The 143,209-nt window shown below is 45.4% G+C and overlaps 5 protein-coding genes and 1 pseudogene across 14 annotated transcripts; 2 read left to right on the top strand and 4 right to left on the bottom strand.

Annotated features, from left to right (window-relative positions):
- Positions 1–38,731: 38,731 nt before the first annotated feature.
- On the top strand, positions 38,732–40,801 carry LOC124529206 (protein PBMUCL2-like; annotated as a pseudogene).
- A 26,124-nt stretch (positions 40,802–66,925) lies between these two features.
- CUNH6orf15 (chromosome unknown C6orf15 homolog) lies at positions 66,926–68,087 on the bottom strand. The gene is given in 2 exon segments (XM_047103244.1): positions 66,926–67,812; positions 68,018–68,087. Coding segments are annotated over 2 exon segments (957 nt in total).
- Positions 68,088–72,104: 4,017 nt separating this feature from the next.
- CDSN (corneodesmosin) lies at positions 72,105–75,838 on the bottom strand. Its single transcript, XM_047103243.1, has 2 exons — positions 75,754–75,838; positions 72,105–73,600 (listed from the first exon to the last, which is right to left on the bottom strand). The coding sequence occupies exons 1-2, from the start codon at positions 75,836–75,838 to the stop codon at positions 72,105–72,107; spliced, it is 1,581 nt and encodes a 526-aa protein (XP_046959199.1).
- Positions 75,839–89,852: 14,014 nt separating this feature from the next.
- Positions 89,853–109,042, bottom strand: LOC124528553 (psoriasis susceptibility 1 candidate gene 2 protein homolog). Of its 10 annotated transcripts, XM_047102218.1 has the most exons (19): positions 108,187–108,450; positions 107,863–107,929; positions 107,570–107,780; positions 105,530–105,833; positions 102,947–103,110; positions 102,710–102,845; positions 102,384–102,494; positions 102,040–102,189; positions 101,339–101,449; positions 101,143–101,249; positions 98,273–98,385; positions 98,055–98,100; positions 97,778–97,914; positions 97,467–97,655; positions 97,265–97,366; positions 95,396–95,547; positions 95,111–95,282; positions 94,497–94,642; positions 90,471–90,556 (listed from the first exon to the last, which is right to left on the bottom strand). In XM_047102218.1, the coding sequence occupies exons 1-18, from the start codon at positions 108,334–108,336 to the stop codon at positions 94,530–94,532; spliced, it is 2,535 nt and encodes an 844-aa protein (XP_046958174.1). In that variant the 5' UTR covers positions 108,337–108,450; the 3' UTR covers positions 90,471–90,556; positions 94,497–94,529. The 10 variants fall into 10 exon arrangements, 9 of the variants coding, with proteins under 9 accessions (XP_046958173.1, XP_046958175.1, XP_046958172.1 ...); XM_047102217.1 differs by lacking the exons at positions 94,497–94,642; positions 108,187–108,450 and adding an exon at positions 109,004–109,042 and having other exon boundaries at positions 89,853–90,556; XM_047102219.1 differs by lacking the exon at positions 94,497–94,642 and having other exon boundaries at positions 89,853–90,556; positions 108,187–108,567.
- Positions 109,043–109,240: 198 nt separating this feature from the next.
- On the top strand, positions 109,241–114,300 carry TCF19 (transcription factor 19). The gene is made up of 4 exons (XM_047102848.1): positions 109,241–109,579; positions 109,998–110,622; positions 111,728–112,286; positions 112,554–114,300. The coding sequence occupies exons 2-4, from the start codon at positions 110,385–110,387 to the stop codon at positions 112,792–112,794; spliced, it is 1,038 nt and encodes a 345-aa protein (XP_046958804.1). The 5' UTR covers positions 109,241–109,579; positions 109,998–110,384; the 3' UTR covers positions 112,795–114,300.
- A 157-nt stretch (positions 114,301–114,457) lies between these two features.
- POU5F1 (POU class 5 homeobox 1) lies at positions 114,458–119,943 on the bottom strand. Its single transcript, XM_047102846.1, has 5 exons — positions 119,539–119,943; positions 116,090–116,210; positions 115,638–115,768; positions 115,157–115,315; positions 114,458–114,972 (listed from the first exon to the last, which is right to left on the bottom strand). Exons 1-5 carry the CDS (start codon positions 119,941–119,943, stop codon positions 114,706–114,708), a joined length of 1,083 nt encoding a protein of 360 aa, XP_046958802.1. The 3' UTR covers positions 114,458–114,705.
- Positions 119,944–143,209: the final 23,266 nt, after the last annotated feature.

Below are 143,209 nucleotides of genomic sequence, written 5' to 3'. Positions count from 1 at the left end.
GTTGCCTCTCCTCTACAGCACCACCACTTTTCTCTCCCCCAATTCACATCCACGCATCTCACACCTGCCAAGCTGTCTCCCTCCAACGGTGGAGATCCTTCTGCCAGTCCTCAGATAGATTTCCTGGGTTTTCCAAGTGATCTGACCTCAATACAGCTGTGTTTGAGGGTCAAGGAAAGCAGGGGGTCCCCCTACTTCTCCATCATCTTAATTCCTCCCCGTTTCCTTTTTAAATGGATGACAGAGAGCATAAACTGAGGATAGAAAACAAAAAGGGCAACATGGTGAAAAAACCACACAAAACATATCTTTAAAAAAATTTTTTTTAACGTTTATTTATTTTTGAGACAGAGAGAGATGAGCATGAATGGGGGAGGACCAGAGAGAGAGGGAGACACAGAATCTTAAACAGGCTCCAGGCTCTGAGCTGTCAGCACAGAGCCGGAGGCGGGGCTCGAACTCATGGACCGCGAGATCATGACCTGAGCTGAAGTAGGACGCTCAACCGACTGAGCTACCCAGGTGCCCCAAAACATATCTTTTGGTGCATGGAAGCATGATATCACAGCCAATAAAACTCCTTCAAACAAAACATATTAGAGTGGAATAAGGTGGAACAAGGAAAATATTCATGGCACAGAAGGAATTATGTGAAATTTTTATTGTTGAAGAAAAACTTGCTTATATGCTATTAAAAAGGATATTGGTGACTATTAAGATGCTACAGTATTCAGAGTCTGAAACATTTTAAAAAGTACTGAAACTTTTATTGTTTCAATGTTTATATTTACAATATGGTAGAAATTACATTATTTGCAATTACTAAACTTATTATTTAAACACTAGATTAAACAGAAACAGATGAGGGAATATACAGTTTTCAAAATGCTTATTGAGAATATATGAGTGGAAAAGTTGAAGACTGTTGCTCAAGCACACAAAGACATTTCCATACAGTGGTTCAAGGTATTTGATGAAGTCTTAACAAACTCATGAGAGAGCTTCACTCCTAAATCCAAGGATGACAGCTTCCATCAGGGGGCCAGCTTGTAGAACGATGGGTCACAGACATATATCATCTAGGTCTGTATTTCATAGAAGACTGTGTTTCTTTTTATGTTATTTTCTGATAAACCATATATCATATGGAAAGACAGTTTTGTGACTCCTTATACTGACAAGAATTCTGCTGGAATTGAGGATTCAGAAAAAGAAAGGAGACTCTTATCCAGTCAGTTTGGAGAAGGACATGTTGAGGTTGGAAGACAGGCAGTGAGAAGCTGGAACTCAGGAATTTCCTAAATAAAATGCTCAGCACAAGAGAGAGAAGGAGGAATTTCACATCAGCACTAGGTGTTTACAAATCCTCACTTTACATAAGTACTTGGTTCCAGAAATTCCTTAAGCTGTGATAAACTAATCTCTTACTCTGCAAAACAAACAAAAGTTCTAAAACTTCAGCCTCTACATTTTCTTTCCTTAATAGTCATCAGAACTGACTCTCCAAACAGGCACTCAAAAAATGACCTCTGACCAGGTAGCTGGTCCTAACACATTTACTCAGGCAACCTACTCTTAACACATTAACTCTTCTGACCTGTGCCTTCTCATGACTATTTCATCTATTTTTTAATAGACCACATGGCTGGGCCTCTCCAGCTTCTGTGGTCATATATTTTAGCTTTCCAAGAGTCACAGCTCCCGAATTTCTATATAGGGTGAGGTTGTGAATAGGCAACCTGGCTGCAAGAAGATAGGTATAGAACCAGCCAGACTTAAGGCCTTGTTTGTGCATGACACACTAATGGCTAAAAGCACATAGTCTGAAGCTGGCTTCTTAGTTTACTTCCTGCTTGTGGCACTTATTAGCTTTGTGAGTTTGGCCAAGTTACTTGCTTTCTCTGTGACTTAGTTTCCTCATCTATAAAATGGAGACAACAGTAGCACTGTGTCTTAGGGTTGTTGGATGCCAGCACAGGTTCCAACTGGCCAGATCAGATAAGAGCAAGCTCAAGAGAGACCTGCTTGAAGGACCCAAGTCTTTTCTCCATACTACCATTAGGAAATATAAATTCCCCTCAGAGGACATGTGGAAAAGAAGTGGAGGGGAGACTCCACTTGAAACTAGAAAAACAGAGAGGGGGCAATGGAATTAATATGGGCTGGAAATTTACCTAAAAGAGTCCTTTAAGTTTTTCTTTTTTTTAATTTTTAAATTGAGACTAACATATATGAGGCTAAAATAAAGTGGACACATCATAAGTGTTCAAGTTGTTGAATTTTAACCTATTCTTAGACCTTTATATCCTCCATTCAGACCCTACTGTGAAGCATTCCCATCATTGCTAAATGTAGTCCCCATCTGTCAGCATACAACATCTTATAATATTTTTGACATATTTACTATGCTGTACCTTCATCTCTATCACTTAGTTATTTTATTACTGGAAATTTGTATCTCTGAATCTCCTTTATCTATTTTACCCATATCCCCACCCACCTCCTCTCTAGCACCATCAGTTTATTCTCTGTATTTAAGAATGTTTTTGTTTGGGGGCACCTGAGTGGCTCAATTGGTTGAGCATCTGACTCTTGGTTTTACCTCATGGTTTGTGAGTTCACGTTGGGCTCTGTGCTGCCGGTAGAGCCTGCTTGGGTTTCTCTCTCTCTCTCTGTTGCTCACACACACAGTCTCTCTCTCTCTTTCTCTCAAAAGTAGATACGCTTTAAAAAATGTTTTTTGATTGTCCATTGTTGTTGCCTTTTTAATATTCCATTTATAAGTATGGCATTTGTCTTTCTCTGGCTTATTTTACTTAACATAATGCCCTCTAAGTCCATCCATGTTGTCACAAATGCCAAGATCTCATTGCTTATTGTAACTAAGTAATATTCCCTACATATATATCCATATACTATGTGTGTTTGTGTGTGTGTGTGTGTGTGTGTGTGTGTTTACATTCTATAACACAGGAGGCAAGGATATACAATGGAAAAAGACAGTTTTTTCAATAAATGGTGTTGGGAAAACTGGATAGTAACATGCAATAGAATGAAAATGGACCACTTTCTTACACCATACACAAAAATAAACTCAAAAATAGACTAAAGATCTAAATTTGAGAACTGAAACCATAAAATTCCTCTAAGAAAACATAAAAAGTATTGGATATTGCCCTTAGCAACATATTTATGTTTCTCAGGCAAGAGAAACAAAAGCAAAAATAAACTATTAAGTTGCTTCCATATCTTGGCTCTTTTAAATAATGCTGCAATGAACGTAGTGGTGAATGTATCTTTTCAAACTAGTGTTTTCATTTTCTTTGCATAAATATCCAGTAGTGGCCATGCAGCATTTAGCCTCATCTAAAAGCTACAACCTGACTGCCTTCATTTCATGCATAATAATCTGTGGGTTCCGCTCAGGCAGGGACAGTATGCTGAAGGTTGCAAAGAATCAAGGGGGGATTTGCACTTGAGGGTCTCAGCTCAAGTGTCCTACCGTTTTGGTGTGACCTCCCCTTTACTTTCACCCAGCTGAGGGAATGCTTCTGGGGATATCTGTCCAGATGACCTCTATGTTTTCAAACAACACATTTTCTCCTTCATCTGAGCTCCAACAATCCTTCGTGTTAGAGAAATGATATGCAGTTTCTGTTTGTGTTGCCTCCTTAACATCTGTTAGATTTTAAGATTCACCTAGGCGAACAGCAACAAAAACCCCACAGAAACCAAAAGACTGAGGACCCTGATTAGCAAAATTCTTGAGGAAAGAAGAGTGTAGAGGTGACTGATCAAACGATTCATTCAACACAGAAGCACAAGTGACTCAGCAGGCGCGCCCACAGCATCCACATTGGGGGGGGGGGGAGATTAACTGCAGTCTAGATACCTGTAGTTCTGCTGACTTAAAGGAAACAAGAATGACAAATTTGCACAATATTCTTAATTAAATACAAAAAAATGCAAAAATTAGGGTTATTCCTAAATATAAATTAATGTATTTTAGGGAGGACTACAACTCCTGGGTCCACCATAGCCTCTGAGCCCTCCATACCCTTGATCACAGCTGCCAGGCACACTACCAAGACAATCACGGCCTCAGGAGACACCACAGTGTGTGTGTCCACAATGGGCTCCTCCCACAGGTCCTCAGAGCAACTCAACCTCTCAGGCCATCAAGGTCTCCACCACAGCTTCTGAGACCACACAACCATCACCACAGCCTCTGAGGCACCACACCCTCCACCACAGCATCTGTATCCACCATGACCTCTCCCACAGCCTCTGAAACCACCACAGGCTCTGAGACTACCTCAGTCTTCCATACAGTTTCTGAAACCATGAAGTCCTTCACTACACTGTCTGTGCCAATGATGGCCTGCACCCCAGCCTCTGAGACTACCGTGTCCTCCATAATAACCTCTGTGCCTATCATGGACTACAACTCAGGCTCAAAGATTACAACAGCCTCTGAGACCATCATGGCCTCTACCACCACCTCTGAGACTACAATACCTGCCAACACAGCCTCTGATATCAGTACAGTTTCCACCAAAGCCCTTGTGACAATTTTGAAGTCTATGCCTTCTGCAGTCACCCCAATAACTGCTGACACCACAGCATCTCTGTCCTTCACAGCCTCTGAGAGCACTGCTCCCACCGTGATGACATCTGTGCCCACCACAGTCTTCACTACAACCTCTGAAATCATCACAGGCCCCAGAGCCACCATAGATTTCACCGCAGCTCAAACACCACTGCAGAGTCTGTGTCCACCACAGACTCTGAGATCACCATGTCCACAGAGGCCTCTTCCCTTGCCTCTGAAATCTCCATAAGCATGGACACCACCATAGCTTCTACTATAGCTCCTGAGATCATCACACCTTCCACTACAATATCTGTGCCCACCACAGCCCTCAGCATAGCCTCTGAAGTCACCATAAGTTCTTCAACTACCCTAGTCTCTCAAATAACTTCTGAGGCCCTCAGGTCCACCATTGCAGCATCTGTGTCAATGATACCCTCTATCCCAGACTTTGAGGCTTCTGGGGCCTCTACCAAGGTCTCTGAGACCACCACAGCCTCCACAATTACATCTCTGCCCACCACAGACTCTAAGAACACAGCTTTTGGGACTACCATGGCCTCCCCCACCACTTCTGAGACCACCATGGCATCTACCACCCCTGCTGATACCACTAAGGCCACCACTGATCTCTCTGACAGCAGTGTGGTGTCTACCTTGACCTCTGAGACAATGACAGTATCCACTAAAGTCTCTGACACCAGAAGAATCTGTGCCCTCCGCAGCTATTCCAATGTCTGGAGAGACCCTAACTGTCTCACCTACAGCTTCTTCTTTTTTCTTTAACTCACCCCTTTATTTAAAAAAAAAAATTTATTTATTTATTTTGAGAGTGAAAAGGAAAGAGAGAGAAAGTGTTTAAGTAGGGATGGGACAGGCAGAGAGGGAGAGAATCCCAAGCAGGCTATGTGCTGTCAGCATGGAGCCTGATGTGGGGCTCAAACCCACAAACTGTGAGATCACGACCTGAGCAGAAATCAAGAGCCTGCACCTAACCAACTGAGCTACTCAGGCGCCCCTCAACGACAGCTTCTATGGGCACCACAGTTTCTTTCTCAGAATCCGGGTCCATCATATATTCTTCAACAGATTCTGGCAACACCGAAGCTTCCACCTCACCTTTTGGACCTACCACAGCCTCAGAGGTCACCACACCTTTTACTTTGGCCTTATCACCTACCTTGGCCTTTACCTCTGCCTCTGAGGTCCCCACAGTCTCCACTAGTGTCTCTGGACCTTTCATGGTCTCTTCTATCACCTTGGTGCCCACCAAGGTCACTGACTTTTCTACTCAGACCATCACCAACACAGCTTTATCGGGTACTGACCACCATGTCTTCTCTAAGCACACACATTTACCTCCAGTGACAACCATCACATTTTGCCTATTTCTGTCATTTCTGCTCTAGACTCTAGTCAAGCCACCACTCCTATTAGATATAATTCTGTTCCCTCTTTTTGAATCTTACTTATTTCTGTTCTGGTCTCTCTTTTGTTCAGTGTTCCTCATTTCCATCCCAATCAGATTCTTTGCAAATAACCGCCCCCCCCCACCCCAACACACACACATTAATTATATTCCATCACTTCTGCCTAGAGGGAACTCGCCTCAACTGCGACAAACATCTCAGTTTGTTAGATGCTATCACTTCTGTGCCAAGCCCAATCAGCTCTGTCCCACCCACCGCCTGTGACATTGCCACCTCATCTTCAATGTATTGAGCGCTGGCCCAGGGGCTGCTAACTACACTTCATGGACCAAATCTGGCCTGTTACCTGCTTTCTCAAATGAGGTATTATTGGAGCACAGGTGCACGTAGTCCTTTACGTCTATAGCTGCTTTCCAGCTACTTTGCATACTTGTGAGAGAGACTTTGTGACTCAAATAGCTTAAACATATGCCACCTGACGACGCTTTACAAGAAGAAGTTTGCCAACCCTTGCTCCAAGGTTGATTAAGACCAAAGTGATTTTTTTTCATATTCTTCCACTTGCTCTGAATAAAATCACCTCTGCACTTGCCATCAGCACTCATGGAGAATGTGATTCAACCCATTTTGTTCTGAGCCACTCACTGCTATTCCAGTGACTGACACTGCTCTTGTATCAGGGTAACCACTTCCAGTCTAAGCACAATCCTTGCTGCCAATGCCACCTGCTGTAGGTATTAGTTCCCCCCGCCTTATTCTGAGCCAGCCTCTCCTGTCCCTAGGGCCAGCCTCCTCCCTGTGGGTCAGGTTCTTCCACACAAGTTCTGAGCACACTCACCTCACCTTTGTTGACCACCACGATTGTGTTAGATTATGTAACCTGTGCTCCCAGCCATGGCCACTGTCTCACCCCTGAGTAAATCTGAGTCCATCATCCCGTCTTCCAGCAATGTCCTTATGCCCAGTTGAGTACATCACAAGAATATCAGACTCTGCCCCTTTTATCCCGGCCCACCTTCTCTATTTGGGTGATCACTTCTAAAATTGAATAAATCTTCTCCTACATCAATCACAGTCACATTTCCTCAGTCTTAGCCTTCACCATCACCAGTGGACATAGTCTACGTCCTCTTCTCTAAGACACTCACCTCTACTCTGGGGACCATGGCCTCAGGTGAATCACTTTCTAACATCTCTCCTCTCACCACAACAGCTCTTCTCAAACCACCACTCCCATTAGTGGGTTATATCAACCTTTCTTCTCTAAGTTACCCGCCTCCCTTTTGATTACCTGTTTCCTAGGCACCAGGACTCTGGAGTCAGGAAAACTACCTCCCCCCACCCCGTCACCATGGCCCTTGCAATGGACTCTACACCCCCTGCCACCAGGAATATTGTCCCTGAGAGAGCCCCAAATGCTCTTACCTGGGCACATCCACTGTTGGAGCACCATCTACCACCTCTGTTCCAGGTACCAGGAACACCAGGATGAGATCCACCCAGGAGTCAATCTCCACTCCTGGAAGAAGCATTACCTCCCCCCAAATAGGCCCAGTCACCACAGGCACAAACACAGTTACCAAGAGTCAAATGCCAACAAATGAGAGTAAACAAGTGGATATTTGCACCCCTGGGGCATCATCCTCATCTCTCTGTCTGGAGTCTTAGCGGCTATTGGACTGTTAGTGGGACTGAGTTTTGGGCTGGTGAGTATCAAGGTTGAGTTAATAGAGGAGGCTGCTAAGAAGGCAGAGTATGAATGGGAGAAGAATTCATGTAGATAGTTCCATTAAGATATCCAGAATGAGAGAGAAGAATAAATTGGTATGCTACGAGGAAAAGAATCACCTAGTACACTATAAAGATTAGAGAGAATGATTAAATAAGGGAAAGTGATAAATTTAAGGTAGAAAAACAAGAAAAAAATATAAAATTAGGACTAATGTGAAAGGATATTTTGTGAAAGGGGGGAAAACAGAAGGTATTTTTTCAGAAATCATGTCTCTTAATGAAACAAAAGCTGGAAGTAAAGCTGTTTTAGCACTGGAAGAAGAATCTCCAGGGAGTAAGGGATGGTTAGGCCCTCACCTTGTTTACAAATTTCCACTGCAAATGTTAGTACTGGTTATCCAGGCAGAGATAATCTACCTTGGCTTTCCTTAGCTCAGCTTTTAGAGTGGCAATGTCAAAACATTTCACTAAATCTGAGAGAGAACAGGAAAGAAATAAACATAAAGAAAACAGGAAACATGGGGATGTTCAGCCGCCCATAGTGCAGTTTTCCAATGTTATATACTAACAAGCACTCTGCAGTTCCTAGTTCTATCTGGGCTAGTCAATCTCTGACTTCCCACAGCATCTCTGCTTTCTGGTCTTGATCTTTCTGTAAATACACATTTGTACTATTCTGATTTTGAAATTTATTTATGTTTTTCCTGTTTTCTGTAGTTTCTGTTACTAAGCTCATATCTGAGGAATGATTCAGAGAAAAATAGGTGGTGTGCAGAAGTGTGTCACACTGCCCCACAAGAGACTGTGCATCTCTCCCCAACTCTGGGTTCAGGAATGTCACATTGGTAGTTTAAAATATGCTGTGGTGGAAGTATTTATAGTCTAGAAACCAGAAAATTCTACATAATGTCTTTTAACCTCTGGAGAGCCAGTTGTTAAACAATCACCAGTAAAAACAAATGCAACACATTCTGCAGCCAAAAGCTGGCATAATATAGTCAATTTACTAGCATTCCTTAGTTCAGAATTTTCAGTCTGCTTCCATACGTAGGCTAAAAAATAAAGTCCCATCATCCAGGAATGACTTCCTAAATTATTATTTTATGTGCAGAGTTAACATATAATGAGAACTCAATTAATTGAGTTTTTACTAAGCGTTAGGCTCAGGTCTGAGTGCTTAAAATGCATCATTTCATTTCATTTGCTCTACAGTCCTAAGGGGATATTATAGCCACCTGATAGACTAGGAGCCTGGAGCTCCATGATCTTAGTTATTTGCTCCAGCACATATAATCTCAAAGCTCTACATGAATATATTCTAAGGTCTCTCAATTGCATGCACCTGTCTTCAGCTTCCTTAGCTGACTAACAAATTGAAAGGCTATCTTAAGTGAGTGTCCACAATTTCACATATAGATGTGGATTCACTTTTGTCTTGATAGTCCAATAGCACATAAGCTTACCATGCTGGAAAGGATGTATTAATAAAGTGACAAGGAAAGTTGTTTACTCAGATAGAAAGATGGGAGAGACAAAGACACAATAAGGATGGTAACAAGAAAAATAGGTGGCTCTGAAAAGTAAAAATCTGACAGTGAAAGAGATGATAAGGGAGATAAGGGAGAAGAGATAAGGTTGGTGATAAGAGAAAACATAAATTAATTTTATAATATTATATTTTTTCTTTTTTAGAGGGACTTTTACTTCCCCCTGATAAATAGTGGTACTTACTACCTTCATGACTACAGCCTTGATCTTGGTCTGGACCTGGATTATTCAGAACTGGGCTCTGGCATGTTCCACAGCCTGGAAAATGAATTGGTCCATGGAGGAGCACATGGCTTTGGACACAGAGTGGGCCATGGTATCAACCATAAATGGAGCCATAGCTGTCAGAGTGGTTATGGCATGAATCATGACAGAAGTTATGGACACAAAGAAGCCATTACAATAGCCATAGCCACTGAGGAAGCCATGAAGTGGGCCACAAAGGAAGATACCATGGAAGCCATAGCAGGACAAGATGGTCATGGCCATAAACTGGATAATATAGGAAAATATGGAAAACGAAAAGTTGAGAGGGTGTCATGGGGGGAAAAATGATCATGAAATGATTAAAATGAAGTTATAGGGGCACTTGGATGGCTCAGTCAGCAGAGCATGAATTCAAGTCCCACATTGGGCAAAGAGTCTACCTAAAAAAAAAAGTTAAAATGGAGTATAAAAAGGTTCTCAAGGAGCAAGGAACAAGGTCAAGGTCAAAAAAGAATGAGCAAAAAGATCTCAGAGACCTTGACCAACATTGGGAAAAATCAAGCAAAGACTAGGTTTAGAGTAGATGCACAGCTTTACCAGGCTTGGAGATGACTTCAAGTCAAAGCTTTCTTGAGTTCTACCTGACTCTCAGACTGTATTGTAGGGAGTCATAGTGATCATCTGCAGCACTTTTTCTCTATCTCCCACCACCAAGTCATGGCCAGTGTTTCTCATCCTTATGTTTCCTCAGGGTGCTATAAATGTTACCACATCGTTCTAAGAAGCAAAAGCACAAAGTAAGTATATTATCAGGACTACAGGCTTATTTGGTTTCCCCTGTTTGTTCTCTTAGTATTCACTGATTTTTTTTTTTTTTAGTGATTGCTATGTTCCAGGAGCTATCCCAGGAGCCTTTAAATACATCATCATTTAGAATTACTGGGACCTTATGAAGATAAAAAGCTTCTGCACAGCAAAGGAAACAACCAACAAAACTAAAAGGCAACCAACGGAATGGGAAAAGATATTTGCAAATGACATATCGGACAAAAGGCTAGTATCCAAGATCTATAAAGAGCTCATCAAACTCCACACCCGAAAAACAAATAACCCAGTGAAGAAATGGGCAGAAAACATGAATAGACACTTCTCTAAAGAAGACATCTGAAAAAAAAAAAAAAAAAAAAAAAAAAAAAAAAGAAGACATCTGGATGGCCAACAGGCACATGAAAAGATGCTCAACGTCGCTCCTTATCAGGGAAATACAAATCAAAACCACACTCAGATATCACCTCACACCAGTCAGAGTGGCCAAAATGAACAAATCAGGAGACTATCGATGCTGGCGAGGATGTGGAGAAACGGGAACCCTCTTGCACTGTTGGTGGGAATGCAAATTGGTGCAGCCACTCTGGAAAACAGTGTGGAGGTTCCTCAGAAAATTAAAAATAGACCTCCCCTATGACCCAGCAATAGCACTGCTAGGAATTTACCCAAGGGATACAGGAGTACTGATGCATAGGGGCACTTGTACCCCAATGTTTATAGCAGCACTCTCAACAATAGCCAAATTATGGAAAGAGCCTAAATGTCCATCAACTGATGAATGGATAAAGAAATTGTGGTTTATATACACAATGGAGTACTACATGGCAATGAGAAAGAATGAAATATGGCCTTTTGTAGCAACGTGGATAGAACTGGAGAGTGTGATGCTGCGTGAAATAAGCCATACAGAGAAAGACAGATACCATATGTTTTCACTCTTATGTGGATCCTGAGAAACTTAACAGAAACCCATGGAGGAGGGGAAGGGGAAAAAAAAAAAAAGGTTAGAGTGTGAAAGAGCCAAAGCATAAGAGACTCTTAAAAACTGAGAACAAACTGAGGGTTGATGGGGGGTGGGAGGGAGGGGCGGGTGGGTGATGGGTATTGAGGAGGGCACCTTTTGGGATGAGCACTGGGTGTTGTATGGAAACCAATTTGTCAATAAACTTCATATAAAAAAAAAAACAAAAAACTGAGAACAAACTGAGGGTTGATGGGGGGTGGGAGGGAGGGGAGGGTGGGTGATGGGTATTGAGGAGGGCACCTTTTGGGATGAGCACTGGGTGTTGTATGGAAACCAATTTGACAATAAATTTCATATATTGAAAAAAAAAACTTTTATTTAAGTAATCTCTACACCCAACATTGAGCTTGAACTGAGGACCCTAAGATCAAGAGTCACACGCTCTTCCAACTGAGCCAGCCAGGTGCCCTTCCTTTGTTTTTTAAGTTAATTTCACCACATATATCAGTAACTCTCAACAATGTTATTGTATTTACCTATTTTCAATAAATAGGTTTAATCATTAAAAAAATAAATAAATAAATACATCATCATTTAATCCTTAAAAAGTTTGAGGATGAGGGAAGATGGTGGTGTAGGAGGATGCTGGGTGTCCACCACCGCGTCCTGCTGATCACTCAGATTCCACCTACACCTGCCTAAATAACCCAGAAAACCACCAGAAGACTAGTAGAATGGATTCTCTGGAGCCAAGTGCAGACAAGAGGCCCACGGAAGAGGGTAGGAAGGGCGGTGGGGTGGTGCACGCTACACGGACTGGCGGGAGGGACCCGGGGCAGAGGGGCAGCCTGCCGGCCAAGCAGAGGCCCCAAGTCTGGCTTGCAAAAGTGGAGAGGCTGGATGGAGTGTGTATTGACAGCAAGCAGGACTTAACATCTGGGAGGTTATAAGTTAATAGCTCTGCTCGGAGAGCGAGAAGGCTGGAGGACAACTGGAGGGAGAGTTGTTGAGCCCCGTATGACAGAGCTCAGCTTGGCAGGGAACAAAGGCGCTTGCCAGCGCCATCTCCCTCGCCCATCCCCCAGCTGAAATCCCAAAGGGAACCAGTTCCTGCCAGGGAACTTGCTTGCACTGCTCAATCACCCAACGCTGTGCTTCTGCGGATCCATCCCTCCGGCGGCAGGTCTGACTCCTTCCTGGTGCTGCAGGGCCCCTCCCAAAGTGGATCACCGAAGGATCAGCGAGCTGAGCCTACCCCTCCCACCTCCGTGCACCTCGCCGATCCACCAGATCCCCAGCACCACAAACCTGGCAGTGTGTAAGTAGTCCAGACAGGCCACGCCACCCCACAGTGAATCCTGCCCCTAGGAGAGGGGAAGAGAAGGTACACACCAGTCTGACTGTGGCCTCAGTGGTGGGCTGGGGGCAGACATCAGGTCTGACTGCTGCCCTGCCCACCAACGCAAGTTATTCAAGACAGCACAGGGGAAGTGCCCCGCAGTTCTGCACCACTCCAGGGACTATCCAAAATGATGAAATGGAAGAATTCCCCTCAAAAGAATCTCCAGGAAATAACAACAGCTAACGAACTGATCAAAAAGGATTTAAACAATATAACAGAAAGTGAATTTAGAATAATAGTCATAAAATTAATCGCTGGGCTTGAAAACAGTATAGAGGACAGCAGAGAATCTATTGCTACAGAGATCAAGAGACTAAGGAATAGTCAGGAGGAGCTAAAAAATGCTATAAATGAACTGCAAAATAAAATGGAGACAACCACGGCTCGGATTGAAGAGGCAGAGGAGAGAATAGGTGAACTGGAAGATAAAATTATGGAAAAAGAGGAAGCTGAAAAAAAGAGAGAAAAAAATCCAGGAGTATGAGGGGAAAATTAGAGAACTAAGTGATGCACTAAAGAGAAATAATCTATGCATAATTGGTATGCCAGAGGAGGAAAAGAGAGGGAAAGGTGCTGAAGGGGTACTTGAAGAAATCATAGCTGAGAACTTCCCTGACCTGGGGAAGGAAAAAGGCATTGAAATCCAAGAGGCACAGAGAACTCCCTTCAGACGTAACTTGAATCGATCTTCTGCATGACGTATCATAGTGAAACTGGCAAAATACAAGGATAAAGAGAAAATTCTGAGAGCAGCTAGGGATAAACGTGCTCTAACTTATAAAGGGAGACCCATAAGACTCGTGACTGATCTCTCTACTGAAACTTGGCAGGCCAGAAAGGAATGGCAGGAGATCTTCAATGTGATGAACAGAAAAAATATGCAGCTGAGAATCCTTTATCTAGCAAGTCTGTCATTTAGAATAGAAGGAGAATAAAGGTCTTCCCACACAAACAAAAACTGAAGGAATTCGTCACCACTAAACCAGCCCTACAAGAGATCCTAAGGGGGATCCTGTGAGACAAAGTACCAGAGGCATTGCTACAAGCATGAAACCTACAGACATCACAATGACTCTAACCCATATCTTTCTATACTAACACTGAATGTAAATGGACTAAATGTGCCAACCAAAAGACATAGTGTATCAGAATGGATAAAAAAACAAGACCCGGGGCGCCTGGGTGGCGCAGTCGGTTAAGCGTCCGACTTCAGCCAGGTCACGATCTCGCGGTCCGTGAGTTCGAGCCCCGCGTCGGGCTCTGGGCTGATGGCTCAGAGCCTGGAGCCTGTTTCGGATTCTGTGTCTCCCTCTCTCTCTGCCCCTCCCCCATTCATGCTCTGTCTCTCTCTGTCCCAAAAATAAATAAACGTTGAAAAAAAATTAAAAAAAAAAAGACCCATCTATTTGCTGTCTACAAGAGACTCATTTTAGACCTGAGGACACCGTCAGATTGAAAGTGAGGGGATGGAGAACTATTTATCATGCTACTGGAAGTGAAAAGAAAGCTGGAGTAGCCATACTTCTATCAGACAAACTAGACTTTAAATTAAAGGTTGTAACAAGAGATGAAGAAGGGCATTATATAATAATTACAGGGTCTATCCATTAGGAAGAGCTAACAATTATAAATGTCTATGCGCCAAATACAGGAGCCCCTAAATATATAAAACAATTACTCACAAACATAAGCAACCTTATTGACAAGAATGTGGTAATTGCAGGGGACTTTAACACTCCACTTACAGAAATGGATAGATCATCTAGACACACGGTCAATAAAGAAACAAGGGCCCTGAATGCTACATTGGATCAGATGGACTTGACAGATATATTTAGAACTCTGCATCCCAAAGCAACAGAATATACTCTCTTCACGAGTGCACATGGAACATTCTCCAAGATAGATCACATACTGGGTCACAAAACAGCCCTTCATAAGTATACAAGAATTGAAATCATACCATGCATACTTTCAGACCACAATGCTATGAAGCTTGAAATCAACCACAGGAAAAAGTCTGGAAAACTTCCAAAAGCATGGAGGTTAAAGAACACCCTACTAAAGAATGAGTGGGCCAACCAGGCAATTAGAGAAGAAATTAAAAAATATATGGAAACAAACGAAAATGAAAATACAACAATCCAAATGCTTTGGGATGCAGCGAAGGCAGTCCTGAGAGGAAACTACATTAATCCTTAAAAAGTTCTTGAGGATATTTTGAGGTAGGCAAAGGTATTTAAATAAGACACAAAAAGCACTAACTGTAAAGAAAAGTTTGATGGTTTGGACTTCACTAAAGTCCAGTATCAGAATATACCTGGGGTACCTGGGTGGTTCACTTGGTTAAGCATCTGATGTCAGCTCAGGTCATGATATCACAGTTGGTGAGTTTGATTCCCATGTTGGGGAACTGTGCACCTACTCTGTGATGAAGGCTCAGAGCCTGGAGCCTGCTTTGGATTCTGTCTCCCCCTCTCCCTCTGCCACCTCCCCTGTTTGTGCTCTCGCTCCCCTTCCAAAATAAATAAATAAATTAAATTAAAAATTTTTTTAAAGTATATACCGGTAAGAGAATAAAAAGGAAAGCCAAAGATGGGATCATATATTATAATACATATATCTGACAAAAGACTCATATCCATAATATAAAAAGTACTATAAGTCAATAAGAAAAAAAACAGTATAATTAAAAGTTGGAAGAAGATTAGATAAATATTTAACAAAAGAGTATATCAAATACTTAATGAACATTTGAAAAGGTGCTCAATATTATTTTTTATCAGGGAAATGAAAATCAAGACCACAATGAGATACTGCCACATATATATCAAAATAACTAGGATTTAAATGACTGATAATACGAAATATTGTCAAGGATGTTGAACAACTGGAATTCTTATATGTTGTTAGTGGGAATGTAAATTGACACAATTATTTTGGGAAAATGGCCACACTAAAATTAAACACACATGTATCCTATGTCCCAGAAATCCCACTCCTGAGTAAATATATCCAACAGAAATGAACACCTATGTCCACCAAAAGACATGTCCCATAGCATCTTTACTCAAAACAGTGCTGAGTTGGAAATTACTCAAAAGTCTATTGACATTAGATTGGGTAAACACATTGTGACATGTTTGTACATGGAATGCTATGCAATAGTGAAGAAAGAATGAATCACTGAATCATGCAATTACATTAATGAATCTCATAGACATAATGTTGAATAAAATAAGTCAAAAAACAAAAAGTACGTACTATGTCATTCCATTCACATGCAGTTCAAGTACATGTCTGGGAGAAGGCATGAGTGAATCTTTTGAGAGAGGGATATGATGCTGTTCTATATTTTGTCTGAGCGGCGATTACATGAGTGCATACATATGTAAAAGTTATTGAAATGTGCACATAAGATTTGTGCACTTTACTGTGTGTAAGTTGTACCTCAATTTAAAAATGAGAAAGGTATCCTCTGGGACCTTTTTCAGGCAATGTTATGATTTCCTTGGTCAGAGGATGTGGCTGGGACACACAATGATAAATAAGGTATTCTGTAAGCCCAGTGACAGTGGTGCTGTTGGAAGATTTCTGTGCAGGGATGGCAAATATCTATTTCAATGAGGACAGATCACCACTTCTTCCAGGTTGAAGGAGGTTCAATGTAATCAACCTGACACCAGGTTCTCTGGACAATGATGCCATACAGTGGATTAACATTGATCTCTGCTAAGTGAAATAAGCTAGACACAGAAAGAAATACTGTATGATCTCAGTTATGTGTAGAATCTAAAAAAGCCAAACTCCTAGAACTGGAGAATAGAATGGTGGCTGCCATGGGCTAAGCGGTGGGAGAAATGGGAAGATTTTGATCACAGGGTTTAAAATTTCAGTTATAAGATGAATATGGTCTGAAGAGCTAATGTACAGCATAGTGACTGTAGCTGACAGTACTGTATCGTATAACTGAAATTTGCAAAGAGAATAGAATGTAAGCATTCTCTCTCATACACACAACAAAAGAAAGTTGAGCCAGTGCAAATAGTTGCTGGGAGTTCTTGTGTGCCTAAATAGAATCACCTCCTTGTTTTGTATGGTCCCAGAGAACTTGTGAATGCCAAGCCTTATCAGCTCCCACAACTGCGTGGTTTAAGATCCAGTCCCTCAGATAGCAGATGTAACAGTTTGGATGCTAGATGTATAAGCAAGCTTCTTCCAGGGAGAAGCTGGAGACTTGATTTTACCATTGGAGTGAGCCAGGAAGGAGATGACAAGGACATGTGCACCAACTCTTTCAGGCTCCTGGGAAGATGCCAGTCAACACTAAAATGCAAGCTGGTTAAGAGCTAGACTCTCAGGAAGCAGCTGGAGTACCAGTCAAACCTCTCCCAGGAAAAAAAACTGGGGATGAGTAGTTTTGCCTGCTCCCTCTGTGCTGACCCTAGTGGGAATAGTCACAGGGAGTGCTTTTGTGCCCATTTAACAACTGCTTCTTGAATAGTCTTGTGGGATTTGTGAATGCCAAGCCTTATTGGCTATCAGAGCTAGATGATGTAGGGGTTTCTCCCCTGGGTGACAGCCATAAAAGTTGGTGTGGCAAGTAGCTAGTGACTTGGTTTTATTGTTGGAGTCAGCAGGAGGGAGAAGACTGCAGGAAGAACCCACTAGTTTGTTTAGGCTCCAGGAAGTATCCCAGTTAGCATCTAGATGTGGGCTAAATAGAAGACAGACTCCTAAACAGCAGCTGTTCAAGTATGCAGTCAAATATGTTCCAGGGAAAACAGAGATGGTCATTTTTGCTTTCTCGTTCTGCATTGAGCCTAGGGGGGAATAGTGGAGTGAAGTGATTGCATTCTCCTTTAACAACTGCTTCTCTGTTTGCTATAGGCACTCATGAATGCAAACCCCATTGACTCACAGAGCTAGGTAATTTGGGAGCCCATTCCTCTTGTGACAGCCTTAAAAGTTGGGGCACTACATGTGTGGTCCAAACTCTTTGCTTCTCAGGGAGTTGGGGGCTCCCTCTGATTGTAAGGTGCTATGCCAGGGGTTGGGTTTATGATGAAACTATGTCAGCTTTTCCTACCCATTTTGACGTGGGTACTTTCTTAGTTGCCCAATGTGTAGGAGTCACTCAACTAGCTTCTGGATACCTTTCAGAGTAAATTGATCCATGTATATTATATTAGTGCATCTACAGGAGGGGGGAAAGTCAAAAGCCTCCTATGTTGCCATCTTGGTGATGTCACTCTGGAGTAAAATAATCATCAAACTTTGGTCTTTCTCCACACATCTCTTCCTTATAACTTTTTACTCTTAGGAATGGGGTTCCAAACTCAGGTGATACCAGTTATGTCAAATAATGTGACATATTTTTCTTTACGTGCAGGTTGTTACCATGTAACTTTTTACTACTCTGACATATGTAGGGCTTAGACCTTCAGCTGGGACTTTTGCTCTCTGCTCAAAAAGCCTCCACTAGAAGTGTGGCTAGGGAGGCCAGTAGTAACTCCCAGCTACAGTATTGAAAACTTCACTCAGTGGTTGTGTGTTGGTAAATGTTTAACAAACAACTCTCCATGGGGAAAAGCCCTGATATATAGCATTTGCTGATTCCCTGCATGGCCCATTTCAAGTTACCAACATGATGTCATTGAACAGGTATTTTTAAGAGATTCACAATAGCAAACCAATATATAGTAACAGTAAACAAATTAGAAAGTGAAGAATTTTGATTATTTATTACCTTATTTTTAATTTATTTAAACTGCAGGTTTATGTAATTTAATTTTTTAGATTGGCTTCAGGTTCACAGCAAAGTTGAGCAGAAAGTACAGAGTTCCCATGTGCCCCTTACCCCCCAACACGCACAACTTCCTATAACTTAATTTTTAACAATGGCTGCATTTAAGAACAGCTCACAAATTTCCTGAAACTATAGCAATCAGCTCACGCAAGCCAGGACTCACTGTCATTTACCCCACACCCGGAAAAGCTACTGAAATGATCACCATGACGTCTGCTACATGGATTTTGGAAACCAGTATTATGGAGAAAATCTCATCTTGAGGGTAAAGGCACTTTTATGCCTTCCAAATCCCCAGCTTTCATGGAACAGAGACCCGCTGAGTTTTAGAAAAGTTAATTTTCTTCTTCCTTTCTACTGCTCTAGAAATGAAACTTACTCAAGAAAACCAGGATTCTGATTATCTCTGGCTCAAGGGATGGATCTCCTCATATCTGAAAATTATGCTGTCCCTGTTCTGCTTCCCTCCTTGTTTCCTCCCAGAAGGAAGAGGGCCAACTGTCCTCTTTCTCCCCATAACACCACCAGACACACCTTTCTCCAAACAAAAACGCACCCTCCCATCTCCCTCAGTCCTAAATAACCACATTGACCAGCCAAAAGTTGCTCCTCCAAAGGGAGGGGAAGCCCAGAAACACTGGCTTCCTTTACCTAGTAACAGCCATAAATGCCACAGCTATGCTCAGGTGAGAAAAGGAAGAAAAATAGGAAAGAGAGAATATGGAGTGCCTTGTGGTTCCCAGGGGTCCAGCTCTCCCAGCTCCCAGGACTAGCTCCCAGCCAGTCTTCACCTCTAATCCAGAAACTTCACTTCCCAAGCATATGATCTTTGACTGTCCCCCTCTGTAGCCCATTTTTGCTTTGGAACACAGGTGATTTTTTCAAGGTAAAAAGAAGAAAGTTCTCTTCTGCCTTCTGGTTCCTGTGTTGCTTTGCTTTGACCTTCTGGGACCTGGTAGGTGAATTACTGGATTACCAAAAAGAACAACATGCAGACCACAAAAAGTCTAAAGGAGATGGGGTCCCCTGTATCAGGCATCATAGCCTCAAATTCTTATTCTTTTTCCAGAAGCAATGATGATTACATTTTTGCCCATTTCTATGAAATTCATTACTGATTCCACTCCTCAGACCACAATGCTGATCCCACAGTTCTCTTGAAGCAAATCCATTTTCATCTCCCCCAGCCATGTGCCTGGTCAGGAGGCAGGGACTGAGTCTCATTTCTCTGGGTAGACTGGATTGCAGGAGATAACTGATGGATGCTTTATACTGAACCAGGAGATACTAGTTTTGATTTATCCTCAAGTCAAAATCAGTACAAGGCCCGCATCTAAGGGCAATGCAAGTGATAATATTTCCTCTACAAATGTTGTCCAATATCAAATTGTTAACCTTAATAATCTCTGAGGATGTCCACCTGTGCCTGGGTGGCATGAGCGCAATTAGTCCATGGGGGAAACAAACTGGCCTCCTGTGTGAGTCCAGCTGATGGGCCTGCAGGTTTGGCTGACTCATATCCCTCTTGGAATTCAATGATTTTCAGGTCTCAATAATTATAGACTACTTTAGCTCACATATAGCCTTTTTATCTCCATTGTCAAATGAAAATTTTTTAAAAAAAGATAGGGGAAATTTAAAGAAAGGGTTTAGGTTGAATGAAGATGAGGATTTTAGGTGTTTCCCCCGCCTCCCCCCCCCCCCCAATCTTGCACTGTTCCTGGTTTCCTTAACTGGAGTCTATTCCTCTTCCCACACCAGCGCCGAGACCGACCCCAACATTGTCTGCAACTATGGCAGGCACTTCTTTCCCCTCTCACATTCAACTGTTAAAGTAGGAGCTGCCACTGAAGTGGAAACAACTGCTTCTGCTCAAGGCATAGGCACCACTGACATATATGACTACCTCCATCTTGATTACCACCAACCCTATAACAAAATCTAGCACTCTTGTTTCAGAGAAAAATCAACACTGGAATAGAAACAACCTTGACTGACCTAGACATCACTGCCACTAAAGTGGGCATTAGCACTTCTGCCCGAGGTATAAGCACTTCTGGAACAGATACACCTATTCTCGTCTCAGGTACCACTTATCACTGGAATAAACTTATTCTCTAAGGAGTAAGACAACTCCAACCATCTACTAAGGAAATAGGCACAACCACAACAGCTCAGACTCATCCCCCCCGCCCACTGAAATACCATCCTCATCTCCATCTCAGTCACCATCAACCTAGAACAGAATCAGCCACTCCTGTTTCAGATAGGGCCAGCACTAGGACAAAAATTACCACCTCTGACCAAGGCACAATTTCCACAAGAACAGGTACAACTTTTGCCCAAGGCATAAGCACTCAAGAGTCAAATGCATCCACCCTCAACCCAGGTACCATCTTCATTGGAAAAGGAACAACCATCTCTGCTTAAGGATCAGCAACCATGGAAACAAGCATAGCAAATCTGCTCAAGGCACAGTCAACCTTGGAATAGTACAAACTATGTTAACACAGTCATAAGCACAAACACCATGGGAGCTGGCACAAGTTTCACCCAAGGCACACTCACCCATCCATCAGGCACATCATCCTTATCCCATATACTACCATCCCATACACATTGTTTTCGAAACAGGTACCATTACCTCTTCCCAAGAATCAGCCACTGCTGAAATAGTATCAGTCTCTCCAGTCCAAAGTCTAACCATTACCAAAGTAGGCATAACCACCCTAGTCCTTGACCTAGCCATTGTGGGAAGAAGCACATCCATTTTTGCCCAGGACACAACCATCCTGGATTGGGCACATCTCCCCTTACCCCAGACACCACTATGATCAGAACAGGAATCACAGTCTTTGCCTGAGGATCACCCAGTACTGAAAAAGGTGCTTCTGATTGAGCCTGAAAACAATTGGATCAAGCACATCCCTAAGCCCAGGTCCAAACCATCATGAGAAAAGACACAGCCCTCTCCATCTCCATCACCACAAGCTCTGTCTCAGGTAATACCATTTTTTTTCTGGAAGATGAAAGTTTTTCTGGCCAAGGCAACAGCCTTCATGGGAATAGCGTGAATACTGCTTCTTAAGGACACCCTGCACTACAACAGAGACTGCCACTTATGTCTTAGGCACCAACTGTATTCCTGTGGCTGGAACATTACACTCTGCCCTGGGCACAACCCCCCCACTGAGATAAGCACAACCATTCCTACTTCAGGCACCACAGCCCAGTGACCCGCCTCTACCTCAGTCACCACAGTCATGGAACAGGATCTACCCTTGAAATAATCAATACCATTGGACTCATTGAAGGCACCTATGAAGCAGACCAGTTCCTTTCCAGTGCACACACAGTGTGAGCCACACTCCAGTGACTGTGGTAAAATCAAGATATTTATGGCTTGGGGCACATCCTCATTTCTCTGGCTTCAACTGCAGCTGCTGTCATTCTGTTGGCAGAACTTTGGATTTTGCCTGGCAAGTATTTGTAACTGGTTAATGAGGAGGCTGTTGGTGACAACAGATCACAGTTTTGGGGTATACGTGGAATTCATGGAAAAAGTATCATTTAAAGTGTTCATAGTTAGAGATAATAAATGGTAAAGATTGTCATAACAAAACAAAAAGGACACTCAGAGACAGAAAGCATTGCATCTTATAGAGAAAAGGTAGAAAGGGTAAAGCAGAAAACAAAAGAGAGATGGATAAAGGAGATAAAAATGAGAGCTGAGGAAGGGTTGGCATCTAGGAGAATAGAGAGGCAAGGGAATAGGGAAACAAAACTCTAAGATTCCCAAAATTTAGCACCAAAGTGAACCTTTTTAGATGCAAAGGAGGGGAGAATCAAGTGTTCTACACTGGTTTCCTTTTGGGTTCTACCCTTCAATCCAGTTGTGTTCTCCAAGAGCACAGTTCTTGCCCTTTAATGTTTCCATCCCACTGGGAGTGAAAACTGTGTTCGTATCTTCTTAGCAGAGCTGAATAGGTTGGCACACAAAAGCCTGTGGCCATATCAAGACAGAATAACAGGGGCAAAGCAGAGAGAATGGGAGACAAAATGGTCAGCTTAATCAAGTGCTGAGATTTGCAGAGCTCAGCCAGAGCTCCCCTGGTTCTCCATCATTCCTCCTTGGGACTGAGAGAGCAGCATTCAGTCCCAGACTATATTCTGCATTCAATATTCACCAGGACTTTCTATCATATCCAGTGTGTTTTCCTCTTGTTATGAATTTTGTTTTCTATTTTTTGTTATAGAGAGGTTACCTTACACAACATGTGGAAAATGGCAGGGTATAAATGATGAAGACAACTCCAACCATAAATGGTTTCTTCACTTTTAAACTCTTCCATCTGGATAACATTGCATATAGACTCATATCTACTAGTCTTCTCCCAATTGTGCTGGCACTCTCTTATTTAAAACCAAGGCATAGGGGCGCCTGGGTGGCGCAGTCGGTTAAGCGTCCGACTTCAGCCAGGTCACGATCTCACGGTCCGTGAGTTCGAGCCCCGCATCAGGCTCTGGGCTGATGGCTCAGAGCCTGTTTCCGATTCTGTGTCTCCCTCTCTCTCTGCCCCTTCCCCGTTCATGCTCTGTCTCTCTCTGTCCCAAAAATAAATAAACGTTGAAAAAAAAAAAAAACCAAGGCATAATAGCAATAATAATGGCGGGTAATGTTTATAAAGCACTTACTTTGTTCCAGGGACTATGTGAGTACTTTAAATGTGCTATTTCATTGTATCCTCTGAACAACCCTGTAGGAAAATGTGCTATTATCTCCATTTCATAGACAAGAAGACATAGATTGGTTAAGTAATTTACTTAGGGGCACACAACAGCTAGAACTCAACTCAGGATTTTAAAAATTCAGGAATCCACAGTCTTAACTGCAAGGTTATACGATAGATTTCAAGACTGTGGCTTTTCCAGATCAGTTACTCTTAGTCTTCTAAACACACACTTCTTTAGTTAATACAATGACTGATTCCTGCACTTTGGTGGGGTCCATCCTCCGAACATTGGGAGACTGATTGTTTTGCTTTGCAAATTCTACCATATTGGCACAGCATAATAAATGAGAATTCATAGGCACAGAAAGGTCATTTTATTTTATTTTGCTTGTTTTGCTATCTTCTCAGAGACAGAAATAATACACAGTTATTACAATGTTACAAAGGTTACAATACAGTGATACAAAGAGAAACACAAAGGAAGTAATGAGGTTGAGATGAGATTTTTGTAATGGGTTTTCCTAAAAAGTGAAAGTTTGTGACTTTAGTCAACAAGGTGGGCTATTAAATGGAAGAGAAGGATTAATTTCTTAAAATATTTATATATTTTTTCCTTTTAGAGTGATACTTCTGCCCCTGAGAAATATTAGCACATATTACATCTATGACCTAGGCCTGGGTCCATTTTCCTGCAGCTTCAACAATAAAATGAGCTATGGAGGGGTCCTTGGTCTTGGCCATGAGGAACCATGAATGCAGGCCATGAATGGAACCACAGTCATGACGGTGATCATCGAATGAGTCATGAAGTATCCACAGAGGAGGCCAAGTGGAAGCCAGATATGGGACCATGATAGAAATGATAGAAACAACCCCAGGGCAGGCCTCAGAGGAAGTCATTGAAGAGGGCATGGCTATAGCCACTGGAAAATGGGAGACATTCTAAGGGACACCTTATGGAAGGAGGGGGTCATGGAGGAGAAGACAAAGCTCCATAATGGGGGAGTGAGTCAAGATGGGGGACCAGAATGTTCCCAGGGAAAGGCCATAGGTTATGGCATAGCTCAAGAACAGAACCAAGGAAAGTCTCTCAATATCTGACCAACAAAGCTCAAGCAGAGTGTGGTTTTAAAAGACAGCCACAGTTTTTCAGGCTTAGAAATGACCTCAAGTAAATGTATTTCCTGGACTCTCCCCATAAATCAGAATCTCAAGATCAAGGAGTTTGCTGGCCCTTGATAGGAGTGGGGACGGGTACTGTGACTGCACTCAACACAGCATTCCAGTACCCTCCATAGCTTGACTTTGTGTTTGAGAAGAGTCTTCTTCTCTTCTTTTGTGTCTTCTTCAGATGTTGTATGACTAAGAAGAGAATTACTAGATACTCTAAGGAATAAAAATTCATTAACATATGTGGTATCCAGATTAAATGCTTATCTTTTAAATTTTGTTGGTTTGGCCTTGTCCTTTGTTTCTGAGTGACTGCCTGTGCCACTCAGTGTGCTAAGAGCTTTTACATGTACCATCATCTGGCCCTCACAACAATCCTATGAAGTCCAGATTACAATCCCCACTAAGCAGAGGAGAAAACTGTAACTCAGAAAAAAAGTTAATAAGTGAGTAAAATTACACTGTAAGACAAGTTCTCTAACTCCAACTCCAACTGGTTCTGTGGTGGGGAGGGGATATTTTTCTATTTAGAAGTATTATAGGGATTTTTACCCTTAGAGCAGAGTACTGAGATCCTAGTACCAACTTGTGACTGACCACACCACTCATCCATCCCCCTCATGGAACTTCCCACTACAGACAATAGTCAGATCAACTGCCAAGCCCAGGGCATCCTAGAATCCAGAGTCCTGACCTCTCCCCTTTCAACACCTCATTTTCTACCACAGCTCATTCTCTTATAGCTTCTAGGACTCAGTCATTCACAGTTCTTTCATATCTTAAGATAAAAACTCCCCCAAAACATAAGTTTATGTTTTGTTTTTTTGGAGTAAAATGTCCAGCACATAGCGGGCAACAACTAAGTATTTGTGGGATGAATCCCCAACTATCTCTTGTTTGGTCATTTCCATCAGGCTTCATATGTCACGAATATTCTTCCACCCAAATGTCTAAATGATCTGAAATGGCTCCTCTGCCAGGAAACCTTGCTAGATTTTTGGAGGGAGTGGAAACAGCTTGTTTAGACTACATATAGCATAAAATTAAAACTTTCACAGGGTCTATTCCTAATTTTCTTGCCATGAACTGTAGACGAAGGAACTGTGAATCCCATTAGCTCATTACTATCTTTGTTTTGTTTTCCTTGTTCAGCTGTCTATGCATCATTTCTGTTGGCTCCATCTAAGTGTCTAAACAAAATGTACTTCAAGCCCTCAGTTCCCCAGCAGACTGTCAGTGTTTTTCTTGATGATTCAGCTTACCTAGCATATAGAACTGATGAGAAAAGCAGCTGAAGTTCCCCAGAATGTGAAAATTCCTATGAATTCTTCAAAAATAAGAGAGGGGTGCCTGGGTGGCTCAGTCGGTTAAGCATCTGACTCTTCATTTTGTGCACGCCACAAATTCACAGTGAGTTCAAGCCCTGCATTGGGCACTAGATTCTCCCTCTCTCTCTCAGCCCCTCCCCCGCTCTCTCTCTGTCTGTCTCTCAATATATATATATTTTTTAATTTAATTTTTAATTTTTATTTTTTTAATTTAATTTTTTATTTTTTAAAATTTACATCCAAATGAGTTAGCATATACTGCAACAATGATTTCAGGAGTAGATTCCTTAATGCCCCTTACCCATTTAGCCCATTCCCCCTCCCATAACCCCTCCAGCAACCCTCAGTTTGTTCTCCATATTTATGAGTCTCTTCTGTTTTGTCCCCCTCCCTGTTTTTATATTATTTTTGTTTCCCTTCCCTTATATTCATCTGTTTTGTCTCTTGAAGTCCTCATATGAGTGAAGTCTTTCTCTGACTGACTAATTTCACTGAGCATAATACATTCCAGTTCCATCCACGTTGTTGTAAATGGCAAGATTTCATTCTTTTTGATTGCTGAGTAATACTCCATTGTATATATACCACATTTTCTTTATCCATTCATCCATCGATGGACATTTGGGCTCTTTGCATACTTTGGCTATTATTGATAGTGCTGCTATAAAAATGGGGGTGCATGTGTCCCTCCGAAACAGCACACCTGTATCCCTTGGATAAATGCCTGGTAGTGCAATTGCTGGGTTGTAGGGTAGTTCTATTTTTAGTTTTTTGAGGAACCTCTATACTGTTTTCCAGAGTGGCTGCACCAGCTTGCATTCCCACCAACAATGCAAAAGAGATCCTCTTTGCATCCTCGCCAACATGTGCTGTTGCCTGAGTTATTAATGTTAGCCATTCTGACAGGTGTAAGGTGGAATCTCATTGTGGTTTTGATTTATATTTCCCTGATGATGAGTGATTTGAGCATTTTTTTTTGTGTGTCAGTTGGCCATCTGGATGTCTTCTTTGGAGAAGTGTCTATTCATGTCTTTTGCCCATTTCTTCCCTGGATTATTTGTTTTTTAGGTGTTGAGTGGGTAAGTTCTTTATAGATTTTGGATACCAACTCTTTATCTGATATGTCATTTGCAAATATCTTCTCCCATTCTGTCAGTTGCCTTTTAGTTGTGTTGATTGTTTCCTTCACTGTACAGAAGATTTTAGTTTTGATGAGGTCCCAATAGTTCACTTTTGCTTTTGTTTCCTTTGCCTCTGGAGACGTGTTGAGTTAGAAGTTGATGCAGCCGAGGTCAAAGGGGTTTTTGCCTGCTTTCTCTTCGAGGATTTTGATGGCTTCCTGTCTATGTTTAAGTCTTTCATCCATTTTGAGTTTATTTTTGGGTATGGTGTAAGAAAGTGGTCCATGTTCATTGTTCTGCATGTCGCTGTCCAGTGTTCCCAGCAACACTTGCTGAAGAGAGTGTCTTTATTCCGTTGGATATTCTTTCCTGCTTTGTCAAAGATTAGTTGGCCATACACCAATGCACAGAAATCAATACATTCCAATACACCAACAATGAAGCAACGGAAAGAGAAATCAAGGAATTGATCCCATTTACAGTTGCACCAAAACCCGTAAAATACCTAGGAATAAATCTAATTAGACGTGAAAAATCTATACACTGAGAACTATAGAAAGTCTATGAAAGAAATTGAAGAAGACACAAAAAAATGGGGAAAGATTCCATGCTCCTGGGCAGGAAGAACAAATGTTGTTAAAATGTCGATACTATCCCAAGCAATCTACATATTCAAAGCAATCCCTATAAAAATAACACCAGCATTCTTCACAGAGCTAGAATAATCCTAAAATTTGTATGGAACCAGAAAAGACCCTGAAAAGCCAAAGCAATTTTGAAAAATAAAACCAAAGCAGGAGGCATCACAATCCCAGACTTCAAGCTATACTACAAGGTTGTAGTCATCAAGACAGTATGGTACTGGCACAAGAACAGACACTCAGATCAATGGAACAGAATACAGAACCCAGAAATGTGTGGCCAACTAATCAAAATATATTTTTTATTTTTATTTTTTATTTCTTTTTATTTCTTTTATTTTTATTTTAATATTTTATTCGCACATAATTGACACACAGTGGATAGAACTAGTTTTGTATAGATTGTTTACAAGGTCTCTCAGTCCTCTTACAGTATGAGTTTTGGTAATCTTTAAATTATATTGCAACAAAATTGAAGTAAACAACCCTATTTTTTCTTATAATTAGCCTTATTCAAGTGTTTTCAAAAATTTACATCTGAGAAGAGTCAGTGCAAAAGTTCAAATCTGCCAGATACTCATACTGGCTATAGGTGAACTCAAACTTCCTTTTAGTTAAGCAATGCCCCTGGTCAATTGTGTGCTCTACATGCATTCCTTAATCTTCACCACCACCATCTCCACTGTGATCCAACAAATATGCCTGTCTTTGTGAAGCTTACATTCTAGCAGGGAACAGGAAAGAAAGAAAGAAGAAAGAAGGAAAGAAAGAAAGAAAGAAGGGAGGAAGGAAGAAGTCTATTTTAATAAAAGGAGCATGGCTGAATGGGGATGCACAGTTAAATTAATTTTTTTTGTAAAATGAAGATCAAATAGAAACTCATTTTTTCTCAATCTTTGATGAAAATATATCTCAAAAGCATACAGCTACTCTCGTACTTTAATACTGAACATGCAAAGGTTAGCTTGACTCAGTGCTGATTTTGGGACTAATCTGAAAATCAAAGAATATGTGTGTATATATATATATATATTAAATATATGAAATTTATTGTCAAATTGGTTTCCATACAACACCCAGTGCTCATCCCAAAAGATGCCCTCTTGAATACCTATCACCCACCCTCCCCTCCCTCCCATCCCCCATCAGCTCTCAGTTTGTTCTCATTTTTTAAGAGTCTCTTATGCTTTGGCTCTCTCCCACTCTAACCTCTCTCTCTCTTTTTTTTCTTCCCCTCCCCCATGGGTTCCTGTTAAGTTTCTCAGGATCCACATAAGAGTGAAAACATATGGTATCTGTCTTTCTCTGTATGGCTTATTTCACTTAGCATAACACTCTCCAGTTCCGTCAAAATATATTTTTTAAAAAAGAGAGAAGAATATCCCTATGAAGGGGGTTTGAAAGCAGAAACATTCTTCTCCAGTTGTCGTTACTCTCTGTAGGTCTCATCCAGTGTGTGTACTGGTAAATGTTTAACAACCAGTTTTCTGTGGTGCAAATGCTCCCACCATAGCTCATTTTAGGTTACCAATGTGACAATGAAAAGGAGATTGAGAAGAGATGTACACACACCATTATACACTATTTCCACCAGATACAATAGATGTACATAACTTCATGAGCATAGATAATAGTAAAATGTAGCAAAATAATTAGGAATTAATGAGTTTTGAGTATTTTTACCATTGTTTTAAATATAATTTAGTTCACAGTAAGCTAAATGTTTAAGTGGCTGTGTTGCAAAAAATCCTGAAAATGCAACAATTTAGGGACCTTGAAAACAGGTATGCACTGACACCAGGATACCACAGGTCTCATCTCCACAATAGTCCACAGCCCCACTCCTTCCACCCCCACCTCCCATGCCCCAGAGATTCTAAAGTCTGTCCTTGAGTCTCTCTCCTGCCTCATTCAAGATGTGTCTTACATGCCTATGTATGCTCAGCAGCTCCCAGAGGTCCAGTCCCCAGTTCCAATTCACATTGAATCTCACTTGATATGCCCTTCCTACTAAATTCGGTTCATGAGGGCCTACTTCTAACACCCAGGCACTCAGGACTTCACATCCAGGAAACAAGGTGCTGAGTCAGAATAGGTTTTCAGCCCCATCTCTGCCTCAGAGGGTGGGTCCCCTCCACTTTGACAACTTGATCCTCTTGAACTGTCCTACTTCCTGCTCCTCCCCAGGCCCTGCCTAATGGGATCATGTCATTCTCCATTCTCATGTACCTCCTGACCTCTGTACCCTTCCTCTCTGAGTTTAAGTATACTGTCACCTGCTTACATCTAGAAAAACAACAAGCCACATATCCTGCTCCTGCCCAGCCCAGATGATACTATAAAGACTTTCTTTGAAAGATAAAGAAAGAGGTGACATTCTATGGAGGAAACCCAAGGCACCAGGCACCAGCATCCCCACTCTGCAGCCCTAAGTGCTCTTTCCTGGTGGTTTTCTTTAGGTTAAGGACCCATTCTTTGAAGACTCAAACTGCCAGCACTCCAGCCTCAGATCGCTACCTGTTCTCTCTCAAGACCCTCTGTTGTGTTTTTTTTCTTTCCCTTCTAGGCTTTAGTCATATCTGGGACTCAGGAGTCCCCCTTCTAAGCTTCACAGGCAGATTATCTCAAGATGAAGAGAAAAACATTTTCCTTAGCATGTTGGCCATTGTTTCACCTTCTTCTACTTATAGGAAATGGTGAGTTATTTTGTTTAAAAAAGGATGTTCTTGGAGTTTAAGTACAGTTTAAGGAAATTTTTGACAACCCCTGGGATGCACACTCTGTCCTGTTAGTTCCCACTTTCCAAAAAAGGATTAGGGCCATTATCTTGCTCTATTCTCTCCAATTCACCCCAGCATTTATTCTCCATTCTGTTTCCAGTAGCAGCTCTTCTGCCCAGAAATCTGGCCTATTTCCCCTTTCCTAAATCAATATCAAATGGAGACATATTAGAGTTGGCAGAGATCTTAAAGTTACTCTCTGACCACCTACAGTAGGCAGGGATCCATCTCCAATATCTCTGACACTAGTCACCAAGCCTCTAGTTGAATATGTCAGGAGCAATGCTGTTCCACACTTGCATGGCTTTAACTTTTTCTAGAGTTTCCTCCATCCTGTCTTTGACTCATTTGTTTTATGCCCCTGAATAGCACAAAATAAATCTACTCCCTCTCAGAAACCAGCTATTCATCTCAATTTCTCAGTTTCTCCATGAACTTTAACCCTAACCCACTTAGAGGCATTAACACAGGCTTTTGGATTCTTCCCCCAAATCTAAATTTGCAATCCTTACATTAGTCCAGACAACACACACACACACACACACACACACACACACACGGGTAGGGTGAGGGGAAGAAAATCTAAATCCCAGTGGAAGAACAGGGCCATTAATGAACCATGGATATATAGACATATGGGAGGTCAAGTTGTTATTGGGATGGAAAATCAGGGGGTAGAAGGTAGTCATGAGATACAGGGAAAAAGTATGGCTTCACATTAACTCTAACTCACTAACCAAGAAGGTTTAGTCCCTTCCTTGAATCACAGATTATCTATTTGAGCTACATGTGGCTAGTTCTTTGATAGACTAAGTACCAAGGCCATTTGGATCCCTTAACTGGTGGTCCCAAAATTTTGTGTGCATAAAAATTACCTGATAGTAGTAAAATGTCCATCACTGTCCTTTCCCAAACTGATTCCCGTTGATTACCTTTCCCATAGAAAAAAGGTATAATTCTATTTGGAGACTTAATATGTATACACAGTCCTACCTAGGATGTGGAATAGTATATGGGCTAAGAACTGGCTCTGTGTCAGACTGCTGTGGTTTAAATCCCTGTCTAGGGTGGCTGGCTGGCTCAGTCAGTGGAGCATGCAACTCTTGATCTCAGGATTGTGAGTTCAAGTCCCACATTGGGCATGCACGTTGGGCATTTATGCATAAATAAATCCCAGTTCCATGATCTGCTAGCTACATAACCTGGGACCAATTGCTTAACTTCTCTAAACCTCAATTTCCCTAGCCATAAAATGTGAGTAATAACAGTCTCTATATCATGGTCGTAGTGTGAGGATTTGAAATACTAATTCATACATGGCACCTAAAACAATGCCTGAAACATAGTGACCACTCAATAATGATAGTTATTATAATTATCAGTAGTAGTAGTTGAAGAACCAAGGTTTCCAAAGGAATTAACATGCCATCCTTTCTTAATAAGCTGTAACTTTCAATGTTAATGCTACAACGACCTACCCTGTATCAACCACACCATCCAGCAGGACCATCACAACCACCCACCCCGGAACAACTGCACCACCCAGAGGGACCATCACAACCACTCACCCTGGAACAACCACACCATCGAGCGGGACCATCACAACCACCCATCCTGGAACAACCACACCACCCAGTGGGATCATCATAACTACCCACCTTGGAACAACCACACTATCCAGTGGAACTAAAATAATACCTATGGCCTCTAATGTCACCAGCACAAGCACTGCCACTCCAGAGAATGAGGAAAATCCTAACAGATACTTCAGGCCATGGGAAATTTCCCTAATCACCCTGGCCTCCATTGGAATGGCTGTGATCCTCTTCACTGGGCTCCTCTTCTGCTTTGTGAGTGCCTGAAGTACAGGAACCTCTTTTTCTGAGAAAAAGAGAGCAGGAAAGTGAGGAAGGAAATATAGTAAAGAGAGCAGGGTCACTGTAGGGATATTAGGGAGTGGGAAATCAGTAGATAGAAAACAAGACTTAGAAACAGCAGGTTAGAACCAGCAAGACAGATGGTTAGAAAAGCTAAGACATATTCAGAGGAGATGAGAGAAAGGTGGAGTCAAAAAGAGCAATGGGGAGTAGTGCTGGCAGGGAGGAGGATGCTTGGGACTGGAGAACACTGGAAGAGGGGGCATAACTCAGAAATGATTCATCCTTTTGTTTTCTGGAGAAACTTTCTACGCCTAAGAAACCTTTTCAACACAGATCTCTGCTACTCCTATGGTTCCAACCTTGGTCCACATCTTACAGCTTTTATGGAGTCCATCACGGGTCTGTGATTGAGTCCAGTGGAGACCAGTCTCCCCCTGCAGCCATGTAGCTGACTGACTGAGAGACACAAGTGGCCCTGAATAGCGCTGAAGGCAGAAGCATCACCTCAGCGGGAGAGAGAGAGAGCTGACCTGGATGACTGGAGGGTCTGACTTATGTCCTATATGCCCCCATGGCTGCTCCTCCCAGCTCTAACACTCCTCCCTCTCACTGTTTTTCTCCAGACCATGAAAATGAGGCTGTAGTTGTAACTGAATTATTAAATTAATGTGTCAAATACTTGTGATAGCCAAACAGTATGTGTTAGTGTTTATATATTGCTGTGAGTAGAAGTTCCCTGTATCCCAAAGACCACTCTTTCCTGTATCCTCTCAGCTTTTAAATCCCTAGAGTGAAATCCAGAGACCTTATAGCTGCCCCATTTTCTTCCCTGTCTTGTCCCCATTCCCTTAAGGCCTCTAGGTTGATGGAAGAATTGAATCAGGAAAAATGAGGGAAGGCAAGTGTTGGACTTCACAGATTTATGTTGCACAATGAAGAGATGGTCTCTGTGTGAGCCTAGAGTGTGAAGTGTTGGGGTTGCTGTGAGATGAAGACTTAACAGTTAATGGGGCTAATCCCAGGAATGGCCACATTGACTGTTCATATATGCTATGGGCTTGGACTCTTTACTGAAAAGAGAGGTTTGAGTGGCCACCTTTCTCTCCTATGGGCTGCCAGCCTCAAGAGGGCTACCAGACAAGGAGACCATGCTCCCAGTTTCTGCAAGGATGGGCCCAGCCTGCCCTGCCAGGAGCTGCAAAACCAGCCTCCCCTGCAAACCATCCCCTGCAGCATCTCCTGCAAAACCAGGCCTCAAAGCAGAGACACAAAGCTTGTGTATTAACACTATGCTCTTGCTGAAGGCCACCGCCTTGTTAAGGCTTCTGGTGCAACTTGCTCCTCACACACATTCCACTAACCTTCCTGGCAGCAAATGAATCACTCACCTTAACTTAACCTTATGTCTTAACCCTAAGTCTCTTCAGCCTCTATCATTCTCAAAGTCTGGATCTTTGCCAGAGCCTTTTTAACAGGACCAAAGCTGTTTATGTACATTTTATAACACTATTAACAAAATAGTTTTAAAATGCTGTATAGAAGCCAAATGCAAAAGAATACCTATTGTTTGATTACATTTCTTTCAATTTCAAGAATAAACAGAACTAACCTATAGTGACAGAGATTAGATCACTGATTTCCCATGGAGGTGAGAATTTTTATAAAGGGAAAATTTCTGGGTGATAGAAATGTTTTATATCTTGGTTGGTCTTTTGGTTACACATGTAAATATATCTATCAAAACTCATCTGAGTACTTAAGATATGTGCATTTCACGGTCTGTAAATTTTACCTAAACAAAACTATATGGTAGTTAGGGTTGTGTTTTTTACCACATAACAGTTTAATGCTACACAATTCTTAAAATAAATTATACTATATAATTTTACTATGTAGTGGTCTTATACCCGAAGTTTCTAACTAGTTATCTCTTCAGTTTTAATAGTCCCCAGTCCTTTGTCTTAAAGTAATTATCACATTTCTCATTCATTTCTTCATTCATTCATTCATTCACCATATTTACTCAGCATGTGCTGAGTGCCAGGTCTAGAGAAGTTGGGGAGACAAGGATGAATGTGTAGGTCACAATTTGATAAAGAGGACACACTTGTAGACATAAGTTTAGGCCAATGCATCAAGTACTATTAATTAAGGTACTCCAAGAAAAAACATGGAACTTGACCAAGGGAAGAGGGGCTGACTCACATAAATGACTTTGATTCAGATCATAAAGAGCTGGCAGGCATTTATAAGGAGGAAAAGGAGAAATATCAAGCAATCACCTTGTGCAAGACGAGGTGTGGCACTGCTAGTGAATGGTCAAAAGAACTGTGGGACTAGGTAGGACAGCACAGGGAAATGAGGCCAGAGAATTAACTATGTGGTTTGGATGCCACACCAAGGTAGTGAGATTTCCTTCTGTAACACCAGGAAGCCAACAGATTGTTTTAAGGTGTGGGATTAAATATTTTTTCCAAACAAGAACATTCTGCCTGAGTGAGTAGAAAATAGAGGCTGGAATCCAGTAGGGACTGAAATTCAAAAGCTCTTGTAATGTCCCAGCAAAGAAACAAATCCAAGAGCACAACTGGAAATAGGAATCAAGAAGAAAAGTGGATTTCAAGAGGTTTCTGCCTAGCAGTTTTTTAAAAATCCCCTTCTCCAGAGCCCATAGTGACTTTTTTTTAGAAGTCCTGTTTCAGGGAGGTCCTCTTCTAACAGCTGTAGGCAATTTTCTTAAAATTAATTTATCAAATGATTAATTCTTTGAATTTTTTAATTGTCTTTAAACAAAAATCAACATGTCTCCCACCTGCTGTAGCTAGAGCCTGGACTAGGGGACAGGCAGAGGGGAGACTGAAGAATATCTTATTGCTTATGACATGTTTTATAGACAAGAATACGATAAAACCTTGGTTTGTGAGCATAATTTGTTCTGGAAACATGCTTGTAATCCAAAGCATCTGTATCTTGTATATCAAAGCAAATTTCAAGAATCATTGACTCAGTTGTTTTCATGTAACATTCGGTGTTACATACTACTCATATTGCAAGATGTCACTTGCTTATCAAGTTAAAATTTATTAGAAATATTTGCTCATCTTGTGGAACACTCACAGAACAAATTACTTGCAATCCAAGGTTTTACTATATACTCAAGAAGATATATTTATTTATAAAAATCTTCATATAAAACACTATATTCAAGAACATATGCAAGAAAATAGTTTATTCTTGGGGCGCCTGGGTGGCTCAGTCAGTTGAGCGTCTGACTTCAGCTCAGGTCATGATCTCACGGTTTAGGAGTTCAAGTCTGGAGTCAGGCTCTGTGCTGACAGCTCAGAGTCTGGAGCCTGCTTCAGATTCTGTGTCTCCCTCTCTCTGCCCCTTCCCTGCTCATCCTCTGTCTCTCTCTGTCTCTCAAAAATGAATAAACATTAAAAAAAACAAAATAGTTTATTCTTGACTAATGAATAATTGCAAACATTATTTCCATGTATAATATATAGATTATGGTAAAACCAATAAGGCTACAGACTATATAATTTCATTCATACAACTTTCTGGAAATAGCAAAATTATAGGGACAGAAACCAGGTCTGTTTTGCCAAAATCTGGGAGTCAAGGTAATTGAGGTAGGGTTGACTATTAAGGAACAGCATAGGAAGGGTTTGGGCGGGGGGGGGGGGTGAGCAAATATTTCAGAGTGGTGAAGACATGACTCTATAATTTATCAAAATCCATATAATTGTACCCTACAAAGAGTAAATTTTACTGTGTGGAAATTTAGCAAATCAAGCAGGGTGGAGGGGGAGAGGTGGAATGCAGACTCTGACAAATGAACCACATAACCGTATCGAATGAGATAGGGAAGGAGCTGACCTCAGTAACTTTGAAAAACAGTGTTTTGACTGTTAGACTAAAGACACAAAGAATTGTGCACAAATACAGTACTCTAGTTGACAAATTTGTCTTCTCACGTGGGTGTGGATTAGCAATTCCAAAACTACTATCTGTTTAATAGGGATGAATAAATAAGTACTAGAAATATTGTAGGGACACCTGGCTGGCTCAGTCAGTAAAGCATTGTGAGTTGTGAGTTTGAGGTTGTGAGTTTGAGCACCATGTCGGGTGTATACATTATTTAAAAATAAAATATTTTAAAAAATTTTAACGTTTATTATTTATTCTTGAGAGAGTTAGAGAAACAGAGACGGGGGAGGGGCAGAGAGACAGGGAGACAAAGCCCGACACAGGGCTTGAACCCACAAACCATGAGATCATGACCTGAGCCAAAGTCAGATGCTCATCCGACTGAGCCACCCAGGCACCCCTAAAAATAAAATATTAAAAAAATAAATATTGTAAATATTGCAAGCAATGTCAGAGAAAGAAATTACAAATAGCGGAAGGGGAGAGGGTAGAATGAACTGTGTGTTACTAGACTGGAGCTAGATGTATCTTAATTGACTGAGCCACCCAGGCACCCTGGAGCTAAAGGTATCAAACTGGACTCATGTTTGTGTTTAATATATTTGCAGATAGATAATACAGAAATAAATACAGGTATGTGTTTGCGTATGAGTTAGCATTTATTTATTTGTTTATTTATTTATTTATTTCCTGGCTCTACTGTGACAGACAAGCAGCAATTCCTAATTAACAATGGACACACCTAGTGCCCAGATCTTGGTTTCTAAATATTTTTCCCTAATAAACAGAACCAGAGTTGCATGGAGAAATGGCTGATTCCAGGGCCTGGGCAGAGAATATACAAAATAAGCACGGAGTTGGGGCGCCTGGGTGGCTCAGTCGGTTAAGCCGTGGACTTCGGCTCAGGTCATGATCTCGCAGTTCGTGAGTTCATGATCTCGCAGTTCGTGAGTTCGAGCCCCGCGTCGTCCGGCTCTGTGCTGACAGCTCAGAGCCTGGAGCCTGTTTCAGATTCTGTGTCTCCCTCTCTCTGACCCTCCCCCGCTCATGCTCTGTCTCTCTCTGTCTCAAAATAAATAAACGTTAAAAAAAAATTCAAAATAATCATGGAGCATTTTGTGATGACAGGATGTAAGAAAATACTTTAAAAGAGGGCGCTGGTTAGCTCAGTCAGTAGAATATGCAACTCTTGACCTCAGGGTCATGAGTTTGAGCCCCACGTTGGGCGTAGAGCCTACTTAAAAAAAAAAAAAAGAATATTTGCATAGTCTCAAAACATCTCCCCCCAAATATTTAGTGATTACAAAGGGAAAAATAGTAAATTTACAGTGGGGATCCTGTCAGGCACCACCTTAACAGTGTTTAATGTTAACATCACCAGTAATAAGTCACATTGATATCATGATCTCCCTGATACAAGGCACCAAGAAGGGCACAGCACCTTTGTGGTATACCTCCCAATAATTCATAACACCAATTTAATCATAGGATATCAAATAAATGATAAGAAATCAGACAAACTGAGGTATCTGGGTTAGTCAGTCAAGCATCCAACTTTAGTTCAGGTCATGATCTCATGGTTCTGGGTTTGAGCCCTGCATTGGGTTGTCTGCTCTCAGCACAGAGCCCACTTACGATCCTCTGTACCCCCTCACTCTGCCCCTCCCCCACTTGTGCTCTCTTTTCCTCAAAAATAAATAAACATTAAAAAAAAATCAGACAAACCAGAATCGTGGGGCATTCTATAAAATGTGCGACCATTGCTCTGCATGAAAAACAAAGAAAGAGAGAAACTATCACAGATTGTAGGAAGGAGCCTAAGGAAAGGTGATGAGTGAGTGCCACGTGGAATCCTGGATGCAGGTCAGAGAAGGAAGGAATATGAGCATTCTCATTCCAGGCCCGAAGGAACCTTTGGAGGTGAGCTAATTTCATCTAGTAATTGAGGCAATCTTGATAGCATGAGGGCACTGAAGCAGTAGGAACCAGGAGCCCAGCATCTGTGGGCTGCAGACAAGCCAATGAAAAGGATCTGTGTGATGACTGAGAGAAGAGAGTGGTTTTAAGACAGTGAGATCAGGTGTTTACATCCCCCTCATCAATGTCACTCCTTTCTGTTAAGGACCAAGGTGCTCTACACCCTCTGACATCTAGTTCTTCTCGTACCATGCACTATCCCCCCAAGAGAGGCCTAGCTTATACTTTCCTTGTCCACCTTGACCTTACCACTCCCACCTGTGGAAGGGAAATCCTCGCCCCTCTCTGAGGGCTGAGACATTGTGTGGAGAACAGCTTTCATCCAGGGCTCTACATCAGAAAGTGATGCCACCCATGCTGATAAGCTTGATATCATTACTGTTGAACTCTGGGCTCTGGGCCAGAGCCAAGAGCCCCTTTGCACCAGCGACATCTCTCTTCTTCCCTGCCACTTCAGAATATCAGAGCTTGACTGACAGAGAGTAATGGAGCAGGCTGCTCCTCCCTGCAAGAAGACAGAGGAGTACTGGATTCCCTTGGCAGCAGCACATTTAAATTCCACAGCCACTGTGGGCTTAAGGAGAAGGAAAGAGAGAGAGAGAGAGTAGAAGGAAGGAGGGAGGAAAAAATGCTTCCAGCCCTTGTGGTTTCTCTCGAGATGAAAAGAAGAAACTGCTCTGCCACATCCCTTCTCCTGCTACTCCTGCTTCTACTTGGGGGTTCAGAATTGGGTGAGTGAATTAACTTTGAAGAAGATGCAAAGGCTCCTCAGGGCCTGCAGAAACAGGGGTTGGGATCCATGGAGAAAAAAGATCCTGGGACTCAGGCAGGGCCAGTCATGAGCAAAGCTATGGAATAAGTAAATGAACCTTGGGAAGTTCTGGACCCTGCTATCTGCCCCCAACCTCCTGTCACAGGTAAGCAGGGCTCCCAGGGACCTGTTAATTCTCTTTCTCACATCCTCTTTCAAGGAAATGGTCTACTTTTGATTACTTACACTTTATTTAAGTTTCTCTATTTCAATTCTCCTTAGAAATAAAGGATTTGAGCCTTATTAGAGGAATTTGGGGAATCAGCAGCAGATAGGGAGGAATTCTTTTGGACAGAAAGACCCAAAACTCCAAAAGTAATGCCATGTAGGCTGCATTTATTCATAAGAATAAATACTCCCAGTTCTGATTCCCTGCAGGTGGGGGCAGTGGGAGGTGCAGATGCTTCATGTCTTCCTTCTACTTATACCCAGCTCAGTGCAGCTGTCAACCTCAATCAGCTCACACATCCCTCATGATTCATGCAACCCAAGCAACCTTGAATCTTACCTGCCTCCAATCTTTCCACTTCAGCATCAGAACAGAATCAGGAACTGATTTAGAAATCACACACCAAGCCATGACCTGAATTTAATCTCTAGTATGAATCACAGGTCCCGCTTCATTTGTTTACCAGAGCCCCAGACAGAACTGAATGAGAGTTCACATACACATACACATACACATACACATACATATACAAACACAGAGTAAGAATACCTAATTTGCTGAACTACTATCCCCGGGGGCAGGAGTGCAAGGGAAGAGTGACCTTAAGGCAGAATCGGGTTTACTATTCCACAGAAAGAGACCAGAACTGCAAAAAGTAAAATCAAAGGCTGGTGAGCAGACCTTGTAAGGTTATGACTTAGCTCTGGATACTCCATATTATAAAACAAGAGGAAGCCTTGTGGAATATGTTTTATCAGAATTAAATCCAAAATACCAAATGATCCTTAACTCGAATAAATCCAACCACATTATATGGGGGGACCAGTTATATAAAGGGGGGGATAACTATTAAAAACATTAAGCTGAGCAGATGATGACAGGCCATCAAAGATCCACTTAAAAGAGATTATTTTTTAGTAGGAACAAGCCAAAATGTTTCTACTAAGGACCCAGTGGGTAGCCCTGATGACTCACAGACAAAAGAAAAATATACCAGTGATGACCTGAGGACCATTGAGGACTACACTACTGAACACGTGGTGACCCCTGAGGACTACACCTCTGTAGATGCAGGGGCCACCCAGGACTCTACCACTGTAGATCTGGGGATCACCAAGGACCCTCCCACTGTAGACCCAGGGAACACCGAGGACTCTACCATTAGACCTGGGGACCACTGAGGACTATACCATTGTAGATCCAAAGACCACCAAGGGCTATACCACTGTAGATCTGAGGGCCACCCAGGACTTGACCAGTGTAGATTCAGAGACCACCAAGGACTCCACCATTAGACCTAGGGACCACTGAGGACTATACCACTATAGATCCAGGGACCACTGAGAACTATGGCACTGTAGATCCAGAGACCACAGAGAACTACACCACTACAGGTCCAGGGACCACTGACTGCAGACCCGAGGACCACCAAGGACTATAGCACTGTAGATCTGCGGACCACAGATGACTATTTCAATAAAGACCTGAGGGCCACCAAGTGCTATTTCACTACAGACCTGGGGTCCACCAAGGAGTACTTCACTGCAGACCCAGGGACCACAGAGGAATATATCACTGATGACCTGGTGACCAGTGAGGATCATGTCATTGAGGGCCCGGGCATCACCGAAGACTACACCACTAAACACCTGGATATACCTGAGGACTACATTTCTTCAGGCCTGGGAGCAGCAAGCTCTACACCACTAAACATCCAGACACTCGTCCTGAGGGAACAGATTCAGTAACCTCAGTGAACCCCACTGGATTGCTGACACCTATCAGAATCATCCTTATTTCCCTGGCTGCCACCACAGTGGCAGTTGCATTCTTTGTTGGACTCAACTTCTTTGTGGTGACTATCCGCCCAGGAATGTGAAAGACATGGGAACGAGGATATTGAGGAGGAGGATGTGGGCATGAGTTGAGGCATGATAAATTGTCAGAGGTGAGGAAACCTACATAGAGCTTTGGAAAGATACAGAGAGAGACAGAGATGGAGAGAAAGGAGAGGAGCAGGTAACATAAAAAATAAGGACAGAACTAAGGGAGAGAGGAAGTTGTTAGAGACAGAGGGAGAAGGAGAGAAAGAGGGTAGGAGAAAAGAGTATGGAGGAAAATAAAGCAGACAGAAGGAAGAACATAAAAATACAAATATAGTAAGGTATGGTGAGAGCTAGAGCAAGGTATAAACCATTAAGTAAAGATAGATGTAAAAATTTGGAAATTTTCATAAAAAGACAAGAAATTGGTGGTAAGAGGAGAGAAGGAAATAGAAACATTCTGAATGGCCCACTCATCTCAAAAATGATATTATTTTGTGTTGATTGCTACCCACTCTGAAATTCTGCAAAAGATTTTTTAAAACCAGGTTTGGGTAGGTTTTATGAACATGGGCTACAAAATATCAGAGAGACAATTGATAAGAGCTCTCAAAATGGGGTCTCTATGTATTTTTATGCCTCTGCCATTGCTTCTACAGGGAAGATAAGAAGACTCCACACCACCCTTGTGGTTTGCTCTTACTGACTTTTGGTTAAAAAACTAAGCCTTCAATGTTTGACTTCTGCTGAATGGGAAAGGGCTGGTCCTTTTTGGCCATACTGACCTAAGGATTAAGTTCCTGTTGAAATCTTTAACAAGTGGTGGCTTACATGACTAGCCAGCTCATGCAGGTCATTAAAGCCCCATTAATTCATTGATGCCACTGTGCATTGACCCCAAGAGGCAAACCCACAGCTTGGGATCAGTTTGGAAGTGTGATTTAAGTAAAAAATAATGCATTATTCAGTTGAGGTGTTCATGTTTAATTCCACCAAAAACACTATGAAATTTGAACATTCTGATGGATGGCTGACAAGAGGAAAAGGGGAATAATAGCCTCCATATGTACTTGACACACACATGAGTCACATTCAGTATTCACCAGTAGAGGGAGGACCTCCTTGACTTCACTGTTACACAAACAAGTGGATTTTTAATTACGTGGATCAGGATGAAAAGCCAGACACTCTTGCTCCAGGTTGGTGGATACTCTCCTCCCTCCAAACCAGACCTCTAAGTGCTGATACAGAGTAATCACTAACAATGGCACCTTCTTAACCTCTTGTAGAGACTAAAAATGAGATGGCTAAAAAGTCTCAGAGTACAGAAAGAGGAAATTCTGTGTTCCCAAACTTGCTAAAATTTTAACTTTAAAATTTTTAAAAATATTTTTATTTATTTTTGAGACAGAGACAGAGCATGAGCAGGGGAGGGGCAGAGAGAGACACACACAGAATCCAAAGCAGGCTCCAGGCTCTGAGCTATCAGCACAGAGCCCGACGTGGGGCTCGAACTTGCAGACTGTGAGATCATGACCTAAGCCGAAGTCTGACACTTAACTGACTGAGCCACCCAGGCACCCCTAAAATTTTAACTTTTAAACATTTAACCAAAAATGTTTATGGGGCAGCTGGGTAGCTCAGTCGGTTAAGCATCGGACTTCAGCTCAGGTCATGATTTCACAGTCCATGAGTTCTAGCCCTGGGTTGGGCCCTGTGCTGAGAGCTCTCTTCCCCTCCCCCACTCATCCTCTGTCCCTCAAAAAATGAATAAACGTTAAAAAAATCTTTTTAATGCTTAAAAGATAAGAATTATCTATATTTTCATCTCTCCCCCTAATTCTATTTATCAAAACAGTTTTATTTTCCCTACATGACTTCTTTTTGGAAATTATGTATCTCTAGGGGTAAGTGTCAAGATCTAAAGAAAATGGTGATACAGGTAGGAGTCATAGAGCTGAGAAGAGGAGGTGGATTGATCTTGATAACTCACACATCAGTTAAGAAAGAAACTGTCTTAAAACCAAACCACTTCCTTCTCCTCTATAAGAATTGATTCCTGGAGTCATTAAATCCATCCACCAGGTTTATTTATTTTCCCCATGCCATGGATTGGAGTGCACCATGAAAAGGATAACAGCAATAACTATAATGGGTTCTAGAGCAAATCAATTTAGACCCTGGTCAGTCTCTGCAGGACCATGAAGTGGATCCTCAGACTTCTACTTTTCTACCCCATTCCAAAGCCCTGGGACCACCAGATGAGGAAGGCAGCTGGCCCTGGGAATAAGCACATCAGAGGCACCCAGAAGGATGTCTGTCTGCTCTGAGTATCCCCTAATTCTGACTGGCCATAGTTGCTTCCTCAGGAAAATTGCCTTTCCCTGTCTACCAGGTTTAGTCATGAAAGCTATTTGAAGGAGACAGACAAAACTCAGCTAGAAGAGATATTCATTAATTCTCACCAAACGAATAAAGCAAATGTTCATCTATTTCTGTTCGGGTCTCATATCTAAATTTAACAAAATGGTGAAGTACCAGGCAGAGGCCACTCTATGCCTTTCTGTCGGTCCAATTTGAATCTGTGTACTGAAGGATACAGCTTTCTGGTCTCTCAAGAGCACTACACCCAAGTCCTGTGCACACCCAGGCCAAAGGATTATGTTTACAGGATGTAGCTAACTGGTCACTCAGCAAGTATCAAGTGAGCACCTACTGTAGGGATGGGCCACCATAGCAAATAACTGAGTTTCATTTCAGTCATGGTGCGAAATGAGCGACAAAGTCTTGATCTGACCTCTCACAGGAGAATAGCTGTGCCTATATGGGTCACACAGAGAGAAATTCATGGAAAAGCCTACAAATGATATGTAAGATGGCTAAGACCACAAACAAGGCCAAAGTATCAAACATAACAGCTCCATGAGGAGTTTAGGACAAAAAGCCAAGAGAAAAATATTTGAAGATAGCTGATTGTTGGTTTCCCACCCAGCCACTATTATCAGCATCACCACCACCGTTTAATAATGGAATTGTGGTATGGAATTCCTTGGTGGCTCAGTCGGTTAAGCATCCAACTCTTGGTTTTCACTCAGATCTCACAATTCATGAGATCGAGCCTTGCTTTAGGCTCTGCACTGACAGTGTACTGAAGTCTACTTGGATTCTTTCTCTCTCTCTCTCTCTCTCTCTCTCTCTGTCTCTGCCCTCCCCTGCTTGCACATCCTCTCTCTCACTCTCTCTCTCTTTCTCAAAATAAATAAACATTTTTTTTAAATAATGGAATGATGGCATTATGGTATATAATCAGAAACACAGAATAATAATTAAAATATTAGACTCCATTTTAAGTATGTTTCCAAGATTTAGAAAGCAAAGCAAATATCCTTTGCCATGTGATGTCTCTGTTCTTCTATGGGTTTTCCTGTGCAAACTATCTCAAAACCTTCAGTCTCTCAATGAGTTATCAGATTGTCTGGCATTCACTTAAGGCAAAGGCATCATTTAAATGTTAAGTCAGTCCTTGTTCTATTCTTGTTAGCCTGTGAAAATTGTAACATCTAACAATTTCTATTAACTTTATGTTGGTTTTATATTGGTCATAATAGGATCCAGAAAATGTTTACATTATGGGGATTTTAAAGATTACCATCTAAAGAAAACACATGTGGGGCACTTGGCTGGCTCAGTCAATAGAGCATGTGACTCTTGATCTCAGGGTCATGAGTTCAAGCTCCACATTGGTTGTGGAGCCTACTTAAAAATATAATTTAAAAAATAAGACACATTGGCATAAACACCTATTTGCTATCCAAATTCCATTCTCCCTTTGTTTCACACTTAGGGAACCCAAGTTTGTGTGGGGTGGCAATGTACCCAGCTGAAAATACCCCATTTCCCAATCTCCCTTGCAGCCAATAATGGTGATGAGATACAGTTCTGACCAATGAGATGCAGGCAGAGCCTCTGGGGACAGTGTTCCTTCTGAAATGAAAAGGCGGAGAGAGACCAGGAGAAAGCACTTCACCCTTCAGCCTTCACTGTTATTCCCGCCTGGAGTACAAGTATGAGAACTGGAGATGCAGCAAACATGCTGAGACCAAGTGGCGACAAGCAGGAAGGTGAAGGGCACCATGCTGAGAGTGGAGTAGAGGAAAGAAATCACTTGGGCTCCTATGGTGCTTCTGTGGCCTGGCTGCTGCTCCCAGACCTTTTGTATATGAGACGAGTAATGTGCTGCAGCTCAGTTAGGTGACATTCTGTAATTCCAGCCCAATGGGATCCTAACTGATATGACATGCTTTTAAATTATCATGGAGAACATGTGGACTACCATAGACACCATTTAAGGAAAAACTGTGTTAGGTCCTTCTAGTGCTAAATGCTAATCCATATTATACTCATTGTATACCCACTTATGATTTGTTGCATGTATCTATGCATGCCCTCTCTTTAGTGAATGTATACAGCTCATCCCATCGTGTGAGTCCAGCCCCCCTCAGCTAATCCTCCTATTTTCTTTATAAAGTCCAGTATTGAGAGGAATTCTTTAGGTATTGTTTAGGAGTGGTGTCAAATCCAGATGACCCCAAGTGACCAGGCAAGCACACACCTTACAGAATTGTGCCTGAACAGGATTTACGCCTGTTTGGGCATGCCACCCCTCACAAAAATGTCTGTGAATGTACATTCTGGTCCAGTAACCTGTCTTTACAAACAAGAATGTTTGTGAAGTTATCCAGCAATATTGATTCAGCATTCTCCCTACAGAAGTGTTGTGTGATACCTTAGTAAACACATAATTATTTCTCAAATCTAGCCATAACCATTTCTGTGATTTATTTACAACTTTTCTCTGTAGTCTATATATATCACCATATTTACTTCCCTTATGGAGTGATAACAAGCTGAGCTTATCTTTATGTTTTGATTTATTTGTTCTCTGTCTTCTTCCACTAGAATCTCAGTTCCTTGAGAAAGAATAGGCATTCAGTAATCACTGTACTTCATTAATCCTAAAATGCACATTCTTCCCCATTGCATATAGTTTAATATGGAGTCTAACATGGAAATGTGTCTTACCACTGATGGCATGTCATAGTTGGCAGCACTTTTTCTTTCTTAGTGGGACATAATATGGTACATATTGAGCTCAGTATCATCTTAGATTTGATTAAATATTTTTGGAATAAATGAATGCATAATTTATTTTGATGCTATCCCTTTGGTTTTCATCTTGTTTGGAAACAAAGAAGTTAAAACCCCTTTAATGAGTGTCTAGTATGTGCTGGGAATTCTTTTGAGAACAAAGATGGCAGACTAACATATGTGAATTACATAGTCCACTTAAAGTTTTTGAGGCAGCAGCCCTGAATCAAGGCGCTTTAAGGTATTTGTGAATTTTTCTACACAGGAGTGTTTTTTAGTTTGTATACTCTACACATTGTGGAATGCGATGATTTATTTAACCATCCATCAGGTCTTTACTGAGTATACATATGCAAGTTACTGTGTGTGGCTCTGAGGACATAGTGGAAAACCATAGAAAGATCTACCATCAAGGTGTCTGGTGGAAGCTAATGAACATTTCTGTCATGTAAATGCAAAAGTTGTGAAATAACTCAGTGTTCCACACCCTCTTTGGGAACCTTTAAAAAATTCAAGACTTTAAGGAGTGACATTTATCATCAGCAATGTAATCATATGGTGCATCAAGCAAGGTGAACTACAGATACACCCCTGAGCAGAGGCATTCATGCTGAGACCACAGCAGACCCATCCTTTCTCATTTTGATTAGTATTCACTGCTGTGTCTAGCTGCTTGTAGTTGATACCTGATTTGTAAGTGGAATGCAGTGTTAGATACTGGATCAGAGGCTGCAACTATTTTATTTTTTTATTTTTTATTTTAGAGAGAGAGAGATAGAGCATGAGTGAGGGGGAGGGGCAAAGAGAGAGAATCTTAAGCAGCAAAGGGAGAGAGACCCTGGGATCATGGCCTAAGCCAAAATCAAGAGTCAGATGCTCATCCAACTGAGTCATCTAGGCGCCCCTAGCTGCAACTATTTTAAAAAGCAGAACTCATGGGGAGGCCTAGGTGGTTCAGTTGGTAGAGCATGCAACTCTTGATCTTGGGGCTCTGGGTTTGAGTCCCACGTTGGGCATAGAGATTGCTTTAAAAACTTTTTAAAAATATTTTTATTTATTTTTGAGACAGAGAGAGACAGAGCATGAGCAGGGGAGGGTCAGAGAGAGGGAGACACAGAATCTGAAGCAGACACCAGGCTCTGAGCTGTTGGCACAGAGCCCGACGCAGGGCTCGAACTCACAGACTGTGAGATCATGACCTGAGCTGAAGTCAGACGCTTCACCAACTGAGCCATGCAGGCACTCCAAGATTGCTTTAAAAAAAACAGAACTCACTAATAAAGTCAAATAAATACCATAAATATCACAGTTGATGAAAAATGACTGTCAGAAAACTTTGGATATTGTTAAATTGTTAAACTGACATGGATGAAGATTTAATTAGAGTATATATTCAGCATGGGAGAAGAGATAATAGGGAGGAATGCAATGACAGTCTAAAGGTCGAAGCAACTGCAGAAATGGTATCCATGGCAACAAATGGCCAGGACAGAAGAAAGACTCCTAGACTACCTGTATCTTCCTGATGGTTTTTTTAAAATTAAGATATAATTGACATATAGCATTATATTAGTTTCAAGTATACAACATAAGAATTCTATATTTGTATATATTGTGAAATGATCACCACAATAAGTCTGGTTAACCTCCATCACCACACACAGTTACAAATTTTTTTGTGTGTTGAGAACTTTTAAGATCTACTCTCTTAGCAACTTTCAAATATGTAATACAGTATTATTAACTATAGGCATCATGCTGTACATTACATCCCCAGGACTTACTCATTTTATCACTGAAAGTTGGTACCTTTTGGCCATCTTCATCCATTTCACCCACCACCCACCCCCTGCCTCTAGCAACCACCAATCTATTCCCTGTGTCTATGAGTTTAATTTTTTTGTTTTGTTTTGTTTTTTGTTTTATTGTTTTTTTTAGATTTCACATACAAGTGAGATCATATGGTATTTGTCTTTCTCTATCTGGCTTACTTGACTTAGCCCTCGAGGTCCATCCATTATTGTCACAATGGCAGGATTTCCTTCTTTTTACAGATGAATAATATTCCATTGTCTTATATAGCATAGCTTCTTTATCCATTCATCTGTTGATGGACACTTAGGTTGTTTCCATATCTTGGCTATTATAAATAATGATGCAATAAATAAAAGGGTGCAATATCTTTTCAATTTAGTGTTTTCATTTCTTTTGGATAAGTACCCAGAAGTGGAATTGCTGGATCATATGATAGCTCTATTTTTAATTTTTCGAGAAAACTCCCTACTGGATGCACCAATTTATCTTCCAACCAACAATGAAACAAGGGTCCTCTTTTCTCCACATCCTTGGCAACACTTGTTATTTATTGCCCTTTTAGTTATTCACAGATGTGAAGTGATGTCTTGTGGTTTTGATTTGCATTTCCCTGATGAGCACCTTTTCATGTATAAATTGGCCATCTGTATGTCTTCCCTGGAAAAATGTTTATTCAGATCCTCTGCCCATTTTTTAATTGGATTGTTTGGTTTTTTATATTGAGTTGTATGAGTTATTTATACATTTTACCAGATATATGGTTTGTCAATATTTGCTCCCATTCAGTAGGTTGCCTTTTCATTTACTTGATGGTTTCATTTGTTCTGCAGAATGAAATATCTTCATGAGCCCTCTAGTGGCAATGGCTGGGTAGTATCCCTCTAAGAGATGAGCACCTCTTGGAAATTGCCTGTTCTGAATGTCTCAGGGGAAGTTGGCTTGCAACTCTTGCTGAGCACTGAGGCACAGCATATGTCTATAAAGAACTACAATTTTGGCAAGGGAATTAAAAGCAAAAATGAACTACTGGGACCTTATGAAGATAAAAAGCTTCTGCACAGCAAAGGAAACAACCAACAAAATTAAAAGGCAACCAACAGAATGGGAAAAGATATTTGCAAATGACATATCGGACAAAAGGCTAGTATCCAAAATCTAGAAAGAGCTCATCAAACTCCACACCTGAAAAACAAATAACCCAGTGAAGAAATGGGCAGAAAACACGAATAGACACTTCTCTAAAGAAGACATCCAGAGGGCCAACAGGCACATGAAAAGATGCTCAACGTCGCTCCTCATCAGGGAAATACAAATCAAAACCACACTCAGATATCACCTCACGCCAGTCAGAGTGGCCAAAATGAACAAATCAGGAGACTATCGATGCTGGAGAGGATGTGGAGAAACGGGAACCCTCTTGCACTGTTGGTAGGAATGCAAATTGGTGCAGCCACTCTGGAAAACAGTGTGGAGGTTCCTCAAAAAATTAAAAATAGACCTCCCCTATGACCCAGCAATAGCACTGCTAGGAATTTACCCAAGGGATACAGGAGTACTGATGCATAGAGGCACTTGTACCCCAATGTTTATAGCAGCACTTTCAACAATAGCCAAATTATGGAAAGAGCCTAAATATCCATCAACTGATGAATGGATAAAGAAATTGTGGTTTATATACACAATGGAGTACTACGTGGCAATGAGAAAGAATGAAATATGGCCTTTTGTAGCAACGTGGATGGAACTGGAGACTGTTATGCTAAGTGAAATAAGCCATACAGAGAAAGACAGATACCATATGTTTTCACTCTTATGTGGATCCTGAGAAACTTAACAGAAACCCATGGGTAAGGGGAAGGAAAAAAAAAAGAGGTTAGAGTGGGAGAGAGCCAAAGCATAAGAGACTCTTAAAAACTGAGAACAAACTGAGGGTTGATGGGGGGTGGGAGGGAGGGGAGGGTGGGTCATGGGTACTGAGGAGGGCACCTTTTGGGATGACCACTGGGTGTTTTGTGGAAGCCAATTTGACAATAAATTTCATATATTGAAAAAAACCCAAAACAAACAAACAAAAAATAAAATAGCTTATAATAAAAACACAATTATGATGGGACACAGTGAAGGCGGTCATAAGAGGAAGAAAGATCCCAGATACACAACCTAACCTTATGCCTTATGGAGCTGGAAAAAGAACAGCAAATAATGCCCCAAACCAGCAGAAGACAGGAAATAATAGATTAGAGCAGAAATTAATGCTATCAAAACCAAAAACCAAAAACAAACAAACAGTAGAACAGATCAATGAAAACAGAAGCTGGTTTTTTGAAAGAATTAGCAAAATTGATAAACCACTAGCCAGTCTGATCAAAAAGAAAAAGGAAAGGAACCAAATAAATAAAATCAAGAATGAAACAGGAGAGATCACAACCAACACAGCAGAAATAAAAACAATATTAAGAGACTATCATGAGCAATTATATGCCAATACAATGGGCAATATGGAAGAAATGGACAAATTCCTAGACACATATACACTACCAAAACTGAAACAGGAAGAAATAGAAAATTTTAACAGGCCCATAGCCAGTAAGGAAGTAGAGTCAGTAACCAAAAATCTGCCAAAAAACAAGAGTCCAGGGCCAGATGGCTTTCCAGGGGAATTCTACCAAACATTTAAGGGAGATTCTCTTCTATTCTCTTGAAGCTGATCCAAAAAATAGAAATGGAAGGAAAACTTCCAAACTCACTCTATGAAGCCAACATTACCTTGATTCCAAAACCAGACAGAGACCCCACTAAAAAGGAGAACTATAGACTAATTTCCCTGATGAACATGGATACAAAAATCCTCAACAAGATATTAGCCAGCCAGCTCCAACAATACATTAAAAAAATTATTCACCACACCAAGAGGGATTTATATCTGGGATGCAGGGCTGGTTCAATATCCACAAAACAATTAACGTGATTCATCACATCAATAAAAGAAAGGACAAGAACCATATGATCTTCTCAATAGATGCAGAGAAAGCATTTGACAAAATACAGCATCCTTTCTTGATAAAAACCCTCAAGAAAGTAGGAATAGGAGGAGCATAACTCGAGATCATAAAAGCCATATATGAATGACCCAATGCTAATATCATTCTCAATGGGGGAAAACTGAGAGCTTTCCCCTTAAGGTCATGAACAAGACAGGGATGTCCACTCTCACCACTGTTATTCAACATAGTATTGGAAGTCTTAGCCTCTACAATCAGACAACACAAAGAAATAAAAGGCATCCAAATTGGCCGGGAGGAAGTCAAACTTTGACTCTTCTCAGATGACATGATACTGTATATGGAAAACCCAAAAGATTCCACCAAAAACTGCTAGAACTGATTCATGAATTCAGCAAAGTTGCAGGATATAAAATCAATGCACAGAAATCGATTGCATTCCTATACACCAACAATGAAGCATCAGAAAGAGAAATCAAGGAATTGATCCCATTTACAGTTGCACCACAAACCATAAAATACCTAGGAATAAATCTAACCAAAGAGGTGAAAAATCTATACGCTGAAAACTATGGAAAGCTTATGAAAGAAATTGAAGAAGACACAAAAAAATGGGAAAGATTCCATGCTCCTTGATAGGAAGAACAAATATTGTTAAAGTGTTGATACTATCCAAAGAAACCTACATAATCAATGCAATCCCTATCAAAATAAAACCAGCATTTTTCGCAGAGCTAGAACAATCTTAAAATTTGTATGGAACCAGAAAAGACCCTGAATAGCCAAAGCAATTTTGAAAAAGAAAACCAAAGCTGGAGGCATCACAATCCTGGAGCTCAAGCTATATTACAAAGCTGTAATCATCAAAACAGCATGGTACTGGCACAAAAACTGACACTCAGATCAATGGAACAGAAAAGAAAACCTAGAAATGGACTCACAAACATATGGCCAACTAATCTTTGACAAAGCAGGCAAGAATATCCAATGGAATAAAGACAGTCTCTTCAGCAAGTTGTGCTGGGAAAACTGGACAGCGACATGCAGAAGAATGAACATGGACCACTTTCTTACACCCTACACACACACACACAAAACTCAAATGGATGAAAGACCTCAATGTAAGACAGGAAGCCATGAAAATCCTCAAGGAGAAAGCGGGCAAATCCTCTTTGATCTTGGCCAAAGCAACTTCTTACTCAACACGTCTCCAGAGGCAAGGGAAACAAAAGCAAAAATGAACTACTGGGACCTCATCAAAATAAAAAGCTTCTGCACAGCAAAGGAAACAATCAGCAAAACTAAAAGGCAACTGAAAGAATGGGGGAAGATATTTGCAAACGACATATCAGATAAAGGGTTGGTATCCAAAATCTATAAAGAACTTATCCAACTCAACACCCAAAAAACAAATAATCCAGGGTAGAAATGGGCAAAAGACATGAATAGACACTTCTCCAAAGAAGACATCCAGATGGCCAACTGACACATGAAAACATGCTCAACATCACTCATCATCAAGGAAATACAAATCAAAACCACCATGAGATACCACCTTACACAAGTCAGAATGACTAACATTAACAACTCAGGCAACAACAGATGTTGGCAAGGATGAGGAGAAAGAAGATCTTTTTTGCATTGTTGGTGGGAATGCAAGCTGGTGCAGCCACTCTGGAAAACAGTATGGAGGTTCCTCAAAATATTAAAAATAGAACTACCCTACACTCCAGTAATTGTACTACTAGGTATTTATCCAAGGTGTGCTGTTTCGAAGGGACACATGCACCCCAATGTTTATAGTAGTGCTATCAACAATAGCCAAAGTATGGAAAGAGCCCAAATGTCCATCAATGGATGAATGGATAAAGAAAATATGGTATATATATACATATATATATATATACATGTATATATATATATATATATATATATATATACATACAATGGAGTATTACTTGGCAATCAAAAAGAATGAAATCTTGCATTTGCAACTACGTGGATGGAACTGGAGGGTAGTATGCTAAGTGAAATTAGGCAGAGAAAGACAAAAATTGTATGACTTCACTCAAATGAGGACTTTAAGAGACAAAACAGATGAACATAAGGGAAGGGAAACAAAAATAATATAAAACAGGGAGGGGGACAAAACAGAAGAGACTCATAAATATGGAGAACAAACAGGGTTACTGGAGGGGTTGTGGGAGGGGGGATGGGCTAAATGGGTAAGGGCACTAAGGAATCTACTCCTGAAATCATTGTTGTGCTATATGCTAACTAATTTGGATGTAAATTTTTAAAAATTAAAAAATAAAATAAAATAAAAAGGAAGTGGTGTACACACACACGCACACACACACACACACACAATGGCGTATTACTTGGCAATCCAAAAGAATGAAATCTTGCCATTTGCAACTATATGGATGGAACTGGAGGGTATTATGCTCAGTGAAATTAGTCAGTCAGAGAAAGACAAATATCATATGACTTCACTCATATGAGGACTTTAAAAGACAAAACAGGGGTGCCTGGGTGGCTTGGTCGGTTAAGCGTCCGACTTCGGCTCAGGTCATGATCTCACGGTCCGTGAGTTCGAGCCCCGCGTCGGGCTCTGTGCTGACAGCTCGGAGCCTAGAGCCTGTTTCGGATTCTGTGTCTCCCTCTCTCTCTGCCCCTCCCCTGTTCATGCTCTGTCTCTCTCTGTCTCAAAAGTAAATAAACATTAAAAGACAAAACAGATGAACATAAGGGAAGGGAAACAAAAATAATATAAAAACAGGGAGGGAGAAAAGCATAAGACCTCATAAATATGGAGAACAAACAGAGGGTCACTGGAGGGGGTAAGGAGGGGGGATGGGCTAAATGGGTGAGGGGTATTAAGGAATCATTGAAATCATTGTTGCACTATACACTAACTAATTTGGAAGTAAATTTTAAAAAATAAAATTTAAAAAACGGAAACCGATTTGACAATAAACTATATTAAAAAATAAAAGTAAATAAAATATATAACAAAATAAAAAATAATAATAAAAAGAAAATAGATTAAACAAAAATGACAGTTAAGTGAAGTAAGTCAGTTGGAGAAAGACAAATATATGATTTCACTCCTGTGTGGAATTTAAGATACAAAACAGGTTAACATAAGGGAAGGGAAGCAAAAATAATATAAAAATAGAAAGGGATCATAAGAGACCCTTAAATACAGAGAACAAACTGAGGGTGGCTGCCAGGGTGTTAGGTTGGGGGAAAGAAGGGCTAAGAGGGTGAGGGACATTAAGGGGGACACTGGTTGGGATGAGCACTGGGTGTTATATGTAAGTGATGAATTACTAAATTCTATTCCTTAAAAAAGTATATATATATATTTTTTTTATTAAAAATAAATAAAATTTTAAAAATACAACTAAGGGGGTGCTTGGCTGGCTCAGCTAGTAAGAGCATGTGACTTTTGATCTTGGGATTGTAAGTCTGAGCCCCATGTGTTATGGGGTACCTGGGTGGCTCAATCAGTTAAGCATCTGACTGTTGGTATTGGCTCATGTTGTGAATCTCATGGTGGTGACACTGAGCCCCACGTTCTGCTCCATGTTGGGCATGGAGCCTGCTTGAGATTCTCTCTCTCTCTCTCTCTCTGCTCCTTCCCTGCTTGTTCTCTCTCTCTCTAAATAAACATTAAAAAAAGACACTTGTCTTTGCATTTTAAAAAATTAAAAAAAAATAAAAATCTTACAAAAGAATTACTAGGGAAAATGAAAAGTTAGAAAAATCAGATAAAATGAAGAGTACAAACATGCTGGGAAGAGGTCCACATATTCAGAACTTTCCTTTCCTAGATCCCATAGAGGCCACCCTCTTCTGCAGCTACATTCTTTCTTCAGATGGGGCCCAGAACCATGGATTCCGTTTTCTCTTCCTGAGTCATGGTATCCATCCAGGCATACTTTCCCGGGTTACCCTTTGATTGGACTTGATTATTCCCAAATTTCCTTAGCGTCACCCAACCTAGATGGTTCCTCTCATTCATGGTGTGCACATTTGCCACAACTTTCACTCATTGGGTGATGAACTTCCAGCTAACTTCCTAGGAAGCCCTTTACTAGCTGTGTGACTTTAGGCAAACTACTAAACCTCTCTGGGCCATATTTTCCTCATTTCTAATATTGATAATGCCTATCTTGGGAGGTTGTTTGGAATTAGAGTGAATTGTAATAATGTAACAGCAATTTGTTGAGTTCTTATTGTACTGGACTCAATGCTCAGCACTAAACATGCAATTATTTGATTGAGTCATATCAACAACCTTAGCTCAGAGACCAAAAAAGGAGACCGAGCTGTGTATCTATATTATTTCTTTTTATGTTTTTTTTCTTTCCTGATTTTCACTAAAAGGATTGCTTTCTGTGTTGTCATTTCAGATCATCCATTGGTTTAAACATGGACCTTTAAGTTCTAGTGTAATGTGTGGTTACTCTTAAATTTTTAACAAAGCTATTTAAAGTTATATTTTCATTTAACATCAAAGATATAATCAGTACATTGAGTCTTTCCCCTCCTATTCCCCCACTGTAACCTCCCAGGATTCCCCAGGTTTTGTTAAAATCTTTTGGAACTGGACTCTCCTATGCTTGAAAGGACCATTTAGCAGGCAGAGAAGGAAGAGGTGGATGTGAAGTGGGAGCAAGGCCTTAGAGTGGCCAAGGGCTTGAAGGCTGGGGACCCGTAGATGGGCTGGGCAGGGGTTTGGTGCATGAGTATATGAATTCATTGCTTCTGCAGACCGTCTCTGAGTTCCACTGGTGATGTCTCAGACAGCACAGAGCAGGACCCACGGATGAGGCTGAGGAGAAGAGGAAGCCAAAATCCAGAGGGGCAGTTGGCCACACAGGAATGACCTTCAGTGCAAGTTCCAGGCTCTACAACAGCTGATAATTGAGCAGGGGAGTGGTCTGACAGAAACCAAATTTGTGTATGTGTATTAAAATACACACAACATAAAATTTACCCTCTTGACCATTATTAAGTGTACAGTTCAGTAATAGTAAATCCATTCACACTGTTGGGCAGCCCTCACCACCATCCATCCCCATAACTCTTTTCATCTTGTAAATGTGAAAGTCTGTTAAACAGTAACTATGACTCCCCCCCACCCCCAGCTTGAGCTGAATTTAGGATGGGCTGGAGAAGGTGAAGCTTATGGCTTTAAGGCCAATTAGGAGTTGCTGTAACAACCCAGGCAGGAGGCCAAGAGGCCATGTGAGAAAGAGGGACAGAAACAGGAAACAAATTTAATAATTAAACAGAAGCACCTCCTTGTACGCGAAGCACGCACAGCACCATTCAGCCATGTGGAGGAGTCATTTCCTGTCAGGGTGACTTGCCCTGCTGGCATCAGCCCCTGGCAAATACAGAGCATCTTATCTTGCTGTCAGTGCTCTAAACAGCCCTTTCCTGCACTCATTTCTCATATTATTGAAAGTCCCCAGATGGTCAAAATCTATCCCTTATTAGCTCATCTATTGCCATTCCCCTTCAATTCCTTCTCCATCCAGAGAAATCATTTTAAAAGGCAAATATGATCCCATTATTCTCCCCCCACTTCAAACTGTGAATTCCTATGGTTCTTCAGATACAGATAAAACCCAAAATCTTTAAGAGGTGCTACAAGGCTCCCCACAGGATCTGCTTCTGCCCCTCCCCTCCTCTTAGCCTCCCTCTGTGGCTCTCAGGCTTCCTTAAGTTGTGCAGATGCTCCAGGGTCCACCCACAGGGTTTGATTTCGATGTTCCTTCTACTGGGAAGGTGTCTCACCACAGCTGCCATTACCCAAACCCTTTTACACACACATACATACACACACACACACACACACACACACAATGGCGCATCTATTCTAAATAAAATATTCTGAAGAATATTTTAGATTCAGTATTCTTTAACTATGAGATCATTTTCTTCTCCTCCATTAGCCTGTAACTTCCAGGAGGTAAGGACCATGTGAATCGTGTTCCCTACTGCAGTCACAGTACCTGCACATAGTAAGTGCCCAATATTAACAGTGAAATGAGGGGCTCCTGGGTGGCTCAGTCGGTTAAGTGTCCAACTTCAGCTCAGGTCATGATCTCACAGCTTGTGAGTTCAAGCCCCATGTCAGGCTCTGTGCTGACAGCTCGGAACCTGGAGCCTGCTTTGGATTCTGTGTCTCCCTCTCTCTCTCTCTGCCCCTCCCCTGTTTTCTCTCTCTCTCTCTCCTTCAAAATAAATAAATATTTTTTAAAAGTAAAAAACAAACAGTGAAATGAGTGAATAATGTAACTCTCTCCTGCTCTCAAAAAAGTATCTTAAAGCCAGTTACACTTAGTTGCAGGTGACTCATGACAACTTCGGTGATGATCCTGGAGAGAAGGCCAGAGAGGTGTATGTTAAAGTGTTTGTAATTAATTTTCTCAGGCTGCCATAACAAAGTACTACAAACTGGGTGGCTGAAACAACAGAAATTTGTTGTCTCTGCATTCTGGAGTTAGAAGGCTGAACTCAAAGTATCAGCAAGGTTTGGTTCCTTCTGAGGGCTGTGAAGGAGAATCTGTTCCATGCCTGTCTCCTGGCTTCTGGTGGCCTTAGGCGTTCATTGGTTTCTAGATGACATTATCCTTGTGTCTTCACATTGTCTTCCATCTGTGTGTGTCTGTGTCCAAATTCCCCCCATCTTTATTTCTATTTTTCATTTTTTTTGAGAAAGAGAGAGTAGGGGAGGGGCAGAGGGAGAGAGAGAGAGAGAGAGAGAGAGAGAGAATCTTAAGCAGGCTCAACGCTCAGAGCAGAGCCCAACATGGCGCTCAATTTCATGACTATGAGATCATGACTGTGAGATCATGACCTGAGTTGAAACAAAGAATCGGATGCTTAACCAACTGAGCTACCCAGTCGCCCCTCCCCCACCTTAAAAAATATTTTATAGATGACATTTTATTATTATTATTTATTTTTGAGAGACAGAGTGCAAGTTGGGGAGGGGCAGAGAGAGAGGGAAACACAGAATCTGAAGCAGGCTCCAGGCTCTGAGCTCTCAGCACAGAGCCTAACACAGGGCTCAAACTCACCAACTGTGAGATCATGACCTGAGTTGAAGTCAGATGCTTAACCGACTGAGCCACCCAGGCACACCCCAAAAAGATTTAAGTAATCTCCACACCCAATGTAGGGGCCCAACTCACAACCCCAAACCCAGAGTCACGTGCTCTACTGACTGAACCAGCCACGTGCCCTTTCCCCTTTTTATAAAGGCACCAGTCCTATTGGATTAAGACCCATCCTAATTACCTCATTTTACCTTGATTACTTCTATAAAGACCCTCTTTCCAAATAAGATCATATTCTTAGGTACTGGCAGTTAGGACTTCCACATATCTGGGACACATTTCAACCCATAACAGGGTTTAATATGGTCTCATCCCAAATGAGTACAGCTCAAACAGGCCCTACCGAGTGGAAATATCACTGAGCACTTCACCCTGTCCCAATATGATCACTTCAAAATCTCTGCAGTGAACTGGCTCCCAATACTAACCTTAGTTTACCTGAGTGTGCCTAATTCACATCCTCCAACCTTCCCCACACCTACATTAGCCTCCACATGTGCCTTCACTTCACATGAAGTGAAGTGCCTGGTGCCTGGTCCAGAGTATGTTCTCCTCCTTTAGTCTCTTGGTGATGTCAAAATCTTCATGGTTTAATGACACACAGATCAGATAAAAGTAGGAAACAATTGACATATCATGTTAAGTTAGCAAACTCAATGTAAACTGTGTATCTTAAAAGTGGCCAACAGAGGACATAGCATTTTTTAATGTTTTTTTTTTATTTATTTTGGGGTGGGGAAGGGAAGAGAGAGGGAGAGAATCCCAAGCAGGCTCCATGCTGTCAGTGAGGAGCCTGATGTGGGTCTTGATCTCACAAACCATGAAATCATGACCTGAGCTGAAATCAAGAGTCAGATGCTTAACTGACTGAACCATCAAGGTGCCCCATACCTTAGTATTTTGGGGGCGGGGAGAAGAGTCAGAGAAAGAGTGCATGCAGGGAAGGGGCAGAGAGAGAAGGAAAGAATCTTAAGCAGGCTCCATGCCTACCACAGAGCCCAACAAGGGGCTTTATCCCACGACCCTGGGATCATGATCTGAGGAGAAATCAAGAGTCAGACGCTCAACCCGCTTAGCCACCCAGGCACCCCAAGAAGGTAGCATTTTTAATCGACTCTCATATGGACATCCAACACCTTGCCTTTGATTTCAAAGACTGTTCTTTCCTGAAAGAAACTAGGACACCTTTGAATGCAAGGCTTGGTTGATACCTGGTCCATGTCTCAGGGAAGAGAAGAATCAGGACAGTACTTGAAAGTTCTGTTGTTACCAGGAATCAAGAATGCCTCAAGCATAGCAAAGAACGTGCTAAAAAGGACAAAGGAAAGTGAAGGGATGGAACTCTTCAATAGACAGTGTTAGGAAAACTGGACAGCAATATGCAAAAGAAAGAAACTAGACCACTTTCTTGTACCATACACAAAAATAAATTCAAAATGGAACAGTAAAATCCTTAGAAGAAATCATAGGCAATAACTCAAAGGAAACAAAACCTCTAACTCAATAAGATACGTGTGCCCCTATGTTTACTACAGAATTATTTACAACAGCCAAGATATGGAAGCAACTTAAGTGTCCAGCAGTAGATGAATGGATAAAGAAGATGTGGTACACACACACACACACACACACACACACACACAGGGAATGGTATGTTACTCAGCTATAAAAAAAATAATAAAGTCTTGCCATTTGCAATAAGGTGGATGGATCTAAAAGGTATAATGCTAAATAAAATAAGTCAAAGAGAGACAAATACCATATAGTTTCATTTGTGTGGAGTCTAAGAAACAAATGAATAAAGGGGAAAAAAGAGACAAACCAAGAGACAGGCTTTTTCCCCTCTTACATTTCTTTCTTTATCTTGAGAGAGAGAATATGCATGCATGAGTCGGGGAGGGGCAGAGAGAGAATCTCAGGCAGGATCTGCACTGTCAGTGCAGAACCTGATGCAGGGCTCAAATCCACATACCGTGATTCATGACTGGAGTCTAAATTAAGAGTTGGATGCTTAACTGACTGAGCCAGTAGGGTGCCTGCAGACTCTTAGCTGTAGAGAACAACCTAATGGCTACAGGGGTGGGGTGGGGGTGGTGTGGTTGGGTGAAACAGGTGATAGGGATTAAGGAGTGCACTTGTGATGAACACCAGGTGTTGAATCAGTATATTGTACACCTGAAACTAATATAACACAACGTTAATTATACTTGAAATTCTTTAAAGATTAAATCAATAAATAAAATAAAAAGACAAAGGAGACAACTTAAAGGAGCTCCCATTGTTCACCTGAAGACAGTTAAACATGAGAAGAGAATGAGGGGAAACATGATAATTAGGGTTTATTGAAGTAAATTGATGCTGTAGAATGCCATGAGATCATTACAATATCCAAAAGATAAAAGTTAATATAAAGTGCACAAAAGAAAGCTTGTAATAGAGTAGAATGGTGTTCTTAAAATTGATATTAATAAAAAGGGAATTGTTCATTTTGTTTCTTCTATCAATTATGTCTCTGTTCTGTTTATGAAGCAGAGAGAGATGCACTTTCATCTATGTAAGTAGAAAAGAATTCTGAGGAAGCCAAGAAGCCCCACAGTAAATAGGAACTTTAACAGAAATGAGAATGTCTGACAAAGGGTGAGGTCAGAGGCAACAATGAAAGAGATGGTGGTTTCAACAGTAGATACCAAGACAATAAATTAACCAAAACATCACTAAAAAAGAGAGCTAAAAGAGAGCTAATAAAGTCAACCCAACTCCTCACCTCCTAGAAGATTCTAGATTGCCTTACTAATTACAATAAAGTATAAGTAAGAAATACATAAGATTTAATAATGCTAATAGATCTAGTGAGTATATCATAATGAGAGAAAACTGGTCAAAAGGGATTTTTTTAATGTTTACCTATTTATTTTGAGAGGGAGAGAGAGCATGCATGTGCAGGGAAGGGCAGACAGAGAGGAAGAGAGAGAATTCCAAGCAGGCTCCCCACTGTCAGTGAAGAGCCCCACTTGGGTCTTGATCCCATGAACTGTGAGATCACGACCTGAGTCAAAACCAAGAGGGATTTAACTATGTTATATTAAGGCAAGAAAATAGGTTGCAAATTTCTAAAATCGATTCACTTTAAAAGGTCTGTTCTCCAGTGAGATACAATTTCACATCCATAAGCCCAGCTATAACAAAATGTAATAACAAGTGCTGACAAGAATATGAAAAACTTGGAAGCTTCATACACAGCTGAGGGGAATGTGAGACGCTGCAAAGGCTTTGCAATGTAGTCATAGAGTTCTTCAAAAGGGGAAGGAGAGTGAGCAGAAAGAATAGCAGTTCATACTGGTTACTAGCAGCCCAGATTTGAATTGTAAGCCATGTAACCAACCAGCCTCAGTTCTGGCCAAAACTCAGGTGGTCAAAATGCAGATCCCAAGATTATTGGAACCTCAGAATGGCATAAGAATAAAAAAATACTGACATCCTAGAAAGGTAGTCCAAGAATGGAAGAGGAAAGAGAAGAAGAAGAATGAAGGCACGCTGGGTGGCTCAGTCAGTTAAGCATCTGACTCTTGATTTTGGCTCAGGTCATGATCTCATGGTTCCTGGGATCAAGCCCCACATTGGGCTCTGCAATGATAGCATGGAGTCTGCTTGGGATTCTCTCTCTCTGCCCCTCCCTTGCTTGTGCTATCTCTCTAAATAAATAAATAAACTTTAAAAAGAAGAAGAAAAATGAAGAAATGAGTTTAAGTCCATAGAGCTAGCTTTCTGATTTTTAAAAATTTTTAATGTTTATTTATTTTTGAGACACAGAGAGAGACAGAGTGCAAGTGGGGGAGGGGCAGAGAGAGAGGGAGAGAGAGGATCCCAAGCAGGTCCCTCACTTTCAGTGCAGATCCCAATGTGGGGCTTGAAGCCATAGACCATGAGATCATGACCTGAGTCAGATGTTCAACCAATTGAGCCACTCAGGCACCCCTAGCTTTCTGATTTTTAGTGGAAGTGAAGTTATCAGTGTTATCAACTTTATAACTTTTGCATTTGTTTGTTTCATTGGGGGTTTAAGACATTTAAGAGCATCTTACATATCAGACTTGAAATTTTCATTAAATGCATGAGTTAGTGTAAATGTGAACCAGTATTAATGTTTGCATAAATTTGGTTTATTAAATGAGTAAGTTTTTTAAAAAAAAAATTTTTTTTTCAACGTTTATTTATTTTTGGGACAGAGAGAGACAGAGCATGAACGGGGGAGGGGCAGAGAGAGAGGGAGACACAGAATCGGAAACAGGCTCCAGGCTCTGAGCCATCAGCCCAGAGCCCGACGCGGGGCTCGAACTCCCGGACCGCGAGATCGTGACCTGGCTGAAGTCGGACGCTTAACCGACTGCGCCACCCAGGCGCCCCTAAATGAGTAAGTTTTTATGTAGGAGTTGTGTAAGTAGTACATAAACTGAGCAATGTTATTTAGTGCCGTTAATTGTTTAATAAATTCATAAGGGTAACAAATTTTACATTAAAGTGCCTTGAAGTCCTTTAGACAATGGCAGGAGGAGAGGGGTCCTGAGTTTGCAGGCTGGGAGACACACAGCTAAGGGTCCACTAACATAGACTGTTTTTCTAGATTCATCACCTTTGCCCCTGTTGATCACTAACATGGTTAATTCTTCTGAATTCAGCATATTACAGTGTCACAGTGAACAGAAAGCCCCCAAAGGAACCGGTATAGGAGCAGTGGGTTTTGATGGGTTAAGGCAACAGGGAAAGTGCCTCACATGGGATGGACAGTCAGACCCAGCCAGAGAGGAATACTGATGGATGGCCCTGGGTAGCCAGGGGCAGTTTGAGCACAGAAAAGGAGATGGAGGGACAGCTTCCACTCCATCGGTTATGACCGCCATGCTGAGGCAAGAAGGACTAAATGGCCTTAAAACTATTTCACAATTTGTTTCTCCCACATTTCCACAGTAGAGCTTGCCAAGGTGGGCACCATCTGGGATCAGAAATCTTTTCATACCAGTCTAGTCTGCTCCTTTAGAACAAATAACACCTATAGCACCAGCTTAACTACCAGATTGGGTTAAACCGTATCCACCCCCTTGATCTCTGTCTACACGGGGCCTAAACAACCTGTAGAAGAGCCATTGCTACTGAAAGCATGAAAGTGGCCATTCCTACGCTGGTCACAACCACTTCTCTGAGACCTGAAGTGCGTACTCTGCTCCTACTTCCCTGGACTGTAGAGGCATCCATGACCAGGCTGCTCTTTATGTGGAAACCCTGATGTGTGATCAATATTCCTGAGGGCTTGTGTGCTTACTCTCACACGCAGCAGTATGGGTTAGTAAAGGTGTCTCCAGGGCATGTTCACCAGTTTTCTGAGAGCAAAAAGAAAATGTTGACCTAGGAAGAGACAGGAAGAAGACAATAGGGGATGTCTTTCCAATAAGAGGAACACAAGAGGTAAGCATTTGGTCTTAGAGAAAGAAAACCCAACCCTGATTGCTGGCCTTCAGGTGACATGAAAAGATGGGTGAGAGTGGATTTGTTGGAGAAAGAACTGAAGGTGGCCATGAAGCTGTGTGGGCTGGAGAGCTTTGCTTTGACCTGGTCTGTGCAGTCTGCCCACCCATGTTTGCAGTTTCTAAATGGCACCATAACCAAGATCCACCTCTTACTGGCCGTGTGACCTGTGAGCCTCAGGTTCTTCACCTATAAGACAGAAACAATAAAATTTTATTTTTTTATTTGCTTATTTATCTACATCCTAGAATTGTTGGAATGGAAATAACCCTGTAACACATTTTGTATGTGATAAATATATGATAAAGGAGCTATTACTATTAGCCAAGAGTATGTGTGTAAGCAAGGAACATCTGGGGGCTCTTGGCTGGCTCAGTCAGTAGGGCATGAGACTCTTGATCTAGGAGTTGTGAGGTTGAGCCCAATGTTGAGGTGTAGAGGTAATTTAAAAATAAAATCTTAAAAAAAAAAAAAAGGACATCTGACTGAACACAGTTTCTCTGGGGAATGAGATGCTTAAATGAGAAGCCAACTCTCCTTCCTGGATCTTGGAAAATTCTCTTAAGTGTAACTCCCATTGGGAACCATCACACCAGCCTCAACAATCAACTGCAAAGTCAGCTATGGCCACTTCACCAGACAAGCCTCCTACAGTGGGGTCAGAACTATCCTTCTGCATGGTCCCACTGGGACTGCCTCAGTGGGACCAAGTACTGTGTTATAATCAATCCCTTGCTGTGCTTGGAGTTTTCAGTCTCCAATGCACTTTGTCATGATCTTAATTAAACTCCATGACAACTCTATGAGACAGACAGGATATCTGCTTTCATTGCCCTTTACAGATGAGAGAACTAAGGTCCACAGAGGTAAGTGACTACCTCACATTGACATGGCAGAGAAGGCTGGGTGAACACACAGAAGGAAATCTCGGTCTTCTGACTTCTAGATGAGTGCTCTTCATACCTCGGCACCTTCCCTCCTAGAAGAGAAATGACTCCTGCTGCTCCAGCTGCCACTTCCAACAATGAACTACTAATAAACACGGAAAAATCAGTGCACTAGCAGCAACTCCCACTGAAAACCTTGGGACCTTTATCATGTCAGCAATTACTGACCTATCCCTGTTCAGTTTTTAGTTTTTGTTTTTTAAGCAACAACTGACCTTAAGGCAAAGACCACTCTGGCAGGGCTGGCCACAGCTACCCAGGACCCTCCAACAGCAGCAAGTACCACTCCCTTGGCTCAGTGTTACCTCTGTGCAAGCCTTGGTTCTCTTCCCTCTCTCTCCACTTGTACAGTGGGCCCAGCAGTGTTTACCTGATGGAACTGTGCGGATTAGCTGGAAGGGTGTGTGTGTGAGAGCACCCTATCCAGGGTCTGACACATAGTAAGTACTCAATAAAAGTTACATGGGTTTTTGTTAATTGCATATTGTACTTGAACACTCCCTGGACAGATCATGTTAAAAATTTGGTTTGAGTCACTGACTACGTCATTTGTTAGCTATGTAAACGTGTACAAATTGCTTACGCTCTCTGGGCCTCAGTTTCTTCATCTTGTGATACCTTCCTCACAGAGAGTAATGAGGGTTAAATGATCGAGTGTACAGAGCATTTTATGAGCTGAGAAGTGCTATGTGGGGTTTGTAAGGAAATGTCAGTGAGGCTCTGGGAAGGCCAGACAGGAGGACAGATTAGACTTGGTGTGCAGCTCTGTAGCTCAGGATAAGGTATAAGAAGAGACAAAATGGGCAGTCGGGGTGGGGAGGAATACACTGATCGGCCCTTGGTCCAGACTCTGTGGTGCTACGGGTATAGAAGTGAACAAAATAGACACATGGTGCCTACACTCTAGGAAGTATGGGGAACAGAAGAGGGGGGTGCTGACTTGGAATTTGGTTTTTTAAAGTAATCTTTACATCCAATGTGGAGCTTGAACTCACAACCCCAAAATCAAGAGTTGCATCCTCCACCAATTGAGACAGCCAGCCACCCCTCTGACTTGGAATTTAAAAGTGCAGATCATTAACCAGAAAGAAGGACAGAGAGAACTGAGACCCCAAGCCTGAGAGAATGAGCTTGGCCTTGTGGGAGAGAGAGAGAGATGCTGAAAACAGAACCACCTGCCCCAGAACAGGAAGAAACCAAGAGTCCAAGGTGGGAAAGAATTGGGGGAGCAAGGTTTAAGTGATACAAAAGGGAGTATGGTTGGTAATGGAAGGTGCCCTGAGAAGGAGTTCTTGGAACAAGATGGAGTATTGTGGCAGACACTGGGATCCGAGAACTCTCTCTAAGAACACCCATCTCACAGTCAGGCACACATCTCCCCATCTCTCCAATTCTGGTGTTTGTTCTTCTCCTACTTCCTACCCACAGCCTAACCAATTCTGGGACCTGGGGTGATCCCCACACTATCTGCCTGGATCACTCTGGTGAAGTACATGCATGGCACAGGGAAAGACATGGCATGGCCACCAGGAGTGTGCCCTTCTGGAAACCCCATCACACCTAGCCAGCTCCTGCTAACCTCCATCTGCACTTCTTGCCCCTCCCTGTCTCACTCCAACTCCTGTACAGGGTGCTGAGCTCCAGGGAAACCAATGGGCAGGCAGAGAGAAAACTGTGTGACCAGAAGAGACTGTGTCATCAACTGGGAATAAAAGCTGCAAACACAGCTGCAGGTAGGATTGTTGACTCCAAGGTTTTTCTTTCCCTTTCCCTTCTCCCTTTACTTTCTTCCTTTATTGAGGTGTACTTTTCATTCAGCAAATGTTCAAAGTCTTGGTTCTCTAGGGCACAATGTGCCAAGTGATGCATGTAAGGGAAGACATCAATGCATCCTCTGTTTCCAAGAAGCTTGTGTTTCTGGGGAAGAATAGATAAGCAGAGACAAAAAATGAATTTCTCTGACTCCTATTCTCTGAATCAAAGGGTATTCATTTCCCACTTGGCTGTAGTACTAACTTCTTGGACCTCACCCTTCCCTCCTGTCACAGGTGCCATCTCAATTAGTCCTGCTGCCCCTTCTCCCCTCTTCAGATTTCAGGACAATTCTGGAACCAGCTCTCTCACCTCACCAGGGTGAGACCATGAAGCTCCACCCTCAAACATCCAGACTTTGATCTTTTGCAAAGAATAGGGGACAGCAAGAGAGTGTCTGCAGATCCTAGAGAGACATGGGCATGGCTAGAAAGTGGGAATGGACAAAACTCACTTTACTTTGCATCCAGAAACAAAGACACAGTGAATGAGCAAATTTAGTAATTGCTTGTGTTTTATTGGAGATCAGCATTTGGGGAACAGGGGAGGCAGTGAAAAGTTGAGATGGTGCTAGAAAACACACTGGTTGAATCTTGATTTAGCTCATACTGCAAGGGGAGGGAGCAGGACTCCATTCTCTGATTTCCAACTTAGGATTTTCTCTTAACCCCACTGTGACCCAGGGTTTTGAGGCCTGGGGAAGCCAGCTGGGATGTTCCAAGAAAAGCCAGTAGGATGGAGAACTCTGGGAGGAAACTGATTATTAATAACTGGGCGTAGATGAATATTCCCCCAGCTGCCTCCTGGATACCAGTTAAGATTTCCCCAGCTAGTACCTGGATACCGGTTAAGATTCCCCCAGCTAGTACTTGGGTATTGACTATTGATACCCCAGATTCCTACAAGGTGTGGCATGGGCCTTGTTCCCCATCCAGTTCCAGGACCTCCACCTCCCCAGGACACACCTGGATTTAGGGTTCCCCAGGGATGCCCAGGCAGCACTGGCTGTTGAATCCTGTTAATAAGAGAAGGTGGGCGTTGGGCAAGGATTTCTCTCTGGGCTCCCAGCACATTAGAATGGAGTGGCCATCTAGACTCAGAGTCCTGGTGGAGGTGTAGAGCCTCAGGTACTGGGCCTGTGGAGCGTGCAGAGGACCCTGCAGGCAAAAGACTTCTGCCCAGAGGGAGGGCAACAGCACCAGGAAGGAAAGACAGTTTTTCAGGCAGCACTTCCCCCACGTAATCCTCAGTGGCAGCAGCCCTCATCTGCCAACGATCCTCAGAGGGCCAGGGATCCATGGAGGGCAGCTCCTCAGTTGGGGGCCACCTCTGAACCCCAGAACCTCTTGCAGATTGGGAGCCATCTGATGGAGAAGCATTGGGCTTCAGAGGAACACTTGTTAAATCATTTAGCCCAGGGTCTGGCTTTGGCTGAGGAAGTTCAGAGTTGGAGTGGCTGGTCAAGGAAGGTTGCTCAAGCAGAGGTAAGCTGGTTCCCAAGTCTTGGAGAACTTTCTTCTCCACTGCACCAATGCTTCAGGCAAAGAAGCCTGAGGAAAAGGGAAGAGGAGACAGCCAATGGACTGGATGTTTGGTTCCAATGCCTTCCATAATTCCCTGGTTCTCTTTGCTCCAAGCCCCTTCATTTTCCCCAGGGACCCAAGGGACCCTCCTGCCTTTACCCCTTCCCTCAATTCCAGCTCTGCTGGGGTCCCCAGTCTTCTCTGGTGCAAGGGTTGGGCACAGCCTCCATACCTGGGAAATGAAGACAGATCAGAAGAAGGAGGCCCAGAAGAGCCCTGCTCCCCACCATGCAGCCCTGCATCTTGTTCAGCTCTAATATTTCCCTCTGCACCAAGACAACCAGCCCTTTATGCTCTCAGTGGGGCAGAAACAAGCTGAGCCAGTGGTTGTGCAAATAATAAGTCTTTACATTCCACTCTCATTCCTAATGCAGTCTGTGGCAACAGGTGCCACTTGAATGTCCCAGGGAAGCTGGGTGTTTCCACTCCCAGATCCTTTCCTCAAGTTCCCCACCCCTTCCTGACCCAAGTGTCCTGGTTCACAGCTTATCACTGATTGCCAGTCCTACCCTGCCCTGGCTCCCTACACCAAGCATAGGAGGATCTTTGCCATTGGGGTCGCAGTATCTTCATTGCCTTCTCAGTAATAGAAACACTTGATTCTCTTCACTTTCTCTTTGGGATCCAGCTCATTCTCTTCCAGCACCCCTTTCTCATGCATCCCTATAGCTCCTTTACCTTGACCCCAACCAACAGGAGTTGTGCAGTGCAGAAATGCCCCCCATCAGAGAGGCTACTCCTAGATGACACCTTGTATCTAAGGAAATAGATCCGGTTTCCATCCTTAAGAGATGATGGTGTATTGGGAGCACCTGAATGGCTCAGTCGGTTAAGCTTTTGAGGGTCCAACTTTGACTCAGGTCACGATCTCACCATTCGTGAGTTTGAGCCCCACATTGGGCTCTCTGCTGTCAGCACCCAGCCCACTTCAGATCCTCTGTCCCTCTCTCTCTCTGCCCCTCTGCTGCCTGTGATCTCTCTCAAAAATAAAATGAATGGGGGCACCTGGGTGTCTCAGTCGGTTAAGTGTCCAACTTTGGCTCAGGTCATGATCTCACAGATCATGGGTTTGAGCCCCACATCGAGCTCCATGCTGACAGCTCAGAGCCTGGAGCTTGCTTCAGATTCTGTGTCTCCCTCTCTCTCTGCCCCTCCCCTGCTTGCTTGGGCTCTATCTCTCAAAAAATAAATAAACATAAAAAATAAATTAATTTAAAAAATAAATAAACATTAAAAAAATAATAAAATAATATAAAATAAATAAATTTTTAAAAAAGAGAGATGATGGTATATTAATTTCCTACCACTGCTGTAACAACCACAAACTTAACGGCTTTACAACAATACAAATTTATTATCTTACAATTTTGAAAATCAGAAGGCTGACATAGTTCACACTGGGTTAAAATCAAGGAGTCACCAGGGCTGTGTTCCTTTCTAGAGGCTCTAGGGGAGAATCCATTTCTTTGCATTTTCCAGCTTCTAGAGGCCACCTGCATTCCTTGGATTATGGTCTCCTTCCTCCATGTTCAAAGCCAAAAACAACAGGATCTTCTTACATTGCATCACTCTGACCTTTTTTTCTTCCCCCTTCCACATTTAAGGACGCTTATGATTACACATTGACCCACCCAAATAATCCAGGATAATCTCTCTAAGGTCAGCTAAAAACCTTAATTATGTCTGCAACCTTAATTTCCCTTCACTATGTAACCTAACATATATACTCACAGGTTCTGGAGATGATGTGGGTATCTTTGGTGGTGCTGGGAAGGACACCATTCTGCCTACCACAGATGGTCAAATGGGTCCACAGAATATAAGAAATACTGAAAGGGAGTAGATATTCCCAACTAACAGTACAGGAGGATGTTTAAATGTTGTCAAATGGCCATGAATTGATAACTGAAGTTGGGTGGGACAGGCATAGGGTTTCATTAATTCTTTTGTCTACTCTTAAATATGTTGAAAATATTACAATTAGAAGTGTTTAAATGCCTTCATTTTCTCTGTTGCTTCCAGGAGCACCTAGACTAGACTTCCCTGGTTACATGAAGTCTAAAATAAGCTGTTAGATTTTCCTTTTCCATCCTCGTCCCCCGCCCCTGATGAATGGGAGCTCCTCCTCAGAACTGGCCAGTGGGGGGCAGTGTCCTTTTTGAGTGACATCCAGCAGATTTGCAAAAGCCCTTGACCTTGACCACACCAGAGACTAGAGGAATCCTCACATCAGAGTCTGTACCCATCCTTCAATTGTGGTGCATGGAGCCTCTAAGGGCCTTGATGCCTTTCATTGGCTGCAGTCCAGGGCTAGATGCCAGGCCAAGTGTGACTCACCAGTGATGAAAGAAACAGGACTATTCTGCAGCCCTTCTGTCTTCAGCCAACCCTGCAGGTGGCTCAGCTGCCCCAGGTCATTTCTAATCAACGCAACACATTTCTGCTGATTGGGACTTGGAATTTCAATAATAGTCCTAAATTTGGGACCAGCTAACACTATCCAATAGGAGGGAATGAATTAGATCCTAGGGTTGGGAAAAATTCCTTTGTAGTCAGAGGTTCCAAGAGGTGGCTTGTGCTTTGTGGTGAGGCCCTTCCTAAAGGGACAAGCATAGCCTACTCTCCCCTCCTTGGGTTATAAGAACTTCCTTGGCCTCAGCCTCCTCCCTCTTCCCCCCACCCCAACCCTCACCTGCTGCCCCAGTCTCCAAAACACAGTTGTCTGGCCCTCACCACCCTCTGCTTTCTCTCTTTTCTCCCAAAGAGGCCACTCCCATTTTCCACTATAGTTCTCTGCCTTCTCACCTCCCATAGGTCTTACTCTAGAACTGCAGCAGAGGCAGCAAGAGTGTGGAGGTGGAGAGGACACTTGACTCTGTTCTACCATGGGCTGGGGCATTTTTATGTAGGCTAGTGAGTCATCATGCTTGGCTGTGCTCCCTGTCATGCTCCCCTCCTCTCTGTCTTTTACTCTCTCCACCTCCAGTTCCCAGAATAACGCCCACCTGGGCTCACACTCAGTCACCAGGAATCTGGTCTTGTTGTTGTATTCCAGCCTTCCCAAGGTCCCAAGTGCCCCTAGAAACCCCGAAACCAATGCTCAGACTCCCAGAGAGGATGACATCTAGTAAGTGAGGCAAAATAATGGTGGACAGAAGGAGTCTACATGGAGGGGGGATGGAGAATAATTAGGGCCCCATATAGGGAGAGGGGAAGACCCCAGGGTGAATGGGGAGTGGAAAGAGAATGGATTTCCTGGAGCAGTGAGAGAGGAAAGAAAAGGGAGGAAGGACTTTGGAGACCACCCTCTGCTTTCAGTTCAACAAATTTTATTGTTTTCCTCCTTTGTGGGAGGAGCTATAAAGTATAAGAGAAATACTGGTCTAACTTATGAGTGAAAATAGGGGACACGAGGATCTCTAGAAGCATAGGAGTGCATTCCTCAGGCCCTATGAGGGCCTAAAGGACTCCAAGAAGGCAAAAGTCTGCATCTAGTTCACACAGTTTATTGAGCCATCTGTCCAGGGTCCAGAGAGAGCAGGAAGCCTACTTCAGTCTCCGAGCATGTCCTCGTGTCTCCCTCACACAGGAAAGCATCTGAGCATTGAGGGAAATTACAGGCAGGAAGGGGGTCTAAGACGGAGATCTAGAGAGTCAAGGAGCATTGGGAACTCACAGAAGGTGTGATGAGCTCTATAGCGGAGGGTGACAGTGGAATTGGGAGTGTGAGAACCCCATGACATGGCATGTTGGTTGACCAGATGGCAAAGGGAGGTCAGTGAAAAGTGGTCATTGCTTTCAGGTAACAGTTTGTACTTACTATGCTTTATTTGGCAAATAAGGAGAGTGGGCATGACTTATTCAGGAACCAGAGTTACTCTGAGACATTTCAGGGGTTTCCCAGGCAAAAATCTGAATGGTAGGATTAGCTAATGGATTGTATTATCTGAAAGAAATGACAGAGGAAATTTTAGGGAGTGGTTATCTGGCAGGGAGGGCACTATAGTACAAGGGGAATCTAAACAGTAGGAGAGAATGAGGAAATGGATTTGGAGTCTACAATTTGGGAAGATGAAGAAAAAAGAGGTGATAAGGGGCCTCTATCATATTGGAGCAATGGAGGAAATAGAACAGCTCTTTGGGAAGGAGGAGGGAAACTGAGCTAACCCAATGCCTGGGCCCCTGGACTTCTCCCAACTGAGAGATGGTGTTTGTGTATATACGTGTATGCCCACACATGCACATATGCAAAGGACGACTTATGGACTGTCAAGTACCTCTCCTTGGGGTAAGAAAACTTCAGGGTCAGCTAGCTGGGGTCCCAAAGGCTTCACTTGGGCCAGGATGTCCCGGATGGATCGGCAGGGGATCTTTCCAGAGCTGCCGGAGCCACAGGGCTTGGCACCAGCTGAAGGATCAGGTTGGGGAGAACCATCGGGACCCCCACTCAATGTTGAGGAGGAGACAGAAATGCAAGGGTGACCAGAAGAGCTGGACTTGTTGCCGCAGGGCTGAAGGATGATTTTGCCACTGGATTGGGAGCTGGAGCTGCCACTAAACGAGCCAGTGCCTGGTGGGGAGCAGGGCCCCTGTGAAACACCGCCACAGGGATGGAAGGATGAACTGCTGGAAACGCTAGAACTGCTGTGGACTCCAGAACTGGAGAGGGAGCAGGGCCCCTTAGAGCCAACACCACAAGGCTGAACCCCACCAGAGCCCACTGGCTGGAACACAATAGCCGAGGAAGCTCCTGATGGGTAGATGTTGGAACTAGAAGAGCTGTGGCTGGAGATGATGGGATTGCTGGAGAAGTATTTGCCCTCAGAGATGGGGGGCCCAGCTGCAAAGGAGGGGACCCCTGGAGAGCCTTTGACAGGATTATCTTTGGTGAAGTAGCCCACAGGGTAGATTTTGCCCCCACTGTACGTCATGCCTGGGACCAGATAACTGTCAGAGGAGCCACCCACCACCTCATAGCTGCCATAGGATTTGTCTACAGAGGTGATAGGGGGGCAGGGCTTGCCTGGAAGGCCACCACTGCTACAGGGGGAAACTTGAGCCAATCCAGGGCCACCAGAGCCATGCTGCTCCACCACCACCACCACTGGCCTTTGACCCCCTGACACGGAGTGGGAGCTGGAGATGTAGGAGCCTGAGTGTGAGACGATGGGCCCCCCACTGCAGGGAGAGTCGGAGACATCTGAACTACAAGGGCGTAAGTTAGAGTTGACTCTTTGGCCACCGCTGCTGGATATCCAGGAAGTTTGGGAAACAGATGAGCTTGAGCCTTCTCCAGACTGGGAAGAGCTTATTAGTAAGCGGGAAGAATCACCACTGATTGGTAGAGCTGAGCCAGACCCTGGCTGGGAACTGCCGCGTCCCGACTGGGAGGAGCTGCTGCTGCTTCCTGATTGGGAGGAGCTGCTTCCCAACTGGGAGGAGCTGGATTCTGAGGAGTAGCTGATCTGGGAATACCCTGTTCCTGGCTTAAATAATGAAGATCCTGAAGAACCACCCTGGGCGACACTGGATCCGCTGGAGCCACCACTGGAGACACCAGAACCACTGGGGCCACCACCAGAGCTGCCACTGGAGCCACTGGAACCGGAAATGGAACTGCTGGAGCTGCTGGAGCCACTGTGGCCACTGAAGCTACTGGAACCACTCTTCCCAATGAGACAGGGGTCATTGGGGGAGGTGATACGCACGTCCTTGCAGGGGTCTGAGAAGGTCCCGATGCTCTTAGCCAAGGTCCCTGAGGAGGAAGTAGTGGTTAGTAAGGGCCAGAGTGGCTTGGCTTGCCCCCTCAGCTTTCAAGCCCATCTGAGTCATCTGCTTCTGACTTCTTTCAAGCCCATCTGTCATCTTCTCTGGCTTCTCTGAGAGGAGCCCAGGGAGAGCTTGGGGTGGAAAAGGAAGGGAGAACTGGCTGTTGTCTGTAAAGGTAGGGCAGTTTCAGTGTTCTGGGAGGGGGCAGAGACAGAAGCCAAACATCTACCAGAGAAAAAGAAAATGAGACTCCAAAGCAGGAGGTATTAAAGAAAGACAAGATAAACAGAGAAGTAACAGGAGCTAAAGGAAGGACCCCAGAGAGACAAAGCATGGGAGTGACAGAGACTCCTCAAGATGGGGCATAAGTCCTGAGGGAAAGAATCCCAGGTAAGATTGAGGGACCAAATGGAAAGAGAAGACAAGACAAACAACAACGGACTGGGAAGGAAAGGAAAAGTAACAAACGAGACTGAGAAAAGAGGAAGCCAGTGGCAGAGGGACTAAGGTAAGGGCTAAGGTACTTGAGGACTAAGATTCAGTCACCAGCCTCCTTGGGAGGGTCCAGGCTTGGATAAAGGGTTGGAGTTCTGTTCCCATCTCAGCATTGCCCACGCCAGGAAATCTGGGTGGGGGCCAGAATGTGGGGGCACTCACTGTTGCTTCAGAACCTGCTGGTACAGCATGACAGGACACCGCACCCTGAGCCACCCTTGCTGTCCTGGCACAGCCCAGGGACACAAAGATGGAACCCTCCTCCCATGCTCATGACCATTATCAGCTTCCTTCTCTCTCCACCCAGCTATCACACCATGCCTGCCTGCCCCCCAGTCTCCTGTCTTTACATCCCTGACAGATGTGAAACCACTTCTTTCTTTAACCAACCCTTTGCTTCTAACCCCAGGCTCACCTTACCCCCAGTCTTCCTCCACTCAGCTCCTAAAGGTCCCAAGCAGTGTGGCCAGAGTTTCATACTAGCGAGTGACTAAACCTCTCTGAGCTTTAGTTTATACATTTGGAGAGGTCAAATCTGTCCACCAACAACCAGTTTCTCCTCAGTCTGTGATGTCCCCATTCTCTCCTCAAAGAGAAGTTCTCTGTGTCCCCCTCCACACCAAATCCCAACTCTGCCTGCAGCCTCCCTCATTCAGCTGCACTAATCATGGAGAATTCCTGCTCTCCTTCTCTGCTCCGCCAAGCCACATGGTCTGCTTTCCACCCACGGGGCCATGGGCAGCGTCACTGCAAATACCTGGTGGTCAACAGCAAAACCCCGGTTTGGATGGAGCCTGGCTTTACTGCTTTCTAATTTGTGATCTTGAGCCAGTCTCCTAAATCGGCCTAGCCTCAGTGTCTTCAGGGGTAAAATGGGAATAACAAATCTCTCATACAGTTCTTCCGATCAAAAGTGCTAATGTAGGGGTGCCTGGGTGGCTCATTCTGTTAAGTGTCCAACTCTTGATATTGGCTCAGGCCACGATCTCACGGTTAGTGAGTCCAAGCCCCACGCTGTCAGCAAAGAGCCTGCTTGGGATTCTCTCACTCCCTCTCTCTCTCTGCCCCTCCCCTGTTCACTTTCTGTCTCTCTCTGTCTCTCTCAAAATAAATAAATAAGCTTTTTTATAAAAGTGCTAATGTAAAGTGTTGGAATAGTGTCTGGCACATGAAAAGCATTCTATAAATGCTAACAATTATTACTATTAAATATACAGTCTTCATCTTCTAGTGTTCTAATAATTGATAATAGTAATAACAACAATGACCAACATTTATACAACCCAACCTTCTAGAATTTCCAAAGCACTTACATACATACATTATTTAATTTGAGACTCAGAGAAACTAGAGCTAAGTGTTATCATTAACCCTGTTTTAGAGTCTCAGAAACTGTGGCTCAGAAAATTTACGTAACTTACCTGGAGTGACAAGGCAGTGAGGAGCAGTCCCCAGACTGAAGCATCAGATTCCAGAGTCCCTGCCCTTCCCCCTTGCCAGGTCTTCTCCCGGTTTCTCCCTGGATGGTGCTTCCTCCCACCTCCCACCACTGGATCCCTCCAGTCTCCTCTGACCTGGTGTCTGCATCCTTCCTCTGCTACCTCTCCCTGCTTTCCTTCACTCCCAGGGTCCCCAGCCTCCTACCTGGCAGGAGGAGACCAGCCAGCAGCAATGCCATCATTCCTTGCCCTCCCACACGCCCCATCTGGGGTGCCCGCGAGGAGCCCATCTTGGACTGTGCAGCCTTCTGACAGCAACTCGTGGACAGCCCAGGGCCTTTATGCCAGGGCTGGACATTCTCTGGGCAGGAGTCACTGTGGGTAGGGGTGGGGAAGTGGAGGGGCAGGTGCCCGGGGCAACTTGGTGTGGTTGGGAGGAGCTGAAGTAATCGGTTGGGGCATCTGCCTACTCAGCGGCAGAGGTGGCTTCAGTGTGGGGTACCTGTGGCCACGGAGCCCTTAACGATTCCTGCCACCTGACCAGCCTACCCATGTTCCTCATTGCCTAACCTGGAACTGGGGGCTCTACCCACTCAGGTGGCCACTCTCACCACAGGACCCAGTCACCTGGCTCCTTCGCTCTCCTGCCTGCCCTGGTGTTGGCCTGTCCCACTCCTTCCATGCACAGACATGGACCTTTCTACTTTCCTGTCCACAACAGAGTGCCTGCTCTGGTCCCACACCCCACCACATGGTTAACCCCACCTGGTTTCCCATCCACAGCCTCTGAATCTGTCCCTTTCCTTGGGATCCATCACTCCGCCTCCACTTTCCACACTGCATCCCCAGTACCCCCCTCCTTCCCACCTTGTTGTCATTGTCCAAGTTCCATGCCTGCCACACCTATTACATGTTCCATCAATGAACTGAGCCTTTTCCCTCTTAACTAGGAATCTGCACTCCAAGCACCAGCTCTCTGATCTCTCCCTTCTGGGGGTGCTCCTGGGATAGTACGAAGGGTGCTGGTTGCAAGGGCCTCAGCCTGAGGAGAAGCCTGGGCTGGGAACCACTGTCATAGCTAGGTCTGAAGTTACTCACAGGCCACTCATGGCCTCTCCCCCACAGCTGGTGACCCTGACTTCAGTGGGTGAGCCACAGGCTAATGAGACTAATTGGGAAGGTGGTGGCCCTGCAGACCATCAGCTGGCTCCCTGGCCTGGATGAGTGGATAAGGGAGGGCTAGGCAGATGTCAGGATCCCTGAAGGATGAAAGGCAGGACTGGCAGATCAGAGCCTTGAGTTCAGCAAGAAGGGGGGCAGGTCATCCTCCATCACATTCCCCTCCCTCCTGCTTTGGTCCTGGCCCCACCCCAGCCAATTAATTGCTCACTAGTATTGCCCAGAGTATCAGTATCGGAGGGAGAGGCCTGGGAGTCAGGTCAAGCTGCCTCTCCTCCTCCCCCACCCTGCTCCCCTCACCCAGACTCTCATCTCCATACTTCGCCAGTCTCCTCACAAAAGCAGTCTATGTCCAAGCCCTTGGCTGCCCTCTCCCATTCCCTCTTTCCTGCCCCGCCTTTAATTCCAGGCCAGTGCTATCCATAGGACTTTCTTTGGTGATGGGAATGCTCTGTACCTGCCAAGTACGGTAGCCAATAGCTACATGTGGCTATGAAGCATTTAAAATGGGGTTAGTATAGGGAGCCTGGGTGGTTCAGTGGGTTGAGCGTCCAACTTCAGTTCAGGTCATGATCTCATGGTTTGTGAGTTCAAGCCCCACGTTGGGCTCTGTGCTGATAGTTCAGAGCCTGGACCCTGCTTCAGATTCTGTGTCTGCCTCTCCCCGACTCACACTCTGTCTCTCTCTGTCTCTCAAAAATGAATAAAATGTTAAAAAAAAATTAAAATGGGGCTAGTATAACCAACCTAAGGAACTGAATTTTTAATTTTACTTCATTTTAATTTAAATGCAAATAGCCATGTGCAGCTAGTGGCTACCATCTAGTCTAGTTCTTGACCTTGCCAGCATTCAAGATAGGAGTGGGAAGGAAGAGGGGCCTGGAGCTACCGCAGCAAGAGGAGATAATGGTACAGTGTCCCCTGAAGAGGGCTGACGCAATGGGAGGGAAAAAAAAAACACTGGCTTTAGACTCTGGATGACCTGAGTTCAAGTCCCAGCTAACTTTTGGCTTTAGGCAACTGTCCAAACCTTTCTGAACTTCAACATCCTCCTCTGTCAAATGGGGATATTTTAAGTCATCCTACCTTGCAGGGGGTTTGTGAGGATCAAATGGGAAATTATCAGACAGATTAAAGGGGACTAAGGGCGCAGCCCCCCTGGTGCAGGCTTATCACGTGAAGCCCAGCAATGTCCTGTCTGTGTCCCACACTGGGACACAGCAAGTAGGATGCACAGTCCCAGGCTCTCCCTTTGGAGTCTCCAGTCTGGCTGACCTTAGGAGACCTACAGCCTCCTTGCCCCTCTGCCCCTACAGAGCAGTGACCTGTGTGTGTCTGTCCCAGCCACATCTGTTCCCTCCCTGGACTCCTGGCCCCACTGGAGCCCATCTCCCTGAGGAAGAGGGGAAGGAGGGAGGGGTGCCGGGAGCAGGGAGGGAGTGCCCGAAAGAAAAGGTGTGTGGAGCCTTGTGGGTGAGGAGGAGGGGAGGAACTACAAGGCCTGTGGGATATTCTTTTCCAGAACAAACAGAGGTGGCAACGTCTGTCCTGTTTTCTTCCTCTCATTCCTCCTGGATGCTGTCAGCCTTGGCCAGGAGAGCCAGGGCTGGAGGAGGCACAGTCTCTCTCTCTCTCTCTCTCTCTCTCTCTCTCTCTGCCTCTGTCTGGGTCTCCAGCCACCCACACAGCCTGGTGTTCAGCCTCAGAGCCCTCCTCTCACTGTCCCCCTGTCTGCTGTATCCACCCCTTTCCACCCAATCCCATCACCACATCTGCCCACTTGTGGGCCCTCCCAGCTCCTCTCCACTCTCTCTTTTCTTACTGGAATCCTATCTGCTCTGCTGTTTTACTATGCTATGTCCCTGGGACTCATTACTAACCCTTCTCTCAGCTCAGACAGTGAAAATCTGAAGCTAATGGGCCTGAGGAGGGCAGGGAAGGGACACTGGCTGAGTGCCTGCCCAGCCCAGGGCCACCTTGAGGGACATTCACCAATTAGACAATGCCCATGGAGGTGCAGGTGGGTCTGCTGTGTTCCCCAGCAGCAAGTGTCCTGCCCAACAGGTGGACTGGGTGAGACAGCACTGGTGGTCCAGGGCAACCCCACACACACCAGAGAAAATAAAACTTAAAGCATGTGCCTTCCAAAGACAAGAGATTGGGAGTTCTTGCCCCACATTTATGAAGAAGGCAAGTTGTGTCCACTCTAGGCTGCCCTGGGCTACTCTTTGCTGCTGCATTCTGCACTGGGCACTGGGCATTCTGCACTGGGCACTGGTTCAGCATGCTCATCCTACACTGTGCTTTGGAAGTTGCAACAAGGAGGAAGATGAATTGCCCTTGTCCTTGAGGAGCTGAAGTCCATCTGGGGACAGACAGCCTAGAAAGAATGCTGACATGGAGAAAAGGGACAGGCACTTGGCTTTGAGGAGGCAGCAGGATATTCCCTGGGCTTTGGGGAAGATAAGCAGGGAAGGGAGCAGGCAGCTCAGACTCGGGGCCCTGGTGGTGCTGAGAGTATATTTAGAACAAATAAGTAGCTTGGGAAGTATAAACAGAGGAAGAAAGAGATGGAGAAAACAGAAAGGCTGTTTGGACCAGCATCAGAGACAATTTATAACATCAGGCTAAGGTAGGACTGTGGTATGTGCAGGAGGATGCAGGGAACTGAAGGTTCTGAGTGGGGGGACAGCATAGTCCGAAAGGAGGCTTGGGGAGTAGAGAAGAACCATTTCCTCTGTCTCAGGTCCCCCACGAGTGTGCTGGTGCTTAATCCTTACACTAGCCCTGCAGAGTAAGAGTTCTTTCTCCCCCATTTCACAGATGGGGAAACTGAATTTAAACTAGTTGCTCAAGGGGCGCCTGAGTGGCTCAGTCAGTTAAGTGTCCAACTCTTGATTTCATCTCAGGTCACAATCTCATGGTTGGTGAATTCAAGCCCCTCATCGGGCTCTGTGCTGACAGCACGGAGCCTGCTTGGGATTCTCTCTCTCCCTTTCTCTTTGCCCCTCCCCTGCTCATGCCCTCTCTCTGTCTCTCTGTCTCTCTCAAAATAAACAAACTTAAAAAATAAAAATTAATTAATTAATTAGTTGTTCAAACCAGCTGGTAACTAGAAAAAGAGTTTGGAAAGGATGCAAACCTGCCTATTGGACTCCAGAGCCCATGTGGGTACCATCACTCAACTGACACCAGGCCATAAATTAATGGCAGTGGTCCATGGACAGACTTCAGAGGTTCCTTAAGCCCTGTATGGGTATATGCAACATTCCTTGTGTGATATCAAAGTCTCAAAAGTTAAGAGGTCCTAAGTGAGAAAGTCAATAGCACATGCTGTCCCTCCCACTCAATCTTTTCTCCTCTCCTTTTTACCATGGCCCTCAAAGATGGGACTGAAGTTCTAGAACGAGCGTTCCATGCAGGGGTGTTTGGCAGACCTAGGGCTACTGCTTGAGAGAAAGAACAAGGGAGTGAAAACACAGGAAGGGAAGAAGCCCAAAAGATGAGCTTGTTTTGTTGGGGGGAAAGGGGAAGAGGCCACTCTGCACCTCAGGCCCTGAGGGCTCCTTCCCTCTCTGAGCCTCTGTGCTCTGCTCCAGCCATAGGCACTTTCTTCTCCTCCTCTCTCTTCCTCTGTTGCCCTTGTTCTGCCTGTGGTGGGCTCCTCTCTCCAGCAGTCATGCCCCCCCCCTCAACAGATGGCAAGCTGACACTCCCTGCCCACACCCAGTAGGGTCTCCCTGAGTTGTTTCCCTGTAGTGGCATGTGGGGATGGGTGCCCTGGGTCATTCCTACTCTCCCCCTGGTCTCTCTCGTGACGTAGGTCATGGGTCCAGGAAGGAAAGGATGAATTTGTACATGGGAGATCCAACCTGGTCTGTGCCCTCTTCAGCCCCAGTGTGCCCATGACTGCCTAAACTTCATTCAGTTGTAGTCTCTGTTCTCTGCCTGCCTCTGTACTTTCTTCCCTGTGGTAGATGGTCAAGCACAGAATCCACATTCCATGTGGTCTGACTCCTTTGCCCTCAGATAGAGTCTGTGGCACATTACCTATGCAGTCCCACACAGCCTCAAAATGCAACAGAAACCATTGGCCCTGGACTGTGGTCTCCAGGACAAATGGGCAGAGCATATGCCTGCTCGCTGAATTTCAAGCACTTGCCTGTGGTAAGCACGTGGTGATTCTTCCCTTTCTACCTTACTCTGAAATACATCTTCCAATCTGGCTTCAGTGCCCTCCACCCCTCCCAACCGCATCGTGCAAAGCCCAGTATAGGTGCCAGGTGATAAACAACAGTGGCTAAGGCCTTGCCTCCAGGAGCACTCGGTCTAGCCAGGCAAGGAGCAGGAGACACATGGACTTGGCTCTGACACAGAACTACTTACCTGTGTTCTCTTGTGGGCCTATCTGTCCCACCCTCATTCCTCATGGATGACTGTCTCCCCTGAGCCACTCTTCTCTCCACTGGATGATCTCTTTTCTCTGAGGGATGCAGCACACTTCCATTAACAAACAGCAGAGCTCACGTGGCCACGCTGAGGAAGTCTTGGGATTTCCCCCTGCACAAGGCATTAATCTGAAGCCAGGAGTGGAGTAAGACAGGGCTGCGTACTTTAAAAATCCCTTAGGTGGGGCGCCCGGGTGGCTCAGTCAGTTAAGCGTCCGACTTCAGCTCAGGTCACGATCTCGTGGTCCGCGAGTTCGAGCCCCGCGTCGGGCTCTGGGCTGATGGCTCAGAGCCTGGAGCCTGCTTCCGATTCTGTGTTTCCCTCTCTCTCTGACCCTCCCCCGTTCATGCTGTGTCTCTCTCTGTCTCAAAAATAAATAAACGTTAAAAAAATTAAAATAAAAATAAAAAATAAAAATCCCTTAGGTGATTCTTGTTGGGAATCCCACCCAGCCCTTAGCTAAGATCACTGCTCTGAGGATCAGTCTATACCCCATCAAGATATATTCTGCTCCCTCAAAACATATCCAGTGGTGTGATCTATACCCAGCTCTCCCTTCCCTCCTTCTCCGTCAGCTCCCAGTCCACCCATCTCTTCTCTAGGACAGACCTCCTGGAATTTGGCCTGGTGAGCCTCCACTTGTGCTCTTCCCATCTGTCCTCACCATCTTAGCAGCCCTTCTGGTACCTTCCAAGGGACCCAGGGCACCACAGCTGGGACACGGGAATGAGGACTGGAGCCAGAGCCAGGGACATCCTCAGGCAGTGAGTCCTGAAGAGGAAGAATTCAGCAGGTGGGAGCTCTGCCCACCACGCTCTCTGCTCCCCCTTCTTGCCCTTCCCCACTGCCTGCAAGCCATAGGAAGTCAGCTGAGTGCGGGTCATGCTCCCCAGGCCCAACACCTCATCGCTAGGTTTAGGTCACATCTGATTTAGCCACCACCCCTCTTGTCTTGTGAGGAGGTGACTACAGAGGCTGTGATTAGCTCTCAGAGTAACAATAATATTTGTCCTCTTCTCTGTTCTGTGGAGTGACTGCTAGGGACACCAGTTCTCATTGTTTGCTCGTTATGCTCACCTTTAAAACAGTCATTCTTTCCACTGTGGCTATTAATGCTTTTTATTGTCATTGGTCACCCAGAATTAGAGACCCAGCTCCCTCCTGAGTCCAGAGGACAGAGCCAGGGAGGGCGGGTGAGAGGAGGGCCAGGGTGCAATCTGAAGAAGCTTTCGGGAGCAGCTGGAAGGACTCGTGCCAGGAGGGACTTCCAGGCCAGGTGTGGCTCTCAGAGCTGCTGAGGGTGTATCAGGTGGGCCCATCTTCTCTGGCCTAAATCCCTCTGGCTGGGAGCTCCTCTCAGGCAGGAAGCTTCTCCTGTCCCCAGTATGTCCCTAGCACCTGATGCATCATGTACACACAGAGGTGACCTGAAAAGACAGAATTCTATGGCAGAGGCTGGCATCCCTAGTCCAGCTGCATTCTCCTGGACCCCAGGCTAGAACCAGGGAAGAACACTGACTCTTCAGCAGTGTGTAACAGATCACCACAGTCATCTACACGTGCTGGATTGACCTTGATTCTCCCAGTGACTCTAGGAGACAGAAATGATCATTTGTCCTTTGGGGCCACAGACACAAGTTCAGGGAGTTAAGGCGATGCCTACCTCCAGTAGCTGGGGACTTTACCTGCAGTCCTGATGCTATATTCGGCACACAGCACTAAGCTGGTTTTTCCTCTTCTTCCTGGGTATTCCCATGGCCTGACTCACTCCCTCATTTTATTCACTTCTTGTCACCTGCTGTTTCCTCAGAGGCCCTTTCTGACTTTTCTATTTCAAATCATATCCTAAGTCCACATATGGACCACCACTCTCCACTTCCTTCCTCTGCCTTAATTTTCTTTAGAACATTTATCACACGTGATACCTTATTAGACATGTCCTGTATACATCTTGGGTATTGCTCACTCCCCCCACTAGAAGGTAAGCCCCATGAGGACAGGGCCCTCCTCTATTTGACTCACCACTGTATTCACAGCCCTAGAGCACTGCCTGGCTTATGGAAGGAACTCAGCACATAATGAGAGAGAGAATAAATAATAATGAATATGCTTGGCCACTTGCCCAAGCAGCCTATGCCTGAATTTTCCTGAGGGCCCCAGAGCTGCCTCATCTCATCTCAAGTGCCTGAATCACCTTAGAGGGGTCACCTTGGTGACCAAGAGGGCACTAGTGGGGCCTGACTGAGGCCTGAAGAGTGGATGATGTAGAGGCAAAGAGCAAGGACGACTCTGGAGGGAAACACTTTGGAGGAGCCTCTAGGCCGCCCTCTGGTGGAGGAGCATAGAATACCCACACACAGGAATTAGGCTGTCTGCACTGGGTGGAAATTTAGAAATTAAGAAATTGCCTAAAGTCACATCCCAAGGTCATACAGAGAATAGATAACAGAGTAGGGACAAATATCTGGATCACAGTCTGATGCTGTCACCACTATGCTATCCTGTCTTCCCCATCACAGGAGTTGAGATTAAGCTGCCAAAAGGAAGGCTAAGGATATTTGAGGATATGGGGGGGGAGGGGGGCGGGGGGGGCGGGGGAGAGGTGAATAGCTTGGAAGGTGGATTTGGTTAAATTCAACAAGTTTTTTGAGCTAGCGCTGGGCACCCAGTGGGGCACTTAATTGAAGATTAGAGGGAGAAAATACACAGTAAGAGAGCTTAAATTTATACCAAAGCAAGTTTTCAAATGTATTTGAAACAAGAAATTAGCAGATGAGTTAGGAATTCCCCTCTTCAGGGGAATGCCCTCTGTGGTTTAACTTTTATCACATTTTATTGCCATGATTGACATGTTTGTTTCTTCCCCGGACAGAGCTCCTTAAGGGCAGGGAGGACTGAAACTGCTTCCTGGGATTGTTACCATGGCCTAGCACCCCACGCAGTGGATGCTCAATAAACGATTGTCATTTGGGCAAATGGATGAACAAATGAGTGGTTTGGAGTTTCCCTGCCCAGAGATCTTCAAAGAAGAGCAGACAACCATCTCTTCTGTCTAGTCCAAAGACATCACTGGCCTGCCCAAAGGCTGAGGGCTGTGCCTGATGCCTTCCCAAGTTAACTCAGCTTCTATAATTAGAGTATACCATGATACAAGTTCTAGATTCTTTTCTTTCATTGACCAAGCATTTATGGACTGCCTACCAGTCCAAGGTACTGAGCTATTGTTCTCTAAATCCATGATCCTATTGTATTATTTGATTCTATGACTCCTTGTTGACATAAGATGCAATACTGTCCCCACTGCATTCACTCCTAGCTGAGGTCAGCCAAAGTAGATGGGAAGAAGCAGTGAATGGATAAGCTGGCACAATGGGTTCCCCTGTGTTAATGCTCCATACCCTCCAGTCCCACTCAGTCTCCTTTTCAACTGATAAACACACCAAGTTTGGGTGTCAATACCTGCTGCCTATTAATAGGTATTAAAATCTCCAATTACCTCATGCCTCCCCCTTTTCCCTCCCACTCACCCACCTATTGTGTCAAACGGGGAAGAACTGGTTTGGAGCAAGCAGTCCTGCATCATCTTGACTTTGGCACTTGGGTGATGTCTTAGATGAGTTACCTCTCTCAGAGTAGTTTCCTCATCTGTGAAGCAGGGCTAATAATTTGCCTTATTGAATACCTTCTGGGTCATGTACTAGGAAAGAAGGCATACAAACACAGACAAGGCACGGTCTCTGCCCTCAAGAAACTCATACATTACAAGGGGAGGAAGACATGAAAACCATAATAATGTGGAAATTAAGTAAGACAGCATGATGTAGAGTCCTAGACAACTGCCTGGGCTACACCAAGGACTTTTCCCTCACTTTCTCTCTCCTTTAAGAATTATTTTCTTGGGGCTCCTGGATGGCTCATTTGGTTGAGCAACTAACTCTGGATTTTGGCTCAGGTTCTCACAGTTCATGAGTTCAAGCTCCGCACTGACAGTGCAGAGCCTACTTGGGATTCTCTCTCTCCCTCTCTCTCTCTGTTCCTTCCCTGCTTGTGTGCTCTCTCTCTCTCTCTCTCAAAATAAATAAATTAAGTTTAAAAAAAATTTTTTTTAAATTATTTTCTCTTTCTTTTCCAACGAACTTCATCTGGCTTGGGGGATTGCTACTGGTCAGTTTGAGGGTTCTAGACTGCTTCCCTTCCATCCCATATAACCCTGCCACAGAACACCCAGTCATGCATGTGAGCCTCCCCACCACTGGACACAATTCTATCGGAGGAAAAACACTTTAAACATGATTCTTTCTTTCTTTCTTTCTTTCTTTATTTATTTTGAGAGAGAGAGAGAGAAAGAGTGTGTGTGTGTGTGTGTGTGTGTGCAGAGAGAGAGAGGGAGAGAGAGAATCAATCCTAAGGCAGTACAGGATTGTACTGTACTGTACAGGATTGTACCCCCCCTACGTGGGGCTGGAACCCATGAACTGTGACATCATGACCTGAATCAAAACAAAGAGTCGGACGCTTAACCAACTGAACCACCCAGGTGCCCCAGAGGAGAAACACTTTCAGATATAAACTCCCAAGCCTGGCTTCCCTATTTCCCCCCCACCTACCTGTCCAGCAATAACCCCCTCTTTTCCAGGTGCTAAGCCCTTCACTCTAACCATTTCAGTCTACTCCCTGTTGCCCAAACTTGCCATTTATTAATGAATTCGGCCATTCATGAAACATGTATGCAATGGTTAATTTTATGTGTCAGCTTGACTGAGCTAAGGGATGCCCAGATAGCTGGTAAAACATTGTTCCTGGGTGCATCTGTGAAGGTGTTTCTTGGAAGAGATTAGCATGGGAATGTTGAACTAAGGGAAGAAGCTTGCTGCCGCTAGTGTGGGTGGGCATCATCCATTCTGTGAGGCCTGAATGTAAGAAACAGGAAGAGGGGTGAATTTGCTCCTTGTGTGAGCTGGCATCTCCACCTTCTCCTGTCCTTGGACATCATCAGCACTCCTGGTTCTCAGGCCTTTGGAATTACTTCACTGGCTTTCCTGGTTTTCCCACTTGTAGATGGCAGACTGTGGGAATTCTCAGCCTCCACAATCTTGAGCCAATTCCTATAATAAACCTCCATATATACTCTATTGGTTCTGTTTCTCTGGGGAACCCTAATATAACCTATTAAGTGTCCATGAAGACCTAGGCACTATATTCAGTGTCAGGGCTACACAGATAATAAATAAAGGGATGGGGAAATATAGTGGTTAAAATCAGAGACATTGGAGGGGCACCTGGGTGGCTCAGTCGGTTGGGCACCAGACTCTTGATCTTGGCTCGGGTCATGATCTCAGTTTATGGGTTTGAGCCTTCCCCCACATTGGACTCTGCGCTGACAGTGTGGAGCCTGCTTGGGATTCTCTCTCTCCCTTTCTCTCTGCCCCTTCCTCGCTCTCTCGCACTCTCAAAATAAATAAATAAATGATAAAAACCTGAAAAAAAGAAAAAAATCGGAGACATTGGCTTAGTAGATAGACCTGAGTTCAAATCCCAGTTTTGCCATTTGTCTTTTCTTGTATGAGTCACAGTACCTCTCTGGATCCAAAACGGTGGTAAGGATGCGGTTACTGTGCAAATTAGGTGAGAGCTTAATCTGCAGAGCATTTGGCAACAGTGCTCATACAGCACATGAAGTCATAAGTAGTCGCAGTGGTTTGCAGCAAACCATACTCTGCGACCCAGGCTGGGATGTCCAGAAGTAGATCCTGAGACAAAGATTCAAGAGGACTTTTTTTTTTTTTTTTTTTTTAAGGTGAGGGTGGAGGAGGAAGGAGGAGGAGTGGGTTAGTGCGAAGGAGCCCAAGCAACGTGTCATGAAAGGCAACCGAGCTCAAAGGGCTGGCGTGTCGATACCCCCACATTTATCGGTCATCCTTCAAAGGTTGGGAGAGAGGTGGGGGCAGCGAGGATGCGAGGGAGAAACACAGGTTCTTCCAGCACGCCAGTGTCCCAGCGGTGGGAGCCCTAGGCGAGGCTGCTGAGAGTGACAGCACACTGGGAGGCACAGGCACCAAAATGGTAAAGCGATCCCACAGAAATGTGCAGGGCCGTCTCTGCCCCCAAGAAGCTCGAGGCCTAGGAGCGGAGGGCAGGCGGAAATAAATCCTTGCCCTCTGAGTTTTGTTCCACGCACTGTTGAGCCGCAGACCGCGGTAGCGCAGGGGAGGGGGCGCAGGTGAGTGGGGCGCGGCGTCATTAAAGAGAAATACCACCCGCTGGAGACAGGAAGCCCTTTCCAGACACTGGGAGCGGCACCAAAAAGGCAGGAGGCGGGGACCGGCAGAGCACCAGTGAGCAGGGGCGGGTCCTGCAGGGCTTGGGCGTCAGATAAGTTTGCGCCTGCGCCTTCGCTGGAGCCGCCCCTACCCACATTCTCCCCAGCCCGGCCCGCAGCCCGGCGACCTGCCCTTCCCCCGCGCGCGCGTGCCTTCTTCCAGGAAGCCTCCTCTGACTATTCCAGCTCCCCGTGACTCCCTTCTGGACTCACGGCGTTTATTGGCGAGGCTATTTGGTGCTTACTCATATAATTATTTAGTTACTCGCATCCTGTCTGTCACATTGTTATTTAACTTTTCATACAAATCCTTTCTTTCCCGGCTTAATTTTAAGCTTCCGGAGAGTGGGAACTGTTTGTTTTTATTTTCTATATTCCCCCATGGCACCTGGCATTGATGGACATATTAAGGTATAAGATAATGACTGAATCTCGTGAACCTAGTCCACACTGGAAACTATTAAATTCTAGGCTCACCCCTACAATTATTACGTGTTCTAGGATTCTTTCTAAACTAAAATTAGGTGGGTTTTTTTGGTTTTTTGGTTTTTTTCCCAAACTGGTCACATACCGGTTTTGATGGGGGGCGGGGGGGTTGCTGTGTAAACAAATTTGATCTCAAGTGTGAATTTTAAGGTCATGCACAATTTCTTTTAGCCCCTCTTCAGTGCCCAACCCTGGTAAGCCACTTGATTGACATTAGGCAATTGAGATCCCTTGGCTCCTGCCTTTTTAACTTTCCAGCGTAAACACTCCCTTAACGAAGTTTTTAAAAATTATGTATGCTTTACACGTTTTTAAGTGAACAGTTAACATTTTTAATCATAAGTTTGAATATTGTAAAGGGTATACTTTCCAGGGAATTGTATATACTTACCTGTTAAAAATCACATCACTCTTTCAAACTATATTCAGATGGGGGCGCCAGGGTGGCTCAGTCGGTTAAGCGTCCAACTTCAGCTCAGGTCATGATCTCACAGTCTATGAGTTTGAGCCCCGAGTCAGGCTCTGCGCTGACAGCTCGGAGCCTGGAGCCTGCTTCAGATTCTGTGTCTCCCTCTCTCTCTGCCCCTCCCCAGCTCATGCTCTGTTTCTCTCTGTCTCAAAAATAAATAAAAACATTAAAAAAAAAAAACTGTATTCAGATGAAATGCTGTAACATTTTCATATCTACAGCACCCTTTTAATAAGTGAGCAAGCCTTTTAACCAGTCAGCAAATTTAAACTTATTTTTGTTTAGCTTTTTCCATTCCACTCTTCCTAGTTTTATCCTAATGAAATATATTTTCATTGTATTGCTTTTTTTGTATTTTATTGTATTTGGGGGGAAGTCTTTTCATATATCTCTGTAACAAAAATATGTATATAAATTGAAATTTATTTTCTGTGACCATAAGACTGTGTTACGAACAGTTATGCTGCAGTGGGTTTATAACTACAATTATTACAAGACACGGTCAAAACTACAAATATTGACGATGATTAAACAGAATAAGCTTTTATTTAAGATGCATCTCTTGGGGCGCCTGGGTGGCTCAGTCGGTTGGACGTCCGACTTCGGCTCAGGTCATGATCTCGCGGTCTGTGAGTTCGAGCCCCGCATCGGGCTCTGTGCTGACAGCTCAGAGCCTGGAGCCTGTTTCGGATTCTGGTCTCCCTCTCTCTCTGACCTTCCCCCGTTCATGCTCTGTCTCTCTCTGTCTCAAAAATGAATAAGTGTTAAAAAAAAATTTTAAAAAAAGATGCATCTCTTAATGAGATGGAAAGGGCTGGTTTCTATTCCCCACTGATTTTTGTTTGCTAAGTTTCTATTCCCCACTGATTTTTGTTTGCTAGCTTTAGGAAGAGCACTCTCCTCCAGTTCAAGGTGAGCAAGAGAGCTTGGCTTTTCTCTGTCCAGAGGGAGAAGGGTGGTTTGTTATCGGACACCAGTGGAAAACGAAAACATGGTACAGTCATCAGGCAGATTCATTTTTGGAAGGGGTACATATACTTCTGGAAATTGATCCCCTTAGAACTTAGTCCTGCCCACATACCCCTGGGAAAGTTTTCATGTTCAGCCAGGGGTGTGCAAGCCATGAGCTATTAAAAAGAGACGTAACTTGGTTTCTCATTCTCCAAAATAGGGGTTCCAGAATGGGAGAAATGTGGGTCTGAATGCCCTTGTAATTCTGATAGTTACATTTCCAACTTCCTTCTGCTGAGTTCCACATCCTTATGCATAATTATGGGCAAGCCAGGAACTCATATTACTTCCAGATCTCTGTACGTTTGTGCTCTGAGGAAGGCATCTCAATATTCAAAGACCTAATCATTGGCAAAGAAGCAGCCTAGATTCAAAATTAAGAAAACATGGTTTTTATTTTTCCATTTCATGGAAGCGCCGTTTTGGTCTCCTGATAGTTTGCAGCTGTAGGCCACCAGGCGGCAGCAGAAAACAGTGTGGGGCAGGAGTGGGAAAGAGGAAGTTGGGAAGCAAGTACTGGGGGAGGACTGGACATGAGGTAGGGGTGTATGCTTCAGTTGTCAGAGAAAACTGGTGGGGAAATGTGGGCGGAACTCAAAAGTGGACAGGAAATACTGAGAATTCAGAATTAATTGAAAGAATGAGGAAAGAAATGGAGGATAAATTGGGGAGAACTGAAGGGGAATCAGAAGGGTTGAGATGGGCTTGGAGGGCACTGAGATGCCTCTGGGGAATCCCTCTATCTGTATTCTTCCCGGGGTGGGTCAAGATCTGGCTCCTCTTGAGATCCATGGTCCACTTCAGGAGCAGGTGGCCAGGGGTGTTCTGGAGGCTGGGGTCCTGCTGGCCAGGGATCATCAGGCCGGGGAGGTTGAGGGGGATCGGTTCTTGGGGGCTCAGGAGGCCAGACTCCAGATTCAGGCAGGTCTCTCCAGGGACGACTGGGGCCAGGAGGTGGAGGGTCCTCAAAGAGAGGGGGTGCCCCTGGCCAAGGGTCACCAGGGATTGGGGGGCCCTGAGGCAATGTTGGGGACCCATCCTCTTCTCCAGCCTCTGTGGGTGGGTGAGAGGGGTGGTCTCCGTTGCCTGAGATGCCTGTGGAGGTGGAAGGAGAAAGGTAAAAGGTGATGAGGGCCAGATCCCTCCTCCCCCAGCTAGAGACTCAGAAGGCATAGCATCTCTGAGATAGACCACACCCTGAGCTGACACCACAAACACATCTCAAAAGTTAACTCACTCGGGTGCCTAGGTGGCTCAGTCGGTTGAACATCCGACTCTTGATTTCGGTTCCAGTCATGATCTCAGGGTTGGTGCCTTTGAGCCCTGCATCAGGCTCTCCACTGACAGTGCAGAGCCTGCTTGGGATTCTCTCTTTCTCTCCCTCTCTCTGCCCCTCCCTGCTCTCTCTCTCTCTCTCTCAAAATAAATAAACTTTAAAAAGGGGGGAGGGCACCTGGGTGGTTTAGTCAGTTGAGCATCCAACTTTGGCTCAGGTCATGATCTCATGACTTGCAAGTTCAAGGCCCAAATCGGGCTCTCTGCTGTCAGCACGGAGCCTGCTTCAGCTCCTCTCTGCCCTGGCTTGTGCTCTCTCAAAAATAAACATTTTTTAAAAAATTAAAAAAGAAAAAGAAAATAAATTTTTAAAAAGTAACTCTCAAAGAAACTTTACACATTTACAGTGTATCTTTGATCTTAAAATGACATAAGAACCCTATCTGGTATCATTAACTTGACCAACTTTTTTTTTTGAGAGAGAGAAAATCTTAAGTAAGCTCTACACTCAGTGCTGAGCCCAGTGCAGGGCTCAATCTCATGAACCATAAGATCATGACCTGAGCTGAAATCAAGAGTCGGACACCCAGCTGACTAAGCCACTCAAGCACCCCTAACTTGACCAACTTTAAATTGACAGGACCTGATATAAGCTCCATCCACCCTGGCTGGGACCCCCAATAGCACGGTCTCTGTGCTGGTCTGTACCTCCAAAGCCATTTACACCTTGGGCCCATGTGGCACCCAGATCCCAGCCTCTGCAGTGACACCCACCCTCTTTCACACAGTCCTCAGCTGTGAAGAATACTTGCCTATACAACTGGATTCTGATTGAAATTGCCACATGGACCTACACCTGAACCAGTAAAAACATTGAGCTACATCACCTTCAACCTCTTAACTCTTCTCCTCACGTGAATACCCAGAATCTCCTCCATCCCTATGCATCTAATTCACCCTCACCTCACTTGACCATCTTCCAACAACCCAGGTTGCACTCCTGGCTTACCTACGGCATACAGGTAAAGGACCAGGATCCCCAGTAGCTTCCAGTTGAACATCATGGCTATCTCCTGGCCCCCAAAGTTGGGGGTGGGCTGAGTCTAGGTGCCTGGGAACCCCAAGAGACTTTATAGGGGAGGCGGGAGAGGAGGTGTCCAATCTCTGGGGAGGGGCCAGCCCAGTGACACAAGGAATCCCATCAGAACCTAACTGGTCAAACCCGTTTGGAAGGCCATGGCTGATGTGTAACCTCTGACGGTGGCGTCCCTCATTTTAGTCCCCCCCCCTCATTTTGGGACCCAGCCACCCCAGCTCTATCAATGATCTAGACCTTGGTCACCCCACCCTTGTTTTCACATCCTCCTCCCTACACACCCTGAAGCAATCAATACCCAGCTCTCAACTCCGTAATCACAGGGACTTCTACCTTTCATCCCTTGGAGCCATTGGAAGCCAAGGAATGGGAGCAAGCCTTGCGTGGGGAAGCAGTATAATTACAGGGGCTGGGAGGCAGGACGCTCGGGGAGGAGCAGGGAGAGTTGCTCCTGTTTAAACACACAGGATGCAGCTGGGATGGTCTCAGCCAGCACCCCAAGCCTCCCCCTTGGGACTCAGTTTTACCCTTGGAACTTCCACTCCCCTCTAGACTGCTTTCCAGCATGTGCCTTCATCAGACACCCAGGGGGCCTCCCAAGCAGTGACATCTGAAGAATTTCATCCAGAAGCCAACTGGGGTGATGACAGGTGAGAAGTATGAGGACATTCTGACTCCTTCTCCCCACCCCAGAGCAGGCTCCATCAGTCACAGCCCAGAGGCTTAGGAGGGACCTGCCTCTGCTTCCCCAGTCATCTCAGCCTCTTTCTCCTCTCTCTGGAACCCTGCTCACCGGCCCCTGTGACTGCTTCCCTGGTCCTTGGTGCCAGCTCTCTGTGGCCCCCCACTGCCTGGGAACTTTAAGCCTTGGTCCAAGTCTTGTCGAAGTTTCTCAGAGACCCCCTTAGAACCTCTTCCTCAGGAAAGCCTCCTCTGGTCTGAAGGTCTAGTGAGCTTCTCAGAAAGCCTTCCAAACAGAACACCCTTCCTCCCCAGGCTATTCCCCACCTCATCTGCTGCCTCCTAGTGAGGGACAGTGGTGTCACTTTGAACCCTTCATTCTGCTCCTTCCCCCCCACACTCCCCAAGCCAAGCCCAACCCACCTCCCCATTCTGGAGCCCATCTCTCCCCAGCCCCCAGTACCCTCCTAGCCCCCACTCTTCATCCCTCCCCGCACCGAAACCCCATCCTCCACAGCCAGCCAAACTAACTCTTAAAAATGTCACCCTAGGGGCTCCTGGGTTGAATGTCTGACTTTGGCTCAGGTCATGATCTCCTGGTTCGTGAGTTCAAGTCCCACATCAGGCTTGCTGCTGTCAGCAAGGACCCCGATTTGGATCCTCTGTCCTCCTCTCTCTCTGTCCCTCCACCCCGTTCATGCTCTTTCTCAAAATTAAACATCAACAACAACAACAACAAAATCAGCCTAATTGTGTGGCTGCTTCCCAGCTTTAAATTACTCCAAGGGCTTCCTACTTAGATAAAATCCCCTCTACCAGGTCCTCCCTTCCCACTCGGCCTCTGTGCTTGTCTGTCCTCCGCAGGACTCTTCTGGAGTGCTGCCGGTGTGGCTCCTCTGCTTGCTTTCCGCAGCAAAGGTCTCCACACATCTCCCCCTCAAGGCCTTTCTTGTCCCCTCATCTAGCCGTCTCTCCCCAGTCAGGTTCTATCACATCACTGTATGTGTCTTCTCTTCATGGCAATGCTGCTTTGCCCACTTAGGTACTTGTCCATCATCTGTCCCCCCTGCCCTGATGTCAGTGCCGTGGGAGCAGGGACCCACCCGTCAAGCCACCACTGCAGCCTCTGAATGCCTCTGAACAAGGACACCGCCTTAGCTCTGAGATTCCTGTCAAATGAGTGATGTCTTATATTCCTCATTCCTGACAGTGATTATCTTCCAGAGGTAAAGAGTTGGGTTTTTTTTTTCTTTTTCTAGAGAGAGTGCAAGTGGGGGAGGGGCAGAGAGAGAGAGAGGGACAGAGGATCTGAAGCAGGCTCTGTGCTGACAGTAGAGAGGCTGAAGTGGGGCTCGAACTCAGAAACTGTGAGATCATGACCTGAGCCGAAACCAAGTGTCAGACGCTAAACCGACTGAGCCACCCAGGCACCCCAAGAGGTAAAGAATTTTAAAACAAAAGTTGAGGGGCGCCTGGGTGGCTCAGTCGGTTAAGCGTCTGACTTAGGCTCAGGTCATGATTTCACGGTCCATGAGTTCAAGCCCCACATCGGGGTCTGTGCTGACAGCTCTGAGCCTGGAGCCTGCTTCCGATTCTGTGTCTCCCTCTCTCTCTCTGCCCCTCCCCCACTTGCACTCTGTCTCCCTCTCTCAAAAATAAATAAACATTAAAAAATTAAAAAAAAAAAAGTTGAGAATAAAGAAAACCTGGAGCTTCTCAAAAAACTTCCCAAGCAGCCCAGGAAAAGGGGTTTTGAAAAAGGCACCACCTAGAGAAATAGCTGTGTGGGACTCCTCACATTTTCTGGAAAGCGATGGCTGCTGGGAGAATTCCCTTCCATTCCCAGAGACAACATGGCTCCTACTGTATTCATCTTTATTGTGCCATAGAAGAATTCACAGACATCTTGGTAGCTCGTGTCCATGAGGGCAGCTGGCTGACCTCCCTACCCCACCCCACTTCTCCAAGATCCTCCCCGCCCACCTTGAGCCCCCAGCTGCTCAGAGTGCCCACTGCTCAGAGGCAGACTGGAGGAGGATAGTTCTGGTTGTCTCCTTGAGAAACAGCTTCCTCTTTGGAGATGGCCTCACTCAGGCCCTGCAGATCATCAAGCAGGACAGAGAGCGATCCTGGGAAAGAAGACCCCAAGGGATAGGAGCCCACCAAGAGAAGGCTGTTGCAACTACCGCGCAGAGAACAGGGCATCGGATGGGAGAGTTATGAGGGAGAGGGTTCTCTGGCCCAAGACAGGCATGGATAAGAGAGGTTGTTGGGCCTCCAAGGGTCATGGAGAACAATGCTCATGCATTAAGAGTGCCTGGAGGAGGGGCGCCTGGGTGGCGCAGTCGGTCACGATCTCGCGGTCCGTGAGTTCGAGCCCCGCATCGGGCTCTGGGCTGATGGCTCAGAGCCTGGAGCCTGTTTCCGATTCTGTGTCTCCCTCTCTCTCTGCCCCTCCCCCGTTCATGCTCTGTCTCTCTCTGTCCCAAAAATAAAATAAACGTTGAAAAAAAAATTTTTTTTTAAAAAAAAAAGAGTGCCTGGAGGAAAGATTGCTAAAGTCCCCCTCATGTGTCCCTTCCTACATCGACCATTACCTTTTATGGACTCTCTGCTGGTGGGTGCTACTGCTGGAGGCACACGTGCTGAAGACCCTGGGGCCCTGGGGCCGGACTCCATAGATTTCCCCTTATCCAGCAGGGAAGGAAGAACTGCCAACAGTCGCTGCTGCTTGTAACGGGAGAGGAGACCCTCCTGCTGCAAGGTGGCCTGGGAAGGAGAGGGTTAAACGCCACGGAGCCCAGACAGAGCCGAGCCTCCTTCTTCTACACCTCTGCTCCCCCACCAGCTCAAGAAGGGCCCTGGTCTCTGCCATCCCCTACCAGCATAAGGTTCTTGTCCCTTTCTAGCTCCTGCAGGCGTTGGGTCAGCCGCAGCCCCTCCTCCTTCCGGGCCTCATCTTGCAGGCGCCTGAGCTCCTGGTTCCGTTCCTTTTCCCGGGTGGCTTTGCGCTGCATCTGGCGCAGGGAGACCACTATGTGGAAGCCAGGGCACAGAGGGCACAGGTGTGGGGCAGCCCAGAGGCAAAGAGGCACCATGAGAACAGTACTAGAATGATGGGCAGGAACACCGGGCCCCCAGCTCTATGGCTCAGGGAAGCCATTTATGCTCTAGGACTGTCTCTTTGGTCTGGTGGCTAATGCTCCACGACCCTATGGTCCTGTGAACCCAAAGTACCTTCCCCATCCCTGAACTTAGGAGAAATCTGAATATGAACTGGATATTAGATTTTGTGCAATTAATGTTCTTAATGTGACAATCATATTGAGGTTATGTAGGAAATTTTCCTCCTTGTAGGAGATGCAGCTGAATGGTCATAATGTTTGTAACTTATTTTAAATGATTCCCCAAAATATGCATGTATCAGTGTATGTGTATATATGGATAGAGCAAATGTAGCAAACGATTAGGAACTGCTGGGCACCTGGCTGGCTCAGGTGGCGGAACGTGTGACTCTTGATGATCGGTTCAAGCCCCACATTGGGTGTAGAGGTTACCTAAAAAATAAAATCTTGGGGTACCTAGGTGGCTCAGTTAGCTAAGCATCCAACTCTTGATATCGGCTCAAGTTGTGATCTTATAGCAGTGAGATGAAGCCACACGTTTGGCTCCTTGATGAGCATGGAGCCTTCTTGGGATTCTCTCTCTCCCTCTCTCTCAGTTCCTCCCCTGCTGTCTCTCAAAATAAACATTTTTTTAATTGAAAAAGATTAATTAACTGTTAACATCTAGTTAGAGGTATACAAGTGGGCATTACATGACTCATAACTTGTGTAGGTATTTGAACTTTTTCCTAATAAAAAGTTGGGGGGAGGCTCCTGGCTGGCTTAGTAGGTAGAGCATGACTCTTGATCTTGGGTTTTTGAGTTCAAGCCCCATGTTAGGTGCGGAGTACTTAAAAACAAAATCTTTGAGGGGCTCCTGGGTGGCTTAGTCAGTTAAGCGTCCAACTCTTAGTTTTGGCTCAGGTCATGATCTCACAGTTTCATTGAGTTTGAGCCCTGTCTCAGGCTCTGCACTGCCAGCTTGGAGCTTGCTGGGGATTCTCTCTCTTTCTCTCCACACCCCACCCCCATCCCTCCTCCACTCGAGCTATGTCTCTCTGAAAAATAAATAAACATAAAAAAACAAAAAAAATTTGCAAAAAAAATAAATAAAACACTTGAAAAAAAAATGTTGGGGGTAGACACACACAGGAAAGAACACCATGTAAAGATGGAGACAGAGAATGGAATGATGTGCCTACACACCAAAGACTGCCAGCAACTGCCACAAGGCAGGAGAGGATCATAAAACAGATTGTCCCTTAGAGCCTCTAGGCTCTGTGTGCACCAACCCTGTGTGCATCTTGAGTTCAGAATTCTAGCTTCTCGCTTCCAGGGCTGTGAGAGAATAAATGCATATTGTGTTATGGGGAAAAAAAAAATTGGGGGTAACTGTTGGTATGAGGTTGGGATGGGTGTTGCCTTTGTGAAGGAGAGTGGCTGGGAGGGGCTTAGGAGGCTCGGGGCTGGTCACATGCCAGTGCTTGATACGCGCACTGGCTACCTGAGTGTGCTCACCACCTGAGAATTTGTGCCATTTCTTGATAACTTCATTATTTGCATACTACCAAAACAGCTTTTAAAAAACCTACGTCCAACACTTCCTGAATCTCCCCAGAAGCCCATGTGCATCCCAGCAAATCTCACCTGCCTTGCCATGCTCCCTCCGAGCCTCATTCAATCTCCTCTCTGTTTCTAAGAGCTGCTCCCGAAGCCTAGTTTCCACTTCAGCCACCTTCTCTTGCAGAGCTGGGGGGGTGGGGAGGTGCAAATGGGGTGTGACAGGGGTAGCCTTGGTTCTCTGCTCCCCCCAGTCCTCCAGGGTAAACCCATTTCCCCTCCGGCACACCTTGCCCATAGATCTCCTGCTGCTGGGTCAGTTCCTGTCGGAGACTGGCAGCCTCCTGTGTGCTCTCCTGCTGGCCCTGGCGAGCTGCTTCCAGCTGCAGCCCCACACTAGCCAGGGACTCCTGGGTCCGCTGCAGCTCCTGCTCCAGCTGCTGGGCGACCTTGCTCAGCTGCTGCCGCTCCGCCTCCCCTGGGAAGAGGCGGCACTCACAGGCCTCCCCTTGCCAGGCCCCAGCTCTTCCCTCCTCTCCACCCACAAGGCACCCAATTCAGGCCTGTGCTTCAGCCCAAGGACTCCAGGACCAAGAGTACCTTGCTCCCGGGCCTGGCCCACCTCCCGCTGGATGATATGGGCACTCAGCTGCAGTTCTGTGTCCAGGCGGTTCCGTTCTTCCCGCAGCTGCTCCAACTCAAGGCTCACATCTGTGGCCAGTGGGGGTTGGGGGCAGCTGGGGCAGGGAAGAGAAAGAGGGGAAATCACCCAGCCTGATCCCTAAGCCCCCATCCCTCCTCAGTCCTCATTGTTTGGGGTCCCAGCAAACAACACCTTAACTCCTTCCCATCCACCTCAAAGTGCCCTAAACTTCACCTCTCCTGGCGCAGCTGAACAAGGGCCAGTTTTCGAGCCATCAGGCCTGGAGGAGAAAAGGCAGAGAACAACAGAGAGGAGTTCGAGGAGGAGAAAAGGGAAGAGGGGAGTAAGGGGAAGAGATTCAGGGGCTGGTGGCATGTAGGCAGGGGGACAGTTGTGGGATGAAAAAGATGGGGGAAGACGGCTACAGTGGGTCTGGCAGTTGCCCTACCTACCCCGAATGGTGTGGACTCTGCGGACGGCATAGCTGACTCGGCTGCTGAGGCTGGGAAGCCGTGTGGTGGCCCGTTCCATGTCAGCCACGGTGCTCTGGAGCCAGGTCTGGAAGCTGAGGAAGACATGAGGTTAGCGACACTTCAACCCCACCTCATTCCCAAAAGGACTTGATGTGACCTCTAGGGACAACTTCTATCCTCTACTGCTTAACATGTGGGGAGCAGGGAAGGGCAGAACATAGCAGGGAAAAGAGAAGCTGAAGCCAGGGCTGGAGCACCAACTCTTTGTCCCGCCAGTCACGCCTGAGCTCCTCAGCCAAATAAGGAAGAAAACCCGAGAGCCTAAGTCCTTTGGTGTGTGTTAGATAAAAATGATCCAGTTGAGGGGTGCGCGCCTGGGTGGCTCAGTTGGTTATGTGTCCGACTCTTGATCTCGGCTCAGGTCATGATTTTGCGGTTCGTGAGTTCAAGCCTCTCATGGGGCTCTGCGCTGACAATGCGGAGCCCTGCTTGGGATCCTCTCTCTCTCTCCCTCTCTCTGCCCCTCTCCACTGCTCAACACTCTCTCTCTCCAAATAAATAAATAAACATTAAAAAAAATGATCCCCTTTCTCATAAGCTATGCTTGGTCCCCAAACCTACAGTAAGGCTCTCATTTGGGTCCTCACAATCGGTGTCTTTAACAAGAGCCTTGCAGTGATGAGCAAGAATGAGCTTCATGGGGTCACATACCTCATCTGGACCCAGAGCCCATATACACAGTAGAGTTCAGTACAAATGATTCACACAGGCTACAACGAGTGCCATAAAGCTGGCTCATCTCTAGCTGATTTGGACTTTTTTGCCTGCAGGCGCCTGAACATGTCTCCTGGCTTTGGTAATCTGGTATTGTATGCCACATCTGGGTATACAGCATTTAGGTGCACTTTTCCTAAGAAACAGAGTACATAACTTCCATCAGTTTTCTAAGGGGCCCTCACCCCAAGAAAGCATTACCTGACTGTGTATCTTTTCAAGCAACCTGCAAGGTTTATTTCTCATAACCTAGTTATGATCACTGGTATGCATTAGAGATCAAAGCTATTCTCTCCAACAATTCCTTGATACCAGTGAAGGCCAGATACCCGTGCTTTATCAGCTGGCTGTGCCCAAAGCAGGACCAGCGTGGTGCATGAAAGCTGAGAAGCCTACACAGCCCCCGCTGGGAGGAGGACCTGCATCTCAGGGCAGGGGTGGAATACCCCAGGAGAGTCCAAGTCTGTACCAATTGGAAAATAAATGAATGACAAAGGCTGACAGTTATATCCCTAGCAGCACAGCAGAGATCAGTTATCTAAAAAATGGTGTGAGCAGATGCTTCCAACACCTCCTGTGGCTCTTATTAAAGCCATTTTTTTCAAGTTTTTATTTACTTTATTGGGGGGAGTGGGGGCAGAGAGAGAGAGGGAAAGAGAATCCCAAGGAAGCTCCGCACTGTCAGTGGAGAGCTTGATGCGAGGCTCGAACTCAACCGTGAGATCATGACCTGAGCAGAAACCAAGAGTCGGATGCTTAACCAACTGAGCCATCCACGTGCCCCTTAAAGCCATTTTCTGACAAGGTCTCCAGGCCATCTAGAGACTATCTAACAAACCTGGCAATAATCTGAGCGGGGTTGTTTTAAGCCTCGTGGACTTTTTGGCAACCAATCATTAGCAACAACCATTTCAGTGATGTCCTGATGCCAAAGTAAAACCCTGTGTACAGCATACCTTCCCGCTCTCCTGGGGACAGGAGGCCCATGCAGGGAGTTGAATCTGGGGTGGTTCGTTATAACTAGTCTCTCCAATCCCGTGCAAAGTGGAAGTTTTTCATAATTTTTAAGTGAAATTAGTCCTCCAGGTACAAATCCAATAGAAGGTGATGTTGGGCAAGGACCTTTCCGGCACCACAATTTTGCTACACCAATATTCTTACGTGATCCATTCAGAACAGCCTCATGGTAATGGTAAACATTTACAGAGTGTAGATGACAAGCCAGGCACCGTGCCAGGAGCACTGTGAGGGCCACCTCAGTATCCCAAAGTCCAAAGCTGAGGAGGGGCTGTTACCCACACAAAGAAAGTATGTTTCTCCTTTAGAGGTCTTTCTAAAGGTTATAAAACAAGAGTCAAGAAGCAAAATCCTAGGAAGTTGGTATGAGAGACCCAGACTTGCAATTGATTGAAAAGGAAACTGGCATACATTTCAGATGGAATATCAAATAAGCCAGTAGGTGTGCAGCTTTAAAATAAATAGAGGGGCACCTGGGTGGCTCAGTCAGTTAAGTGCCTGACTTCCACTCAGGTCATGATCCCACAGTTTGTGGGTTCAAGCCCCGCATCCGCAACTGAGAGCCTGGAGCCTGCTTCGAATTCTGTGTCTCCCTCCCTCTCTCTCTCTGCTCCTCTCTCTCTCTCTCTCTCAAAAATAAATAAATGTTAAAAATTAAAAAATAAATAAGTAAATAAAATAAAATAGACTAAAACGTGGTTCGAACTAAACAGGGCATAAAATTTTAAAGAAAGAAAGATGGAGTATCCACACTCTCCATCCTCGAACAACTCTGAAGGTGGAGATCCTCCCAGGGGAACTGAACTACAGGAGGAAGCACAGTCTCGCCTCCAGCCAAACGTGCACGGGAATCATAACAAGTGACCCTTGATGAATGTGGAGCAGGCTGCCCCAGGGGAAAACCAGCACAGGGACTTTTCCAGGGCTACACACCTCTAGCCCTGCATCCTCCAATGGCCAGCTCTCCAGCCCCTCTTGCCTGAAACTCTTAACCTCCAAGGTGCCCAGGAAGCTGGGGAAGCAGAAATGCTACTCCACCCACCCTCCACCCCAGATACCTGCTGACAGAATTGGCCACAAGCTTCAGCTGCTCCTCAGCTGTGGCCGTGTGCTGCTGCCTCCGGCGCTGGGCCTCCTGGGCTCGGTTCAGCTCTATCTGCAGGGCCTGGGAAGGATACAGTGAAAAGAGGGGTCCCCTCCCAACTCCGGGGACATCCCTGACTTCCCTCAGCTCCGCCTGTCTCAGACACAGACCTTGGCGCCCATCCGCTCCACCTCCACCTCTGCGGCCTTGTCCTGCAGGGAGCGCTGCAGGATGGCCTGCTCCTTGCTCTGGGCCACAACTCTTTCCTGGAGCTCTGCCACCTGTGGGAGGAGAGGATGCGGGACAGGGCACAGCTGGAGCGGAAAGCTGGAGGGGGGCACTGGGAATGAAGGGGCTGGTGCCAAAGTCTCCGGGAGAACATCATGCAGGGAGATGAGCCTGGGTTCCTGAGAATAGAGTCTGAGTCCAGGTTTCCTTTCAGAAGCATGTTCCATGTGCCCCCCCACCCCTTGAGGAACCACCTGTGACATACCCACAAAGACTCACTGCCACTGCCCACGCCGCCATCCTTGGGCATCGTCACCTCCTCCGAAAAGCCATTCCTGACCATCCTACCTAAAGCCGGCTGACGCCATGGTCTCTTTCCGTCACTTATCTTTTACATTTTTCTTTAAAGCACACATAATTCCTTGACATCATCTAATTGTGTGCTTGCCTGTTGTGGGTCCCTGCTCCAGAATGCAAGCTCTCTGACAGTAGTACTTGTCTCTGTTCAGGGCTATGTTCCCAGCACATGGTAGCCACTCAATAAATCTTTGCTGGACAAGTAGCATCCCTCATGTAAGGAGCCAGGGGTTGGGGGCGGGGGGGAAGGGGAATATGGAGAGAAAGAGAGCGAGAGTCAAGCAACCTGTCCCTTCAGCTGCTCCACGCATCCTCTGTGCTCCAGCTCCTGGGCCTTCAGCTGTACCATGAGGGCAAACACTTTGTCGCGCCAGCGCTTCAGCAGGGACTGGCACTTCCTAGTGAATTCAGGCTCCAGGGAATCTGAAGGTTGAACCTGCGGGGTGGAGGAAGGGTGGAAGTGTGGGTTCCTGGCGGGGGCAGAGGAAGGGGGTGGGGTGTCGTTTTGTTTTGTCTGGCCCGACCAAGCAGCAAGAGTCACAGCAAGAAGTGTTCACAGAAAAGAAGATCCCAGGAGGTTCTGGCAGCATGCGAACGCCTCCCACACACAGAGAGCCACCAGGGGCCTACCTTCCTGGCCAGCTCCTCCTCCTGCATGGCAAGGATGTGCATGAGGCTTTGCACACGCACCTGCAGCAGCTCCATTGTGTTGTGCAGGCCATCCCGGTCCTCCTGCAAGTGCTGCGTATGGGAGAGGGAGGGCGAGAGCCACCGCCTCTGTAGAACCTCCACACAGGCCCTCATGCAGCAGGCAGCACGCTGCCCCTCGACAGCACTGCCTTCGCTCCTGGGCACTGTGCTCTTCTTCAGGGGGCCACTCCCGTCCCAGGATCTGATCCCTGAGCCCTCCCACCCCACGCCCAGCCCCCACACAGAGGCACCCTGTACTCACTCACTTGCACAGTTTCTAGAAGCTCCTGTCGCTCTGATTCCCAGGTCTGGCTTTGAACCTCAGGAGGGACTTGCTCCCCCACATATCTCCTTAAATTCTCAACCAAGGTCACCTGTGCTTCCAAATCTTCTTGGGCCTTGCTAGGGTTGAGGTTGGAATAAGGCAGCAATCGGTGAGGCACCCTGGAGACCCACCACACCCACCAACCACCAGGTCCCCCTTAAGTCCACCCCCCCTTTACCTCAGCTGCTTCTGCAGCAGCTCAGCCTCCTTCTGGGCCACAGCCAGCTCCTTGGCTTCCCCTGCCCTCCTGGTTTCCAGACTATTCAGAGATTTCTCCAAGCCCTCAGCTTTGCTGCTCAAACTAGAAAGAGCCTCCTGATGAGCCTGCGTCAAAGAGGAGAGCTGTGGAGAGAAGAGAGGGCACAGCAGGAGCCAGCTCACTACATCTGGACTTGGCAAATCCGCTCCTGCTCAGGCCCTGTCCCTTCACCCCTACCTTCTGTGACCTTAGACAACAACCCAGCAAATCACCCAACTGCATATGGCAAAATGGAGACAGTCCTCATTGTCCTCCATCTACCTTCCAATCCATCAGCAGTTCCTGCCAGTCTCCCCCCTTCACTTCTGTCTCCACCGCCACTAACCTTAGCAAGCCACCCTCATCTCTGGCTTGTACAACAGCAACACACTCCTGACCAGTCTTTGAAAGCTTTTGGTGGCTTGGAATGCCTGGGTAGCTCAGTCAGTTAAGCAGCTGACTTAAGTTCAAGTCATTATCTCATGGTTCCTGGGTTCGAGCCCTATGTCCAGCTTGGTGCTGAGAGCCTGGAGCCTGCTTCAGATTTTGTCTCCTTTTCTCTGCCCCTCCCCTACTCACGCTCTGTCTGTCTCTGTCTCAAAAATAAACATAAAAAACAAAAAAGCCTTCAGGGGCTTATCATGGCACAGACAACAAAACCCATCTTCTGCCCTCAGCCTGTGAAGCCTGACCTACCGTGGCCTCTGCCCACTTCTCTGAGCTCAGCTTCTACCGCTCTCCACTGCCCACTCTGCTCCAGCCACAATGCCCTCCCTTCCGCACTAACAAACCAGCTCTTTCCCACAGCGGAGTCTGCCTGAGGCTTGGCTTCCCCCAACTCTTCAGACCTCGGGCGATGTCACCTGCTCAGAAGGCCTCCCTAGGCCCCCTACCACCCACTCCATCCTACCACCTATTCATCATCTGGAATGATCTTGCTTCCACACAGCTCTCTGCCACACCCTGTTGGAAAGGCAGCTCTAGGAAGGGAGGACTCTGCCCCCTCCAGCCCTATGTCCATACCATGAAGTGATCATTTTGGACTTAAATCACAAAGCTGGTCTTCTTATTTTATTTATTTTTAAGTACGCTCTACACTGGACCTAGGGTTTAAAGTCACAACCCCAAGATCAAGAGTCGCACGCTCTACCAAATGAGCCAGCCAGGTGCCCCATAAAACTGGTCTTTTTAGACATAAAATACAAATCTGATCATGTCATTTCCCTATTGAAAACTTTTCAACAGTTGTGCATTGCTCTCAAGGTAAAGTACAAAGTTCTGAACAGGCCCCGAGGCCTCACTGTCCACACACCATCCAGGGCCTCTCTTATCTCCAGCACTCAAGCCCCTCTGGCCTCCTCATATCCCCCATGCTACCAATGTTGCCCAGCTCCCATCACCTCCCCATGTGCCAGCTAACCAGCCAACTCCTATTTAGCACAAATGACAATTTCTTATCATGAAGCATTCTTCATAAATCTAAAAGCTATTTATATTTTTCTTTGAACTATCTCCTTTGTCCATTTTCTGGCTAGATTGCTACCCTTCCCTTGTCAATTTCTAGGCATATGAGGGACATTAGCCTTTTCCTGTGATATGAACTGTATATAATCTTTAGTTTTGTCATTTCTAAATTTAATATTACAAAGCCAATGTATCAGTCTTTTAATGGCTCTGGATTTGGATTCATAGGTAGAAAAGCCTTCCCCAATCTGAGGTTATGAAGGAATTCACCCAGGGGCGCCTGGCTGGCTTAGTAGGTAGACCATGTGACTCTTAGTCTTGGGGTTATAAATTCAAGCCCCATGATGGGTGTAGAGATTATTTAAAAAAATAAAATCTTAAAAAAAAAAATGGATGACAATAAATTATGTTTAAAAAAAATGAGATTCACCCATGGTTTCATTTCTTAGCATGTCTACTGGTTAGGGTGGTCTTCCCTAACCCCCCAGACCATATTAGGGCTCTCTTGTCCTTCTCCTGCATGGCATTTCTCCCAGTTGCAAAGAATGAATTAGGATTGAATTAGGTGTTGAATGTGCATGTCCCCCACTAGGCTGTCAGCCTCACCCACAAGGACTCAGGCTAATTTGCCCTCCCCAGAGTCCCAGCTCCTATCTCAGAGATGGCAAAGAGTAAACACTGAGCAAGGCTTGCTGACTGAATTATCTCCCCTCCCCAGTCCACCTTAAGACCTCTCTCCCACCCTCCTCACCACCCCCACAATGCTCCCACACGAAGTGGTTACCTGGAGTGAAGTAGAAAGACAAACTACCTCCTAGTGGAAGGGGAAGGAGGGCTTCAGGTGGTGGAGGTCACCTGAGTCTTGGGGGGAAAAGTGAAATCTGGATAAAGACCAAAACAGCCAAATCCCTCTTTCCAGATCATCTGCTCTCTCGCCCTCACCGAACATCTCATCACTCCACTGCTCACAGGGCCTGATCTGCGAAAACTGCTGTTTGCTGGGAAGCTTTTGCCCCATTCACCATTGTGAAGCTGAACCCTTCTCATCCCCACATTCACCTGCTCTTGGTGCAGCCTCTTAACCTCCTCCAGGTCCCGCTGGCTCCCCTCTTCCAGGTTCTTCCGGACAACCTCAGCCCCAGCCAAGGCAGCACGCAGGCCCTCAGCCTCAGCTCGGCCAGCCTTCTCCGCCCGAGCCAGAGCCTCCAGCTCCATGGCCTGGGCCTCCAGCCTCATCTTCTGCTGCAACGAAGTCTCCCGCAGGACCCGGACCTCCTCCTCAAGTCGCCGCAGCTCTCGCAGCTGCCGAGAGATCAGCTCAGCCTGCTGGCTCAAGGCCTGTGACCCCTCTAGCTCCACAGACCTTCAAAGACAGGTTAGCACAAGTGAGACCTGTCTCTGGTGCTGGGAGGGTGGCCAAGGGGACAAACGGAGACAGAAGAGGGTCCCTCTGCCCTGTGTGTGGAGATGAGGGGGATGAAGTTGGGCCATGGGGATATCTGCACTTCCATCACTGTTGTCATTTATCATGCCCCTACTAAGCAGATTAGGTCCACTATCAGGGCTCACAGGACCTAAAGGCTAGCTGAGATCATGGAATATGACCTCTGTTGAGAGAGCTATGTACAGGCAGATGCATTAAACATCAAATGCACACATCATCAGGCCACACATTTTGAAATGGAGAGGCTGGAAGACACCCAGAGATTTCTGAATTCTGATTTAAGGGCAAGGAAAAGTTTGAGGAAGTTTCAGAGGAAGAGAGGTCATGGCTTCCAGTATCAATAGAGTGAGACCAGGCATTAGTTAAAAGCATTTATTGAGCGTTAGATATACCATATGAAGAGTTGATAGCACATCGATAAATTACATAGTCTACTGGTATCTTGTAAAGTTTAAACCAGCTTATGTTAACATGGCTCTTGATGCAACTCCTTCACTGAGGCCCAGAACCACAGGATTTTTCTTTCAAAATGACGGGGATCGGGGCACCTGAGTGGTTCAGTCGGTTGAGTGTCCGACTGCAGCTCAGGTCATGATCTCATGGTTTGTGGATTCGAGCCCCATGTTGGGCTTTGCACTGACAACGCAGAGTCTGCTTTGGATTTTCTGTCTCCCTCTCTCTCTGCCCCTCTCTAGCTTGCACACACATTCCTCTCTCTCTCTCAAAAATCAATAAACATTAAAAACAAATAAACAAACAAACAAACTGGCAGGGATCTATAGCCTAGAGACATTAAGTGACTGGCCAAAGGACCCTAGTTGGTAGCCAAACTAGCAGCAGTCTCTGTCTCCTGACCCCCACTCCAGTGTTCCTCTTTTGTCATCATGCTCCTTCCTCTTGGACAGGGTCCAAGGTGGACCCACCTGCAATCCCACTCCAGAGCAAAATGTCAGAATGACATTCCAGTACATTTGGGAAAAGACACACATGAAACATCAAGAACAAGAATCAGAATTTTTACAGACATAACATCGACAAATAGCGTGTCCGGCTCTAATGGCAAGCACTCCATCAGAATAAATGCATACTACCATAGTACAGTCTATCTATACTCCTACTTTGCACTTCTTTGTCTTGCCTCACATTATGCTCATTACCTACCGTCGGTTGTTGGTCAATCTACCTCTTCCCTTAGGATTTTTAGTTCATTGATATCAGTATCTCATTCATTTTTGCTATCCCCATCCAGCACATTGCCTTGTTATTTATGCATTATAAGCTCCAGTAACTGCTTATACAAAAATGCACAAATTATGGAACTAAGGGCTGCAACAGGGTAAGGAATCTATTTCAGTGAAGAAGGGTCAGCAGAGGGGCGCCTGGGTGGCTTAGGCGGTTGAACATCCAACTTTGGCTCAGGTCATGATCTCGAGGTTCATGAGCTGGAGCCCCACGTTGGGCTCTGTGCTGACCTCTCAGAGCCTGGAGCCTGCTTCGGATTCTGTCTCCCTCTCTCTCTGCCCCTCCCCCGCTTGTGCTCTCTCTCTCTCTGTCTCTCTCTCTCTCTCAAAAATAAACATTAAAAAAAAAAAAAAAAAAAAAAAGGCGGCTCACTGGCAAGAAAACCCAAGGAAAGAGCAACAATGAATCCCTACCTGCCTCTCCGCCCTGGCTCCTGCACATTGCCAGAAACATCCTGTTCCCACATTATCATTTGAGGTCTCTGGTCTGGCCGCTTCTCTGAGACATCTTGATGGGCTGGGGGTTGGACCAGGGGAATGTCTGAGACCCAGGTGGGAGCCATTCTTGATAGAGTTGGAAGGGGACGAGCTTGGAAGTGGGATGGGGGAATCAGCCCAGTGGAACCTGAGGAATCACACACAATGACAAAAATGGTCAGTTTCCGAGGGAGAGACAATCATCAGTCCCCTTGCCTGGTCCCACTGACCTGAAGGTCGAAACATCTCCACATCACTTGAAGTCTCTAGATTCTGTGTCCAGTCATCTATGTTTTCCTGGACAACAGGAGAAACAAGGACACCCCAGATCAATTTTCAGGCCACCTTCCAAAGAGAAAGCCCTACAATAACAAAATCATAATCCTTTAGTAACTTCCCAAGTAGGAAATACCCAAAGATCACTTGCTTGACCCAACCTGGCTCTTGATAGAACTATGGCAATAACCATCAGGTAGAGGGAATTAACTGAGACAGGTTGAGAAAGAGCTCTTAGTCTTTACTCATACTCTTAGAATTCTGGGCAGAGCCTTTACCCTCCTCCTTAAGTTCCTACAGTCTCTGCCGTTCCTGGTCGGAGGTGAGGAAGGAGGTATGCAGTGCAGGGGCTGTGAGCCCAATCTCCAGAGTTCTCTCCATGGCTCAGCAAGGCCTCCAGGAAGCCCATCCAGACACCACCAAGCCATGACGCCCGGTCCTTCCCTATTACAGCACTGGCCCAAGGCTTGGCCCCAGATGAATGTGACCACGTGTAGGGCAGGACACTCTCCAGGTCCCCTGGGAATCCAGACAGCCTAGATCCCTTGGCAGAAAAACCAGCTTCCTGACATCTCACCCAAACCCTTCTATCAACTTTCCTTAGTTTCTCTCTACTATGCCCTTTGCAGCCATTCCTGCCGCCTACCCTCCTCTTTCCAGAGTCCTAGAGCACAAGAGAGGTCTCTTCAAGGTCTCCCCACCCTCCCACCAGAATTCACCTATTTTCTCCCAATCTGGGATTCCTATCACCCTTGCTATAGCCTAATCGGATTTTTTCCTGAAGGAATTATTCCGATCCCTTACTCCCCCCTCATCTCCCAATTGCTTCCCTGCACTCTAGCAGGTTCTCAGTTCTCGCTCCACCCCATCCCCCGCCTCCCCCCCCCCCCCGCCTCTCCCCCACCCCCCCCGCCTCTCCTACAGATACCCGAGTCTACCCTCCTGGACCCTGAACTCTAAGGCCATTCGGGCCACCTCATCTGTTCCTTTACCTGGTCCCTGTACCCCTCTTCCCCTGTAGACCCCTGAACCCACCCCCGTACCCCCTCTCGACCCCCCTCCCGCCCCCAACTGACACTTCCGAACGTCCCTTACCCAGCGCGAGAGCCTCCTCTGCCCTTTAGCCACACCCCCTACACCTCGCTCCTGGGCGCGGCCTCCGCCTCTGACTGCGCCTGCGCAAAGCGGGATGCTTGGCGGGCGGCTCTAAAATCCGGTTTCACCCAGGAAGGAGGAGAGAAAGAGATGCGCGCAGGCGCAGTACTGTCTAAAGCCGGACACAATTAAAGCGTTGGGGGAAGTCTCCGCGCCCTGGCGGCTCCTCCCAACTCCGGGAACCCGGGAAAATTTGTGAACTAATCAGAAAAAGCGGAAGGCGGGAGATCAGGGACACTCCCAGCACGCCGCCCAATGGAGGGGAAGAGGACAAATGAGCTGGCCAATCAGAAGTGGCACAGGGGGCGGGTTCGCTCGGCGCGGAGTTCAGACCCGGGAATTCCGAAGGCTAGGCGGGTGCTGCCCGCGCGCGAAGACCGCGCCCCTCTCGACCCCGGCTTCCTCGCTGTCAAACAGCGGCGGTAGAGCCAGCTCCGGGCCCGAGCCGGAGGGGTCCGGGGTCGCCGCACAGTCTGGCACTGCCTGGAGAGGAGACTACTTGGAGACTGCACCGCGGTAGATCGGAAACTGGGCTGGGCAGGGGAGGGAAAAGGCTGGATTTGCCTTGCATGATCTCGGGGAGCTCTTTCCCCTGTTTTTATCCCAGCCGGAGAAGCTGGGAAGCCTCCAGGGTTTAGATCTGCTTTGTTAGAGAACGTAGGGACCCTTTTCACTGCCTTTTGGGGGACGACAGTGGATTCACTTCCCACTGGGGTTCAAGATAACCAGGTAGAGCGAGGGATTGGCCTGAAGAGCGAGGTGCGGGCGAGCAGAAGGGTTACTCTCTTTGGATAAGTCTGACAAGAAAAAGCTTCTTTTCTCCAAAGAACACTGAGGTGACAAGTTAGTATTGTACAGAAGCAGGAATCCCTATACACACATCTACAGTTTGCATTTTTCTGGAAGTTGCCTAATGTATTGTTGCCTTGCACAGATTGAGTCTCCCCGAATATTCTGTGGCCTGAAGATCCGGTTCAACTAAAGTGCCATAGGACGTGTTCGTTTTTGCGTTGCACTGGGACTTTCCCTGAAATTTTCAGTTGCAAAACTGCTTGCCAGACAATTTTGTTTGCATCGCATGCCTAGGCTCCTTGCACTCTGAATTTGCACTATGCCGGTCTGGGTTCTCTTCTGAGTTTTGCCACAGACCCCTGGTGAAAACTCAGGCCTGTGCTCAGAGTTGCACAAAGCACAGCTCAAATTTGCATCAGACAGAAAGTAAGCCATCAGCCCAGAACTTAGGCCACCGTGCATGGCTCAGGAGTGGGAAAGGTGATGGACTCCTGAAGTGGAAGAGGTGGTGCAGGGGGGGGCACCGCCCATGCTGCCCTGCTTCCAGCTGCTGCGCATAGGGGGCGGCAGGGGTGGTGATCTCTACACCTTCCACCCCCCTAGCGGGGCTGGCTGCACCTATCGCTTGGGTTGTAGGGCCGATCTGTGTGATGTGGCCCTGCAGCCCCAGCAGGAGCCTGGCCTCATCTCTGGAGTCCATGCGGAGCTGCACGCAGAGCGCCGGGGTGATGATTGGAAGGTCAGCCTGGAAGACCACAGCAGCCAAGGTGAGTAGTGAGCGGGCAGTCTTGCTCCTGGGCAGTTGCAGTTCTGGGCTGGAATGATTAAGGGGCTCCACAGTGACCCTGCCTGCCTCCCAAACTCCCTATCAGGTTGGATGGACAGTTGTAGTCCAGACCTGTGTCTTCCCACTAAAGGTGTGCAATGTCAGAATCTCTCTGCAGTGTTGGCCCTCAATGGTCCCTGCCTAGCTGGAACCATCCAAACAGGGGCTGGATAGATCCAGGGCCTGGGCCATCATTAGGGAAGTATCATAGTGGGAATGTTCTGGGACCATTGGGGGCCAAGCTCAGACTTGACTCAGTTTCTAAATTGGCTGAGACACCTTGTTCTTGTCTTAAGGCAGTTATGATATGTTGAATTATGTTTTAGTGAGCAGAGCATATGTCTTACTCCCTGACTTGCAGGCAATTGTATGCAGTCAGCGTCAAGAGGCCTGGGTTTTGCCACTGTCCCCTGGTGAAAACTCAGGCCTGTCACTTTACCTCTCTGGGTCTCAGTTTCCTCATAGGTAAAATGTAAGGCTTTGTAAGTAAGGTCTGTTGTAAGAGTGTTGTGGAGATTAGATAACTGTAGTAGCCAACATTTACTTAGTGCTTACTGTATGAGCCAGGCACTATTCAGGTGCATTAAATATAGGTGAGCACTAATATCATCCCCATTTTACAGACAAGGAAAATGAGGCATAAAGAGGTTAACTTGTCCAGGTAACATAGCTGGGAAGGGTGGAGCCAAGATCTCAACCCAGATAGTCTGAGGTATGCCAATAACTATTTTTGTGTTGGAGCTGGGGTGACAGTATGTCTGAGAATGGGACTCCAGTGGGACCTCAGCAGAGTGAAGGAAGGAGTCCATTTCCTCCATGTGCCCTGCGAGAGGGCATAAGTAAAATAAACTTGTCCTCCACTCACAAGGAGCTTAATATCTGATGTCACCTGCTGAGGGACTTCAAATGTGAGAATTTGATGACAGATGTCATGTTCTCCCTCATGTTCCCCAAAAAACCAAAGGAGGCCAGGTTTCTCCAGTCCTGACTCTGGTCATTTCTGTTTTTGTCATTCTCTGTATCTGTCTGGTGCCCTCCATCAACAGGGACTTTGGTCAATAATATCCGACTCCCAAGGGGTCACAGACTGGAGTTGAGTGATGGGGACCTTGTGACCTTTGGCCCTGAAGGGTCCCCAGGAACCAGCCCTTCGGAGTTCTACTTCATGTTTCAGCAAGTCCGAGTCAAACCTCAAGATTTTGCAGCCATTACCATCCCGCGGTCTAGTGGCGAAGAGGGAACCAGAGCTTGTTTCCGGCCTATGCTGCCCCCACAGGGGGCCCCACAGCGCCCTCTTAGCACCCTTTCCCCTGCCCCGAAAGCCACACTGATCCTCAATTCCATCGGCAGTCTTAGCAAGCTCAGGCCCCAGCCCCTCACCTTCTCCCGGACTGGGGGTGGGCAACAGAACGTGCCTGTTCCCACTCCCCCTAGAGAGGTGGGGGCCACCCCTTCTGCTCCACCCCCAAGAAATCGGAGGAAATCGGCTCATCGAGTGTTGGCAGAGTTGGATGATGAGGGAGAGATGCCCGAGGGCTCCCCATCGGTCTTTATAGAGCCCAGGAAGAAGCTCCGTGTCGAGACACCCCCACAGACACCTGGTGGGTAAGTGGAGAGATCTTTCTCAATTTGTAAACTCCCTTTGGTTCCTTTTTAGACCCCCAGGCTGGGAGGTGGCCCTCTGCTCTGGGCATAGGATTGGGGATGGGGATGGGAGGTGAACAGAGATGAGACAGATGTTGAACAGCAGGACCTGAGTCAGCTCTACTATTCAAGTTCACTGTTAGTGTAAATTCATTGTGATCATCCAGGGGCAAGTTCTAGGCTTCTACAGGTTTCCAGTGACCCTGGCTTTTGTGTCACTTTGTTCAGAAATCGACGTGGACGTCCTCGGAAGCACCCAGTGAACACGCCCAGGGCTCCCCCAGCAGTTGGGGGTGGAGAGCCCTGTGCAGCCCCTTGTTGCTGCCTGCCTGAAGAAGAAACAGTTGCCTGGGTTCAGTGTGATGGTTGTGATGTCTGGTTCCATGTGGCCTGTGTTGGCTGCAGCATCCAGGCTGCTAGGGAGGCTGACTTCCGGTGCCCAGAGTGCCGTGTAGGCATCCAGACCTAAGGCCCACCAACAAGGCACCAAGAGGACAGAGAGCTGGTACCTCCAGGCCTTGGGTGGACACATTGGGGCACCAATGGGTCTTAAAAAATGTTCCCTTCTTTCCTTGCCTCCCCAGGAGGGAATAGCTATAGGGGAAGTGCCCATTGCTATGGATATGGAGTCAAGGCCTGAAGCCGGTCCTCATGGCCAAGGGGACAGAAGGGATGGTTTCCTGCCAAAGATCTTTGTTGCCTCCGGGAAGTTGCCAGCAAGCTGGAAATTCCGTTACAAGCTATAGGTTCTTGTTGTCGTAGGCACTAGAATGTCTGTGGTCAGAGTACCCATCAATTGCAGATGCCATGCCTGAGCAGATAAAAGCCTCAGACTTGGAATGAGTGAATGCTTAATGTTTTGGGATGGCATTATAAGGCATTCTGGGAAAACCTAGGGCACAGCCCCAAAACTTTTACATTGTGGGTAAACCATTGCCACTGACCATGATCATTACCTGGCTTTTCAGAGCTATGCTTCTATTTCCAAATAAAGAATTAGCTTCATTCACTCTTAGATACCTATTCTTTTTGCAGGTCTGATACTCCTTGCTTTCCAGTTCTTGAGAATGATATTGTCTGAAAAACTAATTCAGGCTCTTAGAAGAGAGATGAGTAGATAAAGCAGAGAAATATGAACCTGCTCACTTGATATGGAATGGGCTGGAGGTGGGAGACTAGAAAAAAGGTAATTAAGGTTTTTAGATTAAAGGAAAACAGATCCACTGCCATTAAAATAAGGTGGATGGTTTGGTCTGGTTCATGATGGCAGAACCTTTACAAGTTTCACAAGTATGACCATGGAAAAGAGAAAACCTGGTACACCAGCTTGAGTGAATGCTGACCTGATCCAGTGTAGATCAGCTTAACCCACGTATAGTATAATAAACAGATTCCCTTTCATGAGCCTTACACCAAGCCAAGATACTGTCAAAATGGGGTTTCTGTAGCTCTTATTAGGAAAGTCCCATCTTGACCTATTACAATCTTTTATGTCCATTCCTTTCTATCCCTTAGATTTACCAACCCAAGGTTTATTTTTTTTTAATTTTTTTTTTTTTTTTAACATGAAGGAAAACAGCTCCAAGCAAGGGCCCCAATTACCCCAATTAAGTAATGGCAGAGCCAGGACAAAAACATGGGGATTTGGGGCGTCACTCATGGACAAAGTAGGCCAAAATCTTAAGTGGAAACCAAATGGACTTTGGTATCAACAAAGCACATGATGGAGTTTCTACCTGGGGCAATATACAGAAAGAAAATATTTAAAGATAATTCCTTGGTGTAACGCCACTAAGGATACTTCCAGAGTAGAAAGTGGGGAAAGCAAAAAAAAAAAAAAAAAAAGTCAGCTCCTGATAGGGAATGGGCTATAAAAATAAGGTATTCCACTCAAATTTCCCCAGGACTCCAAGTCACAGGCTCTGAAGAACTAGTTCATACCTATAGGGACTTTCTACAAATAAATGGATTCCAGCACTGGCTTTCCCACGGATATTGTGTGACTGAGCAGTTTAAATGGAACCTTGGTTTCAGGGTCATTGGGGTCGGAGAGCTAATACCTAACTATTGGGTATCCCCAGCTCCTCTTCTAATCAAAGGAGGACAAACCAAAGACAAAAGTATCCACCTACTGTGTCCCAGGCTTCTTTATTTAAGAAAGTGATGAGTGATGTGGGGATTAAAAACAAGAGCATCCTTGAACTTCACCTTCCCTCCAACCAGTACCCCCCCAAACTCCCTGCCCCACACCCTTTGTGTTCCCAAATCCTTTCTTAGTGAAATGAAGAACTTAATCCCAAAGCCCTGGTACAAACCCCAGGTTCTCTTTCCCTAGCTCTCCCCCTTCCTCTGGACCCCATTCCTAGGAAAGGTTGGCACCTCAATTTGAATGCATGGGAGAGCCCAGAGTGGTAACAGACACAGAGGGAAAGGCTTCACCCTCAGGGAAAGGGACTGAGGAGTACAGTGTAGTGAAGTGAGGGCTTCCATAGCCTGGGGTACCAAAATGGGGCCCTGGTGCCAGAGGAAAGGATACTGGTGCCCCTGAGAAAGGGGACCCAGCAGCCTCAAAATCCTCTCGTTGCGAATAGTCACTGCTTGATCGTTTGCCCTTCTGGCGACGATTGCAGAACCACACTCGGACCACCTGGGATGAAAGATACAAGGTAGAGTGACAATCAATCATGAACTCCAGGAGGTGGGGCTAGCTTTGCTTAGTCATTTGGCGCAAAGCCAACAGATCTAGAGTGGTTTGAAGACAAGAGCCAGAGCCAGGGAAAGGGAGGTGGTGACTGGGGAGGAGATGGAGCACATAAGGACTGGGCACTCACATCCTTCTCCAGCCCGAGCTGCTGGGCAATGTGGCTGATCTGCTGCAGGGTGGGTTTCGGGCACTGCAGGAACATGTTCTCCAGGTTGCCTCTCACTCGGTTCTCGATACTTGTTCGCTTTCTCTTTCGGGCCTGCACAAGTGTCTCTGCTTTGCATATCTGGTGAGGTGGAGAGAGAGTGACAAGGGAGGAAGATGGAATGGCAGACTTTGAGCCTGCAGAGCACCAGGAAGTCAGTGACTCAAGAGCAAATTGCTAAGGGGGCAGTGCCTGGATGGGTCACCTGTAGCAGATGGTATGGAGAGAATCCTGGAAGGGTGGGTTTAGACGGATGACTCTGGACCTCCTTCCAGAACTGAGGAATTCCACTCCATCCCACTGAGGACCATTGCCCCAGGAAGGAGAGCTGGAAGCCATGGGTGGAAGCATTGAAAACCAGGATAAGGCTCAGCAGACCCCTGAGCATCCCTGCCCCCCTCACCTCCTGCAGATTTTCGTTGTTGTCAGCTTCCTCCACCCACTTCTGCAGCAGGGGTCGCAGCTTACACATGTTCTTGAAACTGAGCTGCAAAGCCTCAAAACGGCAGATGGTTGTTTGGCTGAACACCTTCCCTGGGGAAGCCAGTGGAAAGAGAAGCAAGGTGAGGCAGAAGGCAGTACCTGTGTGACCCCAAGACCCAGGGCCCCCCCACCTTTTCCTGCCTTCCCGAGATCCCACACCAGGGTCACACTTCTTCCCAGAGGAAAATCAAGGTCCAGGTACTTTTTCCCCCTTCCTCTCTACCCTCTTCATGTGTGGGGATAGAGTCCGCTCCTGAAATACCCTTCCTTTGCTTCCCTGGTAGGAAGAAAAGCCCCAAGTTCAGGCATGTTCTTCCAGGGGAGATGTGGTCCCTGTGTTCTGTGTGTCAGGACAGGCTGAGGGAGACCCACCAAAGAGAACCCCCAGGGTGAGCCCCACATCGGCCTGAGTATATCCCAGGGTGATCCTCTTCTGCTTCAGGAGTTTGGCAAATTGTTCCAGGTCTTTCTGCAGAGCTTTGATGTCCTGGGACTGCATTCATAAAGGAAGAGGACATGTAAGAACATAAACACACCAGTTGTCGATCCCCCTTCCCACCTGGGCCCCAAGAACCTGGCTATAGCCCCAAGGAATGGTCTGTGGGAGTATCTGCATCCAGACTGCCCACCAAATATCTAGAAGTAGCCTATCTACGAACATCATTCACCCCAGAAGGTAACACATCGGGTAGATGCAGAGCACCATTCCTGCATAGATGGAAAGGCAGGCCCTGGCCTCCATGAGAATGAATACCTGTCAGGTTATATGAAGGGAGCTGCTGCCTCTTAGCTCATTTCATTCCCACAAAAGCTTTTTGACCCAATTATTATGCCAGTTTGAGGCAGTTGAGACTGGAAAAGTAAAGGGCACATGTCTCTAATTCTCAATATGCTCTCCCCCAGCCTCCTCCCAGGGTATGACATGGCATGCACCTCCACACACACACTACAGAAAAGGTGTCAAAAAAGGTATGAATTAAGTGACGGGTAGACTTGGTGCTCATTTTTAAAAATCTGATTATTCCTTATTTTTACTGTATCTTTTTGTGACATACAGGGATTCTCATTGATTAATTCAATAGATTTACTGCACACTTTCTATTAACCAAAGGCTACCCAAACTAGACAAAAAGCCTCAGGGGGCTTCCATTGTAACATGGAGACACAAATAAGTATCCAGCATGTTACTATGGTAGAAGCACCATGGAAAAAATGCAGCAGGGTGAAGGATTAGAGTACAGCAGGGTGGGAGACTATGAGGATGGTGACAATTGTAAATAAGAGACACTGATGCTTGAGCAAAGGGAAAGATCCCAGTGGAAAGGCCCTGCAGTGGCAAGGCCCGTGTGGCTGGAGCAGGGTGAAAGATGCAAGAAAGAGGGGAGGAGTTCACAAAGTCAAAGGGATGAGCAGGGCAGATCTTGTGGATGCTGCAGTCAGCGAGTGAAACGGAGAGCTGCTGAATGGATTTGTAGAGTAAAATATCTGATTTTAAAATGTTCACTTCAGGGGCGCCTGGGTGGCTCAGTCGGTTGAGCGTCTGACTTCGGCTCAGGTCATGATCTCACAGTCCGTGAGTTCGAGCCCCGCGTCGGGCTCTGTACTCACAGCTCAGAGCCTGGAGCCTGCTTCAGATTCTGTGTCTCCCTCTCTCTCTGACCCTCCCCCATTCATGCTCTGTCTCTCTCTGTCTCAAAAATAAATAAACATTAAAAAAATTAAAAAAAAAATAAAATGTTCACTTCAGGAGTGCCTGGGTGGCTCAATCTGTTTAGCGTCAGATTCTTTAGTTTGGCTCAGGTCATGATCTCACGGTTGGTGGACTGAGCACCTCATCAGGCTCTGCATGGACAGTGTGGAGCCTGCTTGGGATTCTCTCTTCCTTTCTCCCTGCTCCTCCCCTGGTCATGCACGCACACTCTCTCTTTCTCTCAAAGAAATATTTAAAAAAATAAACAAAAAAAAAATTTTTACTCCAGAGGCACCCGGGTGGCTCAGTCAGTTAAGCATCTGACTCTTGGTTTTGACTCAGTTTGTGATCCCAGGACTCGTGAGGTCTTCGCTGACAGCACGGAGCCTGCTTGGGATTCTCTCTGAACCACCACCCCTGCCCCACCCCTGTGCTCATAGTCTCTCTCTCAAAATTTATAAATAAAACTTAAAGGAAATAAAAAAGATAAAATGCTCACTTCAGTTGACATGTTGACAAACATACTAAGGAGGAAATGAGGGTATGACTTGTAACAACTGCAGTAACCCCCACATAGATGGTGGTGGCTGGGACCAGGGGGTAGTGATTGCTTCAGGGTGTATTTCCAAGGTGAAGATAGCTGTGCTTCGAAAAGATGGGATGTAGAATGTGAAAGGAATGAGGATGACCGGTTGGGGCCTTGAGCTACTGGGTGGTGGATGGGGTGAAGCATTTCATGGAGCCATCCCAGCAGGAGACATAAAGTGTGGTAGTCCTCTCCACAGGCATTTGAGCTTGAGAGTGGATGAGAGGAAGGAAAGGTAGATAGAGCAGAGGGTGATGGACTGAGCCCTGGGGCACTCCAATGAAGGCAAGTGGCCAAGAGGGCCAGAAGAGCAGCTAAACCTTTGTGCAGTCCTAGAAACTTTGAGGGAAGCATTCCAAGGCTGATCACATCATATTCAAATAGGCTAACTTCCATTCCCAACTTCTGCTCAGTCCCTGCTTCAGACCTATAAATGTTCTCAGCTTCCCATAATGGCTTTTCCAAATCCTACTTTGAGGATTGAAATAAAGTAACCCCAGTTCAGACCTTAGCTTCATCATTTAGTAGTTAAGACCCATGAAATAGGCTAATAATACCTCCCTGGGAGATTTTGTGGTGGTTTAATGAGATAATGATGTAGAAACTGAGCACACAGCCAGGCACTTAGGAAATGGACCACAATTGGCAGCCATTATTATTCAAGGCTCAGCAGTCACCTCCTACAAAGTCTAGGGCCACTCGGTCGGCTGACCCGCTCACACCTCCTTTGGTGAGGTCTAAAGGCTTAGTACTTGATCTCTAATTGCTTACACTTGTCTCTTGGGAGGACTGGAAGATACATCCTTACTAGTCCTTAGCAGGGCTGGACCCAGAAGTCTTTCAATCCCTCAGCAGACCCTACATTTGGGCGATGGCCTGGAGGACTTCTTCCACCAAGGGGGTGCCAGGGTGTGCACTTTGCATAATGGTGACTCACTGGCCCCGAGGCAGAGGTCAAGGGAAGACAAGCCCTAAACTTGACGGGAGGTAAACCCAACCCCACACGTCCACACACACAGCACAAACAGGAGCTTCTATCAGAAATCAGTCACACCCTAGACTTTCAGGAACAATAACCCTGGGATAAGCACTGTTTTTGCCCTCAGGCCACACTTAACCCTAAGGCCAAGATCCTGAGTCTCGTAAGGATCAAATTTTCAAGAAGGGCTAAGGGTGGGAGAAGGGACTCAAACCCCAAGCTGGGCCTAGTGCTGGGCTGGTAATAAATGAGTGATCGGACCCTGGTCAGGCCAGGCCTAGGATGTGGAAAGGTGCTACTTGACAAGGGCCGGGCGGGAAGCAAGGCCAGCCTGGGGCAGCTTCCGACTCCCTGGGGCTGCCCTGCCCTCACCTGCCCCTTCTCTCTGAATTCTGGCTTCTGGTTCCCACCGTGCCCTTGCTCTCAGGCCACACAGCCCTCTTTGCCTGGGGCATCGACTCTGCCTGCTGCCCTCTTGGGTTCCAGGCCTAGGCAGCCACCACCCCCTCCCTGGACGCCCCCTGCCAGCCCAGCCACCCCCTCTGGCCCTGTTTCAGCTCACTCGCCTCCTCGGTGTTTTGCTCCAGCTTCTCCTTGTCCGGCTTCACAGCCCCAGGTGGGGCAGCGCAGGGCTCAGGGGAGGCCCCCTCGGAGTTGCTCTCCACCCCGGCTCCCCTTTCGCCCTCTGGCTGAGAGGTCTCCAGGCCGCCTTGGGGCACCAGCCCCACTCCAACCTGAGGCCCACAGTACGTCATCCCCCCGCAGAACTCATACGGCGGGGGGCACGGGGGAATCCCCCACACCTCAGCGCCCGGCCCAACCCCGGGCCCGATTCCTGACCCGCCGGGAGGGCCTTGGAAGCTCAGCCAGGTCCGAGGGTCAACCCAGCCGGGCTCCGGCCCTCCCGGCGCATCGCCTCCACCGCCTGGCGGGGGCGAGAAGGCCAAGTCGGAAGCCAGGTGTCCCGCCATGGGGAACGGAGGCGCCCCAAGCCGGGGGCCTGGAAAAATGAGGGCTCTCCGAGGCACTGCTCAACACCTCTCTCCCTCCCCAATCCCACCCACTAGCCTTGACCTCTGGCCCCGCCCCCTGGATGGGTGGAGGTGAGGGCGGTGGGGGTGGGAGAAACTGAGGCGAAGGGTGTTTGCCTGATGGTGGCGGTGGTCTGTGGCGGGGGTAGGAAAGCCAGGGAGCTCCAGCTAGGCGCCTCTCAAGGCCCCAGACCCTTGATGCAGGCCCCTCATTCGGACCTTCACTTCCAACCCGCAACAGGCTGCCTGCCCCCTCTGGGGCTCTGCACACCTCAGAACTGTCTGGGTGACTTGGATACTTCCTCTCGGTTCTTCAGGAGCCCAGGTGCTTGACCCCTCTTCAGAGACACTGACGCCATCTCCTCCCTGGTGCACAGCCATCCTCTCAGCTCCTCAAACATTTTTGAGTGTGTATGTGCCTAGGACTGCCGTAACTACCCCTCCATTCCTTAATAGCCACCCCCTGCAGTCCTCCCTCTTGCCCAATTCCCCCAGGGGGAATTGACATCCCCATCCGGATTACTGGCCAGGTTCAGTCACTCCAAAGCCACAAATGCCCTGTACCTATCTGCCAAGCCTGCTGAATTTCACCCCATCTCCAACGGCAGACTGACAGACAAGGCCTCCCTTCCAGAGCCCCCTTACCTACTAGACCCAGGGATTGACCCCCTACTTCCCTTTCTAAGGGCCAGACTCTGGACTGACTGGGCCCACGTTCTCTAACCTTTGTCCAGACGGAGGGATCAGACACATACACCCCAGAGGCCCCCCACTGTGGGGCCCCACATCAGCCTCCTTGGCACCCCCCCCATCAGAGACCCGAATATCTGGCCCCATTGTTGGCTGTTCTTCCTCCTCCCCCTCCCCAGCCCAGGCCTCCAGCCCCAGGCCTTGGGTGGGGAAAGCCAAAGGAGAGAGCTGGGGAGAAAAAAATATCCGACTTCAGGTTCAAAGAAGCTTGGAAGGGACTGGGGGAAGGGGGCAGGACAATGGCCTTGGCTGGACAATCCCAGTCCCCAGAGGGGGCAGCTCTAACCCTAAACAAGTGCTCAACCCTTGAATGGGCCTGGATGGCTCCCCTGGGGACAGCTTCCTGCTCCCCAACCCCCAAGCCCCAATCCCCCACACAGAATCCCCCTCAGAGCAGCTAAAAAGAACTCCAGCAACACCATCCCCCTGCAATCCCCTCAAAGCCTGAGCCTCAGACAGGACCCCCCGCTGGGACCTAGGTATCCTGCTCCCCTTCCTCTGGAGGACTCAGGCGTCCAGCCTTGTCATCCACCCCTCCCCCAGACCCCCAGGCCAAGGGATCCGCTTTGTTTAGTGGGGCTGGTGGAAAGATGCTGAAGAGGTGGAAAGCGATTTGGGGAGGGGGTACAGGAAGCCAGCCCTAAACTCTCCCCCCAGGGTCTATTTTTCTGGACTTCCCTGACTGTCCTCAGGGCTCACACTGCTGGCCTAGTGCTTGATTCTGTTTGCAAAAGAATAACCCTCAAGGATCCTCAAACTTGCCCTAAGTGGAGGCACTCGGGTAAATTGGGGGACTGGATCAGAGTTATCCGCAGCTTGTAAGGTCGGAATCCTGAGCCTAGGGACACTGACACTGACCCCTGCCAACTTTAAGGCATCTCTTCAGCTCGCCCCTGTCTGTGGTTGTTTGCTGGGGTCAGTGGCTCAGTGTCTGCCTTCTGAGGGGCTGGGTGTCCTAGTGGGGGCCCTTCTACCTGTAGCCAGCTGTCTTTACTTTGGTATCAGTGAGTTTTTTGTGCCTGTTTTCTTTTTTTCCCCACTGAGTCTATATAACACAACACTGTTCCTGTGCCCATCTATATGTACATTTTGTACAACTAACCGTGTGCATGCATTTCAACACTTCCCATAGGTCTGTTAGCAGGTCTACAGGGCAGCAGGGCAGTGGAGCCGGAACTGTATTCACCTCTAAGCCACTAACTGCCCAAAAGGCAGATAGATTAAGAGGCCTGATGGGGGTGGAGAGACGTGCTTTAGAACAGAAGGGGGCCCCTCCCCAGCCATCTCCCCCACCCCCAGGACAGAGCCATCACAGCACCTTTGTCATGCATCTATCTGCTGTCTGCCAAGAAGACAGCCTCCTGGAGGAGGGGGAGGGGCAGTCCTGAGACTTGGCTGAAATCCCCAACACCAGTGCTTCTCAGCTCACCACTCTCTAGAAACCTCCTTCCCCATGCGAGTTCAGAGAGTCCCTGCTGCCCATCTTCGCAGCGACTCCTCAAACACCTTCCCAATTTTCCCACTCAACACCACCCTCTTGTTTTTTAGATTACAAATTGTAGCTGCTCTAGGTGGTGTCTCTGGCCTGGGCAAGAGACTCATTCCAGAGAGAGAACCAGAAGAGGAGCGGGTGCTGGGATCCCTGTTGGCCTGTGTGGTACCTCTGCTGCAGGTCAGCCCTGTGCTTGCCTGGAGTCTGAGAACCTTAATGGCAAGTTAAGTTTGTCTGGAGTCCTAGCCAGCCCCTCCTGGGGTTCTCAGGGCTGACCCAGGCTGAGACATGTTGCCCTCCCCTTCTCCACCCTCCTGTTCATCCTGAAGGGTAGGGGGCTGCCCTTCTGCCAGCCAGCGTCTGTAGGGCAGCCCAGGGTTGTTGACCTAGAGGAGACAGGAAGCGAGGTTGAGTCATCAGACCAGGCTTGACTTTCCTGGATCTTAGAGAGTCACTAAAAAACTTCAAGTCCCAAAAATCAGTTCAGGACTAGGCTCACAAACTCTCCACATACACCTTTATTATAGTGCAATGTCAAGGCCCTGCACAGAGAAAAATACAAGTATCTGGTTTCAGGGCACCACCTGGAGACTCAGGAAGGGCAGTTGAGGTCCAGCACTCCTCAGGCGTGGCTGGCTGTGTAGCTGCAAAGAGGTGTCAGCCTAACCATCCCCTTGCTGGGGCATGGGGGTGCTGTTTGGGAAAAACAGCTGAAAGGCTCAGATGGAGACCAATGGAGACTTGCTCTACACCAGCATGGCAAACCACTTATTTTGATATCAGGGTTGTGTCAATCTGTAGGCAGAAGAAAGCAAGGAGGCCTGGGGAGAGAAGGGTTCAGGCTTTGCCCACTCTGAGAGATTATCTCCCTAATCTCAATGTATACATATTCCACTCCTGGCTGTAAACCACCACCTGCCCTTCTCACAGTGATCCTCCAATCTCTCCCCAGGTGTGCAAACTGATGTCTTCTTTTCCCCAGTCCGACACTTACCTCAAAAAAAGGAGCCTGTTTGCTGGTTGTAGTCTGTGGGAAAAGTGGGAGGGGTGGGAGCCTGGGAGAAGTAGTCAGGAGTAAACTACATGTCTGTAGAGCAGGGTTCTTGGCCCTGGCTCTGACTTCCCAGCCAGTGGCACCTCCTCCATCCATGCCTCAGTTTCCTCACCTAATAAAGAGGAATTGGACTAAATGAACTCTACGTTTCCTTCCAGCCAGAACATAAAATTGCTGCCCCACTCCCATACACCCTCCTATCCATCTTTATCACTTCTTTGCCATGGGAATATAGATTTGTCTCTGTGCACTTGTGAAGAGAAATTGGGGTTGGAGGAGTAGGAGAGGAGGAACTCAGTGAGTTGCCAGCTGGCAACTGGCCTTTCTGCACCCCATCTCCCACCTCCAAGCAGCCTTCCTGGGAGATCTGGCAGGTATTCCCATCAAGTCTGATCGAGTTATGTAGGAGGATTTTGACAGGCCAATTTGGACTTGGTTTTCAGTGCTTGGGAGGTTACAAGAAACATGCTTCAGGAGGCAAAACTTCTCATGGAAAACAGAGCTGTGTGTGTGTGTGTGTGTGTGTGTGTGCACACACACGCTCGTGTGTATACTAGGAAGGAGACACCCAAGCCCAAAGCTAGAGAGGAAACAAAAATCCTAACCTACTCCCTTCTCTTTTCGTATACCTTCAGTTGCTCTCTTTAAATCCCTGCCTCAGCTTCCCAGTGAGAGGGATGTCAAAACATCCTTATGGTCACTCCCAGCTCTAATACTCTGAGCATACCTGCTACCCTTCTTCCACTTCTCCAGAGAAAGGTGCACTGCAGCGCCCACAATGATCACCATAGAAGGCAGGAGCCCACAGAAGATCCAGACTGTGTGTGTGTTGGGGACGGGAGCTTAGAACAAGGAGGCTCTGAAAGGTGAAGGCATGTGGGCCACTGACAGACCAGCTGAACCCTCCTCCACCTTTCCCTGGGCCTGCTCTCTGGGTCTCCTGCAGAGACCTAGCATTGGCTTGGTGATCCCCAAGACAGGAGAGCCTCTGCTCATGTCAAAGGGCATCTCAGTGGACTTCTGGCTCCAAGCAGTCCCATCCCCTGGGAACAGGTGGCTTGAGGTCCCAGAGATTCAGGGTTCAGAGGCAGCCTGTCCCTCGACTAGGTTAGTTGGAGTACTGCTAGAGGACAGGAGCCAAGGGCCCCACATGTGCAATGAGCTCCTTTCCAGGGGCTTTACAGACAGTCACACACACTAGTGGGACAGGGAGCAGCAGTGGCAAAGGAGACCAAAAGACCTGGACCAGGGAACTTGCCACCTCTGATCTTGCCAAAGGACTACGCATCCTTGATGCCAGGTCATGCCCTGTCCTTCAGAACTTGAAGGCCAAGTGGAGAAAGGGTTCACCAAGTACATATGAGAGAAGGCAAGCAGAATGATCAGCAATAGAACTATGCTCAAAAGACACACAGGTAATGTGATGGAAGTAATGGTTATCTGAAAGGCCTGCTTTCCCACCCTTCCCCACAGTGCCCTCAGCACCCCCCATCCCCTAACACACTGATCAGTGCACACCTATCACTCCTATCCTAGGCCAGGGCCTCACCCCAGCTGCCAGGTATTTCTGGAGTGAGTAGATGCAGCTCTGGGTCAGGAAGGATTTCTCTTCGGGTGCCTGGTTGAGCGTTCGACTCTTGATTTTTGGCTTAGGTCACAATCACACAATTCATGAGTTCAAGCCCCACATCAGACCAATAGCACAAAGCCTGCTTGGAATTCCCTCTGTCTTTCTGTGTCTCTCTGTCTCTCAAAATAAATAAGCATTGGAAAAAAAAAAAAAGGAAGGATTGCTCTTTTCCTTTCTCCCCATCTGTACTTCTGCTTTTTCTAGACTTGCTTTTGCTGGAGTGGAAAGACTCCAGTGTGCTGAGAAGGAAGTCCTGGCCAGTGTTCCCAGATGCTCTGGTTCCCTAACTCACAGACTACCATTGTCTGCAGGACTCTCAAATACCAAAGCTCCGAACTCCAAAGTTACAGGAGAGCCAAACAGTGGCTTTCTCCACCTCCAATCCCCCCACTTCCCAAAATGCCTGAAATTCCCTTCTCCAGCTGATTAACCTTCACTCACTCTCAGAGACATATCTTCTCTCTCATGAATCCCAGCAAAGTCATGCTGCATCCCACCCTCTGTCTTTTGCAGCAAGTGGCTTCCTCCTGTGTTCCCAGCATGCATTGCTCATGCCACAGTAATGGTACTGACTACATGGAGTCCTCATTCATTATACACCCCACCACACTGAGGCTCCCTGAAGGCAGAAAACTTTGCACTGGGCCCAACACAGCATCTTGCTTAAATCTCAGATCTAAATGCTACTGCTCCTTATGATGCCCACGGCAAGTATAAATGAGCCACTCTAAGCAGCACTTTCCTCATCTGGGAATTAGAGATAATAATAGTATTTACCTTAACAAGTAAGGATCCAATGAGAGAACCCATGCCAGTGTTCATATAAAACCCATCAGTAAGAATTCAAGTACTAGTAGGTGCCACCGTAATGTTTATTATTGGTAATGCAAAATGAACAGCACTTGTAGACCCTCAGATATTCACTAGATAAAAAAAAAAAAAGAAAGAAAAGGAAAAGAAAAAAAAATACATAAGTTAGAAGTATACTTCACTTCAGACTCTGACCAGTCTCCAGGGTTCCTATGAACTGCTGGTGAGGGTAGGGAGGTGACTCTGTCAGAAAAAGGCCAGTTATTTCCCAGATTCTGGATTTGGAGCAAGGGCAGGGATGTTATACTCATGTCCTACTTTTGCCAATACTCAATGCCTAATATCCAGTCTTTCTGGCACCACTGGGTACATAGTCGGGTTTGGAGTCAGGGATAAAATCCCTCAGAAGAAGGAGGAGATAATATCAGAATCTCAGAAAAGGTGCTGTATCTAGGGTGCTCAGCATATTTATTCAGTGCCCAAACTTAACAAATAGTTGAACAGGGGTGCCTGGGTGGCTCAGTGGGTTGAGTGTCAGACTCTTGATCTCGGCTCAGGTCATGATCTCATGGCTGATGGTTCAAGCCCCATGTCAGACTCTGTGCTGGCAGTGCAGAGTCAACTTGGAATTCTGTCTCTCCCTCATTCTCTCTGCCTTTCTCCTGCTCATGGTCTGTCTCTCAAAATAAATAAAAAATTAAAATATTAAAAATTGAAAAATAGGGGGCACCCGGATAGCTCAGTCAGTTAAGCATCCAACTCTTGGTCTTGGCTCGGGTCATGGTCCCATGGTTTGTGAGTTTGAGCCCTGCATTGGGCTATGCCCGGACAGTACAGAGCCTGCTTTGGATTCTCTCTCTCTCTTGCTCTCTCTCTCCCTCTCTCTGCCCCTCCCCTGTTCATGCTCACTCTTTCTATCAAAATAAATACATAAACTTTAAATAAATAAATAAATAAATAAATAAATAAAGTTGAACAATAATGAATGCATAGCTCCATATCTTTAGAACTGTATTGAGTCTTCCATCACAGCCACACCACCACCACCCCACCCTCCTCACACCTCTCCACCACCTCACCCCTGCCCCAATCAATCACCTTGGCTCTAGTTGTTCTGCTTCATCATGCCCCTTAGAATGATGACAAGGTGCTGACAAGGTGCTTAGAATGATGAGCTCTGGTGAGAATCAGCTTCTCCCAAGCCCCTGGACCCTGGCCTGGGACCCAGATGCCTGGGGTTCTGCCCGCCTGCCCTCCTTGCAGCACCGTAAGAAAGACTGGTCATCCAAGTAACTTGAGAATTCCTATGTGAACTACCCAGTGCTGAGCTGGGAAAGAGCTATGAAGTTCTATTGCACAGAATACATCACTGAGGGAAAAGAAATGGTGGAAAGGGTTTATCTCTCAACAGACATCAGCATGAGATGGCCCCACAAGGTTACTGTGAGGCTGTATGACTATTTTTAGGGCATCGGAAGAGGGGGTAAAGGGAATGGGGAGTGAAGAGTGGGAAGGAAAACTGTTTCTCCACAGGATCTCATCCAAGCTCACTGCTTTAAATAGTAATGACTACCAATATCTAAATCCTTGTACTCCACATCATTATATCCAACCACCTGTTGGCCATCTTGGCTTAATGTCCTACATTGTCTCAAACTCAACACATTCAAACTGAGCATATTCTTAGCCTCCAGCATAAAACAGCCTGACCCTCATCCTATATTCCTGGTAGGTGGCATCACCATCTAATCTACCCACTTACTCAAGTCAGAGCTGGGTTGTAGTGTGGGAAATTACTTTGATGCCATGGTAGCTGGCTGGTGCAGTACTAAGAGGCTATCCCAGAGGTCACAGAATAAAAAGGCTCACAGACCAAACTGAAATGCTTGACTCACATGGTTTATTGGATAAATGTAAAACACACAGCAAGGAGTAAGGGGAAAGTGATGGGGTAGGTTAATACATTTAGAATTGGGTACAAGTTGGGTGGAAGGATCGTACAGCCTGAATTCTAGGTTATTCGATGTGCATCTGTCCTGTCAAACTGAGTCCTCCTGAATATCAAGTGCTTCAGATGCATCATATATTTAGAGTATCATGAATACCATGATTGCCTGTTTGGGTCTTCCCTCCCTTTCTATCTCAATTCGGAGAAATATATTCTACTTACTTGTCAACATCTAATGTGTCTCACAGATTACTAACTTACTTACCCACATGCAACACTTCTTATAAGTTCTATTCATCCTATTTGTTTTCTTGTCTTCTATAGCAGAACTGGGTATTCCCAAACAATCAGCAAGTGTATTTTACTTGGGTACTTATCCTAGATTGCTGCCTCCCTCAACACCTCCTACTTTCAAACAATTACCGAACCTTGCCCATTTTTCACTTCCTATTTCTTGAATCTGGACATTCTTCTCTATTCCCATCAAACTGACCAACCCATAGTATGGCTTGTTTGGCTTATAGCCAGAGTCTTTCCAGTTGGTCTCCCTTCTCTAGGCTTCTTTCTCTCTCTCTCTCTCTCTCTCTCTCTCTCTCTCTCCAGTCTTAACCATTTAAAATCTGCCCTCCTGATACAATCAGTGATCTATCTGGAAACACATATCTTACTGCATACCACTCTTCTGCTCCTTCAAGGATTCCTTTTTGTCCTCAGGATGACTTCCAAGTTCCTTAGCAGGCTAAACAGGGCCCCTCAAAGACTGACTTCTCTACCTTCATCTCCCACTACTCCCTGCCTTCATTTGACCAACTTGGAAGAGGAATATTTGAGCATCTCTGTACTCCTGCTGCTGTCCCATGACCCAGAGTCTTCCTGGGACTGTCTATTGTCAAGGGAAGATTCATTTCTCCCTTCTGCTCCACCCACCAGCCACATTAAACCCTTACCCTGGCCTCAAACCATCTCCTATGCTGCTACAGCCCTTGGTTGCTAGAACCTAAGAATCACCTGGGCTATCTGTTTTCCAGGCTTTTCCTCTCCAGAGTCTGTCTCAGGAGGTTTGGAGGAAGTCCAAGAATCTATTTTTAACAAGCACCTCATTGATAGTTCTTATGAGATGTACTATCTTGGACAAGGTTTTAACTCACCAAGCCTTACTTTCTTCATGTATAAAAATGAGGAAAGAGGGGAGCCTGGGTGGCGCAGTCGGTTAAGCGTCCGACTTCAGCCAGGTCACGATCTCGCGGTCCGTGAGTTCGAGCCCCGAGTCAGGCTCTGTGCTGACAGCTCAGAGCCTGGATCCTGTTTCGGATTCTGTGTCTCCCTCTCTCTCAGCCCCTCCCCCGTTCATGCTCTGTCTCTCTCTGTCTCAAAAATAAATAAAACGTTAAAAAAAAATGAGGAAAGAATGCCTTAGAGGATTCTAGATAATTCTTCTACCCCCCAAAAAGCACCTAGTAGGGTATTTTAATACATTTTTTAAAAAATACATACAGCTTACAGCACAGTGTGGGGCCCAATACGGGCCCAAACTCTCTAGCAACCCTGAGATCAAGAGTCGGATGCCCAACCCACTGAGCCACCCAGGTGTTCCTTAAAACATTTTTTTTTTAATTTTTTTTTTTTTTTGGTTGGGGGGAGAGCACAAGTAGGGGAGGGACAGAGAGAGGGGAACAGAGGATCTGAAGCAGGCTCTGCGCTGACAGGCTGACTGATAGCAGTGAGCCTGATGTGGGGCTGAACTCACAAATCATGAGATCGTGACCTGAGCCTAAATTAAGAGTCAGAGGCTCAACCAGCTGAGCCACCCAGGTGCCCCTCCTTAAAACATTCTTAATCAAATGTAGCTGCTGTTATCATTGCCTCCTTTTTCAGAAACATCTGCCTTTTGACTCACTTTCTTTTTCCAACAAGCTTCCAGAATGAATTGTCCTTCTCTACTTCTTTAGCCCCCACTCACTTTTAATACACAAAATGTTTTAATTGGTTATTTTTTCCTGATCAAAAAGTAACATCAACTATATCATGAAGAAAGTAATAGGCCCTCCAACACCCTTCCTCCCAAGATAACCACTGTTGTCACCTTGGTGAATGTTCTTCCAGGTTACTGTTCATGAATATAGTAACCTACTATATTTTTAAACAAACAAGCAAACAAAAATATGATTCTACTCTAAACTTTTCTCCACTTAGTAAATACATATCTCATTATATCTTGCTTTTGCCTCCACCTCAGCATGGTACAGCTGATGTCACCAGCCACTTCCTAATTGCTAAATCCACCAACTCTTTGCAGCCCTTATCTCAGATGCTCTCTCATCAGCCTGTGACCCTGGCTGGATTTCTCTTTCTCTCATCACTTTCCTGCTTGGGAGTTGACTCCTCTCCTCAAGTCTCCATGACTGGCTACAGTGCCTGAGCAGTGACATCAGGTTTTCTCAATCACTTCCTCAAGCCCTACCCTCTGGGCATTTTTTGAGTATTGCCTGGAGAAACTCATTCATCTCTGGACTTCTCTTGCAGTTGCTACCATTTCTCCTCTAGCAGCTGCTTTTTCAATATAAATCTAATCATTTTACTGCCTTCCCTGAGATCCTTCAGTTTCCACCCTCTCCCCGCCTCCAACCTCCCCTCTTCAAAAACAGTCAATTTCTTGTCCTGGCTCCTGTGGGGAAGTGGGAATTGCCTAGGATCTGTAATCAGAAAGACGTGGACTGACATTCCTCACAAACATACCAACAGTGTGAATTTATGAAATAACATAACTTCTAAGCTTTCGTCTCTCATCTGTAACCCAGGAAAATAAGACCTAAAGGGATATGGCTGAGATTCAAGTTTATTAAGTACCCAGACAGCAATAGCAAGGGTGAGTGCTTTAACAATCCATGTGCTCTGATTGAGCCTGTACCCTCCCCCCACACCCTCCATTCCCATCCCCACCCCACCCCCCATCTGGTTTTCAGATCTACCTGTGGTTCCTAGAACCCCACTCTGGCTGTGGAGTTGCCTGGAGTGCTCTTTCCCCTCTCTAGTTTGTCTTATCTCCGCAGTCAATGTCAGCCATCTCCTCTCAATGCTTTCTGCACCTCCACAGGTAGAATTCACTCCTCTTTTGGGAAGCCTCAAGACCCTACACATTCTGCTGTGATAGCATTTATGTCTAATATTTCCTTGCACTAATCTGCTCAGTAGTTTTCAGCAGACTGACACATTTTAAGACCAGCCCTTATTTCCCTTTGCAACTCTCTTCCCAAGCAGGAAGTAATCAGTAAGTGGGGGGTGCAAAAATAAGTTTGATATAAAATCCATTTTTTCTCTTCATGCTGTAGGACTAAGTGTAGGGGTTAAATTTAAGGTTCAGATGTGGGGGAGAGGATTCGGGGTAATTTATTTATGAGAAGCAACTGATTTCAGAGGAAATCCTACCCCCTATCCTCTCTCAGACTTGGCAACCTCCATCTCCCCAGCCTTCTCTGGCTGGGCTCCAGAAGGTGGTCACAAAGGGCCCCATAAAGGTCACAGTTTGGGGAAGGGTGTGGATGGGGTGAACTGAGCCCCCCACAACTCCTCCTCACAACTCAGCGCCCCAGTGAGGCACTGTCAGGCCCCCGGCTGTGGGAGTGAAACACTCGGCCTGTTTCTCAGTTTCGCAGTCTCTGGCTGCTGGGCTGGGCGTTAGAGGGACGGGCGGTCATTAGGCTTGGAAGGCTGAGCAGGGGCCCCACACCCTCGACCTCCGCTCTCACTGGCCTGGCTTCCGGAACGAGCCACCCCGAGCAAACACAGTAGCAGGCCGAAGGGCGGCGCGCCACCGGGCCCAGGGGCGCGTATCTCTCCAAGTCTCTGGCGACCGCCACCCGCACAGCCAGAGCTCAGGGCCAGCGCACTTTACCTGCCCCGTCAGGATCCCAACGGATCCAGAAGGCTCCCATTGGGCTGTAGCTGCTTGAGAGGCGGGACTTTTCCCTTTCCTTGTATCCCACTGGACTAAATCTAGTTAGAGGTGGGATTTTGTGCTCCCACCTGCGAAGCACAAAATCCCGCCTCCGTCCACCTCGATTCTGGAATTCTGGATTTAGTCTCCCCCGTCACTGTGGGATTATGAGTTTTTGGCTTTTTTTCTTAATGTTTAGACTCCTCTTCACCAACTAAATATCATGTTTTTAAAAATTCACTTTCATTTCTGATTTCCCAGTCTCGACCAGTCCCAACTTCCATTCTTAGTCACAGGATCATTTGCAGATGCAGCTTAAGGTTTTTGTTTTGTTTTTAAATTGTGGTAAAATACACATAACATAAAAATCACCGTTTTAAGCATTTTTGTAAAAAAAAGTTTATTTATTATTTTTGAAACGGAGAGAGAGAGGGAAAGAGAATGCCGAGCAGGCTCCACACTGGCAACGCGGAGGAGCCTGACACCAAGCCTGAACTCACCAATCCTGAGATCATGACCTGAGCTGAAATCAAGAGTAGGAGGCTCAGCGGACTGAGCCACCCAGGAACCCCAAGCACTTTTTAAAAAGTTTATGTATTAATTTAATCTTTACACCCAAGGTGAGGCTTGAACTCATGATCCCAAGATCAAGAGCCACGTGCTCTGAGTCAGCCAGGAGTCCTCCCATTTTAACTATCCTTAAGTATACATGAAGTACAATTAAGGTGGCATTACATATATTCACATTGTTGCACAACCACGACCAAGAAGCTTTTGATATATAGAATATAAAGTTTAAATTACAAAAGTAGTGCATGCTTGTCGTTATAGGTGAACAATCCAAAACTTTATGAAAGAAAAGTTAACAAATGCACTGTTTCCACTACCAGGAAGTAACCACATTAACAGCTATATATATACGTGTCCACAAGTTTCTCTCCTGGCCATACAGATATCCACATACTTGAGGCTTTTATTTTGTGCTCTTACAAGGATAGGATAATACTACCCATGATAGTCATAAATTTACAGACATCTCTTTACATATATAGGTTAATCACCTTTTCAATAACAGCCCCCTTTCAGTCAGCCTCCCTTCTCCCACCAAGCATCCACTGATCTGACCACTATTCCCATACAGTAGTTTTACCTGTTTAAAAACATAATACAAATGCACTCATAGAGCATAGCCTTCTATGTGTCTGGCTTATTGCATTTGGCATAGTATCTGTGTGATCTGTCCATGCTGTTGCGTGTTATCAGTAGTTCTTCATTTAAAAAAAATTTTTTTAACGTTTATTTATTTTTGAGACAGAAACAGAGCATGAACGGGGGAGGGGCTGAGAGAGAGGGAGACACAGAATCCTAAGCAGGCTCCAGGCTCTGAGCTGTCAGCACAGAGCCCGACGCGGGGCTCAAACTCACAGACCTCAAGATCATGACGTGAGCCAAAGTCAGACGCTCAACTGACTGAGCCACCCAGGTGCCCCATTATTTATTTACATTTTAGAGAGAGGGAGAGAGAGTGGGGAAGAGGTGGGGGTGGGGGGGAGAGAGAGAGAGCGAGCCTTAAGCAGATTCCATGCTCAGCAAGGAGCCTGTCTAGGAGCTTGGTTCCATCACCCTGGGATCCTGATCTGAGCCAAAATCAAGAGTCAATGCTCACTGAGCCACACATAGTTTATTAATATTTTTATTTTATTATTCTAATGGGTGCATACTGGTTTCTCATTGTGGTTTTACTTTGCATTTTCCCCTGATGACTATTGATGTTAAAACCTTTTTTCATATATGTATTGACCATTGACCACTGATGTATCTTCCTTTGTAAAATGCCTATTTAGGGGCGCCTGGGTGGCTCAGTTGGTTAAGCATCCGACTTCAGCTCAGGTCATGATCTCATGGTTTGTGAGTTGGAGCCCTGTGTCGGGCTCTGTGCCGACAGCTCAGAGCCTGGAGCCTGCTTTGGATTCCGTCTCTCTCTCTCTCTCTCTCTCTCTCTCTCTCTCTCTCTGCCCTGCTCATGCTCTGTCTCTGTCTCTCAAAAGTGAAAAAACTTAAAAAAATAAATAAAATGCCTATTTAAGTCTTATTCATGTTTGTTGTTGTTGCTTTTTTTCCCCCCACTGTCAAATTATTGGAGTTCCTAATCCACATCCAAATCCTTTGTCACACACATTCATTGCAAACATTCTAACAAAGAACTAAAAAAAAAAAATCTTTGGAAAGCAAAATCTACTAATTTTTCATACATTGTTGAGAATCACGGCCCAGATGGTGAAGTCTAGCCCCAGGAACTTCACATCCTTGTCTTTGTATTCAGAAGTCCACCAAAGTACTTAATTTCTTTGAGGGACCCAGGAACTGTTGGAGAAACAGTTTGCAAACTTTCAGCGTGTATAAATGATTTCTGAAGGTCTCTCTGAAGACTATGGAAAGAAGGAAATAAATGTTCATTTCTTTTCTTCTAAGCTTTGGACCCAAAGAAGCACATTCAGAATCCAACCCTGCTTCCCCGTCCTCCACACCCTTCCGCACGCCCAGAGGTTGACACCTAAGGCCCTGTTTGCCCCTGTAATCCACACTTCCTCATCCTTCCTTCTTGGTTCTATACACTTCATTCTGGCTTTTGCTCACATTTCTCCAGGAAATCTGCTGCAGTCAAGGTCACGAACATACATACCCAGTTTGAATGGAGATGACTATGTATGTCATCATCTGTACTCTCAGGGGCTTTCGGCACACTTGACAACTCTTTCCTTTTATTTATTTTGCTCAATTCTTTTGGAATTACTTCACAAATTTTATTATTTTATTATTATAAGAAAAGAATAGAGTCACCACTCTATAAAGTTGTCAATTTTTAACATTTTTTTATTATTTGTTATATGCAATATACATAGTAAATAATAGAAATATATGCAGACAGTCCTCATTTTGTATGGTTCTGATATGCATGGGGTTCTGTTAACACTGCCGAGGCAAGGACTAACTGTGGGGTGTGTGCATTGAACATGGTGTTTTTACTAATAATTTTATTTTATTTCATTTTTTTTAAGTAAACTATGCCCAGTGTGGGGATCAAACTTAAAACTCTGAGATCAAGAGTTGCATGCTCTACCCACTGAGCTAGCCAGACACCCTTTTATCAGGACTTTTTAAAAGAATCCCTTATTTGGTATGCTTTGAGACTTTGTATAAATTTTTTCTCTCTGAATGTATCATTCTGTAGCTTGCCTTTTCAGTTAACATTATATTTGTTATAAATCCATGTTTATACAAAAGCGTTCATTTATTTTCATTGCTAGGTGGGATCCATGGTGTGAATATGCTATAATCTATCCCTTCTCTTCATTGACCTTTAGTTTCTTTCTATCATGAATGCTCTGGGGCATCTCTCTGTGGTCCTTTGTGTGAATTCCCCTAGGATATGTGTATAGGAGTGGAATTATTGCACATCTCTACCACATGATGCCAAACTGTTATCTGAAATGATTGTATTATTTTATACTCCCCCTGCCTCTCCTTAAGCTTCTGGGACATTATACAGTTCTAGTTTTCTTCCTGATTGCTCCTTCTCAGTCTCCTTTGCTGACTCCCTTTGCTTTAAATACTGGAGTGTTTAAAAACTGTATCTGGGCTGCTTGCTCTGTCGGCTTTTACTGTCTTCTTAATCACTCCAGTTTCATCCAGTTCCAGGATTTCAAATATCATCTATATAGAAATGGCTCCAAAATATGTCTATATATTTTCATAGTTTAAAAAAATAGCATACCAAAACAGGTACTCAAATATATTGAAGATGGAATTGCAAACTGGTCACATTTTTATGAATGGCAATATGGTAATTTCAGTCCAAATTAAAAAATGTATACACCCAGCAGTCCCACTTCTAGGAATGTGTCCAAAAATAAATTCGCATACCTGCAAGATGACTGTATTCAAAATTATATATTGCAGCATAGGTTTTAAAAACAAAACAAAACAAAACAAACTAGGGGCACCTGGGTGGCTCAGTTGGTTAAATGTCCAACTTGGTTTCAGCCTACGTCATGATCTCGCAGTTCATGGGATTGAGCCCAGAGTTGGGCTCTGTGTTGACAGTGCAGAGCCTTCTTGCGATTCTCTCAATCCCTCTCTCTCTGTTCCTCTCCCATTCACACACATACACACACACACACACACACACACACACTCTCTCTCTCTCTCTCTTAAAAATAAATAAAGAAATAAACTTAAAAAATATAAAATCTGGGCCTCCTGGGTGGCTCATTCAGTTGAGCATCAGGCTTTGGCTCAGGTCATGATTTCACAGTTTGTGGTTCATGGGTTCAAGCCCCATGTTGGGCTCTGTGCTGACAGCTCAGAGCCTGGAGCCTGCTTTTGGTTCTGTGTCTCCTTCTCTCTCTGTCCCTTTCCTGCTCACTCTGTCTCTCTCTCTCTGTCTCTCTCTCTCTGTCTCTCTCTCTGTCTCTCTCTCTCAAAATTTCAAAAGTAAACACACGTTTTATATATATATATATATATATATATATATATATATATATATATAAACCTTATAAACAATCTAAATATCTACCAGTAAGGAACTGGTTAAGAAGCATTGTGTATCCAGGGGCACCTGGATCGGTTAACTGTCTGACTCTTGATTTCTGCCCAGGTTACTATCTCAGGGTCATGGGATCAAGCTTTGCCTGGGGCTTAGTGTGGAGCCTGCTTAAGAGTCTCTGTCTCTCTCTCTCTCTCTCTCTCTCTCTCTCTCTCCCCACCTCAGTCCCTCCCCCTCTCCTACCTCAAGTGCCCTTCTAGCTCTCTCTTTCTCTCAAAATAAATAAACATGAAAAAAAGAAGCATTGTGTATCTATACAATAGATTACCATTAAAAAATAAAAAGACATGGGCGCCTGGGTGGCTCAGTCGGTTAGGCGTCTGACTTCGGCTGAGGTCATGATCTCTGTGCTGACTGTGCTGACTGCTCGGAGCCTGGAGCCTGTTTCGGATTCTGTGTCTCCCTCTCTCTCTGACCCTCCCCCGTTCATGCTCTGTCTCTTTCTGTCTCAAAAATAAATAAATGTTAAAAAAAAAATTAAAAAAAAATAAAAAGACAGAAAGGTTTTTTTTTTAATTTTTAATGTTTATTTATTTTTAAAAATTTTTTTTTCAACGTTTATTTATTTTTGGGACAGAGAGAGACAGAGCATGAACGGGGGAGGGGCAGAGAGAGAGGGAGACACAGAATTGGAAACAGGCTCCAGGCTCTGAGCCATCAGCCCAGAGCCCGACGCGGGGCTCAAACTCACTGACCGCGAGATCGTGACCTGGCTGAAGTCGGACGCTTAACCGACTGTGCCACCCAGGCGCCCCGATGTTTATTTATTTTTGACAGAGAGAGCACAAGCAGAGGAGGGGCAGAGAGAGAGAGAGAGAGAGAGAGAGAGAGAGAGAGACTGAGACACAGAAAATGAAGCAGGCTCCAGGGTCAGAGCTTGATATGGGGCTTGAACTCAGGAGCTGTGAGATCATGACCTGAGCTGAAGTCAGACACTTAACCAACTGAGCCACCCAGGCACCCCAGGAAGTTCTCAATACATCCTTATGGGATGGTCTCCTTGGTATATGGTTGATGGTAAAAAAGCAAGGTGTGGAAAAGCATATGTCAAAATCTGTATGAAAAGGAAAATAATGTATATGTTAATTAATTAATTAATGTGTGTTTGCATAGGCATAAAATATCTCTGGAAGAATATGCAAAGAACTAATATCACTGGTTGCCTGTCAGGAATGGGACAAGGCTGAGAGAGAGACTTCATATCTTTTACAAGATTCTGGATTTTGAACCAAATCAAAACATAAAATGAAAACCAAAAAAACAAAAAACAAATAATATTTTCAAAAGAGACAAAACAAATGAAACCGAAAAACTTAAAATACGGGAGCCTGGGTGGTTCAGTCAGTTAAGCATCTGACTTCATAAGCTCAGGTCATGATCTCATGGTTTTTGAGTTCAAGCCCCGCATCAGTCTCTCTGCTGTCAGCACAAAGTCCACTTCAGATCCTCTGTCCCCTTCTCTCTCTTTCCCTTCTGTGCTCAAGTGCTCTCTCTCAATAAATAAAAAATAAACATTAAAAAAAAAAAACCCTGAAAATAAAAAACTTAAAAAAAAATGAGAGGAATAATTCCTTTACCTTCATTAAGATAAAAAAAAAAATTGTCTGACCTACCCTATGACCCAGCAATAGCACTGCTAGGAATTTACCCAAGGGATACAGGAGTACTGATGCATAGGGGCACTTGTACCCCAATGTTTATAGCAGCACTTTCAACAATAGCCAAATTATGGAAAGAGCCTAAATGTCCATCAACTGATGAATGGATAAAAAAATTGTGGTTTATATACACAATGGAGTACTACGTGGCAATGAGAAAGAATGAAATATGGCCCTTTGTAGCAACATGGATGGAACTGGAGAGTGTTATGCTAAGTGAAATAAGCCATACAGAGAAAGACAGATACCATATGGTTTCACTCTTATGTGGATCCTGAGAAACTTAACAGGAACCCATGGGGGAGGGGAAGGAAAAAAAAAAAAAAAGAGGTTAGAGTGGAAGAGAGCCAAAGCATAAGAGACTGTTAAAAACTGAGAACAAACTGAGGGTTGATGGGGGGTGGGAGGGAGGGGAGGGTGGGTGATGGGTATTGAGGAGGGCACCTTTTGGGATGAGCACTGGGTGTTGTATGGAAACCAATTTGACAATAAACTTCATATATTGAAAAAAAATTTGTCTGAAAATTGTATACATCCTTTTTTTTTTTTTTCAACGTTTATTTATTTTTGGGACAGAGAGAGACAGAGCATGAACGGGGGAGGGTGTATACATCCTTGAAGGAAGATATTTACTACCATTTTTTTTTTAACGTTTATTTATTTTTGAGACAGAGAGAGACAGAGCATGAACGGGGAGGGTCAGAGAGAGGGAGACACAGAATCTGAAACAGGCTCCAGGCTCCAAGCTGTCAGCACAGAGCCCGACGCGGGGCTTGAACCCACGGACCGCGAGATCTTGACCTGAGCCGAAGTCGGCCGCCCAACCGACTGAGCCACCCAGGCGCCCCTATTTACTACCATTTTAATTTAGCATGTTGTTTCCTTTTTTTAAAAAAGAATGTAGGGGCGCCTGGGTGGCGCAGTCGGTTAAGCGTCCGACTTCAGCCAGGTCACGATCTCGCGGTCCGGGAGTTCGAGCCCCGCGTCGGGCTCTGGGCTGATGGCCCAGAGCCTGGAGCCTGTTTCCGATTCTGTGTCTCCCTCTCTCTCTGCCCCTCCCCTGTTCATGCTCTGTCTCTCTCTGTCCCATAAATAAATAAACGTTGAAAAAAAAAATTAAAAAAAAAAAAAGAATGTAAATTTTTTTTTATGTTTATTTATTTTTGAGAGACAGAGCGTGAGCAGGGGAGGGGCAGAGAGAGAGGGAGACACAGAATCGGAAACAGGCTCCAGGCTCTGAGCTGTCAGCACAGAGCCCCATGCCGGGCTGGAACCCACGAACCATGAAATCATGACCTGAGCTGAAGTCGGGCACTTAACCAACTGAGCCACCCAGGCACCCCATTCCCTTTTTATTTGTGTGTGTGTGTGTATATATCTATCTATCTATCTATCTATCTATATATTTGTATATTTGTATATATATATTTGTATATATATATATTTATGTTTGTTTATTTTTTTAAATTTTTTTAACATTTATTTTTGAGACAGAGCATGAACGGGGGAGGGTCAGAGAGAGAGGGAGACACAATCTGAAACAGGCTCCAGGCTCTGAGCAGTCAGCACAGAGCCCGACGCAGGGCTCGAACTCACATACTGCGAGATCGTGACCTGAGCTGAAGTCGGACCCTTAACCGACTGAGCCACCCAGGCGTCCCATGTTTGTTTATTTTTGAGAGAGACAGAGACAGAATGCGAGTGGGTTAGGGGCAGAGAGAGAAGAGACACAGAATCCGAAGCAGGCTCCAGGCTCCAAACTGTCAGCACCAGAGCCCGGCGCGGGGCTCGAACTCATGAGCTGTGAGATCATGACCTGAGAGGAAGTCGGATGCCCAACCGAATGAGCCACCCAGGCGCCCTTTCTTTTTCTTTTTTAAATAATATTTTAAAGCTTATTTATTGATTTTCAGAGGGTGTGCAAGCAGGGTAGGGGCAGAGGGCAGGGTGGAGTGGGGTGGGGCGTGGGGGGTGGGGAGAGAGAGAATCCTAAGCAGGCTCCATGCTGTCAGCACAGAGCCTGATGCAAGGCTCCCACTCACCAACCCTGAGCTGAAATCAAGAGTCAATGATTAACAGACTGAGTCACTCAGGTGCCCACTTTATTTCTTTTTGAATGCCTTATCTTATACATATTTGTCTTTCATTCATTAAAAGGTAAATTAAGGGCATGATTACTCAACAAATGCAATCTGGTCTAGAAAATGGACCAAATATTGGTTTAAGCAGGAAAGCCCAATCTGCAAGACTTTTTGGTGGTTAGACACCACCCTTGTAGCTTTAGCAATCTCAGTACGCCCTCTAGTGTTCATATGGCTCAAGGTCCCAGTGAGATTAGAAAATAAATCACTTTGGTGGTTCCAGTCCGGGACATCCGTTTTTGTTTTTGTTTTTTTTTCTTTCTTTCTTTCTTTTTTTAATGTTTTATTTATTTTTAGAGAGAGAGCGCGCACAGGCGAGCTGGGGAGGGGCAGAGAGAGAATCCCAAGCAGGTTAGAGAGAATCCTAAGTAAGCTCCACCCTGTCAGGGTGGGGCTGGAAGCATGGCTCCATCTCATGAACATGTGAGATCATTTTGATATCTCTTTGAACCTTTGATTATGTAGGTTTAATTCTGCATAGTTGTGAGTTTCCCAAACTTATTTCAGTTATTGATTGGTTTTTAGTATCATGCCCCTGTGGTAAGAAGAACATATTTTGTTACTATTTTTACCCTTTTAAATTCACTGAGGTTGGTTTATCTTCAAGAAAGCTCCATGTGCCTTTGAAAAGAATGTATATTCTGTTGATGGCTGGAGTGTTCTATAAATATCAAATTTCTACTGTTGGTTTATAGTATGGGTGAAGTCTTCTTTATCTTTATTTATCTCTGCATAGTTGTTCTATCCATTATCAAAAGTGATATATTTAAGTTTACTACATTGTTGTATTGTCATTTCTTTCTCAGTTTCTGTCAGTTTTGTTTTCATGTATTCGGTGCTGAGTCATTAGGTGAATATATGATTAGAACTGTTTATCTTTATCTTTATTGTTTATTGTTTCATCTTTATGGTGATTTGACCCTTTAAAAACTTTTATTTATTTTTGAGAGAGAGAGCTAGAGCAGGGAGAGGCAGAGAAGGGAGAAACAGAGGATCAAAGCGGGCTCCAGCTGACTGGCTTCTCTGAAGCCACGGCAGGGGTGGGGGGGGTGGGGGGACTGGAACCCACACTGAGATCATGACCTGAGCCAAAGTTGGATGCTCAACTGACTGAGTCACCCAGGCACCTCTTTCTTTAAAAAAAAAAAAAAAAAAAAAAAAAAAATTTTTTTTTTAAATAAATTTTAAATAAATAAAATTTAAAAAAATTTCTTTTTTTCAGGGACATCTGGGTGGCTCAGCTGGTTAATCGTCTGACTTTTGATTTCAGCTCAGGTCATGATCTCATGGTTTGTGACACAGCCCGATGTTGGGCTCTGCTTGGTATCCTGTACATACCTGTCTCTCTGCCTTACCCCTGCTCAGGCTCTCTCTCTCAAAAATAAACTTAAAAAAAAAAAAAAGATGTTAAAAAGATTTCTTTTTTAAGAATGCAATTAAATTTAATATTTTATTTTATTTTTAAAGTAAGCCACATGCCAAATGTGGGGCTGAAACTCATGATCAAGAGTCACCTGCTGCCCCAAAACTTATTTTTTATAATTTTTGGGGTCATCACCAATCCAGGACAGTTATAAACTAAACTAATGACACGAACTTATTTTGGTGCAATGGCCAATGGTAAAGCAAATTTGGACTATCGATCACAGAAAGTTTAGTCTGTAACTGCAAAATTTTTGAAATTGTTGTCTGCTCACTTTTTGCTGGCTCAAAGGTAAATTTCCTTAGAATACTCTGGTACTTAAACATATTTTTTAAAAAGCGAATATGGTTTATTCAGATAACTTTTTTAGACCTAATGTATTTTTTAATATTTATTTATGTTTGAGAGACAGTGCGAGCCGTGGAGGGACAGAGATAGAGGCGGACAAAGGCAGGCTCTGCACTGATAGCAGTGAGTTCTGCAAGGGGCTTAAATTCACAAACCAGGAGATTATGACCTGAGCTGAAGTTGTCGTTGGACTCTCAAGGACTGAGCCACCCAGGCGTCCAGGAGCCCTGTAAGATAGAGCAGATTTTGATGTTTCACCCTATTCTGAGGCTATGAACCTATTTCCCAGATGTTCAGGGAGAGGATGTCTTTCATGCTCCTCACATGAATAAGCTCTGGGCATCATTTCCTGTCTATGAAGGTTATGGACCCAAGAAGCCAAGCTAAGATTTTCTAGATTTGAAAAATGCCCTAAGGATCAGATCAATTTTCTCTTTGGTCTATTGCCCACATTTATAGTTTGGCTTAAATGATTATTCTCTTGATTATTCTACTATACTCTTAAGATACTTATACTTTTTCTATCATTTTTAGTTGTTTTTAGGGGAAGAGGTGGCCTTAAAACTTAGTCTTCCTTGTTATTGGAAATGGCGTCCCAATTAACTATTTCACTTCTGCTATTTATCTGGCACCAGAGTAGGTGCTAGTGTATAATTCCACGTAACCCGATGGTGATCTGTGTCTTCTGTGAGCCAGCACTGGTCTGTGAATGTGCATCAGCCCACAAACAGATACAGACAGAAATTGAAAGTGAGGCCTTATGCTGTCTCATACTGGTAATCAACAAGACAAAAACAAGTTGTATACCAAGTCATTGGATCTGCTAAAGATGGTTTGATTATTGGCTGTTCGTGGACCAGAGGTGGAGAAGGACGATGTCTAAAGTGGAATAAGTTTTTAGACTTTTGTGGAGGTCACATAAAAACTGATAAAATTATGGATACTCTCTCCAGAAATATGGCCATGTACAAAGATATATAAAATGTCAATATAGGGGCGCCTGGGTGGCTCAGTCAGTTGAGCGACCGACTTCAGCTCAGGTCATGATCTCACGGTTTGTGGGTTCGAGCCCTGCATCAGGCTCTGTGCTGACAGCTCAGAGTCTGGAGCCTGCTTGGGATTCTGTGTCTCCTTCTCTCTCTGCCCCTCCCCCACTCGTGCTCTCTCTCTGTCTCAGAAATAAATAAACATTAAAAAAATTTTTAAAAAGTCAATATATATACACAGATCATCTCAAGTGTTACAGATTTTGATTATTTTTTTTTAAAATCCTAGGAAGAGACAAAGGCTGGAGAAGACATTTTGAACAATCACTTTATCACCTGACAATGCTACTCTGCTTATTTGTGAATAGAACTGGAGTAGACAAAAGCTGGATCCCATAACAACTATCAAGGGAAAAAGCTGAA

This window comes from Lynx rufus, unplaced genomic scaffold (genome assembly GCF_022079265.1).
Source record: "Lynx rufus isolate CCGP_SWC_20201006 ecotype Redwood Valley unplaced genomic scaffold, mLynRuf1.p SCAF_6, whole genome shotgun sequence".
NCBI classification, from domain to species: Eukaryota; Metazoa; Chordata; class Mammalia; order Carnivora; family Felidae; genus Lynx; species Lynx rufus.
This window is presented reverse-complemented; position numbering and strand designations above follow the sequence as displayed.

Excerpts from the sequence above, each read along its gene's own strand:
- TCF19 (XM_047102848.1), top strand. The coding sequence starts at position 110,385 with ATGCTGCCCTGCTTCCAGCTGCTGCGCATAGGGGGCGGCAGGGGTGGT. Across the intron at positions 110,623-111,727 it reads GGAAGACCACAGCAGCCAAG|GGACTTTGGTCAATAATATC; the intron begins GTGAGTAGTGAG and ends CTCCATCAACAG. Across the intron at positions 112,287-112,553 it reads CCCCCACAGACACCTGGTGG|AAATCGACGTGGACGTCCTC; the intron begins GTAAGTGGAGAG and ends CACTTTGTTCAG.
- POU5F1 (XM_047102846.1), bottom strand. The coding sequence starts at position 119,943 with ATGGCGGGACACCTGGCTTCCGACTTGGCCTTCTCGCCCCCGCCAGGC. Across the intron at positions 115,316-115,637 it reads ACAACGAAAATCTGCAGGAG|ATATGCAAAGCAGAGACACT; the intron begins GTGAGGGGGGCA and ends CCACCTCACCAG. Across the intron at positions 114,973-115,156 it reads AGCTCGGGCTGGAGAAGGAT|GTGGTCCGAGTGTGGTTCTG; the intron begins GTGAGTGCCCAG and ends CTTTCATCCCAG.
- CDSN (XM_047103243.1), bottom strand. The coding sequence starts at position 75,838 with ATGGGCTCCTCGCGGGCACCCCAGATGGGGCGTGTGGGAGGGCAAGGA. Across the intron at positions 73,601-75,753 it reads GGCTGGTCTCCTCCTGCCAG|GGACCTTGGCTAAGAGCATC; the intron begins GTAGGAGGCTGG and ends CTTCCTCCTCAG.
- LOC124528553 (XM_047102219.1), bottom strand. The coding sequence starts at position 108,336 with ATGGCTTGGTGGTGTCTGGATGGGCTTCCTGGAGGCCTTGCTGAGCCA. Across the intron at positions 102,495-102,709 it reads AGCTTCTAGAAACTGTGCAA|CACTTGCAGGAGGACCGGGA; the intron begins GTGAGTGAGTAC and ends TCCCATACGCAG. Across the intron at positions 95,548-97,264 it reads GAGGGAGCATGGCAAGGCAG|TGGTCTCCCTGCGCCAGATG; the intron begins GTGAGATTTGCT and ends GCTTCCACATAG.